At 35.8% G+C, this 137,535-nt stretch overlaps 21 protein-coding genes and 1 non-coding gene across 24 annotated transcripts; 5 read left to right on the forward strand and 17 right to left on the reverse strand.

Annotated features, from left to right (window-relative positions):
• Positions 1-1,314: 1,314 nt before the first annotated feature.
• LOC132188553 (protein TRANSPARENT TESTA GLABRA 1) lies at positions 1,315-4,743 on the reverse strand. The gene is made up of 3 exons (XM_059603048.1): positions 3,985-4,743; positions 3,431-3,759; positions 1,315-1,692 (listed from the first exon to the last, which is right to left on the reverse strand). The coding sequence occupies exons 1-2, from the start codon at positions 4,653-4,655 to the stop codon at positions 3,432-3,434; spliced, it is 999 nt and encodes a 332-aa protein (XP_059459031.1). The 5' UTR covers positions 4,656-4,743; the 3' UTR covers positions 1,315-1,692; position 3,431.
• Positions 4,744-18,628: 13,885 nt separating this feature from the next.
• On the forward strand, positions 18,629-25,821 carry LOC132168115 (protein DOWNY MILDEW RESISTANCE 6). The gene is made up of 4 exons (XM_059579200.1): positions 18,629-18,924; positions 19,032-19,279; positions 24,554-24,878; positions 25,015-25,821. The coding sequence occupies exons 1-4, from the start codon at positions 18,727-18,729 to the stop codon at positions 25,270-25,272; spliced, it is 1,029 nt and encodes a 342-aa protein (XP_059435183.1). The 5' UTR covers positions 18,629-18,726; the 3' UTR covers positions 25,273-25,821.
• Positions 25,822-26,290: 469 nt separating this feature from the next.
• LOC132190131 (caffeic acid 3-O-methyltransferase 1-like) lies at positions 26,291-34,312 on the reverse strand. Its single transcript, XM_059605028.1, has 4 exons — positions 33,805-34,312; positions 32,949-33,259; positions 27,324-27,388; positions 26,291-26,692 (listed from the first exon to the last, which is right to left on the reverse strand). Exons 1-4 carry the CDS (start codon positions 34,224-34,226, stop codon positions 26,390-26,392), a joined length of 1,101 nt encoding a protein of 366 aa, XP_059461011.1. The 5' UTR covers positions 34,227-34,312; the 3' UTR covers positions 26,291-26,389.
• A 4,485-nt stretch (positions 34,313-38,797) lies between these two features.
• LOC132190319 (caffeic acid 3-O-methyltransferase) lies at positions 38,798-42,546 on the reverse strand. The gene is given in 5 exon segments (XM_059605275.1): positions 38,798-39,091; positions 39,094-39,328; positions 39,510-39,574; positions 39,773-40,083; positions 42,048-42,546. Coding segments are annotated over 5 exon segments (1,137 nt in total). The 5' UTR covers positions 42,467-42,546; the 3' UTR covers positions 38,798-38,984.
• A 4,774-nt stretch (positions 42,547-47,320) lies between these two features.
• LOC132167335 (RPM1 interacting protein 13-like) lies at positions 47,321-50,256 on the forward strand. 2 transcript variants are annotated; one of them, XM_059578279.1, is made up of 4 exons: positions 47,321-47,806; positions 49,204-49,290; positions 49,383-49,564; positions 50,164-50,256. In XM_059578279.1, exons 1-3 carry the CDS (start codon positions 47,480-47,482, stop codon positions 49,518-49,520), a joined length of 552 nt encoding a protein of 183 aa, XP_059434262.1. In that variant the 5' UTR covers positions 47,321-47,479; the 3' UTR covers positions 49,521-49,564; positions 50,164-50,256. The 2 variants fall into 2 exon arrangements, with proteins under 2 accessions (XP_059434262.1, XP_059434261.1); XM_059578278.1 differs by lacking the exon at positions 50,164-50,256 and having other exon boundaries at positions 49,383-49,903.
• Positions 50,257-50,684: 428 nt separating this feature from the next.
• On the forward strand, positions 50,685-51,882 carry LOC132167374 (RPM1 interacting protein 13-like). The gene is made up of 3 exons (XM_059578326.1): positions 50,685-50,951; positions 51,468-51,554; positions 51,662-51,882. Exons 1-3 carry the CDS (start codon positions 50,685-50,687, stop codon positions 51,830-51,832), a joined length of 525 nt encoding a protein of 174 aa, XP_059434309.1. The 3' UTR covers positions 51,833-51,882.
• Positions 51,883-53,731: 1,849 nt separating this feature from the next.
• On the forward strand, positions 53,732-55,848 carry LOC132183014 (nascent polypeptide-associated complex subunit alpha-like protein 2). The gene is made up of 4 exons (XM_059596403.1): positions 53,732-53,934; positions 54,046-54,142; positions 55,070-55,188; positions 55,272-55,848. The coding sequence occupies exons 1-4, from the start codon at positions 53,842-53,844 to the stop codon at positions 55,617-55,619; spliced, it is 657 nt and encodes a 218-aa protein (XP_059452386.1). The 5' UTR covers positions 53,732-53,841; the 3' UTR covers positions 55,620-55,848.
• A 487-nt stretch (positions 55,849-56,335) lies between these two features.
• Positions 56,336-57,154, reverse strand: LOC132167380 (uncharacterized). Its single transcript, XM_059578334.1, has one exon. The coding sequence runs from the start codon at positions 57,152-57,154 to the stop codon at positions 56,336-56,338; it is 819 nt and encodes a 272-aa protein (XP_059434317.1).
• An 836-nt stretch (positions 57,155-57,990) lies between these two features.
• Positions 57,991-59,813, reverse strand: LOC132178264 (peroxidase 5-like). Its single transcript, XM_059590713.1, has 4 exons — positions 59,601-59,813; positions 58,937-59,128; positions 58,661-58,826; positions 57,991-58,519 (listed from the first exon to the last, which is right to left on the reverse strand). Exons 1-4 carry the CDS (start codon positions 59,811-59,813, stop codon positions 58,155-58,157), a joined length of 936 nt encoding a protein of 311 aa, XP_059446696.1. The 3' UTR covers positions 57,991-58,154.
• Positions 59,814-60,705: 892 nt separating this feature from the next.
• LOC132178256 (uncharacterized) lies at positions 60,706-66,464 on the reverse strand. Its single transcript, XM_059590707.1, has 6 exons — positions 66,388-66,464; positions 65,443-66,148; positions 63,325-64,946; positions 62,330-62,512; positions 62,025-62,202; positions 60,706-61,951 (listed from the first exon to the last, which is right to left on the reverse strand). Exons 2-6 carry the CDS (start codon positions 66,098-66,100, stop codon positions 61,020-61,022), a joined length of 3,573 nt encoding a protein of 1,190 aa, XP_059446690.1. The 5' UTR covers positions 66,101-66,148; positions 66,388-66,464; the 3' UTR covers positions 60,706-61,019.
• A 7,994-nt stretch (positions 66,465-74,458) lies between these two features.
• Positions 74,459-76,678, reverse strand: LOC132167832 (copper transport protein ATX1). The gene is made up of 2 exons (XM_059578865.1): positions 76,473-76,678; positions 74,459-74,852 (listed from the first exon to the last, which is right to left on the reverse strand). The coding sequence occupies exons 1-2, from the start codon at positions 76,594-76,596 to the stop codon at positions 74,578-74,580; spliced, it is 399 nt and encodes a 132-aa protein (XP_059434848.1). The 5' UTR covers positions 76,597-76,678; the 3' UTR covers positions 74,459-74,577.
• Positions 76,679-80,441: 3,763 nt separating this feature from the next.
• LOC132163260 (heavy metal-associated isoprenylated plant protein 9) lies at positions 80,442-82,922 on the reverse strand. Its single transcript, XM_059573476.1, has 5 exons — positions 82,510-82,922; positions 82,215-82,407; positions 81,925-82,097; positions 81,704-81,794; positions 80,442-81,131 (listed from the first exon to the last, which is right to left on the reverse strand). Exons 1-5 carry the CDS (start codon positions 82,528-82,530, stop codon positions 80,665-80,667), a joined length of 945 nt encoding a protein of 314 aa, XP_059429459.1. The 5' UTR covers positions 82,531-82,922; the 3' UTR covers positions 80,442-80,664.
• Positions 82,923-86,467: 3,545 nt separating this feature from the next.
• LOC132188761 (IAA-amino acid hydrolase ILR1-like 3) lies at positions 86,468-90,239 on the reverse strand. Of its 2 annotated transcripts, XM_059603306.1 has the most exons (6): positions 89,824-90,239; positions 89,567-89,692; positions 88,354-88,423; positions 88,109-88,272; positions 87,567-87,695; positions 86,468-87,121 (listed from the first exon to the last, which is right to left on the reverse strand). In XM_059603306.1, exons 1-6 carry the CDS (start codon positions 90,166-90,168, stop codon positions 86,741-86,743), a joined length of 1,215 nt encoding a protein of 404 aa, XP_059459289.1. In that variant the 5' UTR covers positions 90,169-90,239; the 3' UTR covers positions 86,468-86,740. The 2 variants fall into 2 exon arrangements, with proteins under 2 accessions (XP_059459289.1, XP_059459283.1); XM_059603300.1 differs by having other exon boundaries at positions 88,109-88,423.
• Positions 90,240-90,330: 91 nt separating this feature from the next.
• Positions 90,331-90,416, forward strand: TRNAM-CAU (transfer RNA methionine (anticodon CAU)). The gene is given in 2 exon segments: positions 90,331-90,368; positions 90,381-90,416. It is a non-coding gene; the product is annotated as a tRNA-Met (tRNA).
• A 1,420-nt stretch (positions 90,417-91,836) lies between these two features.
• On the reverse strand, positions 91,837-93,682 carry LOC132166980 (uncharacterized). Its single transcript, XM_059577859.1, has 2 exons — positions 93,129-93,682; positions 91,837-92,941 (listed from the first exon to the last, which is right to left on the reverse strand). Exons 1-2 carry the CDS (start codon positions 93,597-93,599, stop codon positions 92,834-92,836), a joined length of 579 nt encoding a protein of 192 aa, XP_059433842.1. The 5' UTR covers positions 93,600-93,682; the 3' UTR covers positions 91,837-92,833.
• Positions 93,622-95,365, reverse strand: LOC132167400 (protein NTM1-like 9). Its single transcript, XM_059578363.1, has 6 exons — positions 95,053-95,365; positions 94,683-94,960; positions 94,173-94,553; positions 93,805-94,065; positions 93,663-93,709; positions 93,622-93,625 (listed from the first exon to the last, which is right to left on the reverse strand). Exons 1-6 carry the CDS (start codon positions 95,216-95,218, stop codon positions 93,622-93,624), a joined length of 1,137 nt encoding a protein of 378 aa, XP_059434346.1. The 5' UTR covers positions 95,219-95,365.
• Positions 95,366-97,847: 2,482 nt separating this feature from the next.
• Positions 97,848-98,843, reverse strand: LOC132168034 (protein NTM1-like 9). The gene is made up of 3 exons (XM_059579100.1): positions 98,650-98,843; positions 98,196-98,467; positions 97,848-98,107 (listed from the first exon to the last, which is right to left on the reverse strand). The coding sequence occupies exons 1-3, from the start codon at positions 98,828-98,830 to the stop codon at positions 97,937-97,939; spliced, it is 624 nt and encodes a 207-aa protein (XP_059435083.1). The 5' UTR covers positions 98,831-98,843; the 3' UTR covers positions 97,848-97,936.
• Positions 98,844-103,143: 4,300 nt separating this feature from the next.
• LOC132181034 (NAC domain-containing protein 14-like) lies at positions 103,144-106,724 on the reverse strand. Its single transcript, XM_059594082.1, has 7 exons — positions 106,549-106,724; positions 106,079-106,362; positions 105,648-105,935; positions 105,306-105,530; positions 104,957-105,223; positions 104,507-104,869; positions 103,144-104,368 (listed from the first exon to the last, which is right to left on the reverse strand). Exons 1-7 carry the CDS (start codon positions 106,706-106,708, stop codon positions 104,297-104,299), a joined length of 1,659 nt encoding a protein of 552 aa, XP_059450065.1. The 5' UTR covers positions 106,709-106,724; the 3' UTR covers positions 103,144-104,296.
• A 7,885-nt stretch (positions 106,725-114,609) lies between these two features.
• On the reverse strand, positions 114,610-115,593 carry LOC132167406 (protein NTM1-like 9). The gene is made up of 3 exons (XM_059578374.1): positions 115,405-115,593; positions 114,952-115,223; positions 114,610-114,864 (listed from the first exon to the last, which is right to left on the reverse strand). The coding sequence occupies exons 1-3, from the start codon at positions 115,583-115,585 to the stop codon at positions 114,610-114,612; spliced, it is 708 nt and encodes a 235-aa protein (XP_059434357.1). The 5' UTR covers positions 115,586-115,593.
• Positions 115,594-118,545: 2,952 nt separating this feature from the next.
• Positions 118,546-121,019, reverse strand: LOC132167411 (NAC domain-containing protein 82-like). Its single transcript, XM_059578379.1, has 8 exons — positions 120,845-121,019; positions 120,439-120,719; positions 120,045-120,317; positions 119,689-119,949; positions 119,288-119,593; positions 118,840-119,199; positions 118,740-118,745; positions 118,546-118,653 (listed from the first exon to the last, which is right to left on the reverse strand). The coding sequence occupies exons 1-8, from the start codon at positions 121,002-121,004 to the stop codon at positions 118,546-118,548; spliced, it is 1,755 nt and encodes a 584-aa protein (XP_059434362.1). The 5' UTR covers positions 121,005-121,019.
• Positions 121,020-127,348: 6,329 nt separating this feature from the next.
• Positions 127,349-130,363, reverse strand: LOC132181046 (NAC domain-containing protein 74-like). Its single transcript, XM_059594093.1, has 6 exons — positions 130,165-130,363; positions 129,784-130,064; positions 129,069-129,647; positions 128,684-128,983; positions 128,230-128,592; positions 127,349-128,046 (listed from the first exon to the last, which is right to left on the reverse strand). The coding sequence occupies exons 1-6, from the start codon at positions 130,304-130,306 to the stop codon at positions 127,924-127,926; spliced, it is 1,788 nt and encodes a 595-aa protein (XP_059450076.1). The 5' UTR covers positions 130,307-130,363; the 3' UTR covers positions 127,349-127,923.
• A 4,044-nt stretch (positions 130,364-134,407) lies between these two features.
• LOC132181056 (protein NTM1-like 9) lies at positions 134,408-135,576 on the reverse strand. Its single transcript, XM_059594104.1, has 3 exons — positions 135,240-135,576; positions 134,807-135,078; positions 134,408-134,718 (listed from the first exon to the last, which is right to left on the reverse strand). The coding sequence occupies exons 1-3, from the start codon at positions 135,424-135,426 to the stop codon at positions 134,464-134,466; spliced, it is 714 nt and encodes a 237-aa protein (XP_059450087.1). The 5' UTR covers positions 135,427-135,576; the 3' UTR covers positions 134,408-134,463.
• Between the last annotated feature and the right edge of the window lie 1,959 nt (positions 135,577-137,535).

Below are 137,535 nucleotides of genomic sequence, written 5' to 3' on the forward strand. Positions count from 1 at the left end.
TTTTAGACATTATTCGGGATGAGAGATCAAATTATAAGAAGTACAAAAGAAAAGTCATGGAAAGTACCATGAGGGATGAGTTAAACAATGACTGCGTCTAATGAGTGTAGAAATTACATGGCTTCCACATCTTCTATGAGGAGAGGTAGTGGGTCTAGTGATCATGACACACTTGTTGCGACTTGACCATGATGAATTATCCCAATATGATTTAGATGAGGAGAACGATTTGCAGGTTGCATACAATAAGCTTTTTCAAAGAGTGCACAATTTAAAAAAAAAAGAAAAAAATCTCTTCTAATGAGAAGCCTGATAAGATGTTGAATGTTCAAAAACGTTTATTGTGATAAATCTAATTTGGATTTTGTTGATACTTGCTTATCTTTGCTTTCTACTTCTCATGAAAATTTAGTTGCTGAAGGCAAAGTTAATTATGTTCCTACTGTTGCTGATAAAGGAAAAAAAGAAAGAAAAAAAAAATAGATTGTGATGGTGAGCAATAAGCAATGTAATTGCCACCAAGTTTTCAAGAACAAAACTAATGAGAAATGTACCATAGTGAGCAACAAGGCTAGATTGATAACCCAATTAGGGTATAATCAAGTTGAGGGTGTAAATTTTGATGAGACATTTGTTTCAATTGCTTGGCTTGAGCCTATCAGGATTTTGCTATCCATTACTTGTTACATGAAATTCAAACTCTACCAAATGGATGTCAAATATGCATTTGTTTCCAAAACATCATGCAAAGTGATGCCATCCGTTATTTTTTGCGGCGGGCAGCTCTCTAAGATTCATGGTGGTCAAAGCGAAGTGGAAAGTGACAGTTTGGGCAAGGTCGAAGGCAGAGCGAAACAAAGCGTGGCAAGGGAGGAGACGAGCAGGAAGATGATCGCAAATGCGAACTTGATCAAGCCGTCTGATGAAGAATCCAATAGCCCGAAGATGCTCCAGAGCTACTACTCCGCTTGTTCGCGTAGTTCTGCTGCCAAACCGAGAGCTTCATTTCCTCACGCCAAGCGCTTTAGTTGTTTGGGGCAAATACGACTTGATTCCACCTCCTATGAACTGATGGCTGGATAGTGAAAACCGTCTCTCGCTGGAGGCAAATACGGTGGTGGGATATGGCTATTCTCCACTCGTAGGGGGCAGGGCACAACCCTAGTCAAAACATTCTAGGCCTCATTCATTTCATCCTCCACGACTTTCAAAATAGAGTTGCCTTGCATTTTTCAATGGATTATATTTCAATTACAATGAAAGCCAATGTCATTTCATCAGTTCAGTCCAGCATCCCCCTGATTCCCGATAAACTAAGCACAATATTATAAGATTGCATTCTCCATAGTTAATAGTCCAAGAAACAACACTACCACATGAGAAGTGCCAAGGGCAATGAAATGAAAACTTCAATCAGAATAGACGAGGAGGATTTAGAGTAGAAACGGTCATACTCTAGTTAGCTTTCACAGGTCCAAAATATGTGCAAAAAAGTGCATCTACACCCTACTGATATCCAATAGACAAGGATCTAGAGTAGGGACTTGCATCTGTTCCTTGCATACTAGAACATCCCTCACCAGTAATACATGAGCTCTTTCCATTCACTAGTTGTAGCATTTGTCAAATACAATATCAATACAGGAGCAACACCATTGGGTTTATGAACCTTCCTTGCCACCATTAAGGAATCTGCATAAAGGAAGATGCCAAGATTTATCCAATTTAGCAAAGAAAGCATATAGGATAAGTCACTGCTAAAGTAAGAGTATATGTAAAATCATTCTCAGTAATGTCTATGAAGGGAAGCATGTTCAAAGTTACAGCTTCTGGGGGCTACTCATCCAATAGGCAAGCTAATCAGACAAATTTATTAGTAAACCAAAGCTGGACCTATGAAACCAGTCATATGAACATTAAGATGTTCAAAAAACTGAAAGTAGCTCATGTCATTATGGAAAATATAAAAAAAACATTCCACATTTGGCATTGCAAATCAAGCCACTGATTTAAGCTTTCTTTACAATATCAAAACTTATAAGTCCGATGTATTAGTTTGAAACTTATTATTCTTTACAATTACAGTCAGCTATAAGCTCCATAAAACCACAACCTCGTGCAAATAAGCTCCATAAAACCACAACATAGCACGCCTAAAATAATGGAGGACTATACCATGCATTTAACAAGAAAGGAAGTCTCAATGCAGAAAAATCATCTCCAACGTTATATCACATAAACAGTATGAACTTTTGAATGAATGTAAACATCTTTTTAAAGATAATTCACTCTTTTACACGAGTAATGGTTAACAGCATGCAAAGACACTTTTGGCATGACACATTAAGACCTAGAAATATTCGACTGGATGAGAGAGTAGAAGCACTTAAATAAAGAGAGGAAACCTTATCAGCCTTTACAACAGGATACAATGCAGATAGCATTACGAAGCTTTGATGTTGGCAGGTTGATGGTAATACACATCCATTTAGGCCGAACAGATTGCATGGGGAATATTCACTATTTACATAAAAGAAGTTAAGAGTCTGACTCCAACTCCAACAACACCTCTGGAAAAAAAAAAAAGAGAGAGAGAATAGAAGAGGTGTGTTTGTCATGCCAAATTAAAACATGAATGTATCAGCATCAATTTTGATGCAGATGGATCCCAAGACCATAAGGTATTAACTGAATTGCAGCAATATGCCCAAAAGTCCCCATGAATCCTGAAAAATCTAGAAAAATGTCAAGAACTCATCAAACCACTACATATATAGAGAGAAAATATGTTCTTACAAGATACAGAGTTAAAGAACTCTAACACGCCTAGCATGTTGACACATCGTAGCACCATAACAGCTCACTAGCCTTTTAGCATTGTGATAAATATCAGAAGATTTAAAAAGAAAAAGAAATGACACAGAAGTAAGCACAAATATAGTAACTTGATGGAAGTGAGCTCTGAAGGCTGAGTGATTCTCACAGATACATCATGAAAAAGTCACTTTGTAAACGTGAAAAAAAGGTTTAAGCACATGTTTGTCTTCCCAACTTTTTGACAGAAATTGAGGGGCCTCCAAAACGTAGTATTACAGTTACACCACAATATATCACATTTTATTCTTAAGTCTTCCAAACTACAATCACCTAGAAGTGTCATAAACCAACACACATTCAGGCCAAAATGCATCCTTCCAAGTTGTAAGGGACCGCATTCATTGTTTCCTATAAACCATTCCCAAACAGGTGTTTACTCTTTAGCATCACAAAATGGTTTCAACCCACGTGAGGTTGTGCAGGTACGCATTCAAACATACTAATTCAAGCATCTAAAACAAGCAACCCCTCAGCATACTAGCACCGAATTCTAAAACTCCAAGCACCACCAGTTCAATATCAACATCATAAATAACAAGAAATGTCACCGCACCTCAAACCTTCAAGAGTTGCATTTTGTTGGAAAATGCAACGGCAATCCAATCGGGTACTGCTGCCGACCACTGCAGCTGGTTAATCTCTGACCCCGCCGAGTACACCGACATCGGATCAATCCCGTTCGGCCCAGCCACCGTTGGCAACTCCCAAATCAACGCCTGGGTATCATCCCCAGCGGAGCAAATATGCCTGCTACTCTGGGGTGCCCAAGAAATTGCATTCACGCTCGCTGCATGCCTCTCCAGCTCCGCCACCGGCATCGTTGGTGCCCGGATATCCAAAATCACAACCTTGTTGCTATCCATCAAAATGGTCGCCATGTACCTGTCAGAATATCAATTAAATGATCAAATTCATCATTTCCCATAAAATAAAGTTTTTAAGACAAGCTTTGAATTACATGCTTCACTGTCAACTTCAACTTTTGGTTATAACTGGTGATTTACCAATATCTATGGTCGGTCCTGCTTGTTAATTTAACCTGACATTATAGCAGTAATCCTTATTATGATCTTTTGACTACATATTTCTACTATCAATTTAACTTACCTAAGGTCCTGCTTGTTCCAGGCCAGCCTAAGAAGAGGCGTATCTGGCTGGGGGCTCTCGTAGATGATCGTGGAGTGCTCCTTGTCCCGGAGATCGAAGATCCGGACGGACCCGTCGGCGGAGACGGAGGAGAAAACCCTAGCCTCCCCCCAGGCGATGTCGTACACCTCCTTGTCGTGGGCGATGAGCTGGGTCTCGACAACGCCCCGTTCAACATCCCAGATGGTGCAGGTGGTGTCGATGCTAGAGGTCCCCAGGCGCCTGGGCTCGACGTCGTTCCAATCGAAGGAGGTGAGCGGAGCGCAGAATTCTGAGGACTTGCTGTTGTTGAGGACGGAGAGGGGTTCGGCGGAGTGGTCGCGGAGATCCCAGAGGCGGAGGAAGTCGCCAGAGGAGGCGAGGAGGTTGGGGGAGGAGGTGGAGGGGTGGAACATGAGCTTGGTGGGAGGGTAGGGGTGGTCGAAGGAGAGCGCGGGGAGCTGGGGCTTGAGGGTCAGGGTTTCGGGGTCGAAGGAGAGCACGTCCACGCGGTTGTTGAAGGTCTCGAGGAAACTACCCACGGCGACACGGTGGGGGGAATGGGAGATTGCCAGGGCGTAGAGAGGGTAGGGGGACTCGTAGGTTATGGAGTTCGGGTGTTTGAGAAGGGAGTCCTGGCTCGGATGCTCCATTTTTTCTGTTACTATTCTGTTTTCTCGGGAAAGTGAGGGAAAACTCTGGCTATGGAGTTTTCTCTCGGAAAGTTCTTTTTTTTTTTTTTTTTTTACAGATAGTTAGTTGGGGAAGATGTTGCGGAAAAGGAGAAACGGGGTCGTTTTGCTGCCGACGACCGTGGACAGGACGAGACGCCTAATTTGACTTGGACTTTGACTGTGGGCGTGACCAGGCCCAGCTCAAATCGGTGGCTACGAAGTCAACATGGGCCATTTGAGACGCCTAATTTGACTTGGGACTTCAACTTTGGGCCGTGGGGGAGATGTTGAGGATAAGGAAAACGGGGTCGTTTTGCTGCGACAACTGTGGACGGGACGAGACGCCTAATTTCACTTGGACTTTGACTGTGGGCCGTGGCTAGGCCCAGCTCACATTGGTGGTGGCCTATTGTTTAGTTTGATTTTTTTAAGAGAGCAACTGTTGCTTCTCATCAGTGGCCTTTGCTTCTTTTTCTTCTTCTTCTCCCCCCCCTTTTGATTGAATATGATGGAAGAATATTTGGACAATTTTTTCCTGGGTAGCAAAAAAAATTTTCTATAAAGTGGAAGCACTATTCAATAATTAAAGATAATATGTCCTTTTTGTCAAACGATGAGAAAAGTATTTACTAGTAAAACAAAACAACGCAAATTCAACAACCAAAATGGAGAATCTTTCAACCAAACAGAAAAATGGTCGGAGGTCAAACTCTGTGCAACTAACTGGTGTGCTCTTAGGTTACACATCTTCAACATAAAATGATGATGGTAGTATGCCTTTAATATTCTCATGATAAACTTTCAATATCTGTCTTACGAATCTCATATAGATGCCCAAACATATAAAAGAAAACTGTGTTTTGTGTGTGTAGAGAGACTATTAATTTGAACCCTAATTTTCACATAATCACTTAATGAAGTCTAATGAGCCAATTTCACTTATACATAGGTTTTGTTTGGGATTGCGTTTGAGAGGCTTAAAAGTGCTTTTAACACTTAAAAAGTCCGTTTGAAGAAAAAAATACTCGTTTGATAAAAAAATTAAAAGCGTTTTTAATAGTCCAAAAAACCTTAAAATTATCAAAAAACACTTTTGAAAAAACCTTAAAAATGAAGCTTTTGTCCAAAAACTCTTTTTTACTTAAAATCTTAATTTCTCAAACGCAATCCCAAACAGACTAATAGAGTAAGAGTAAAGGGTTTTTTCGTATGTCCACAAAATTTAGCACATCTCATTATTGGCCTAAAACTAAACAAATGACTATACTAATAACACAATAGAAATAAATATAATAGCAACTAGCAAGTGGCATTCCCTTTCGACAGAACCTTGGTAGCTTTAGCATTTTACCATATTCTAAAAAGTTTGCCTTATAAAGTAAAGTCATTTCACAATTTAATTTCAAAACGACATCGTTTCATTTCCCCACTCTCTCTAGCCCCATCTTCCCAACTCTCATGTTCTTAGTCTCACCCTCTCTCTCTCTCTATAGAGTGCTCTCTCTCTCTCATTACAAAATATTCTAATTTCATCAAACGGGCATCCCTATGCCATTTTTGTTCTTTTTGCATGAAGTATTGCCTAATTTGGCTGGTAGTTTGAAATGTCATTAAAACATTAAATTTACATAATGTGTCCCACTTCCAACTATGGACATTATTTCAAGACAATTGAATCAATTCTTTTTTTTTTTTTTTTATAGATAATATAATTCAATTCAATTGTATTTTGTAGTTTTTTTTTTTTTTTCAATTTACTTATTATATTGCCCAAAGTTTATAAATAGATGTATGTTTTTTATTTTCAAATCAGAATTCAGTTTATAAATATTTCTACTGTCCAATGTTTACGGTTCAATTTGTATCTTCATAATACAATTTGCAAATATATTTAATTCAAAAACTGAATTAAGCTCATCTAATGCCCATTTAAATTAACTCCATAGTTTTTTTTTTTTTAAAAAAAAAAAAAAGAAAAAAAAAAAAAGAAAAAGGCCCAAAAAGAGCCCAAAATGCTAATCAAATAATAAAATCCCGCGGGCCAGTGTATGGAGTGGGCCTGGAATTGCTATTGAATCGGCCGATACTTTTTGGGCTCAAGCCTATGATCTCTCTGTTATGGACCGGGCTAAGATATGATTCTTATAAAATGAATTTATTTGATGTCGTATTCTCTGATATTTATCAACTTATATTACTTCATATAAAATATAGCCAGAGACGTGAACTTCATTCCAGAGCTTATGATGTGTGTTCTTATATTTGATTAAGTCAATATTTTTTTTAACAAAAAAAATTATAAAGTATTTGAATCATTCATTAGATGTCATATAAAACAACTAAAGTATATTAGAAGTTTATGATTTTTATATATCTATTAAATTAGTCCAAAAAATGAAAGCTCGACTCGATCCAAAGGCTTAGCTCAACAAATCTTAAAAGTCTTTCTTTAATTTGGGCACTATATTTTATTTTTATTTAACCTTGCATCTGTTAGACTATTTTTGTTTTTATTTTTTTATATAACAGACTTGACAGGTACTAATATATAGGATAATAAAATATATCTCTTTCTCTTTGAATGTTAAGTTTATATTGAATATAATTAGTGACAACTATTGTTAAAAAAGAAAAGAAAAAGAAAAAGAAAGAATTCTACGCAAGCAAGGAAATGTATATATACGTATACTTATAAAATTGTATTTTCTTTATAATATTTCTACTTAAGAATTAAGAATAATGTTATTTTACACACCCAATTATAAAAATTATTGGACAGAAATTTTCTTCAAACAGTCTGCAAAAAACATCCTCAAACCCATTTAAAATAGTGCTAAGTGTTTATAAACATTTAAAACGTACATTAAATTCTTAAGGTCATTAATGACAGTTTACTAACTTAGGCTAACGTTTTAAATGTTATACACACAATACAAGCTCAGCAGCTCCCTCCCCTCTCTGCTAGGGATTCATCTCTAGTAGCCGTCGGAGGGGGAGAACCTTTGTTCTCTCCCTCCGGCCCTCCTCCCCTCTCCCTCTTCTGCCTCCCCCCTCCCTTCCCATTGCCTTTTTTTGCTTAACGAGCTAGCCTATTTACCTCATGCCCCTAACTCTTTGTGCGATTTTTTTTCTTTCCCTTCCTCTTCGCCTCTTCCCCCTCCTTTGGTCCCTAGTTGTGTTTTATTTCTTTATGTATTTTCTTTTGTTGCTTTTTTAACTTGTTTAGGTACACTTTGTTGGTGATGCTCTTGGGGTTTCACTCAAACTTCTCCCTCTAGTTGAGTGCGCCGCCGATCTCCTCCGCGTGTTCCGCCGCCCACCGTCCTCTGCTGGGCCTTTTCTCGCGTTTTTAGTTTCCGGCGAGCACGCGATCGACTCTTCTTTTCGGCTGCTGTCATCATCTTGGTGTGTTTTTTATGTTGTTTATTTTCCTGTAATTTTGTTTGGCTTTCATTTTTTTTGTTCTTTCTGTCTTGTTTTGTTTCTCTATAATCGTTTTTGTTTTTGCTTGTAACAATGCTCGGTCCTCTTTCTCGATCTGCTCGCTTGATGCCCTTCGAGTTTGTTGCTTTGGTCCAGATCTTTCGGTTGTGGATGTGAACGATATTCTGGCTTTCGGGTTGAGGAGGATGAGCTTTGGCTTGGAGTTCTTTGCCTTCAGTGCCGATGAATAAAAGTTACCTATGCATTGGTTTGAGTCTGTCTAGTGCAGATTTGCTGTTTAATTTGAAAATATGTCATATGTTAGCGAATTTTGTTTGAGTATGGAATATAATACGTCATCTTTGACGCTTGTAACTTCGTAACTTCGACTATGGTTGCTTTAGAGCTTTTGCTCTATATTATTTGAGTTTTATGCTCGTTATCTTTTCAAAAAAAAAAAAAAAAAATGTTTATAGACACTTGATTAGGTTTACCAAAACGTTTTAAATGTTTATAAACATTTAAATGTTTTAAATAGTGAGTCGAGACAACTTGATTAGGTTTATCAAAACTCTAAACCCAACCTTCAACCTAACTATAACAAAATTTATATATTAAATTCCAATCGCTTAATAGGTGGGCAAGATAAATTGGGCGGTTTGGAATTCTCGAGTTGGCCAATTTGGACTGACCCGATTGAGAGATCAATCAAATTAAAATTAGTAAAATGGAGTTGGTTATATTAATTAGTTTACCTAGTGGAAATATAGTCACGATAATATATATATATATATATATATATATATATATATATATCGTAATATCCCAACACATCAACCATGGATATGTAGAGAAATATTTTATATAACAAAAAAAAAAAAAATGGAAGAAGAAATATACAATGATATAAAAAACAATAATTTCGAATCGGAAGTCATCAAGTCAAGCCATCTTGTACGTATCCTCTGTCTGTCAGTCTGTCTGTGTGTGCAGATTATGAATTATTGGTTGGGGGATAGAAAATTTGCAACATTCATACCGAGGAAGAAAAAGGACCATTCCAAACAAAACTGGCACATTATTCGTACAGCTCACCCAAATAAAGGTTGTGGACTTTTTGTTAGATATTTTTTTATGCAAGTGGGCATTTGGCTATATAGAAGGGCAAATATGACGTCATTGGGTGACGCACATAGTGATGGTGTCATAACCCTTAACTCATGCATTGAATTAATTGCAAGTAGATCAGTGGATGTAGATGATCCCCACGCTCCACAGCCACAGGGTTGGGGTTGGGTTGGTTCGGACGATGGAGGTCATAACCTTAAGCCTTGTAGGCCGGGGCTGAATTAAATGTTGTGGTCCTACACTTGTCCATATTTCAACACTTTTTCAAAAAGTTCATACTAGGGAGTGGGGACCCATAAACGTCTGGAGAGAGATGATAGGTACTCAACTTGAAGGCCTGACTTAAGTTTAATTATTGCTTTATTTTTTTATTTAAAAAAAAAAACTAAATATCAAATGAAAAAAATGTGTAAATGAATAATATTTATTTTTGGTCCTTCTTTTATTTAGTATTTTTTTTTAAAATACAAAATGATATTTTTGTTCATAAAAATATCTTCTTTTTTTTTGTAATAAAAATGACATTTTTATGAAGAAAAATATCATTTTGTATTTTTTAAAAAATACCAAATAAAATAAGGATAAAAAATAGATATTATTCATTCACACATTTTTTTCATTTGATATTTAGTTTTTTTTTTTAAATAAAAAAATAAGGCAAAAGTTAGACTTAAGTTGGGCCTCTACGTTGGGATTTCTCATATCCGGATCCGTGCTTTTCATAACACACCTTTTTCACTTTTTCGTTTTTACCAAAACAATAAAAATCTTAATAAACAATTTTTTTTTTTTTTAATAAATCTGTCATTGAATTTGTGAGACCTATATGTGCATATATGAATTTTCTCATTTCTTATATATAGATGGACCAAAAAGATGGGTAAAAGATTAAAAAAAAAAAAAAACATTTATCAAAGTTATAAATAATTTTGAGTGTTTTATATTTAAATTTATTTGTTAATATTAAAAAAAAAAAAATCTCTAACGAAACCATCATGTCTGAATTTACCTTTGATTTTTTTTTTTTTTTTTTGGATAATACCCTGAAATTTGAAATATAACATACACTTGTTAAGAAGATATAAAGGAGGAATAAATTGATTGATATGGTATAAAACAGAAATGCATTTTGAATTTTTTGTGAGTAAATGTGAAAAATATTGTTTGTTAATATGAAGAAATTATGTTAACCATTTTTTAAAAAAAAAAGAAAGAGAAAAAAGAAAAATAGTTACCAAACATAATATTGTGTTGCATATTGTTCGAGCACTATTTGCCGACCAAGTACACATACAAGAGAGAATAAAAAAGGTCCTATACCTTCCGAAAGTCGCGGAATGAGATATTTCTGATGTTTAAGTTAACGGTCGATGCATGTCGGCGAATTATAGTTTGTAATTTACATGATAAATAAAAATGCACAATGTTGGAGCCGCAATACCAGCAGCAAAAGTTTGAAAGTGGGCAATGTTTTGGAATTGAAGTGTGAACAAAATGTTCAATTGGTCCAAAACTTTGGCTATTGTCTTTCTACCAACCCTCACTAGAGGGATATAATAAATTGGTAAAATTAAATGAACGGCAAAAGGACAAGGAGAAAAGGATGAGATAGCCGGAATTGTGGATATGGGTAGGATTGCCAAGTCGGTAGTGGAAAAAGTGTTGAGTTTATCACCAATGCCACGCACATACCCTTACCATACTCGTTGATAAATAGCTTGAAATTGACATATTTTTGTAAATTAATATTTCGTGTTTATCCACCATTTAAATTTAATTTGTCGTGTAGTTTTTTCGAGTATTTATTTTCTTCATAATGAAGTAGGAAAAAAGGTGAGGCCCAACAATTAAAGAATTTATTTAAAAGAAAACGCCAGCGATAAAAACAAGGTTCAAATTAAGAATAGTTGTTTTAATATTATGTAAAATTATCACTTATTAAAAAAAAAAAAAAAATTGTTTAATTACTACTTTAACAATTGGTTTGGTTTACTTTTTAACATTTAGGCTCGGTTTGTTTTGATGTAAAATGTTTTCAACGAATTTATAAAATATTTTTCGGTATTTGACTTGTACCAAATTAATGAGTGATGATGAAAAACGGCCGACCACTTCCGGAAACCTCTGAGAGAGGTCCAGCAAACCTTATAGTAGTTTGATGGTGTGCTGGAGGTTTGAGAATGAGAAACTCAAATTCAAAAAATGGTTTACGAAAGTTAAAATATAAACCATTTTTCAAAATTAAAGAAGCTTTATATATATATATATATATATATATATAAACAAATAATATTTTCAGTTTGACTATTATTTTCGGTTGCACTAAATATCAGAAAATACATAAAACATTATCTTTAAAAAAAAAAAAAATTACCCAAAATAAACGGAGCCATAGACTTTCGTTATATTCATCCGTTTCCATTTTTATGCAGTTTGGTCTATTATAGATGAGAAATGTTGTCATCATGTTTTCCAAGTGATTTTAGGTAGATAGTATTTTCTAAAAATCAGGTGAAAGAAATAAGAGCTAAATTCTTTTTTTTTTTTAAAAAAAAAAAAAATCTACCTAAGATCTTGAGAACAATAAGAGAACGCCTAACATTCTCCATTATAAATTAGTGTTAAAAATAGTTTTTACCTTTTTAAGTCCATAGGATTGCATGGAAAATGGTTTTTTTATTTTTTTTTTTATTTTTTAAGATCAATAATAATTCAATTTTCATCAACGTAAGAATTGGTTTGTAAATGAAAAACGCAACTTTTCAATCATTGGTGTGGAAAACTTTGGAACAAAAAAATTGGATGAGGAGACATTAAGACGAGTGAGCTCCAATTGGAAAGGCTAATGATTGGAGTAGCCAGCGCCGAGGAGGACCCACACGAAGGGATTGGCACATGGATAATAAATACTAAATTGGTAACGCAAATATAATGCATTACCCTACTTGCCGTCTGCTCAATGAGAACCACCCATTGCAAGCCCACATGCCACCGCCCTGTTTATGTTTCTACATCCGAGTCCGACGAACACGTCTTGACTCAAAGTCTTGCCCCATACAACCCTTAAAAGACGCATCAACTCTGAAATTTGGAACACATAAGATAATGAGATATATAGATAAGATTTTTTTTTTTTTTTTTTAAATGAATGGTAAATAATTCAAGTAAGTTGAGCCCAATCTGAATCTCAAAGCTAACAATTTTTTTTTTTTTTTCTTAATGGTATTCAACTTTATTACATTTGAAATTATCCAAATAATTTGTAAGAGCATTCTACACAGTTAGATTAATTAATAAGAGCATAATATAACTTTGTCGAACTCTTCTATAGTGTTTGATATATGTGTCAGTGTCTAACATTAAACCACGCGTAAATTAGTAGCCCCATTTTTTATATTTCTTCTTTTTCCTCTTTCTTTTTCTTTTTAATTACAAACTACTTCATGATATCAAAGCGGTTGATTAACGCCAGCCTTTCATCTCAAATTGTCCTGTAAACTCCAGTTTTCTTATTCTTTATCGAGTCACCTTAAGATAAACAAATCCTTATCTATCAAAAAGGACTTTTAACCTTTTCATATAATTTAATAAGGTTATGGATCTTATGGTTGATTTACGTAGTCACATACTCATACCTCAAATCCCACATAGGACAGACAATTTATGACACGACATACAAACTCAATTCAAAATTAATGCGTTAGAGCTGAAATTTATAATCCGTTTAATTAAATATGTTGTCAAATCATTTAAATGACGTTGTACCATATAAATAGTTAAATATAAGAAAACCGTAAAATCGATTCGTTTCACAAAATGAATGACAAATAATTAAAACTTCTTCCTATCAATTTTCCCACCATAAATTTCAAGTAATCAATTGCTTTTGACACCAATAAAATCACGTTGTTTACTGTTTAGTGGTATTGCTTAAAAAACACGGTGCAAATGGTAAACGTCGCCTTTGCGTTGTGAAAGCAACGCGATCTCCGAATATTTAAACATTTTCTGCGTGTCGACCGGCTTCTAGAAATGCTACCTTCACTCACAAATAAAAAAGAAAATAAATAAATATAAATAAATAATAAAAAAAAAGGGCTGCGTTTTCTTCACGTTTGCTATGATATGGACAACGTTTTTCTTTAAATTGGGTTGAGGAAATTTTTTTCAACTTAGTTTATAAAAGTGACAAATGTATCTTGAACATGTGTGATGCATATATTTTTTTAATAGTAAGGACAAAGTTGGAATACATTTTATTAAAAACTCATGTGCATCTTATATGTTATTAAAAAAATTGACACATATCACTTTTATAAACTAGGTTCAAGGAAATTCCTTTAACCCAGTTTGAAGGAAAACTTTGTTACTATAATATTATGTAAAATAATTACGTTTAATTAAATTAACCATGCTCGGAATTCAGACATTGTTAACCTTTTTGGGATCATGATCTCCTATAAATTGTAAATTCTCAAATTGCAGAATTCAGACTATTTCTAAGTATCGAAATGCTTCGAAAATTCCACATATAAAAAAGGTGGCAAGTTTCCGAGGTAGCCAAAAAAAAAACAATAAAATTCCTTCCAATTTTTTTTTTTTCTTGAGACGCTTATTCTTTAGACTATTTTTAAGTGTTGAAATGCTTTGAAAATGCCACGTTACAAAAAAAAAAAAAAAAAAAAAAAAAAAAAAAAAGTGGCAAGTTACAGAGGTAACCAAATTTTTTTTTCCTCACAACTATTTTATTTTTTTCATTTTTGTTGAGACGCTTTTTCTTGAAAAAAAAAAAAAAAACTATTTTTGGTTTAAAGTTTTTTCGCAACATAAAGAACAAGAACCTCGTGAAAATATCTTTAGTTCCCAATTGTAACATATCACATTTTTAATATATGATATTTTGAAGGCGTATATACTTAAAAACGATTTAAATTCCATAATTTAAGAATCATCGATCAAATCTTCTTTTTGACCTTTTTCAAAGACAAGCTTGATCTTTAGTCACGGTTCATCTGTCACATTAAACAGAGACTTCCGCAAAAGCATCTACATTCCATGAATCCTACAAAAACGTCATTTCTAAGATGCCTAGATTTGGATGTGGAGCTGAATTTTTTATTTTTCTCGAATTCATGTGAGGTTGATTTAAGACGAGGTAAGATATATAGTTTGTGGACCGAATAAGAAGGCTTGGGCAAATACATGCCATAAAATTGAAGTGTCTTTTTTCCAACATTTGAATTTCTTTTATCACTTGTTTCTTTGCAAATTGCAATTCCTAATCAGCTGAAACTGACACCATTTGCATAAAGTATGCGAGGGGATGGAAGATGATTCAATTGATAGAACCTATCCTCCAGAGAAGACAAGGCTGGACAGTTGCAGGTAATAAAAGTTTTTCACATGCACACAACTTTCTCACACATGGAGATCATAACAATTCTGTGAGCCACATAATAGCAAAAGATTATTCTCAACGTTACCTTGTCCACAAAAGGTTTAGCCAGATTGGGAAGTGGGGATTGGCGATTGGCCATGCAATAACATGAGCTATTATGACACTTTTTCCATGGCATTATGGAAGGGGTTAGAAGCATGGACAAAACAAGTGATGGCCGCCTTGCCAATTAGGAATAGAGAGCTATGTTTGACCCCAGCCAGGGCCGGCACTGTTCCAGTTACAGTGCCATCTGACATGTACAGTGCCAAAAATTCACTTTGTAATTTTTTTTAAAGCAAAATATATATATATAAAAAAAAAAAAAAAAGAAAAAAAAGGAGGAGAACGCTGGGTGGTTCCAGCCCTGCCCATTTGGGTGGTCGAACCAACTTTGGCCAAAAAAAAAAAGAAAAAAGAGATCGAGGCATTTGGGGTGGTCAATCTAGTGGCTTCGCCACCTAATAATCGAATCGTATGGTGGTCGAACTACTCTGAATTTCGGTGGTCCGGGCACCTAAATGCACCGGGATCCTTTCGCCAAGCCGAAATGCAATGGTCAATCTATTTAATAAGGGGTAATGGAACCAATCTCCATCTTTCTCCTCCTGATGTTTTATTTATTTTTTTTTAATATTTTACTTAAAAAAAATAAAAATTTAATATTACAGTCAATTCTTGGCGATCAGACGTTGGGATGTAATCAGAATGGAACAGGCCGCTCAGCCATAACGCCGTACCGGGTCGGGGCAAACATAAATGGTGGCCTTCTGCAATTTCACTATTAAGTACCATCCACTGCTCATACCGTAAACTCTGTCCGTCCGTCAGCAAGAACTTTTTTTTATATTTCTGTACTCAGATAACAGGATTGCTAAAAGATCCAATTGAAAATGAATGTGCTCCTTTATGCTTTGGGAAGGGGCCAGCGTGGAGGCTCACATGCTCAATTCCTCATTGGGCCATACTACGCACTCAGCAACGGTAGACCCATCGTAATTTTACTAGTCTTCACATTATTCATTTCCATTAGTCATAACCATGACCTAAGAAAAATTGAACACTGGGACCTGCCAAGCAAGGTTCACACTGGCCCCATAGTGAAGCCTCCACCAAATCAACAACTCCACGCAGTGCAAACTTCCTCTTCGACAATTCCATGGAAAGAGCCTACTAAATAGTTAGCTTCCACCACTCCCACCGACCCCCCCCCCCCCCCCCCCCCCCCCCCCCCCCCCAAATCACACCGCTTCAAAACCAAAATCCATTCTTTCCAACCCACGGGCCAGGTATATAAAACCCGAGAGGGAATGGTTGTTTGGAGGCAGGTTCTATATATGTCACTCTCGCTACTCTTAATATTTTTTTTTGTCTATTCTTGCTCTAATATTGCCACTTGTTCTTATCTATCTGACTTGGGTATTGGAGGTGGTGTTGTCGCCTTCTCCCTTCTTGCACGGTGCCCACCATTAATACCCTTGTTTTTATCACAGGACTAAGGGTTGAGAGTTACTGGATGTGACAACTGCATCAACAATTTTCATTTATATATATATATATATATAATTACCAGGACGGAACCATAATTTGGTACGGGTAGAGGCCAATAGGCTACAAAAAAAAAAAAAAAAAAATTCCAAAACTTTTTTTTCCCCTTAAATTTTTTGTTTTCCCTTGTGTTAGGGGGGGGGCATGGCCTACTCCGGCCACCCCACATATCAAAATTAAATTTGACCATCTTTCATACTTTTAACTCTCCAATAATAAATTCTAGTTGGGTCCCCAAGGGGTAACTTAATCGTCTGAGAACCACTCTTTTCTGAAGCGGTGGTCACTAATTCGAATCTCCCTTCTCCCTCTTGTGTGGACATGTCAAAAAATAAAATAAAAAATAAATTCTGGTTGGATTAGCGTTAACAAGGTTCCATTTCATACTTTTAAAAAAAAAAAAAAAAAAAGGAAAAAAAAAAAAGAGGAGGTTGGCGTTTACTAATGAGATGGGTTCCTTCTTAAGAAAAAAATAAATAAAAAAAATAAAAATTAATGAGATGTATTCCATCATTTATTTTTTGAAATGGTAATCGGCACTCCATCATTTCAAATTAGTACGCGTTGGCATTCATTATTCACACATGCATCCCACATGCCTTATATGAACTATATAACCCGGACAATCCCACACAATTGTATAGCTCTGAATTAAAATAGTACAAAGGTACATCTTAAATCCAACAAAATTAATTCTTTGCTGTCCGAATCTGTCGGCTAGTCACACGGTGGTTGCCATCGGAGTCATCTCGCAGCTACTATGGCCAGAACTAAAATATTTAGTTTAGAAAGCAAAATTTGAAAAAAAAATTGGGGGACCTCCCCTTGGCTTGGGGTTCCCACCCTTGGCTCGGGGGCTGGGAACCCCAAGCCCAGGGAGTGTCTCAACCATATCACTTCTCCGCTTACCATGTGATTGGTCGGCAAAGGAGTGGGTTTAACGCCCTACAAGTACAAACAACATATTTATTTATTTATGTTCTCCTCCTTTCCTCTGATAATCATCTAGAGAATCTTGATTAAGACAAGAGTAGAGATGCTCTGTGCCTCTGTGGAGTCGTTTGCAAGAACTCAATTTCGACTTAAATTTAAATTTGAGCACCAAAACAAATAATTGATCTCCAACCTCCAATGATTTCGGAATATTTTAGATTTTAGTTCTTTTGGCAATCGGATGCTTATTGGGTGGGTCCCATTCATCCCTTGACTTGGTCATTTGGGGGATTGGGATCCGGGCAATACCCAATCAATTTTTTTTTTTTTTTAAATCTTGATTATCTATTTTTATTCAATAGTCACGGACTTGTCATGTATTTCACTCAATATAAAATAATAAAATATTATTTATATTTAAAAAATAATTAAAAGTAAAATAAAAATTATGAAGTGGTTCGGCTACTCATATTTGTTTTATTATTTTATTTTATATTTATTGTTTAAATGTAAATAATATTTTATTATTTTATATTAAGTTGAACACCTGACTGACGTGTTGATGGCTTTTAGATAAAAATGGATAATCAAGATTTCAAAAAAGATTGATTGGCAATTTTCACACTATTATCGAAAATCCCAATCCGTCATTTGGGTTCTTCCCATCTAGGCCACAGCCACAAAATCCCAGTTGCCATCGTGCCTCAAAGAAATTAAAGGTTGTGCCTCCAAGGAATTAAAGGTCACCTTTCAATTTCATTCTAACCGCATTTTCACCAACGTTCCATCCACTGCTTTCACTCCTTTTTATTTTATTTTATGTTTAGTTTTCAATTGCACCCAAACAAAATTACTGTCATATTACAAAAACAAGAAGAAAAATAAAAGGAGTTATGTTTGTTAACGCGTATTGATTCTTTTGATGGTGAAGACCCTATGGTCCTTTGTATCTGTGTGTCTAGTAGTCCATAACGGCCATGGGCCACGGCGGCGGCTATAAGTTATAAGAATTGAGCCAGTGTTGTCGGTCTGTTGAAGACCCTCGGCCGTTGTCGTAGGTTTGGTAACACATAGGCCCCAACATTTTTTTGTTTTTTTTTTTTTTTTAATTATTATTTTTTTTATTAAGGGTAATTTTATATTTTTAGAAGAAATTGGGTACATTATAATTTTTTTTTTTTTTTTTGGTTAGATTAGGAGAGGAGTAATGCTATATATATATATATATATATGAGTACTGTTATTCATCACTCTTTCAAAACTTATGTGGCATGATTTTTTAATTAAACAATTAATAATATTACATAAATATTAGAAATTGAGAAAGGTAATGCATAAAAATACTCCATTTATAAAATCGTGAATTTTTTAAACCACACGTTTTTGAATTAAACCGAACCAAAGCTTACGGCAAAACCAGAGTACGGAACAGGGATCTGCCCTTAGGCCTTAAGTGTGAAATATATATAAATAGGCATGTATGTAAGTGATTCTCATTTTACTGAGGTCCAACAAGAGTATAGTGGTGAGAGCATATTTGTGTGATCCTAATTTTTCTTTTGCTTTCGTGTATTTCTATACATGGACACAAAGGTGCTATCCACCGGAGTTCGCTACTCAAACCTGCCGGAAAGCTATGTCCGGCCAGAATCAGAGCGACCCCGGCTATCGGAAGTATCTAGCTGCGAGGATGTTCCAATCGTCGACTTGGGTTGTGAGGATAGAGCCCAAATTGTCAAACAAATTGGCGATGCCTGCAAGTCGTATGGATTTTTCCAGGTACAGAACCGTACAAATAGTTCATTACTCTGTTTATACAATTCGTTTTATAAATTTATGTACATGGTGTTATGTGTTTGTTTGTTTGATTGTGTGAATATATGTAGGTGATCAATCATGGCGTGTCTGCGGAGTTGGTGGAGAAAATGTTAGAGGTGGCAAATGACTTCTTTAGTCTGCCGGTGGAGGAGAAGCTCAAGTTGTACTCCGATGACCCCTCAAAGACAATCAGACTTTCCACCAGTTTTAATGTGAAGAAGGAGAAGGTTCACAATTGGAGAGACTACCTTCGACTCCATTGTCATCCTTTGGACAAGTATGTGCCTGAGTGGCCTACCACTCCTCCTTCCTTCAAGTAAGCTCTCTCTCTCTCTCTCTCTCTCTCTCTCTCTGAAAAAGTCTTTGGAGGCTGGTGATGACACATCTTCCACGTTTACTGCTATTTTTTTATTTTTTTTTAATTAAAAAAAAATGACAACATTATGCAACTAGCAGCACTAGCTCTTCAAACAAATTTTGAGATTTTTTTTTTTTTTTTTTTGCATGGTGGCCACAAATATACTTTGAATGGAATAATACTGACTAGGGAGTCAGCGACCGAAATCCTAGTAAATGACGGGTTTAAGGTAGCAATTTTTTGGTTCAATAAATTTAAACCTCATGCATGAAAAGCATAACGAATCTCGAAAAGAAGGCTCGATGAAATAGACATGTATGTAAAACTCTTGATCCAACCCTAACGATTAAATATATCATCTCAAGAGATCTATATGATATCTATTTAAAATGATTCATCGTACAAGAATCAATGTAATATAAAAACTGCATGTGCTTGACTAACCGTTACATATATTATATGACTTGTTAGAACATCAAGTAAGTTTTGATATATATACTCGTAGAATATAACATGCAAGTTTTAATTTTACTTAGATGGCTCTAAAAGGACATTGTCTATAGTAATATTACAAACATAGAGGGGGAACAAGTGTCATAGTTAAGGTTAATTGGGTGCATGCTTTAGTTACTGATGCATGATGCGTTCTCTCTTTTTTGTTTTTGTTTTTTTTCTTGTTCTTTTTAAATTTTAATGAATGAGGGACCCAATAAATTCCCAAGCGGATGAGACTCTTTCCTATTAATCTCAACCAACCGATTTTTAACTACTATATTTTTTGTAAGCTTGGAATTAGGTTATGACTCGACTGATCTTGCATTGCAAACCCATATAGTTTTTTTTTTTTTGGTTAACTGATATTTTTTAGCAAATAAGATGCTAGTATTACAAAATTTAGGTTCCATCTCAGGTTGTCCCCTTACCATATTTGCTTAAAAAAAGAAAAGAAAAAGGTATTGTTTCCTAATTTGATTGTTGATTGACAAAGTCTAGGGCACACTCTTTTGTCAGTTCCCCCCATGTGCCTGACTGCCTGTATGCGAGTCCCAAAATTCAGTTTCTGAAGGATCTGAGACATTTATTGGCATGGTTGGCATATAGCCCTGCAAGGTACACACATGCTCACATGTTCACATGCTCACATGCACATGAGGACATTAAAAACAAAAATAAAAAGTACTAAAATCCCTGCCTTTGTTTATCGTCATGTCCGGATTTTCGCCATTTACAAGACACACGCATATGCCTTAATATATAAAAGCAATTTTTTTTTTTTTTTTTTTTTTTTTTCGTTTTAGAAATGCATGGTTGTTTATTGAAGTGATCATACAACGATATAAAAGATAAATGCTTATAATTTAATTACATTAAAAAAAAAAAGAAAAAAAAGATTGTGGAGTGCTTTGCACAATAACCCATTTAAAATTATATTTGTTTTTGTAAAAGTCCAAGAAGCTTTCTTTTAAATACACTAAAATCAATCACGTATCATAGTCTTGTAATATTAAATGCATCGTCATAATTTATCGATTCTTAATTCAAAAGGCTGATCTAATTTGCTTAGCTCAGCGGCTGCCCTGTCAAACTAGTGGATTCCACATAATTAGACAAAAAGATTGCTCCCAAACTAATCAAATTCCTGTTCGATTAAGAGCATGATGTGAAGGATTCCATTTGTTTTGGGATTTCCAATGGAATTTCATGTGGATTCATAATCGTTGGACCAAATTTTAGATAGATGTCATCCTACTATCGATCTTGCATAACAAATATATTATCTAACATAGATTTAAATCCACTGAGGGAGTAAAAGCTCGGTGACAAAATGGAGCTTGAATAGACATTATGGATTAAGAGTTTAAATTTCCCACTTCAAACATAATTTCTTTGGATTGACTCTTAAGATTTGGACTCCACATGAACCAGTAGGTGGATTCAGATTGATTGTAATTATGAGAGACCTTCTATAGAATTCATCCATCTAAACCATATGTTTTAGTAATTTACAATTTGTTCCGATACACAAGCTATTTCGAATGAATTTTTTATTACTTTTGAGAAATGTATCACTAAGTTATCAATTCATGAAATTTTGATATATCATTTAGGAATATTTTTTTTTTTTTTTTTTTTTTAAAATTGAGAAGTGTAGTATTTCTCGTAACTATTTGCCTGATCGATCTTATAATTGTCTACCCCAATATAGTTAATTAGGATTAAGATTTCAATCCATCAATACCATTTTATGGGCACTCCCAAATTTCGACTAATTTTGGTCTTTGGTTTACTTTATCAATCAAGGCATAAACTGGGAAAAGTGGGAAACTGGTTCCTATTCAATTCAATGAATTGAAGAGTATCAAATTTCTTATATTTGAAGGACAGCTGAAAAGACAAAAACTAATAAACTTTCATTAATGATGGCATGAGACATGTGCAAGTTAATTAGGATTTGGATCCCTTGTAAACATCTTAGTTATTGCATAGATCTTCTTATTATTCAGTTAGTTATATTAAATTAATATTTTTATTTTTTGACCTTTTGAATAGATAAAAATACTTCTTTAATATTATCTAATTTAAATAAAATAGAGAAAATCTCAATTCCTTCTCTATCTATGGACCATCCATTTAAAATAAATGGTCCAGATCGTGAGAAAAAAGTCAAATGAAAAAAGTCGCTGAAATGATGGTCCACATATTATGTACACACCAGATCTCGGTCCAGGCAATTTAATATGCGCCGGAGACTTTGTCGACTGGTAGAACAGTTATGACGCCGACAAAAGCTGACATCATGACAACTTGAGAATCCGGTACAGGACTGAAATTTTTGGCTGTCATTGCTGACGTCATGGTAAGTAACCGCGTTGTTGTAAGCAAAATCGAGTCACGCGGTGCATGATTGATTTGTGAGGTGCACAAGAGCGATTGATTGAATATTATTGTTCTTACGTGGTGCTGATTCAGCATCTTCTTCCAGATGGGTCTTGTCTAGGGTAGTTTGTCTAGGGTTACAGGCTACAGCCTAGTATGGGTAGATTTGTCTCGTTCTAACTGTTTTTTTTTTTTTTTTTTTTAAATATTGTTTTGTTTCTTTAGTAGTACTCTTCTTCATTAAATAACGTAATTTAGGTAGCGTATTTCAACATATCAATCAATATAATAATTTGATGTGCTTTAATTTTTGTCACGTCTCCTAGAGTTACGGTCCATTTTGGTCCTCTTTGCTATTGGAAGCAAAAAGTTTTTATTTTTTCCTCTAAATGCATTTTTTAAAGGAAAATTGAGCATATTTGATAGTTTAAAAAGTAGTCGTTATAAAACACGTGTTTCCGCCGAAAACGCGAGAATTGAGCATTTTATAAGGCGTTTTTTGTGCGTCAAAAAAGCGTTTTGAAAAAGCAAGGGGGTTGCTTTTTTCTTTTTGTCCAAATTTTTTAATATGTTAAAATCGCTTTTTGACAAGGTTGTACCAAGAGGATCCTTTAAAAGTTGACAATATATAGTTTATTTTCTCATAATTTTTTTTTTTTACGAAGAATAATCAAGAAAAAAGACAAACATAAACTGGGATGACCCCTCTTTTGAAATCATCATCATTATTATTATTGTTGTTATTATTATTATTATTATTCGGATTACTCTTTCCCATCATAAGTGAGTTGAATAATATTTATATCTTTATTTTTTGAAAATTCATGTTGAAAAATATTAGTCTAACCGTCCATTCATATAATTCAATATTTTTATCCGTAGTGGCTGGCCGAGCTACATTGTAGCTTAGGCGGGCTGGGCCATAGCTATTAAAATCATTTAAATTAGCTTTATATCAAGGACAAATTTTATATATAAATATATATATAGGTGGACCCCTGAACATTTATCTATTGCTCAATGGTCCTATCATCTTAAATCTCACGCAAATCCCATCTTTTATTTGGGCTTCCCATATGTTTAATGTGTTTTGTGAGAAATTTTTGGTTTATGATTCTAGAAAGTCTTCTCATGTGATATACTTTATATTCTTTTTAGCTGGTTGGTAGGTTTATATCTTCTCAAGTTTTCTTGTAGTTTTGATATACTTGTAGCCTTTGAATTGCTCATTAATTAGTTATTATGTGCTTAGAGATTAGGATATAACTATGCAAAAAAACAAAAACAAAAAACAAACAAAATAGACAGTATAGAAGAAAAGCTAAAAGTTCATACAAAATGTATATAGATCTCCATCAATTTGTTTTCCATATAGTAATTGTGAGACAACTTATATGAAATTTTCCTGTCGAAATAAGTTTTGGACTGTGACACTTAATTAATCACCTATTCGAGTAAGTGGGTCTCATATAAAAAATAAATTGTTAAAAATCCCCATCCATTGTTTCAATTCATAGAAAACGATGTGGAACATATCTACCAAGGAAAAATTAATTTAAAAAGATAATTTAAAAAATGGTCTTTCTCAATCTCTCTCTTTATTTTTGTTTGACAGCAGCATAAAGTTGCGTGCCTTTCTCTATCTCTTGGATAGACAAATTGGTAAGGCATCATGTCTTACGAGTTATGAAAGATCACTCTTCGGAAATTTCTGAGAAATTTCCGAAATATGAGAATGTCATAAGTTTCACACTTTTGTCATTTATTGCTTCTTCTACTCCCCCAATCTCATATGTGTGGATCCCACACATGTCGGAGATGGTGAAATGACAATTATCTGTACGTGAATAATTCTATTTGTGATACTCATGAATGAGGTAGCTTTTAAAATCATTATTTGATCAAAATTTAATAATAATCAATTACAAGGTCAATAATAATTTTCGAAGCCACATAATTTTTTAAAGTGAGACAAGAATGATTTATAGCATTACTTGAAGTGTATATATTGACCCCGCTTTAAATTTGTGGGATTAAGATTATTTTCATCTCAAGTGAAATAAAGAGAATTTGTGGCCTGTTGAAACTTTGGGCTTAGTTAGTCCAGCTTGCAGGTCCAGTACTTATGATTAGAAGAACCCACAATGCTTATTCAATGATAACATACTTGATTCGATCAAAATCATTCTTGTTGTCCATCGGGTATTATAGCTTTTACAACAAATCTTTTACAAATTGGCGCGACAGTTTATGTGACACTTGCTATGTCAGTTATTAAACAATTAAATTTTTAGTACCGAAACATTTTCCTTTTGAAAATAAAAAAGCTAATGTGTGGTTCCCTTGTATTGACAGGGAAGTTGTGAGTAATTACTGCATGGAAGTTCGACAACTTGGGTTCACATTACTAGAGCTCATTGCAGAGAGCTTAGGGGTGGAAAGGGATTGCATAAAGAATATATTGGGAGACCAAGGACAGCATATGGCTGTGAACTATTACCCACCTTGTCCAGAACCAGAACTCACCTATGGATTGCCTGCACATACTGACCCAAATGCCCTCACAATTCTTCTTCAAGACCTTCAAGTTGCAGGCCTTCAGGTCCTCAAAGAGGGCAAGTGGCTTGCTGTTAATCCTCACCCAAATGCTTTTGTCATTAACCTGGGCGATCAGCTGCAGGTAAACTTAGTTTGATTGTACAAAATTTGGTTATCACAGTTTGTTTACATCTATAAACTGCTTATGTGACTTTACTTGAAACACGAGCTAATGAAAAATTTATGAGGGAATTTTACATGACAATGAGTGATTGCAGGCAGTGAGTAATGGGATGTATAAGAGTGTTTGGCACCGAGCTATAGTCAATTCTGACAAGCCAAGGATGTCAATAGCTTCATTCCTCTGCCCGTCCGATGACACATTAATCTGCGCCCCGAATTCACTGACAGATGATGGATCTGCAGCTGCATACAGGGGATTCACATATGCAGAGTATTACAAGAAGTTTTGGAGTAGGGACTTGGAAAAAGAACATTGTTTGGAACTTTTCAAGAAAAACTCCCTTAGTGCGTAGTTCTCAATCATTTTTTTTTTTTTTTTCCTATTATTATGGCATTGTTCTTGTCGCAAATGAAGTGCAAGCAGAGGGCCACTGCAATCTTTTCTTAAGAAAAGCTCAATGTTAGATGGCTGAAATGCTCCCACACTGCCATCAATTCATTTCTTAAATAAATTGATGGCAGTGTGGTGCATTTCAGTTTATTTAAGAAGTAAGTTGATGGCAGTGTTTGCGCATTTAAGCCATGCTGCCATTGAGCTTTTCTTAACAAAATGATGGCAGTGGCCCTCTGCAATTGATCATTTGCTACAAGAAAAGCTTTATAGTAGAATGGCTAAAATCCAGTTAAACAATGTCTGTTCTCCTTGATTTAGTAGGTAGAAGTTTCTAATTTGTTACCCATAAGTTGAACCTTTAATTATCTTTTGCTGGTTGTTTGATTCTCCCTTAGTCCATGCAGTAGAATGTGGTTGTACTATGTGAAGTTGGACTTTTCTTCGTTATTGTAATATATATGTCAGGTTCTTGGTGTATTTCAATATAAATAAACAATTACTTTCATAAGTTTATTTTTATGAAGTTGAATTGTTGTTACAAAATACTTGTATCCCACTAACTCCATTGTCTTGTGATTTATTTCTCCATTATTTTGAGAATTTTTTTTCCATTTTGTTGTGGTTTAATTCTTCATTTGAAACATCTAAAGATACGGCAATTGTAAGACAACTCTAATTCCAACCCAACTAATACCTCCATGCAATTGCTCAGACTCTTCTGCATGGATATAAATGCACACTAATCATCACTCTTTACCCTTTTCTCACCATCTATACTCGTGTTTCTGGGGGGAAATCCACCTTTCATGTTTTGAATCTAATATAAAACCATCTTCCATGTTTTGAATCTATATTTTCATTCTACCATGACTCTCTAGAGTTTCCGTACCCTTTTAAAGTTTTGACAAGTTCACTCTCCACTTGGCTGCATAATACTCGGTGAAAAAGGAAGAACATTTATTCTGTTTTCTCTCTACTTGAATCAATTATTCTGTTTTCTTTTTCTCTCTTTCCGTCTCTGAATAGAAACAGACACAGTCACAACCCCAATACCCAATTGCCAAGGACTCAATTACTCAAGGCTTTTTAATGAATTCCATGATGTAGGTATTGAAAGCACAACACATTACTTGGAACCCTTGAAATCCAGCCTCTTTAGCCAAGGCCTCAAACTCCTTCTGGGTCCTCTCTTTCCCACCAGGATTATGAGCCAACATGAGAATGTCAGCATGGATAACTATTTTAGAGGCGAGGCTAGTGTCTGGGGCTACAGGAAGAATGCATTCGGCAACAATCACCTTCCCATTTTCTGGAAGAGCATCGTAGCAGTTCTTCAACAATCTCAAGCAGTGCTCATCACTCCAATCATGACATATCCACTGTACATAGGAGCGCACACATGTCAAAAGCACAAATTAAGGTAAAATAGCTTTGACTAATATTTTCACTTAATGATTCATGTCCCATTTAAAGTGTTTTTCCACAATAAGATGTCTCCACTCACTCTAGGCAGAAGTTTACAGGGCTATCATCTAGCTTTGAAGAAGCATAATCTTGTAGTTACAAATTAAGCACAAACACTTGGGCTTGTTTGGTAATGTTTTTTAGGGATAACTTTTTAGCAAAATAGCAAAATTATTAATAAACAACTCAAAACACAAAACACTTGACAGTACCAAAAAAAGCAAAAATCACCCTTTAAAAAGTTTTTTCAAATGAACTCTCCCCTTAGCTTCCCTTTCTCTTCAAAGGGGAAATTTAACAATCCACCGAAATCATTCTACTGCTGCATTAAACCTAGTGTTCCTTGAAATCCTTATAAATAGAACACACCCTACAGTTAAAACAGAGGTGGTGTTGAGGGAAGATATTCTTGAATATTAGTGGTGCCTTCCATTTCACAACTACTCAACTATCAATAACATAATTGTAGTTTTATATAACTGGATCAACTAAAGAGCCAAGGGTTAGGTAAGAAAGTGAGAGGATTCAAGATAAGTTCGAACCCACCTTCATGAAAATGGCATCACCTTTTGGAACACAAACAAACATGTCTCCCCCAACATTGTCCACACCTGCAGCCAACAAACAGATGCATCCCATGAGATCACATTAACCCAAGAGAATAAGAAAGGACAACATTATTACATGGCCGACTGCGATATTATAAATTTATAATTGCTTTGTTTGTTAAAATTTCATTTTTCTGTCATTTGTTTTATGTTCTCAGAATAAAAGTATTAACAAACAACTCAAAACTATATAGCCAGTAAACTATAGATAATGGCATACCAGGATAAGATAGTGCATCCTCGATGACATGAGGCAAATCACATTAACCCAAGAGAATAAGAAAGGACAACAATATTACTGTTAGAGTATATTTGAATAAACCTAAAGTTAGAGATTTGATTATGATTGATGAAGATTAGATTAGCCTAATTTAGGGATTTGATTATGATTTGATCAAGATTGATTAAGATTATATTTATGTGTAAGCTCTATAAATAGAGCATTCTGTATTGTAAACAAATCATTCAATAAGAACCTAATATAGCTCTTAAAGCTTTATCTGTGGATGTATGTCATTGATCGAACCACGTTAAAATCTTTATCTCTATTTTATTTTCACAATTTATTTCTATTTCTATTTTATTATGAATTCTATCATGGTATCAGAGCGAATGGCTAACGCCAATATTTGATCTTGACATCTTATGATTCCATTCCTCACACACAAAAAAAAAAAAAAGAAAAGAAAAAATTGTTGTTGTTCCAATTCTTCTCAGAACAGATCTAGTTTTCCTTTTGTGTCTTTTCTTTGGTTTTCCAAACAACGGTGTGCGTGTTGGAGATCAAGTTTTCGTCCAACCCACACCACACGATTTTAGCCCACGTTGATAATCTGGGGAGAGCATGATGAGGATTCCCATTGCCATTGGAAGTCTTCAATGTCAAGACACCCGACGATTTCTACAAGCACTTGACATCCATTTTGGTAGATTTGATGGCTGCAGCAACCTCCATTGACCCCACATGTGGCCTATGCTCTATGATTTTTTTTGCTTTTTCGTTGATGTAAAAAAAAAAAAAAAAAAAAAATCAAAAGAGGCTTTGTTCTCTCAAAACGGCTCTCTCCGTGAGTGATCGTTGGTGGGCTCCACTATAGCACCTCCTCTCCTTTCATTCCGCAAGTTTCTTACTAGCCAGATCTCCACTGGCCCACTGCCAGCTAGCCTTGCACCGTGACGACCACGCTTCCACAACCTCCGCCAGCGCCAGCCCACCGTCGTGAACGCACCAACAGTCGTCGAACCACCCCATCTTGCTGGCGCTGCCACCGAAGTTGCCGGAGCCGCGATCTGTTTCATCTCACGCCAGATCGTGTTTCAAGAGGTTTGTTTTGTGAAGAAGAAGTGTGTTTGGTTACGAGTTTTGGTTTACCCTTATTTAAGTGTGCATATTTTCCTGTTCTAGGCTTAGGAATATGATATCCTGATTTAGTTGTTATACCTGGTTCTGCTTGGTTATGGGATTAAGTTTAATGTAATTTATAACAGGATTTTCATGAAAAAAAGGGTGAAACCGAGAAAAAAAAAATCGAAAGAGGCCTAGCTGCCCATCAAAAAAAAAAAAAAATTCAAAAGAGGCCGAATTGCCCATCCATTGGCCCATAGTTGGCCTATTTTTGCTCGGCTCTGTGGTGTTGTTTAAAACTCATGCCATTTCAGTCCATAGTTAGCTCTCACTTCAGCTTAAAATTGGTTTTCCTTTTATTTGGCTATGTGGTATTGTTTAAAACTCAAGCCCACTTTAGCCCACAGTTGGCTCTCATTTTAGCCCAAAGTTGGCTCTATTTTTTTTAGCCCATAAATGGCCCTCTTTTGTATTGTTTTGCTATCTCACAAAAAAAAAAAAAAAAAAAGAAGTCAAACTCAAGGTTTCAAGATTTTTCACTTTGAGTTTGAGGGAGAATGTTAGAGTATATTTGAATGACCCTAAAGTTAGGGATTTGATTATGATTGATGACGATTAGATTAACCTAATTTTGGGATTTGGTCAAGATTGATTAAGATTATATTTAGGTGTAAGCTCTATAAATAGAGCATTCTGTATTGTAAACAAATCATTCAATAAGAGCCTAATGTAGCCCATAGGGCTTTATCTGTGGATGTAGGTCGTTGACCTAACCACGTTAAAATCTTTATCTCTCATTTATTTTCTTTTCACAATTTATTTCAATTTCTATTTTATTATGAATTCTATTAAGGTATCAGAGCGAATGGCTAACGCCAATATTTGATCCTGACATCCTATGATTCCATTCCTCACACAAAAAAAGAAAAAAAGAAAAAATTGTTGTTGTTCCAATTCTTCTCAGAACAGATCTAGTTTTCCTTTTCTGTGTCTTTTCTTTGGTTTTCCAAACAATGGTATGCGTGTTGGAGATCAAGTTTTCATCCAACCCACACCACACGATTTTAGCCCACGTTGATAATCTGGGGAGAGCATGATGAGGATGCCCATTGCCATTGGAACTCTTCAATGTCAAGACACCCGACGATTTCTACAAGCACTTGACATCCATTTTGGTAGATTTGATGGCTGCAGCAACGTCCATTGACCCCACATGTGGCCTATGCTCTATGATTTTTTCTGCTTTTTGGCTGATGTAAAAAAAAAAAAAAAAAAATTGAAAAGAGGCTTTGTTCTCTCAGAACGGCTCTCTCCGCGCGTGATTGTTGGTGGGCTCCACTATAGCACCTCCTTTCCTTTCATTCTGCAAGTTTCTTACCAGCCAGATCTCCACCGGCCCACTGCCAGCTAGCCTTGCACCGTGACGACCACGCTTCCACAACCTTCGCCAGCGCTAGCCCACCGTCTTGAACGCACCAACAGTCGTCGAACCACCCCATCTTGTTGGCGCTGCCACCGAAGTTGCCGGAGCCTCGATCCGTTTCATCTCACGCCAGATCATGTTTTAGGAGGTTTGTTTTGTGAAGAAGAAGTGTGTTTGGTTACGAGTTTGGGTTTACCCTTATTTGAGTGTGCATATGAATTCCTGTTCTAGGCTTAGGAATATGATATCCTGGTTTAGTTGTTATACCTGGTTCTGCTTGGTTATGGGATTAAGTTTAATGTAATTTATAATAGGATTTTCATGAAAAAAAAGGGTGAAACCGAGAAAAAAAAAAAAATTGAAAGAGGCCAAGTTGCCCATCAAAATTCAAAAGAGGCCAAGCTGCCCATCCAAAAAAAAAAAAAAAAAAAAAATTCAAAAGAGGCCAAATTGCCCATCCATTGGCCTATAGTTGGCCTATTTTTGCTCGGCTCTGTGGTATTGTTTAAAACTCAGGCCATTTCAGTCCATACTTAGCTCTCACTTCAGCTCAAAGTTGGTTTTCCTTTTATTTGGCTATGTGGTATTGTTTAAAACCCAAGCCCACTTTAGCCCACAGTTGGCTCTCTCTTTTTTTGGCCCATAAATGGCCCTCTTTTGTATTGTTTTGCTATCTCAAAAAAAAAAAAAAAAATTGTCAAACTCAAGGTTTCAGGATTTTCCACCTTGAGTTTGAGGGAGGATGTTAGAGTATATTTGAATGACTCTAAAGTTAGGGATTTGATTATGATTGATGAAGATTAGATTAGCTTAATTTAGGGATTTGATCAAGATTGATTAAGATTATATTTATGTGTAAGCTCTATAAATAGAGCATTCTGTATTGTAAACAAATCATTCAATAAGAGCCTAATGTAGCCCTTAGGGCTTTGTCTGTGGATGTAGGTCGTTGACCGAACCACGTTAAATTTTTTATCTCTCATTTATTTTATTTTCACAATTTATTTCTATTTCTATTTTATTATGAATTCTATTATGGTATCAGAACGAATGGCTAACGCCAATATTTGATCCTAACATCCTATGATTCCATTCCTCACACAAAAAAAAAAAAAAAAAATTGTTGTTGTTCCAATTCTTCTCAGAACATATCTAGTTTTCCTTTTCTGTGTCTTTTCTTTGGTTTTCCAAACAATGGTGTGCGTGTTGGAGATCAAGTTTTCATCCAACCCACACCACACGATTTCAGCCCACATTGATAATCTGGGGAGAGCATGATGAGGATTCTCATTGCCATTGGAAGTCTTCAATGTCAAGACACCCGACGATTTCTACAAGCACTTGACATCCATTTTGGTAGATTTGATGGCTGCAGCAACCTCCATTGACCCCACATGTGGCCTACGCTCTACGATTTTTTCTATTTTTTGTTTGATGTAAAAAAAAATATATATATCAAAAGAGGCTTTGTTCTCTCAGAACGGCTCTCACCGTGCGTGATCGTTGGTGGGCTCCACTATAGCACCTCCTCTCCTTTCATTCCGCAAGTTTCTTAACAGCCAGATCTCCACCGGCCCACTGCCAGCTAGCCTTGCACCATGATGACCACGCTTCCACAACCTCTGCCAACGCCAGCCCACCGTCTTGAACGCACCAACAGTCGTCGAGCCACCCCATCTTGCTGGCGCTGCCACCGAAGTTGCCGGAGCCGCGATCCGTTTCATCTCACGCCAGATCGTGTTTTAGGAGGTTTGTTTTGTGAAGAAGAAGTGTGTTTGGTTACGGGTTTTGGTTTACCCTTATTTGAGTGTGCATATATTCCTGTTCTAGGCTTTGGAATATGATATCCTGGTTTAGTTGTTATACCTAGTTCTGCTTGGTTATGGGATTGAGTTTAATGTAATTTATAACAGGATTTTCATGAAAAAAAGGGTGAAACCGAGGAAAAAAAAAATCAAAAGAGGCCAAGTTGCCCATCAAAATTCAAAAGAGGCCAAGCTGCCCCAAAAAAAAAAAAAAAATTCAAAAGAGGCCAAATTACCCATCCATTGGCCCATAGTTGGCCTATTTTTGCTCGACTCTGTGATGTTGTTTAAAACCCAGGCCATTTCAGTCCATAGTTAGCTCTCACTTCAGCTCAAAGTTGGTTTTCCTTTTATTTGGTTACGTTGTATTGTTTAAAACCCAAGCCCACTTTAGACCAGAGTTGGCTCTCATTTTAGCCCAAAGTTGGCTCTTTCTTTTTTTGGCCCATAAATGGCCCTCTTTGTATTGTTTTGCTATCTCAAAAAAAAAGAAAAAAAAAAGTCAAACTCAAGGTTTTAGGATTTTTCACCTTGAGTTTGAGGGAGGATATTAGAGTATATTTGAATGACCCTAAAGTTAGGGATTTGATTATGATTGATGAAAATTAGATTAGCCTAATTTAGGGATTTAATCAAGATTGATTAAGATTATATTTATGTGTAAGCTCTATAAATAGAGCATTCTGTATTGTAAACAAATCATTCAATAAGAGCCTAATGTAGCCCTTAGGGCTTTACCTGTGGAGGTAGGTCGTTGACCGAGCCACGTTAAAATCTTTATCTCTCATTTATTTTATTTTCACAATTTATTTCTATTTCTATTTTATTATGAATTCTATCAATTACATGGCCGACTGCGATATTATAAATTTATAGTGGCTTTGTTTGTTAAAATTTCATTTTCCTGTCATTTGTTTTATATTCTCAAAACGAAAGTATTAACAAATAACTCAAAACTATATAGCCAATAAACTATAGATAATGGCATACCAGGAGAAGATAGTGCATCCTCGATGACATGAGGCAAATCAAAATTGATGCCCCTTAGAGAGGGGTATTTGGAGACAATCGTACTAAGAACAGCTCCAGTCCCACCACCAACATCGACCACGGATGTGAGGCCCTCGAAGCCTTTGTAGGTCTCTAGGATTTTCTTCATGGTAATGGTAGAGTGATCAGACATTCCCTTGTTGAAGACCTTGTTGAATCTAAGATCTTTCCCATGATATTCAAATGCGGCCATCCCATGTGCCTTGTTAAATGGAATGCCACCTTCTAGAACTGCATCTTTCAAGCAGTACCTACAGAAAACAAAGCTAGCGTGAAATTGTTGACTTTTTGCAAACCTTTTCATGAATTTTGATTAGTTCTTTTACCATGTATAAGTATAATGACTTGCCTCGATCGGGCACTGTAGACCAGGATCAACCAAGGCAATACAATACTGCTTGATCAATAATTATTTTTGCTTGCAAAATGTAAATATTAGCATTAAACCAAAAAAATGTCTCATCCATTCTTCATTTTTTCTACTTCCAACTGGATCATGCATATATGGCATGCCAAAGTGTTGGTCTATAATAATGAGAGGCATAAAGAAGGTCTTGATCTTTGTTGGATGCTCTTGCCCATATGACAAAAATCTATTGTTAATAATGGACTTAAGCCAAATTATGCTTTAAGAATTTAGTTAAATGATGATGATGATGATTATCCATTAGCAGAACTAATACCAACTACCTTTTTTTTTTCTTTTTTTTCTTTTTTTTCTTTTTTCTTTCGAAATTGAATTAAACCAAAAAGGAAAAAATGGAAAAGGAAAGAAGAAGAAGAAATGGTAAATTACCAGCACTCCATGAAGACCTTATCCTGATTCATGAGATTGAGAGCAGCAATAGACGCACCATCTTCATTCTTGGTCAAGAATTTACACACAGGGCCTAGACCATACAGCCTCTCAACCCTGCCATCAGGGAGTGTGCGCAGAGAAGAAGTGAGAACAGAGTAGCCGGCCAGGAGCCGCAATATACGGTCCAGCATTACTGGTGCATCTGGGTTCGTGGTTGGGAGCTGGGAAGCCACCTCTGACGGCGACAGATATGCGCCAGGTCCAGCCTTAGCTATGATTTCCAAGAGACCAAGCTCTATGGCCGACTTGAGGATCATGGGAAGGACTGAGGCGCTGGCCAGTTGCATGGCGAAGAGGTTTGCTTCTTCGTCCGAATCAACTTGTGTTGGAGTCATCCGGGTTTCACCAGATGAGCCCATTTTCTGGTTAATTTGCTTGTGTTGGTTTTGTGATTTTTGAGGTTTGAAAGGTTGAAGAAGGTAGTGCACTTGGACAGGGGCTGCAAAGTGGCAATATATATTTGGTTCAGCTCACCTACCAGGCCATGGCCAATGGCCACCACCTTGTATGACGACGGTACACAAGTGTCAACTACTCCTCTGTTTCTTTGTGGGTTGCTAGAAATTAAAAACTAGAAAAATTTGTGAAAATGCTACACAAATGGACCGTGGTAGCCTCCAGGGGGTCTCTATGCCTAATTCTACAACAACCTCCTCAATGATCTCCTCTATTAAGTATACCTATTGCACAGTTGGTAGTTCATGGGTAAAGTAAAAATGAGTTGTGGTTTAAGAAGGAGAAATGTAATTTCTCCTTATACTTACAAAACCTTTGCAATTGACATACCAATACTGCACCTCTCTCCCAATGTTGTTGTGTTTTGGATTTGTGTTTTTGTTGATTGTTGTTTGTTTTGCTTTTATGTTGTTGATGTGTTTTGTGGGTTATGGTCTCTCTATTTCTTTGTGGCTTTATCTTAATGTGAAGACTTTTGTAATTGGAGTTCATTTCTCCTCTTCCACTACTCTTCACCGGAAAACAATAGTTCCATGATTCTTATTAGTTGTTGTTGCAGTTTTCAAGTGGGCCAAATTTTTGGCTTGCTTCATTAATTGCATATTGATGATATTGTGCGATCCATTTACAAAAGTATTCACATTAAGATAAAGCCACAAAGAAATAGAGAGACCATAACCCACAAAACACATCAACAACATAAAAGCAAAACAAACAACAATCAACAAAAACACAAATCCAAAACACAACTACATTGGGAGAGAGGTGCAATGGTGGTGTGTCAATTGAAAATGTTTTATAAATATAAGGGGAAACTACCTTTTCCCCTCTTAAACTACAACACATTTTCACTTTATCCTCATGAACTACTAACTGTGTAATAAGTATGTTTGATAGAGGAGATCATTGAGGACGTTGTTGAAGAATCAAGCATAGAGGTCCCCCTGGAGGCATGCTTTGCTCAGTTCAGAGAGGATTTGGACTTGGACAAGTTGCTTGAGCAAGTAGATGCGATTTTAGGAGACTGCTCCTCTGGTGAGCAATGAGAAGGAGGAGACAACAGTACCTGATCCCCCCAAGAATGAACTTAAGCCTCTACCGGACACTTTCAAGTATAAGTTCCTAGGTCCAGCAGATTTTTTGCCTTTTGATTATAGCTTCGAATTTGGTTGATGCTCAAGAAGAGAAATTGTTAGAGGTTTTAAGAGAGCACAAGGAAGCTATAGGCTAGGCTATTGAGGATATCAAGGGGATTAGCCCCTCGGTGGTGATGCACAAGATATATTTGGAGGAGGATGCCAAGCCATCAAGGGAGCAACAGAGAAGGCTAAACTCAGCTATGCAAGAGGTTGTGAGGACTAAAGTGTTAAAGTTGTTGGATGCAGACTGTCTGAATTAACGCCTTTAACTGATGGAATTGGGGTTTTGGGCACAAAATGGTAGTTCATGGGGTCGAGTGTCATAGCTGGTAGTTTATGAGAGGAAAGTGCCAAGCCGTTGTAGTTCATAAGGGTAAAAAGTAATTTCTCCTAAGTCTAGTCATGGACCAAGGTGCGCTTTTCTTTTCCAACCCATAGCTGTCGCCACTGTCTCCATCTAGCTAGCTTAGGTGAGATGTTATTTCATTTGAAATTTCATTCACACTCGATCAAAAACCCCTTACCTGTCCACATATGTTTTTCATTTTAATGCTCAACTGTTCGTAGCCATAATTGCCCAATAAATTTGCATTCACAATGGCAACTAACTGTGCTAGACCCTAATTTTTTAAGACTCTGCCTTGCCTAACATGGCATCTTCTATTATTGAGTACATCTTCGAGCATTAAGTTGATTTGTACTGAAATAATGAGTTTTAATCTTAACTGTCAATATTCAATAACAAAAGATGTCTTGTTGTTACTACCAGTGGTGATAGTTCAGTGGTTTCAAGAAAATTTTCATGAGGTTAAGTACTTATTAGGACGTAAGTTTGATCTATTGGTTTTGAGGAAGCGTCTGTGGCTCCGTTGTCTAGGCTCCTCTTGAGTAGTTCCCAGCGGACAGGTGCTACACTGTTACCATGGTTACACCCAAGTAAAATAACTACAGTTAATCACCCCCTCCTACCCTTTCTGCTTAATATATATATATATATATATATAAGATAATATAAAAAAAAAATTATTATCGTAATTCTAAATTGAACATACACAAATACATACTGAAAAAAAAAAGATTTAGAAATTTATTTTAAAAATAAATCAATCGTTCAATTTTATTGTTTATTTAAAAAACATAAACAAACTAAATGTTTTGTCTTCCATTGATATATCTTAAGTTTTATTGTTAACATACAATATATCAACCTTTTTTAACAGCCAATAAACAGTTGTTGTTTTTAAAGACAACAATTAAAAAAATTAAAACTCTTAATTTTATTTATATAGTTTCTTTACTTTATTTTGTATTATTAATTTATTTACTTTATTTTGTATATTTTTCTTTTTCAGTATATATTTGTGTATGTTCAATTTTAGAATTACGATAATTAATTTTTTTATTTTATGATTCGGTATTAACACTATTTTGCTTTTGTTATGTTTTTTTTTTCTTCAATTAGTACTCTTTTTGTATGATTTAGATAAAAATTGCAACTTCATAAGTAATACTCTGTTTCTATTCATTATTCTTCTTACATTTTTTTTTTTAATACATCATCGCTGAACTTTATTGTTTTTTTTTTAAATAAAGAAATTATATGTTTTGTCTCGCATGGATATATCTTAAGCTTTATTTTAAAAAGACAATATATCAACCTTTTTTAACGGCTGATATACTGTTGTTGTTTTTATATACAACAATAAAAAAAAATTAAAAAAATGTTAAAATTCTAAAATTTTATTTATATAGTTTCTTTACTTTGTATTGTAAAGTTAATTTATTAAAGGAATTGCATGTTCAATTTCTTCTTTTTTCTTTTAGTCGGTATGTGCTTCCTTTTTTTTTTTTTTCAATTAGTATTCTGTTTGTATGTTTTTTCTTTGATAAAATTTGCAACTTCATAAATAATAATTTGTTTCTATATATTTTTCATTCTTCTTCTGAAATTTTTTATTCTTTGTTTTTGTAACATTAATTTCTTAATTTTCCTAATTTCGTTTTCCAGGTATCATTTATAAATTTTAAAACATAAGTTTGGTAGGAATTATATAACATTACTCAAAACATGAATATACACCAATGCACACGACTATCATTTATAACATAAATTACAATAACTATTTACAATATGCATTATAATATTATGTAAATTGTCTCTTGAATTAATGTCTGTAACTATTGAATACAGGTGATTGCTTTTGCGTTCTTTGGAAATAATTTGCAATAGGTGTTGAGGTATTTTCATTATTTTTCTTAATTTTTTCATTAGTTTGTTTACTTTGTTTTATAGCATTAATTTCTTTATGTTGTGAGTATACGATTTTCTCGATACATTTTGTATGCATTATATTGCATTATGTTGATTATACTCTTTAGTTAAAATAATATTATATATTTTAGTTAAATTTGATGTACTAAATGATAGGATTTATAGATTTGTCATTTTTTTTTTTTCTCGCAATTAAGCAATAGGAAAATAGAAACAAAATGTAAAATACTATACTTTCACGACATTGAAGGCGGATGATTATGAATGCAAAAAAAATCTAGGCAAGTTAGGGATTGCAACAACGTTCAACTAACGGATTCAATTGGTCAAAGTTAACATTATGAAATGAGCTTGAGTGAGTCACTTTTGTTTTAGTCCACCCTTTGTACTTAGTGGGCAAAAACTACAAAGACAAAGGGCTACCACATTCTAGAAGAAAGAAAAAAAAGAAGAAGGTACTTTTCCATCTGTATCATGTGTTTACCCACCACATTCAATCTAATGGCTTCGATTCTTTCTCTACCATGTGTTTAGCTACCAAATCCATGGTAATTTGGAGGGGATATTTGGGCTTTCCCAAAAAAGAAAAGAAAAAAGGGTACCACATCTCATGGACGTGCCTAATCAGCCTTGGGGTAGTTTGGCCGAAGGGTTTTTTTCAGTATTTACTCGTTTTGAAATATCCCATAAACTTCAAAATCTCTCAATTTAGTCCCCTGAACTTTCAATTACTCTCAATTTGGACCCATCCGTCAATTTTCGCCGTTAAAAATACAAAAAAGACAAAAATATCCATGATTTTTGTTTTTTTTTTTTTAAATAAAAAAGCATTTTGAAAGTTGAAATTTTATACAAAATTCAGGAGTATAAATGCCATGTAACATTTAAAATTTGACGGAAGGGTCCAAATTGAGAGCAATTGAAAGTTCAGGGAACTAAATTGAGAAATTTTGAAGTTTAGGGAGTATTTCAAAACGGGTGAAAGTTCGGAGGTCTTAAGTAAAGTTTCCCCAAAATTTAATCAATTATGGTCTGTTCATGTTTCAAGGACTCGAGATCCATCTACATGAATCTAAGTTGAAAATTTTTATTTCATACAAGAAGTATTCAATCATCTCATCTGCACATTATTCTGTTTTCTTCTTCCCTCTCTTGCTGTCTCAGAACAGAAACTACATATTTCAGAAAGCCACTAATTGTGAAACAGACAGACAGACAGACACAGTCACAACCTCAAAACCCAAATGCAATCAGTATATATTTGTACCCAACCCCACAAGGACTCGATTACTCAAAGCTTTTTGATGAATTCCATGATGTAGGTATTGAAAGCACAACACTGTACTTGGAACCCTTGAAATCCAGCCCCTTTAGCCAAGCCCTCAAACTCCTTCTCTGTCCTCTCTTTCCCACCAGGATTGTGAGCCAACATGATAACGTCAATATGGATAACTCCCTTGGTGGCCAGGCTAGTGTCTGGGGCTACAGGAAGAATGCATTCAGCAACAATCACCTTCCCATTGTTTGGAAGAGCATCATAGCAGTTCTTCAAGAATTTCAGGCAGTGCTCATCACTCCAATCATGACAGATCCACTGTGCAGAGCAGCACACACATGTCAGAGACCACAAATCAAGGTAGAATATATAGCTTTCACTAACATTTTTTAAGCACAAACACTATCTCTCCACTTAGTTTTATATAATTGGATCAACTAAAGAGCCAATTAAAGGGTAGGTAAGAAAGTGAAAGGATTTCAGATAAGTTCGAACCCACCTTCATGAAAATGGCATCTCCTTTTGGAACACTAACAAACATGTCTCCCCCAACATGGTCTACACCTGCAGCCAACAACCAGATGTATCCCATGAGATCACATTAACCCAAGAGAAATAAGAAAGGACAACAATATTACATGGCTAACTGCGATATTATAATCGCTTTGTTTGTTAAAATTTCATTTTTCTGTCATTTGTTTTATGTTTTCAAAACAAAAGTATTAACAAACAACTCAAAACTATATAGCGATAATGCCATACCAGGATAAGATGGTGCATCCTCGATGACATGAGGCAAATCAAAATTGATGCCCCTTATAGAGGGGTATTTGGAGACAATCATACTAAGAACAGCTCCAGTCCCACCACCAACATCAACGACTGATGTGAGGCCCTCGAAGCCTTTGTAGGTCTCTAGGATTTTCTTCATGGTAATGGTAGAGTGATCAGACATTCCCTTGTTGAAGACCTTGTTGAATCTGAGATCTTTCCCATGATATTCAAAAGAGGTCATCCCATGAGCCTTGTTAAATGGAATGCCACCTTCTAGAACTGCATCTTTCAAGTAATACCTACAGAAAACAAAATTAGGTGAACATATGTTCATGCACATCTATATCATGCACTTAGACAACGAAGTTCCCTCTCTCTCTTAAATGATTGAATCCAATCAAGTTTTTCAAACTTACACAGGGAATATTGAAGTCTTAGTTAGGCATTGTCGTTGAATTGTTCACTATAATGAACTAAAGTATAGCAATGTTCCAAAAGTATTAAGAAATATGGAAATGTCAGAAACATCAAATGATAAGTCAGTGTGAAGAACCGGGTTCAAATTCTATTCGGTGTGGAAAAAAAAAATAATAATAATAATTGTAGTGTGAAATTGTGGACTTTTGCGAACCTTTTATGAATTTTGATTAATATTTTAACTAACACTCTCTTCATGGGGTGTGGGTTCAAACTCCTTCCCTCAATAAATGAGACCATTCATATGGAATATTTAATTAAAGAGTAAAGCTATAGACCAGATTTTTTATTTCACAATACTAATTTGGTAGTCTCAACCAACCATTCGATTTTTGTTTTTTTTGTTAACAAGAACCGATCCAAGGGTTGGTTAGGATTATCGCGTTAGCATTGTGAGATAGTTGTTTGATAAAAAAAATAGTTTCTAGCATTACTCTTAATTAAAATACGAGGTGAATTACATTGACAATATTCGAACTTAAAACTTTTGCTCCAATACTATGTTAACTCGGTACTTATTACAAAAATTCAACTAAATTTAGCTATTTAAAGGGTAAACTTCACTTAATGTTTCAGCACTTCTGTAATTATACTCTTAAAGTTTAAAAAGTTGCAATGTCAAGTTCTCTTGTTTTAAAAGTTTGTAATGTAACCCCTACCTTTTGTATTTAGGATTAATTCAAATGATTAATAAGTGAAATGTCCCTTCTATTCTTATGAAACTTATAAAAATACAAAATTATCTTAATTAAAAAAAAGAACATCCTCAAATAAAGGTTTATTGTTGGTATAGACAGTACAATTAATAAGTTGAAAGGGACCTATACCTATAATATTGAAGGTCTTGATCATTGTTGGATGCTCTTGCTCTGTTGCTCATATGATGGAAAGCTATTGTTAATGGATCCTTGTTAATATATTTTAGGGATAACTTAACTTGTTTTCTTGATGTTTTATCACTTTTAGAATTACATCTCTAAATTTTAAAAATTCTCAATGTCAAGTATTCAAGTTTAAAACTTTACAATATCACCTTTATGGTTGGGGTTAGAGGTTAAATCATACGGTAAAAAGGTAATATGACCCTTATACTCCTGTAATTGTTTTAAAATTAAAAAATTATATATATATATAAATTATGTCGAATAATGCTATTTAGTACACTCTAATAGTACTGCAAATTAAAATCTATCTTTGAACTGAGAAAGACTTATAAAAATAAAATTAATAATTGACATTCATTAGCACATCATTATACTTGTATGGGATAAGTACTAGAGTCTACTAATTATAATTTCGCCATTTAGTACACTCTAGTAGTACTGCAAATTAAAATCTATCTTTGAACTAAGAAAGACTTATAAAAATAAAAATTAATAAATGATATTCATTACCACATCATTATAATTGTACCGGCATAAGTACTAGAGTCTACTAATTATAATTTCTCTATGTTTTCATGAGTTAAATTAATGTACTAGAGTCTACTAATTATAATTTCTCTATGTTTTTATGAGTTAAATTAATATCTATTAATCAGGAATTAGGATGATCTGAATAATATCTAGTTAGTTATACTGAGGCATTTTTGTCAACTCAAAAAATAAAAAGATAAAAATACTCTTTCAATATATAAATACCCTTCAATATATCTAACAGTATATTATCTCGTTCAAATGAGAGGATCTGATTAACCAATATTTACAATTTTTTTTATTTTTTTTCCGAAATTGAATTAAACCAAAAGGAAGAGATGGAAAAGGAAAAAGAAGAAATGGTAAATTACCAGCTCTCCATGAGGACCTTATCCTGATTCATGAGATTGAGAGCAGCAATAGACACACCATCCTCATTCTTGGTCAAGAACTTACACACAGGGCCTAGACCATACAGCCTCTCAACCCTGCCATCAGGGAGTGTGCGCAGAGAGTAAGTGAGAACAGAGTAGCTGGCCAGGAGCCGCAATATACGGTCCAGCATAACTGGTGCATCTGGGTTCGTGGTTGGGAGCTGGGAAGCCACCTCTGATGGCGACAGGTATGCGCCAGGTCCAGCCTTAGCCATGATTTCCAAGAGATCAAGCTCTATGGCCGATTTGAGGATCATGGGAAGGACTGAGGCGCTGGCCAGTTGCATCGCGAAGAGGTTTGCTTCTTCGTCCGAAACTTGAGTCGGAGTCATCTGGGTTTCACCGGCTGAGCCCATTTTCTGGTTAATTTGCTTGTGCTGATTTTTCTGATTTTTGAGGTGTGAAAAGGTTGAAGAAGGTAGTGCGCTGGGACAGGGGCAGCGAAGTGGAAATATATATTGTTTCAGCTCACCCACCTGGGCACCCACCTAGTATGATTATGGTGGACAAGTGTCAACCACTTTTTTGAGTGGTTAGATAATTAATTCAACATTTATTTATTTTTATTATAAATTTTAAAATGCAAAGTGAAATCTTTAGGAAAATTCATTATAGCTGAACTTGTGTTTGGTAGACAATCCTATTTTGTTACTTTGACAAAGTTTTGTTTAAATGGTGTTGAAGCAGCATCCTTAATTACCAAAAGAAGTTAAAAAAACAAAATTGGGTCTTTGGAAGTTAAGGTAGGAAATGGATCGTTTAATATTTTTCCTCACATATCCGCAAATACTCCCTTTTTGTAAGTGAGACTCAAGTTTCAACACGTAGGATATTTGGATAAAATTGAAGAATCTTCTAACAAAAATAGTGATAATTCTCGTTAGGGTGTTTATTACATGGAATATCGAATTCTATTGAGGGCTACAAAGTATGATGAAACTAAGGACCATTGGTGCCTTTTTATAAATGCAATAGTGTCCTTTTCTAATATATGCAACTCTCTCGAGAGTTATATCTTTTAAAAAGATGTGACTTTTAAAATGATTGTGCATATCTAATATGAACAAACACCCCCCATCGGAGATTATAGTATGTGTGAGGAGACACTATTATATGGAGCTTGTTCTCTAAATTGAATCAATCTATATGGAGTCAATTAGTGATCTATACTTAACATTTGCTTGGTAGTCGCTCAAGTGAGTAACAGACATAAACTTCAATCGAGTTTAACTTGATAGTTGCTTGACGAGCTTGTGGTAAAGCAGAATATAAAACTTTGCGTGACAATGATTTAAGACAAATTTAAAAGGGAAATGCTAGATATTTTTTTCTAGTGTTCTCTCAAATGTAATGTGACTTTTAAAATTACCGTTGAATCATTATTGACTTTTAATCTATTTGTGGTTTTAAAAGCTACATCACAGTTGAAAAAACACTAGAAGAACACTAAGCATTTCCCAATTTAAAAATATGACCTTCAGGTTTGTATTCTTATTATTATTTTTTCATTTTCTACCTCTCTCCTTCACCCCCCCTCCCCCCCCGGCGAAAAAAAGAAAAAGAGAGAAAAATAATTTCATGAGTAAACTAGCATGTCAATTTCACATTCCACCTTATGATGATCAGGAACCGAATAATTGGGGGCACGTGGACCGGACCTGTATAATGATGTCATTTTCATAATAATTGGCGTTACTTAAACCTTAAATAACAATTATGCCTGACTGCCTTCTTACATCATATATATCTACTTGTATATTGAATTCTTGTAATGCACTTAACCCACCTTCTGATGTAGAAATCAATAATTACATTAATGACTTGAGCACTATTGCCTGTTGCTTCCTAATTTATGTAAAGTTGGATTTGATCCATATACGGGATTACCTATATATATAGTTCAATCTAATCTCCATAAAAGGTAGATACCGAATAACATGACATCTTCCAATAGGTTGGCTTGTCTCATGTATTCAACAAGAAAACATCTTTTATTTTTATTTTTTTTAAGCAAAGAGGGTAGGAAGAGGTGATTAACTGTGGTTATTTTATCTGATTGCAACCATGGTAACAGTGTAGCACCTGTCCGCTGGAAACTATTCAAGAGGAGCCTAGACAGCGGAGTCGCAAATGCTTTCTCAAAATCAATAGATCAAACTTACGTCCTAGTAAGTACTTAACCACATGCAAATTTTCTTGAGACCACTAAACTACCACCGCTAGCAATAAGAAAAAAAAAAAAAAAAAAAGACATCTTTTGTTATTGAATATGGACAGTTAAGATTAGAACTCATTATTTCACTACAAATCAACTTAATGCTCGAAAATGTACTAAATAAGAAGATGTAATGTTGGACAAGGCAGAGTCTTAAAATGAATGCGAATTTATTGGGCAATTATAGCTACGAAAGCAACTTACACAGTTGAGCATTAAAATGAAAAACATGTGGACAGGTAAGGGGTTTTTGATCGAGTGTGACTGAAATTTCAAATGAAATAACATCTCACCTAAGCTAGATGGAGACAGTGGCGACAGCTATGGGTTGGAAAAGAAAAGCGCACCATGGTCCATGACTAGACTTAACCCTACCTTGTTCTGGAAGCAAGATATTCTCCAAAAACCCATCTAAACCCACGAAAATTCACACCCAAACGTTAACTTCTTCACCTACTTTCCCACCAACCCCCGATTCCTTCTCACAATTAGCGATTTATTAATCATCACACAAATAATTACCAAATATTATAAAAGCAATTAGTTAATTATCACATGTATTTGGTGAAAAAGTTGAAATCTTTTGAAAACTTTTCAAAAGTTAATCGGTTGCAGGTTAGTCGAATTCAGAAAATTAATCTACTATATATAGAAGAATGAGAAATGACAATATGTTTATACTTATAAAATCTTTGCAATTGACACACTAGTAATGCACCTCTCTACCAATGTTGTTGTGTTTTGGATTTGTGTTTTTGTTGTTTGTTGTTCGTTTTTCTTTTATGTTGTTGATGTGTTTTGTGGGTTATAGTTTCTCTATTTTTTTGTGGCTTTATCTTAATGTAAAGACTTCTGTAATCGGAATTCATTTCTCTTTTTCTGCCGCTCTTAATCGGAAAACAATAGTTCCATGATGCTTCAATGGCTTCTTCTTATTGGTTGTTGTTACAGTTTTCAAGTGGGCCAAATTTTTGGCTTGGTTCATTAATTACATATTGTGCAATTCATTTCTTGGCTTTTAGCTCGAGAGGGCAAGGCTTAGGTGCGGTAGTCTTGAACTACCGCACAGTGCGGTAGTTCAAGACTACCGCGTTTTGGTAAGTGAAAAACTAATTTTTTATATTAAATATTAAAATAATCAATAATTAAAAAATAAAAATATTAAAAAACTAAAACTATTAAAAAAAAATTAAAACAAAAAAAAAAAGAAAAATTAAAATCAAAATCAGTAGGTTTGGCTAAAATAGGTGGTCGGATCACCCTATATTTGGCCAAGGAGGTGACTTTATAAGCCGGCCTCGCAATACGGTCCAACACCCTTAAAGGCCAAAGAAAGAAAAGAATTAAAAAAAAAAAAAAAAAAAGTTTATGTTTTTGGGCTGTGACACTGAATCCAAATTCCCTACTTCAATCGCCTTTCCAATTTCTTTTCTCCTTTCTCCAATTTTCTCCATCTCTTCTGTTTCCTTTCTTGACTTTCTTTTCATTCTCTTTTCTTTATTTAATCCCTCTCTCCTTAACAAATTTCAGAAACACAGAGAGAGTAGAGGGAGAGGGTTGATCTGAGACAGAAATTGAGGGAGAGGGCGAGAAAGAGAGAGAGAGAGAGACAGAGATGGGAGAGTCAGAGTTGATTGAGACAGAAATTGAGGGAGGGCGAGAAAGAGAGAGAGAGATGGGGAGTCAGAGACAATACGTGAGTTTTAGTTTTTTAATATTTTTATTTTTTAATTATTAATTATTTTAATATTTAATGTAAAAAATAATTTTTTTACTGACCAAAACGCGGTCGTCTTGAACTACCGCACTGTGCGGTAGTTCAAGACTACCGCACCTAAGCCTTTCCCTAGCTCGAGATATAGAGTATCGGCCAATTTTTTATTTATTGTTTTTATTTTTTGCTCTGTCTTTTGATTTTGATTTGTTGTTGGGGAGTCCTCTCTCTTATTTTTTGTTTCCTTTCTAACCATTTCTTTATTTGCTTAAAAAAAAAAAAAAAAAAACTGCATTTAGGTTGATTTAGATTCTGAGTTGTGAGTTTGAATGGTTGCCCGATAGAGTTGTGAGCCATTATCCTATAAAAGATTTTATCATCACTAATTAGTGGGGGTGGTGTCCAGTTATTTGTCTATTTATTTTATTTTATTTTAATTTTGAGATTCTTTTTGAAGTTATGCAATTTCAAATTATTTACTGTAATAGAATACTGAAACAAGATATAAACTATGATGATTAATGTTACTTATTACCTTGGTTAACATGTTTACAAAATGCGAGAAAATAAGATAGGCTCTAATTTATTATTATTATTATTATTTTTCTGTAAAATTCTTGAGAAAAATGCAATTTCATTTAGTGGGATAATAATCATAATATAAAACCAATGGGTATGTTTGGTTGAATGAGTATAAGAGGAGTTTGAGACTATTTTAAACAATATTTGTTTGAAAATTTAGACACCACCCATTTCTCTTTTCATTATGAACTAAATAACAGAAAATGTTTTTAGGATGGAAGTTAAGCACTGAAAAATCACTCATCTTTTTAAGAATGTTTTTTGTCAAAACCTTAGGTTTATCTAAATCATTTAGGGAACAAATATGAAAAAAAAGGGATCCGACTTGTAAACTACAGTATATATGCTGTTAAAAAATTCAAAGGTAATAATTTAATTAAAGTAATTGAAGGATTCAGATCTATCATAATAAATACCAATAAATAGATGAAGTAATGGATGAAAGAGAAAATTAATATTTATTATGACAGAGACTTGTGCCTTTTAAATACTTTAATTAAATCCCCACCATTGAATTTTTTAACAGCATACAAGCTGGATCAAAAAAAAGAGATAATTTTATTTCCTCCCCAACTATTTACGGGGAGCAATCATGTCACCCAAAAAAAAAAAACTATTTTTACAGGGAGAATGGGAAGACGCTTGGTGAGAAGGTGATAAAACGGCGTCGTCTTGCTTCTTATTATGTTCTCCTTTTTTTGGGTTTTTGGGAACTCCAACGGTCGACTTCCAAATTCCAATGCCCAGATTCAAAAAATTTAAACTGCTCTGCTCATACAATGCCATCATCACTCTCTGGGCTTGAATCAGAACCTTCTTCTCGGCAACCAAACAGAAAGTCAGAAAGAAAGCGAGAAAATGGAGGAACATGACACCAAGGTGATAGAGATATCACCCGCCTCCTCTGAGAAAGAGCGAAAACCAACAACGGATATTCAGATAAAATCAAAATTTTGCTCTTCAGAAGAAGAAGATGGGAGTCCGCTGAGACCCATTTTTTGCCTCAACAGAAAGAACAACGCGGACATCAAACGCATCGAAGAAACCCAGGACTGCTTCATCTTGGATTTCGACCCTTTTGAGTCCATCGACCTCTCCAAGCTCTCTGTTTCCAACAATCCTTCGGAGGTTGATGCTGATCCTGACGGTGCTAGTGATCTCTCTGTGATTGCTGAAAAAGGCCAGGTTTGTGCATAAATATCTTTTTGTTACTAAGGAGATTCAAAACATGAAATATTTGCTTATTTGTTATGTATATATAAGAGGTTTTGGGCTTCATTTTGTTTAAGTCAGATGTGTGAGAAAAGCTGTGTTAGTATGGACGGTTAGGCTTGAGGTGTGAGATATGTGTGAGTAGTGAAGTGGGCGGAGCGATCTTGGGTGAGATTGTATTGATTCATGATATATTTTGATTAGAAAAAATCGAGTCTATTGTTTATGAGTCCAAATCTTGGTGCTTATATGTAACACGTCTATAGTTGTTGAGCTTCTCAGTCGTGCCAACCATGTGGAATTTCATTGGTTTGAAACTGAGTTTAGTTCGTGGGGCTGGAGTTAAATAAAGTTATAATGCTGGTGATAGGTTAAGAGGTTAGCAACCAACAAAAAAAACAAAGATAATTCCTTTCTGGGTACCTCAAACTGTTTGATGAAATTCCTCTATGAGGATTTCTTATTAATCATCTCTCTTAAATAGGCAAGGCACTACAATCCAATTCTAATACTACTATCCAACCAAATCTAAATCATAGTCCCAAGCCAATTATCTCGGAAATCTAAATGATAGTCTTCATCCTCATCTTGCTGTTGCACTCTCAGTGGACTCCTTTGGCATAACTTCTTCATCAGATAAGGCCTTGAGCTTAGGGGTGGGATTAGGATGGCCAGCTGCTTGACCTTCTAGAACCTGGTACTTTGGATTAGGTAGATTTGGTTGTCAACGGCTTCTAAAAAGTTGGTATTGTTAGCATGAGTAATGCTAAACGTAAGACCCATATTCCACTTGTGTTCTCCCAAAATTAATTTCGCTTTTAAAATCACCATTGAATTTGTAATAAATCACTAGTAGATATTGATTCAATAGTAATTTTAAAAGGCACATAGGTTTTGAGGGGACACAAGGGAGATATCGGTCTTACATTTAGCATTACTCTTGTTAGCATGACTGATGCAATGAAGAAGCTCAACAACTACCCGTTATAGAGATTGATCCATCCACATAAATTCCTAGTTGAAAAGGGCTGTGGGTGATTTTTCATGGCAGTCAGACTACAACACTCCAAAGATGTGTAATTGTGTGAAGAAGTAGCATCTGTGTGACACCCCAAGGGGATGACACCCTAAGGGGATGTATCTTTTGTGTGTGTCATGTGAATAAAAGTTGTGTGGAAATGAGTTCAACTTCATTTATGCAAGTGGGAAAGAGTTCCTGTGATTGGCATGCTTTTGTTTTGTACCTGTAAAATAATATTGCTTGAGTGAGGATGTTTGTTGTTTTCGGCCCTCCAGGTGGGTGTTTACTCAAAATATTTTGTATTTGTGTGTGTTTCTAAAAGGTTTTTATTTTGATTGATGATGAACAGGTGGCTTGTAGAGATTATCCGCATTCAAGGCATCTCTGTCTGAAATTTCCCTTTGAGACAACACCTCATGAGAACTACTGCAAGCTGGTAATGGGATTTAGGGTCTAATCAGTTTGATGTGTAAAGTTCATCTGTGTTCTACATGATGTAATGAGTTTTAGATTATGGATTGATTGCAGTGTTACTGTTATGTTTGCGATTCGGCTGCCCCATGCAAGTATTGGACAGAGTCTAAACCAGAACATTGCCATGCTTCGGAGCATGTTGGAGATTGGAAATACCAAAGGAGTTTGAGGAAGCAGCAGCCAGCAGTTTGAAAATGAAGAAGTTCTTGATTCTTCGTGCAGTGCTGCAGTAGATGGTATACGACAAAGAAAAATTAGATTATTAAAGCAATCAGGCTGTCAAATTCATGCTTAGAATTAATTTTTGGGTAGATAGGTTCTGTTTTATGCAGAAGTCCCGTCATTCGAAGCGGAATATGTACTATCTTTTCTTCATCTTTGGTTGTGCACATGACATATGTAGATATCCTAATATATGTAAAGGATGGAGAGAGTTAAGCTCAAATGAATGAAATCCAATTATTTTGTTTGAGTTATATGTTCTAAAAATCATGTCAATATGGTGACATTGCACTTTTTCATTAAAAGAGACATATTCAGAAGTTGTTTCCCTATCTTGTCTAGTATTAGTCCTGAATGAAACACCTGCATTGATGTAGTTTCTTTGTTTGAGGCCATTGATGCAGCAGCCATACATGGCTTGACGAAGCATGCCATGTTCAAGAGTACCCAGACATACAAGGAAAGAAAGAAACAACCCACAGCTAATTTAGATGTTTTCAGAACCTTACTTTGAACTTTTCGAAAAAAGTCGAACTTACAAAGAGGGTGCTTGAGGATTTTGTTAGTACTGCATAGTTATTTAGTCAAGTATTTGATTTTTTTTTTGTGACAGTTTCCTAGATGTACATTCAACAGAAGCTTCTCACAGATGCAAGTCACTTTGAAGAAAGTTAAAGGTGAGGAAAGCCAGTTCCCGCAGCAGCTATACTTTAAAGTGTCCTGGAGTTAGTGATTGTACTGGTTGCTTTTCACAGAACTGTGTGAATACTTCGCTGGGAAGGAAAAGGTGGCTGCATTTAATACTCTTCCTCTTGCTGAACTCTCCCAGCGTTCTCTTCTCATAGTTCTCTTCAGCATCCATTTATTACAAATTCAGAGAACTTTCCCTCTATACATATTCAACCTCAATTTCTACCTCAATTTCCATTCTTCTTTTGAGTCTCACTACCTTCCCAGCAAGTGTGCTTGGTTGGAGCGTTATGCTTTTGGCATTTGGGGAACCCCAGCGGTCTACTTGGAATCTCCAAAATGTGAAAATGTGAGTTGCTCCATCTTTCACTCTCTAGGATTTTAATCAGAGCCTTCTTCATAAGGATTCATTTTCACGATACCCAACAGAATTTCTGAAAGAAAATGTCGGAAAACGACACAGAGCTTGTGCAGATATTGCCCTTCTCGTCTGAGAAAAAAGAAGAGGGAGAGGAGGAAGATGGGAGTCCGATAAGATCCATATTTTGCCTCAAGAGCAAGAGCCCCGCAGACATCAAACGCATAGAAGAAATCGAGGACTGCTTCATTTTGGAGTTCGACCCCTACGAGTCCATTGACCTCTCCAAGTTCACAGTCCCTGCTGATGCTGATGGTGCTACTCATCTCTTTGTTATTGCTGAAAAAGGCCAGGTTTGTGCATTAAAATCTCTTGGCAAGGAAATTCAAAAATGAATATATTTTTGTTGTCTCGGACAAAAAACCTGATCTTCGTTAATTTTGTTAGTTTTTTTTTTTAAGGTATTCAGCATCTGTTGCCCTTGCGGGGCTTCTTTTTGGACCGACAACCCATTGAGTATTTATGTCTATCAAAAACATTTACATCGATAGAAAGTAATATAATTAAATATTAAATTGATATTCTCACTTACGCGCGGACTTAAAGTCATCTTTAACAAGTGAGGCTAGCACCCGTTGACTCAAAACCTCCGTTTTAATACCAATATTAAATCATCACTTAACTTAAAAATTTAAATTTATAAAAATTAATAAATTTAATTATTTAATTAATATTTTAACATTACAAATTAAAGATTGTATTGCTTCACGTTATTGTCTAGAGGGTAGAGTCTATTGTTTACGTGTCTAAATCTTGTGTGTGTTCGTATTTTCAAAAGGTTTTCATTTTGATTGATTGATGATGAACAGGTGGCTTGTAGAGATTATCCACATTCAAGACATCTGTGTCTGAATTTCCCTTTTGAGGCAACACCTCATGAGAACTACTGCAACCTGGTAATTAATGGGATTTTGTGTCTAATCAATACGTCGTGAATACTTTAATTATCTCTGTTCTACATTAATAATCAAATGATATGTTTTTTTTTAATGGATTGTTGCAGTGTTACTGTTACGTTTGCGATTCAGCGGCTCCATGCAAGTATTGGACGGAGCCGATACCACCACATTGTGATGCTTCGGAGAATGTTGAAGGTTGGATGATCCAAAGGAATTTGAGGAAACGCCAAGAGGGGTTTGCAAATGAATTAGTTAATTCTCAACATCTTTGTTGAGTATTACAATGTAAAAAAATTGTGTTATATGGTGAAAATATATTATAAGTGTAAGCGGTTAATATAACATAATCTATATATATTTGACATAATATCAAGATCTATTGATTAAAACTTTTGAGTTGGGTAGTTTGCAGATAATCTTTTACAGATGTTTTGGTTTTTTTTTTTTGTTTTGTTTTGTTTTTTTAATTTTTTTTGTAGGTTAATCTCTTAGAGATTAAAATGATTAAAATAGTACCCTTTATTTCGTACTTAAAGCTATAAAATAAAAGAATTGATAAGAAATCGTGATTACCTTAAATTAAAGCTCAATAGCAATACCTACAACAACAAAAAAAAAAAAAAAAAAAAAAAAGGGGAAAAAAAAAAAAGTGTGGGACCTATGATCTTCTAACTTCTCTCATCCTCACCAAGGAAAAAAAAAATCATACACAATTCTATCTCAAATTATTATGTTATTATTAATGTTTCTTTCAAACTACTACTTGTGTTATTGTTACTCTAAACTACCAACAAAATGTTAATGTCATCTCAACATTAGCAGAAAGATAAAAAATTTCAAATAAGACAAAAAAATCCTTATAAATAAAAAAATAAAAAAAGGAAAAAAATTAAAATATCCTTATAAATTTTATTTTATTTTTTCCCTTTTTTTTAATTAAAAAATTTCTTAAAAAAAAAAAAAAAACTAAAAGCTATTTTTTTTTTAATTATTATTATTTTTTAAAAAAAGGGTTAAATGCCCTTGGTACCTATGGTAAATCAATGAACTCACTTGGTACTTTCGTCATAATTTTGTTAATTTTTTTGACGGAGTGCCATGTACCCCTTACACATAGACTGATACATGTGGTTTCAAGACGACACGTGGCGTTGTACTTGTGTTTTTGGGTGCCATGTCACATTAAAAAATATTCAAAATAATATGTAACAATATATATACATAAGGAGTTGGGTTGGGGGTAGCTCAATGGGCAGCCAGGGGGTGCTCGAACCACCCCCGTGGCCCTTGGGGGGTGGCCGAGGGCCAAATAAAAAGAATAAAAATAAAATAAAATTTAAAGGTCCACCTTTGGCCACCCCCAAAGGCCATGGGGGTGGCCTCGTTTGGCCTAGGAGTGGCTTCGGTCACCTTAGACCGGCTGAAGCCACCCCAAGGCAAACCCTTAAATTTTTTTTATTTTTTATTTGGCCCTTGGGGGTGGCCGAACCTGGATACCCATTGAGCCACCCCTAGCTAAAATGCCTATGGCCAAAATGGGGTGGCCAGCTGCTTCTAACCCGATTCCCCAGTAGTTTTTTTTTTTTACATATTATTTTGAATCTTTTTTTTAATCGGCGTGGCATTAAGCAAAGTCTTCTGTGCGTGTTCTTGGCCAGCGTATGTCGATTCGCGTGAGGGTATGTAAGCCATTGATAAACCAAAGTGGGTTTATTGGCTTATCATAGGTAACATTTATGACATTTTTGAAAACTGAGGTGACTATTTGATTCTGGCTCAAAGTACAAGTATTGAAATCATTTAACCCTAAAAAAAAAAAAAAAAAAAAAAAAATCTTATGAATGATATTTTTTTCATAATATTTTTTGTTTTTGTTAAGTTAATTTTATAATTTTAAGGATTTTTTTTTTAAAAAAAAAAAAAAATCTTATGAATGATATTTTTTTCATTGGAGGTATACATTTTTTATATTTTTTTCATTGGGGGTATACATTTTTTAGTAGTTTGAGAGAGAGAGAGAGAGAGACAGTGAATGGAAGTGTGAGAGTCTGAGAGATAAATGTACTTCTCAAGAAAAAAAAAAAAATTGTTTTTGGGTGTTTTATCCCCAAGAACTAGACATGGGCTCGTGAGTCAAAGTTGGCCCAGTTTATGAGAAAACCCTTATCTTATACCCATAGTCCCCAACTAAAAGGAGCCTGATCGGAAAGTTTATCCCCACCCCTGTTGAGTCCCCAATTCTCACTGCCTCACAAACAAAACCCCAGAAGAAGCAGCAAAAGCTATGTCACCCGGACCCGTTGTTGAGGCTGCCGAACCCGAGACCGAGCTCCAGGTCCCCATCGTCGACGAGCCCCTGAAGAACGCCCAACCTCTGGTCCCCCATTCAACTCTTCTACGTGTATATAAATTTATTTCATTTTCTGTCTCTCTTTTTTTTTTTTTTTTAATTGTTCTCTGTTTTGTGTGTGTGTGTGTGTTTTGGCAGAACGATGAGGTTGTCGTCGAGGATGTGAAGGAGGATGACGATGACGATGACGACGACGACGATGACGACGACGATGAGAAGGAGGATGAGGCTCAAGGTATTTTTTTTTTCTTCTTCTGTTTGCGTTTTTACCACTCTGTTCTTTGATGGGGTTTTGTTTGTTTGGTTCGAGGGGTTTATTTGTGTGTCCTTGTCATTTTTTTATTGGATTTGATTGATTTGTGGGGTTCGCTTTGTTGGGTGTGGTTCGAATTTTGGTTTGAAGTGGCGTTCGAGCATTGTTTAAGACTCTTATTGAAGATTTTGTGATATATTTTTGCCTATTTAGGTGTACATGTATAGTTTGCTTGGTTGCCTGAGAAAATGTAGATAGAAAGGGAGGATTTTGATTGGCGTATAATGAATGTAGGAGGACCCAACAATGTATAAATAAATAAATAAATAAAGGTTTGGTTGAGATTGTTACAGCTTTCTCAAAAAGTAAAAGAAGATTTTTTTTTGCGTGAGATAATAGCATTCATTCGCTAGGGATTATATAAGAACGGTTTGCATGGAAGTTGATTGCCTTGAAGATCAAATATATTGCATTTCTTTATTAGTTGTCAAAAACATATTGTAGAAAACTTAGGAGAGACTTAATCGTTTGAAAGTTTTAGTTGTTTTATTGGTTTTCTGATATGTGCAACACCGTGGGCCATTCTAGAACTTTCATCTTCTCACCAATGTTTGTTATATGCTATGCTTTAGTCTTGTCTTAGTGCGTCTTCTGTCATTTCCTTGTTTTTTAGTTTACATTTTCTTTGTTGGAGACATTTTTTTAGCTACTGTAAGTAACACAAACAGCAGAGATGTAGCCACTTCCTAAATGTCTTAGTACCCTTGTTGTTTGAGTTTGCTTTCTTTATTCAATATTTATGATTTTTATCTATGTTGCTTGCAAGTCAGGGTTTCTTTTGGCAGTTTAATTACATGAATATTCTCTATATTGTCCTTTCAAACTTTTTGACTGGAGAATGAGATGCAGGTGCAAATGAGAGTTCTAAGCAGAGCAGAAGTGAGAAGAAGAGTCGCAAGGCAATGTTGAAGCTGGGAATGAAACCTGTTACTGGTGTTAGTAGGGTCACCATCAAGAGAACAAAAAATGTATGCTTTTATCTGGTTGTCCTTTTATCTAATCAGTTTCCATGTGATGGATCGCGATTAACCAGTGTTTTCTTGTTCTTCAGATACTGTTTTTCATTTCAAAACCTGATGTCTTTAAAAGCCCACATTCTGAGACCTATGTCATATTTGGCGAGGCAAAGATAGAGGATTTGAGCTCACAATTGCAGACACAGGCTGCCCAGCAGTTCATGATGCCAGACATGGGATCCGTTATGGCAAAACCAGACACTTCTGCTTCTGCTGGAGTGCAGGCAGATGAGGAAGAGGAGGAGGTTGATGAAACTGGGGTGGAGCCTCGGGACATTGAATTGGTCATGACACAGGCAAGTGTGTCAAAGAGCAAGGCTGTCAAGGCTCTCAAGGCTCACGAGGGGGACATTGTCAGTGCTATCATGGAGCTCACCAATTAAATAAATAAAAAAAGGCTCCATACTCTATCATGCGGTGTTGCTTTTTCTGATGATGAGTTTTTGAAATTTATGTTACCATTTAGTTATTTCAGTCGATTTGGCTAGCATCAATCTTGTGGGTTAAATTACCTTTTTGTTTTTGTTGGACTTGGACAGTTTTCAGTCACAGTGAGGTTGTGTAGCCTGCTGAATTACACTCTTGAGTAATTAAGGTTTTTGTTACTGGTTTTCTGTTGCTTACAACCCAATTAAGCCTTGATGCCAAATAGACGGGGGTTGAGATTCATTCCTTTACAAAGATATTTTAGCTGGCAAAGCAATTCTTTCTCCCAGAGTTCCATGTAATAATTGTTTACTAGGAACTTCCTAGAATGTCTGACAAGACCTGTTTGGAAACAATGACTTCAAAACATAAAACTCATGATGATTGGCTTCAAAGATCATCTAATGTTGTGTGTTGAGTTGATTTTGAAGTGGCATAGACTGGAAAGATTTTGGGTCGATTGTATTATTTTATAGGGAACTGGCCTGATGCTGTTCTATTGGGCAACTTGTTGCTGCCCTTCGGGTTTGGCATGCACTCTGAATCATGTTATGGTGAAATTCTTTAGCGGTTTGTTGGCCTTAATCTTTTATTATTATTACTAGGAAAAAGAAAATATAAAATCTGCATAGTTTTTTTTTTTTTTTTTTGAAAAGTAGGAAAATTCCATTACTTAAGAGTATCCTTGCTCAGTGATTACAAGCTCCCTGATGCATAAAGGGAAATTATCAGTCCATAAAATCTCTTGTTGGATAGTCAGGGCCAATTTGGCTAGGCTATGTGCTACATTATTCCCCTGACGGTGTACGTGAGACACTTTCCACTCCATGCATTGACATAGCTTCTGTTTTGCCTCCTGCAGTACATGCCCATAACTCCCCAACCAAACCTCTTCATTCCTTAGGACTTTGACAACCTCCATGGCATCCCCTTCAAGCACCACCTTCTCCAGACCCAAGCTTTGGCTAATTTCCACCGCTTGCCAAGCTGTTAAGGCCTCAGCAGTAGCAGCGTCGGTAATATAGTCCCTGGTTGCACAGTAAGCAGCTAGCAGCTCTCCACCATGGTCTCGTATTGCTATCCCCATACCCATCCTTTTCTGTGAGACATCCACAGAGGCATCCCAATTGATTTTCAGAAAGCCTACCGGTGGTTTGGTCCACTTGACCGAGATGGGTGTTTGTTGTGCAAGAGCTCTTCCCAAGCTGCGACTGACTTCCGCTTTATCAAAAGCTTCCAGTTGATCCTTGGCCTGGCGTAGTATCACTGCTGGGGCTGTCAGCTGGCCTCCAAAAACGAAGAGATTCCGCCTAAGCCACAATTGACGTACAATGGCTGCAAACAACTTGATCTCGTCTGGAGCCAACTTGCTTGATAATTCTCGAAATATTGCCATGAAATCTGTTGCAGCACTCCTACATTTTTGCAGCTTCTTTGGACACTCCAACCAAACGTCCTGCGCCGAACCACAACTCCATAGTATATGACCCATAGTAAAATCTGCATAGTTTTACTGATTGCGAATGGTTCATTGGGATTTAAAAAGTGACTAAAATATGCAAAGAATATAAAAATAAAAATAAAAATAAAATAAGGGTTAGTTCCACTAACCCTATGAACAAACATTTTACTTGGCGTGATAAAATTTCTGTAGCTGATAATAATTGAGGTTGTTCTTATCACCAATAGACATATAAATTGATTTTTCAACTTATATAAACTTTTTTTTTTTTTAAAACATATTATACTCATTCATTGGTAAAAGTTGTGAGCCTAAAGCTCTTACAAACAGAGCAAAAAGCTCTGAAGTAAATCATAGCCGAAGCTAAAGATACAGTCATCAACAACAGATCAAATCAACCAAAACACAGCCCCCGCTAACTTATGACTAAATATCAGGTTGAAAATTCAGATCTGCATCAAACAGACACCATTTAATGCATAGGTAGCGCTTCTTCCTCGGCCTTGAGAGCAAAACCCTCAAACCGATACTTATTCCTCAGCCTTGAGAGCAAAACCCACAAGCCGATACTCATCCTCCTCGACTCGAAAGCCAGGATAAATTTCACATCCACAGCCCAAAGGTTTGGACCAGTATTATCGAACAGCAACCGGGCGCAGCAAAGCAGGAGGAGAAAGCCTTATTACAAACATAAATAAAACCATACAGGGAACAATAAAACTAATGCAAGAAAAGAAATTACAGCAAATAAAACCAAATATAAGGGAACTCAAAGGAAATACAAAATAGAAAAATAACAAAACAGGACAGGACAGGAAAACAGGAACAAAAGTTACAAAACAGGGCCATGAGCCATTATTGCAAGGTCTGTAATTACTTGAAGAAATAAAAGCACAATATTAATAAGCGCATATATAGCTTTTAGCATGAAGTTGTTATTAATCCATGAGGATGAAGCTTCCCTTTAATAGAATTCTAGCTGTTAATTAATCACCCTGCAATTCGTTCGTATCTCACCAGCATTACCTTTTTAGACCCCAATCTGACCCATCTTCACCATTGCTGCAGCAAATTTCCTCTTCCAAACATAGGGATTGTTCTTTGCATTTTGATTCACTTGGTTTGCTGTTGCTGAGTTCGTCAGGAGTGTTTGGTCTGATGTGAACAGCCCCCGGTTAGCTAAGACGTCATCATAGTAGCTTATATCGGTGACGCCGGGGCTTTCGGGGTTCATCGGAACCACCGTGTTAGGATCTGTGCTGCCTTGTGGACACTGCTGCTTCAACCGAGCCGCATACACGGGATCTAAGCTTGGGTCCTGACTTGTCATTCCATTGAAATTATACAATCTGTTGCTGAACGAATTGCAATGAGCGTTGCCAATGGTGTGCGCTCCTGCAATTTTCACATATTTTTGTTAAATCACTCTTATCCCAAAAGCTTATACTGATAGAAACATCATGTTACTTATTCAGTATAGTTTCTTCCCATATTTCTGTTTCTCAATTTTATCTCAGACAATCAAAGGGTTCTTACCGGAAAGTGTAACCATTTCTTCCTGTGTGAGACCCTTTTCTGCAAAGCGTCGAGTGAGTTGGTCGACATTGAATGTGGGGGGAGGCAAATTTGTCAATGCCTCTGAAGCTAGAGAAACTCTGCCATCTCTTCTTCCAGCAGGAACATCATAGCCGAGGCCTCCTGTCTGCATGAAGAACATTAATAAGGGCTCAAATATATATATATATACATACATGTTTTTACTAGCAAAACTGTCTCTTAAGAGCTGAAGCAAAGTAGCTAGGTAACTCTTACCATCTCTATGCTATCCCTTGCTGCAAATGCGACTATGTCAGCACAAGAAACGACACCCTTACAAACGGCTTCAAGTTTAGCCTTGGCATTATCAATGACATCAAACCCCTGTAGACTGGGGTTATTTGGAGGAGAATCCTTCTCTGCTGTGTTTGATGGAATGGAATCAATGAGCACAGATCCATCACATCCCTGAAATCAGCAACGCATATTACTTACTCTTATCAAATAGCTGACACCTTATATATATCGGGTGGTACTTAGTTTCTATTACGTTATCCATATAAGAATCCGCAGCAAAATAATGGATTTTCTGTTCAAATAAATTTTGGATTATTCAGTGACCTATTTGCGCAAGTAAATTATATATGGACTCTCTCACATGCATTAACTGTTACCAGTTGATGATTATTGTGCTGATAGTCATTTATTGAAAATGAACATACATTCAATACTAATAATGCATTATGCAGTGGTTGGTCAATGGTCATGAACATTTTGTTGCGTTATGCACAATACACTATTAGATGCAATAAAACAAAATTTTGACTATAAAATGAATATCTCCGTTTCACTTGGAATGAAGAGGAGAGGGAAAGAAAGTGAAACCACTAAATCTTTGGAAGAAAAAACAAGTGATGAATGGCTGGACAATGTTACTTACTCTAACAAAGCAGTCATGAAAATGCATTCTCACTAGATCAGCAACCACTCCGTTATCCTTAATGAAGGCTTCCTTGACTACATCTTTGACAATGAATTCAGCCAAACTACATGAACTTGTATAAAACCCAAATTGAAGATTAGAATGCACATTTCGACCTAAGAAAATCACAACCAAAATTACAGGCAAACAACTCAGCTTCCATGCACCCATTTTCTTTAGAAACTAATAAAAGAACTTGAAGGCAGGCATGCACAATGGTATATATGGCGATCCATCTATGGCATTATATAGTTGGAAAAAGTAATATATGCATCATCTAGTGCCATGCATGTGAGAAGGCAAAATGCTGGAAGCCATTAATTGCTGCTTGATCAGCGACAAGTGGAGTCGGTTTTTTATGACAATTGCATTACTTTAGGGATGGCCAGTGATTTGCATAGGTTTGCGCAGCACTGGATATTTAAAGTACGTGAATCAATCAACTCGTTTGACTTGAGAGCAAGAAAATTCAAAGTAGTTGTAAAAACTGAATTTATTATACTTTAAGAGAGAGATCGAGGACTCCTGAAAAAACGTAACTTAACACTTCATTCACTTAATATAAATAATTCATCTTATCTCTCAATCCTTGGCAATTTGTCCCTTCTTTTAGGGTTTTTTACGATTATATTATATGTTTGGTAAACCTGATACATGAGAATGTTAACATAAAAAATAAAAGAAAGAAAAAACCAACTAAGTTTGAATAATATTTTGTGCATCATTTAATGTTTTGATAACCAACGGCAGCTAGGGCTCAGAGGGTTCCACCTTTTGTTGAATAACATAATGCATGGGAGACTTTTGCAACGATTTGAGATAAACACAATCACGTCAGATTTTCTTTTTGTATGTATGTGTGTAAAGTAGACGCTCCCATTGAGAATGGCCGAGAGTCCGTTATGGGTCTTCGGATAATGAGCATAACTTTATCAAACAATAATGTCTCTTGGGCCAGAGAAACTCTTCAACTGCTGTAGTTTAGATGTCATGTATTTTTTCCTCTATTATCCAATTTATTATCATTTGAAAGAAAGGGGGAGAAAAGCAAAAAAAAAACATGTAACATGGAAATCAGGATTCAATCTTAATCTCATATGGCACTAAGAGACTTTTTACTAATAGAACCAAATTAGCACCTTCTTGAATATGTTTCTCCATACCAATCTAAAGGTGTTATCCAGCAATTTGTACGGCTTTTGCATGTTTTTCTTATACAAACCATAGGTTCTGAGAATCCAGATTCAAAACTTTTTACAAGTTCAAAGCACACTCAAATACGATTTTTGAAGTATTTGCGACGTTTTATACAGAAACTGCATGCATATCCCTTTCAGAAGATAAGGGACATTCGGGTCCAACTTGAGGTGAACAGTTCTACCCCACAAGCTCCTCCTTCATTATATGTTCCCAATCTGATGAAGTACTATCATACGAACTAGCAGGAAGCGGGTCCCCAAGGCCGTTGGATGGGCAAGATTGGATAACTGGATCATCCCCACATCGATGGAACTCCTTCACAGTTAACTCATCTTCAGTACTGCTGGGAGTGTGATGCTGCAAGACAGGTCCCAATTTTACATCCATGCTTCCATCCTCTGATCTGTCTCTAATAATTGGCCTATGGATTCTCTCACCTGCAAATCCAAGATGATCAAACTCTGACAGTTCTTGCCTTTTAAAATCCGTGGAACTCAAGTTGTCATCCCGGTGTTTAAGGATATTGAACCGGGCCATGACAGAAGCCTCAACATCATCTGTGTGGCAGCTTGTGGTTGAAATGGGAGAATTCTGGACGAAAATATCAGGGATCAGGGTGCCCATCGCTTCAGTTGCTTCAGGTGCCAACTTGTCAACCTTGTTCAGATCAGGAGAGACGCTTGAGCTTGATGGTTCCTCTATATCTGTAGCTTTTACAGAATTTGAGTTGTCAACCAGGCGTTTTAGAATATGAAATCTGGCCAAAACATCATCTGCATAGCAGGTTGAGCTAACGACAGGAGAATTCTTAATGGAAGAATCTTGGGTCAGACTCTTCGCTTCAGTTGCTTCAGATGCCAACTTGTCAACCTTGTCTGTATCACGATACACCCTTGAGCTTGATAGCTCCTCTACATCTACAGCAGGATTGGAGTAGTCGATCCGGCGTTTTAGAATTCCATATCTGGCAATAACATTTTGGATGGGAGGGGTATTCTGGATGGAAAAATCAGGGAAAGGGGCCTTGGTCTCAGGTGCCAATTTGTCGACCGTGTCTATATCATGAGAGGCCATGGGTTCTAGTTTTTCTTCCACATCTATAGTATTTTCTGACACATTTGAAGCAGAACATTAGGCTAAGCAATAAAGATGTATTTGCTGGTGTTAGATAAAAATTCTAACCTTTTGCCTTGTGTGACTCAGATTTCTCCATCTCAATCTTCATGCGATTATAGCGAGCTTTATAGTTGATGGAACATAATTCAGCTTCTGCCTCAAGCCATAAATTCTTATACAAGAGGCTCTGTGACTCTGTTTCTTCTTCATAATCAAAATTTTCACTGAGAACCTTCATAATAGCCTGTAAATCATGATCACCGCAAAGGAACTAAGTTTCATTCTCTCTGTTACCCCTTCCTTTTGCAATCTTCAAGGAGAGGATAATGGTTATTTATTATCCTCGTATATAAAACAAATAGAAAAAGTACCTGGGTCATGTTATCTTCTTTAGCCATATCACCCTTCAGAGAAACAGAATCTGATGCCATCTCCATTTTATTACCAGGCCCAGTATCATTGCGCTTTTCTTCATTTAGACACTGATGGTCAAGCTGATCCTGAGCAATAACAGCTGCTTCCTTTCTCAACCTATGCCTGTCCACAAACACTTCCTGAAGAAGACATTATCCAGCCAGCTTAATGAAAAAATGATTATTCTAGTGCAGAATTACTTCATTTAACAACAGAGAAACCAACATTAAAAGCAAGAAAGCAAACAACAAAAACAAAAATTGAAAAATTCTATCTAGAATGGAAGGTTGTAGATGATTCATAAATCCCTAAATATAAGATGCATTGTTACAAAGGAAACAGTGATTTACCGCCATAATCTTTTTATTTTATTTTTTATAAGTATTTACTGCCATAATCTAAACAAAAATAATAAAGCTTAAATTGCTGAAATAAAAATCATCATGAGCAGTTGGGTTTGTTGCCTTTCAGTCAACTGGAATATACAGGGAGCTGCATCTTACACACCTGTATACCTCTCGTTTCAAGAAATTATCATTATGCAGCTCTTTGGAAAGTCAAAATTTTTTCAAGAGGACCTCTTGAGAAAGATGCAGGTGTCGACTTTTATATATGGGGTCTAAGAGAATCTTAAGAGGCCTGTATAAAACCTTTTCGTACTATAAATAGTACCCCCATATGAAAAAATGTAAATTTATTTTTTTATTTTTTTATTTTTTATTTATATATATATATATATATATGCCATGTACAAAAGCTTGCCATTCTCTACATGATTGTGTCATTTATGTGCTTAACTTTTATCAGTGAAAACACAAATAAGGGGTTAAAAAATAAAAAGGAAGAACAATCCTATAAATTTGCAATCTATACCATTCATCAGGAAAGTAAGTTCTTCCTTTCCTAGTAGAGAACAAAGTCTAAACTGAGTTAACAGAAGAATACAAGATACCTTTGACAGCTTAGGCAACTCTTCAAGATCTTGAGATGTGCCTTGCTGGGGAAACAGTGATTCTTGTGTTGGAATAATTTGTTCATTGTCCTTTAATATACATTGATGAAGATTAAAGATGACGTCTTTAAGGGCCTCAAGATCTCCTTCCTTCAGTACAAGTGAATCATTTGAAGAGTGAAATAGAAGCACATCAGACAGGCTACGCATTGTATTAACCAGCATCTGGACATCTATTTTTGGGGTTGAATCTGCCTCATGCAGTTTGGTAAGCTTAGAAGAAGCATCTTCCATCGACGACGCTGAAGATAGGCCCTTCACAGTGGCGTGGCATGACTCATCAGACGAACCATATCTTGCAAAATCAACGATATTTGATACCAGATCTGCTACACAAGTCTCTGATGAGTGCTTATTTTCAGAAATCATTCCACTTGCTTCAAATTTTTGTTGCATCGTGAGGGAAGGTTTTAAGTCTGAATCACCTGTGGGCTTGCTGGGTAAGGCATGGTCTTTCTCTGGTTCACAAATGTTATCAGAATGCTGAACCTCATAGCCACAGCTTGATTTTGAATGAAAGGATCCAGCTTTTGCAGAATCATCCAATCTGGGTTCGTGAAATAATGAATTAGCATCCAAAGGCCTCTTCAGATTAGGTCTTAAACCTCTTTCCACATGAGCTGTCTTCTCATTTGGATTTTGAGAGGAGAGATTTACAGCATCATCAACATTGAGATGGAAAAACTGAGGCACTTGAAAATCTGAACTATTAAATGATTCTAGTTTCTTCATATATTGAGAATTAACAGCTTTAGAAGCTTCAAATGGAGAAAAACAAGTAACTGGAGCTCCTTTCCAGCATGGTGAGTCCACAGCAGGGTTATAATGATCTAAGCTCTCAGAAGAATTCTCAACAGGATTGATGGCTTCAATAAAATCAAGTGCTAAATTGAAGCCATCTGAACTTGTATGAGAAATTTGAAGTTCATATTTTGCTTTAAAAACTTGATCCAAGACATCCTCAGAAATGATTTTGTCCTTCGGCATCTTTTCATTTTCTGCTGACAATGAGTCCCCACTAATAGGATCATTTCTGTCTAGGTGAATGCTGACTTGGCTTGTATCAAACCGAGCTCTGCTATTGGAACTTAACAATGGAAAAAATTCATTTGCATTGGAGGGATTATTACCATAAGGATCTGGATCAGCAGCATCAGTCCCAAAATTCACATCCTTTAGTGGACCATTATTAGGTGCAGAGAAGCTGGTGTCAATATCTGGTGGTCTAATGACAAGCGAAGGTGAAGATGTCATAAATGATGCACCATCCCTCGGACTAGCATCATGCTGCCTCATGTGCTTCTCAAATGAAGCACTGTATGGCACTTGACAGCTACTGGAGCTTGCCGGTGCTTTAGGGTGGTTTTCTGGAAGTAGTGAAGAGGAACCCAAGAATGATGTTTTTGAATAATCAACAGGCATGATTCTGGGATTTTTCCCGGAAAAGGATTTATCGTTAGACCGTTCCATACTTACAGACCCACCATGTTTTTCCCAACCAAGCATATCAATGATATGGGAAGCTTCTTCATATGCACTCAAACCCTTGGATGCGTGAGCTCCTATGAATAATAAACAAACATAACAAGTAAGAAGAAAAACCATATGCCTTTCTACCACAAGTGCTCTTTATATTATCTTTTTGTTTTCCGCTTCTTCTTTTCTCACAATCCCAAAGTTAAGGTTCCTTTAAAATAAAGAACACATATGAAATAGTAATGATACATCTACACACAGGAGATTAAGAGTGAGGATAGTACAGGTTGGGCAAAAGGATGAGCATCCAAATAAAAGTTCTAATCCAAGACAAGTCCAAGACATTAGCCACAGCCCACATAGAACAAGAAAAAGTAATTGAGTAAAATTATGGAAACTGTGAAAACTATGAAATTTACATGGATAACAAAAATTTAGACGCAGAACAATTTGACCAATGACATTAAACCATAATAAGACTGAGAGTGGTAGTATGTAGCATCCACAAGCATGATAACTAACACTCATTCTAACAAAAGATAACAAGACAAGGATCTATATTATAAGGTAAGGTAGAGATACCTTGGTTCATATAATTCTTGTAAATGCCCTTTGGGCAGATCCCTTCATGTTCCACCTGCTTACCATGCTCCCAGTCTCCTAATCTATTCCACGACTCACCCCAGTCAGCTGTATAACCCAAGCCGGGGATGTAATCATTGTTGGAGGACCCATCAAAGGTGGCAGCACGGGAACTTGAAAAAGAGTCATAACTAGTTTCATCAGGAGCCACCAAAGGACCATGATCTTGAATTGCAGGAGGGGCATATGTTGGATAATATCGCTTGTCTTCCACAAGACTAGTTGCCACGCCATCCGAGCATTGACCACCCAAGAATGCATCAGCCGAAGCCGAGGCAATAGGGTTCGCTGGAGGCAAATGGGTATTGGGTGGCTCAATAGCCTGCAAGCCCGGGTAGCTAAAAGCATTGGATGAAGGCATCGGATTGAATTCTGAATTGTGGTTCGAAAAGAAACCGGGCCCAGAATTAGGATAGTGGGAAGGAAGCCAATTGTGCAGAGAAGAATTCAAGGGAACACCATAAGAGGGTTCAGTCAAATCCACAAGTGGGCTTGAATTGGGTTTTGGAGAAACGGTAAAAGGCGGGGCTAAAGCTGACAAATTTGAAGAAGATGATGATGAAAACCCCCCATGACCATAAGACCCATAACCCATCATCTTTTTTAACCTTTTTCTTTTTTGGTTGTGAGAGATAATTGAGCCAAACTGATCAAAACCCAGAGAATTTTATATCAAACCAAGGGCTATTAAAGTAGCAATCAAAGCTATTATTGAAAAAAAAAAAAAAAAAAAAAGGTCATGGATATAAATGATCAAGAACAATATTAATCAAAGAGCATAAACATGACATATTGTTCAGATATATAACACGAAATCTATATCAGAATAACGATATTATGTTGCGAATTGCACATAAAAATTGAAAGTATTGCAGCGATCCTCACCAGATGACCGGCGAGAGCGAGCGAGCGAGCGAAAGAGAGAGAGAGATAGAGAGTAGTAGACCGAGTGTGGTCTTTGTTTCCACGTCTCAGTTTCGAAAAAAAAAAGGCAGTTAGTCACCCAGTTTTGGACCTTTTGGTCATTTCAATTGCAAAGAAGCCCCTGAATTTCTTTTTCTTTATATTGTTTATTATTTTTATATCTTTTGGGGTCATTTTGTTTTGATTTATTTATGTTATCAAATTGCCCCATGAATTGATAAGCCTAGACCAAGAAATACGGTAGAAAGTTACCAGCACTTGACTTAAAAATCAAGCAACTAAACAATCTTCTTCTTCTTCTCCTTCTTTTTCTTTTATCTCAAAGAAAAGCCAATTTTATAGAATTTGGAGGACATAGTTGATAGACCATGATTTCAATGTACTATTCTAGCCTTTTACCTTTTCTATTGATTCAATTTCGTGCTTGGTAGTTGGTATTATCTTTCAACTTCAAGAATGAAAGATAAAAAATTATACAAAAAAATATTTTCTGTGCATTTTCCTTGATGTCATAAATGCAGGAGTGTTTAAATTTGAAGGAACTTCAAACTGACTTTTTGAAACTCTTGAAGCAATCTAAGCAAATAATAAAGGGGTCACTTGGGGTCTATGATCAGCTGTTGTTACACAATAGATTTAATTTCGGGCTTATAATTTTTTATATTGCCTGCAAAGTACATATAAACATAATATAAGATTAACGGATTACGGTTGAAGCGTTTGACCCGTTTAATTAAATGAGTTAAGTTATGATTGATTTATAATATCAATGACTTAACTTGATCCGAGCCCGACACTTAAGATTGGTAATTTTTAACATTACCGTAAACCCGATACAAAATTAGTGGGTTAGATTTGAGAAGCCAGCTTGTTTACTTAAATGAGTTGAGTTATGATTGAACCATATAGTCTACATGCTTTAACACGATCCCAATCGAACATAAATTACCACCCATCAATTTAAATGACAAGAGATAAAGATATGTTTTGGCATCAAGGTTTTGATTCTTAAGGTATTTTACCCAATCATCAGCAATGATCAAACTTTAGTTTTTACCGCAGTTAGTTACCATATTTTGGAAGTGATAATTGCTGATATAACAAAATCATAATCATTGAATTCTAAACCAATGATTAAAATTTGAAGAAATCTACTTGATAGAAAACCCTTAAAACGATAAAGAATTCCACTTCATCTTTATGGCATGTGAATATTCATTTCTTTTTAAAATAATGTTTGTTCCACTCGAAAGAGTTTGCTAAAAATAATATTATTCCAATTTTTTTTGCGCTTATCATTGATCAATTGATATAATTTATTATATTTTCTTTTTCACATTTATTTTTCCAATATCATTTTTTATTACATAACTATAGAAGAATCTTCTTTGAACTTGCAAATTAATTAAGGTTTATCCACCGGTGAAATCCAAGATTCGTCCGTAAAAGATAATTAAAGAGATTAAATATGAGTAAAGCACCGGTAAAATACTGATGTAATCAATCTAAGAAAAAAATTAGAAAAAGAAAATCATTCTAAGAAAAGAAAAAAAAAAAAAAAAAAAACAATTTTCTGAGGTAGGACAGGACAATCGAAGAGGCTGGAGATTAAATTTGACTAAGAACACACCGGTTATAATGCTGTAATAATTCCACCGAACAAATAATTATTTAATTAGGTAGGACAATATATAAAAAAGGATATATAGGTCCCCCAATATATTTGTCATGTTGCTAATAATGACTTTTTTTTTTTTTTTGATTAAGTTGCCAATTATGACATTAATTTACAGAGATCCCACACAACTTCTCCATATCATTACCTCATTTACCATTCTTTTTCTTGGTAGGAGCTCATTTACAAGCTCAAAATTCAGCTGAAAAATGCAACCTTCAGCTTGAATCTCTTTCCATATATATATGGGTATTTTTATTAATTAAAACATTTTTTTAAAACGCATTTTTGGGGACAAAAATGCTTTGAATTTGAAGTGGTGAAAGCGATTTTTAATTAGGCTCCAAAAGCACAACAACCAAATAGGCCGAATTAAGTTAAATATATGTTGTGCACCATAAACAGATCTTCCATCTTCTTCCAGAATTTGTACCAATAAATTGCTTTGCCTCTTCATCTACCATGTGAGCTAGGCCAACCAATATTCAACTCTATGAATTTTATACGAAAATCTCCATTCTTTTGGGAGAAAGAAAACAAAATTCAAAGACCAAGAAAGGGTTGTATTATTACCTTCTTCTGAGACAAAGAATGATTCTTACATATATAACAAGCTATGAAGCTGATGAACTCATCAAATCTATCCTAAATCATAGATTTAATCTAAAAAAAAAACACCATTCCAAAACTGCAAACAAATATATGAAGATTAACTAGTACTGATCGATGATCGAACAACAAAACTAAAAATAAACAAGGAATGAGCTGGAGGACTCCTGCGTGGAAGCTATAGAATTCAGACGAAGACTCCTCCTGGGAGCATGAAAATGTAGGCTACGCCTTGGCGGAAGAAGCCAGGTCTCCGTCAACCTTGTAAGCACCGCCGTGTACTCCCCCAAGAGCTCCGCCACAATCACCGCCATCATCATCTTCTTACTAAAAATCACTTCTTAATTTCTTTTGTTGATGATCAAGAGAGAATATTGCCGACACGCGAAGGCTTTTGATTTTTGTGGTGGTTTTCAAAAATGAAGCCAAATTTATAAGCCAACTTTTTTGGTTTTTTTTTTCTCTTCTGGTACGACTTCCTGGAGGATTAGGCACGTCATATGGAGAGAAATGAGAATGGTCCCGAATTGACGTTTTTCGTCAGCTTACCCGCAAGTTGTAATCATTAACGTTATAATTAACCACGTTCTGTCAAGAGCCGGCCCTATGTTTTCTCTCTAGACTTAGAGAGAAAAAACCATGGGGCCTTTTCCCTTCCTCCTACTCCCCTCTTCTTTCCTCCCCCTCCCCTTCTTATTTTTTCAGTTTATTTTTCTGGTTTTTCCTTTCTTTTAATTATTTGTTTTCAATAGTGGTGTTAAGAATATTATGTTAGGGTTATTTATTTCCTTATATATTATAAGTCTACTAAGTTTACATTTCCTTAATCTATTAGGTTACTTGCCTATCACTCATAACATCTCTATAAATAGAGGTCTTTGTAGTCCTTCATATAATCAATTCATATCAATACAATGTAGTCAATTGTGTGTTTTCACTCTCCCTATTATTCTTTCCCTATTTTATATCTCTTCATTATTCTAACATGGTATCAGAGCCACTTTTCTGTTGCCTTCAATAAAGGTCTTTCCTGGCGTTTTCCTTTTGACGAATTTTAGTGTCGTAGCCCTACGTTAAGGGCTGTCAAATTTTCTGCTGCCCAAAGCCTCAAAAGTCGTTCCAAGATTATAGACCAAGAGCCGATCAATCCATTCACCGCCAACGTTGTCCAAATGAGCTGCCACACAACGACGATCGCCTCGGTAATAGCATCAATCGACAGATCAGGCCAAAAGAGTCTAGAGCCGTCGAGTACAGCCTCAGATATTGGAACTGTCACGCACTCCCATGTGCCGCTAGAAGCTTCTGACTTTCTTCTACGCGCCGCCACGTCGGCTGGATCAGGAAGGTTGTCGGTCCGCCTTACAGATCCTACGTAGCCGGTCAGATCTCCGCCAAGTATATCACCAACGGAGGTTTGACATGCCGCCACACGCCAGTCAAAGTGACTGTGCGTGGCCTTCATGCGCCCATGCGCCGCTGGCCTCTACCACATGTGCACCACAAGCGCTAGAGATTTCCCCTATTGCTACCAGCTACGTGTCAACCTCTTAGTGCGCCACGTCAGCCCAAGGCCACATCATCCCTAGCACCACGTTGTCGCAGTGCCACATTATCACATCTGCCACATTAGTCCATCTACCACGTCAGTACCTCTTCCACATCATCTCACTGTGACACGTCAACCCTAGTCACACATCAGGTTGTCTGCCACGTCATCTCCTTGTCTAGTTGACTTTTAACTTTGACTTCTTTAGAGTTGACCATTGACTTTGACCACTCTCAAAGTTGACTAGGTGTTTCCCACTCAAATTTTCGTCCTGATTTTTAAATTTGTGGTTAATTTTTGCTTTTGGCATCTCTATATGGCAGAAAACAAGATTATTCACCAAATTTAGGCGTTTGTTTTATGTGGTTTAAGTTGGTTCATGCATTGTTCAATTCGGTTCTACAGCCTTTTCTTCGACGCAGTTCAACCTGGTTCAATCTTCTTGTAGTTGGCACTCTTAGGTCAAACCAATCTTTCCTCTGGTCCATGGGTTTTCAGGCCAAAGAAGCCCATTTCAACCAACTCACTTATGCCTTCTCAACCATAGCCATCACCGGCCAATGCAGCCTCTCATCGGCCATTGATCCATTACTAGTTAGAATTTTTTGAGTCAGACCTTTCAACAGTCCAAGGGTTTCAGACATGATTAGCCCCTTCAACCGGCCATTTTCTCTCAACTTAGCTCAACCGACCAGGCGAGACAGTTTTCTCTCTGCTCAGTTGACGAGGCCAGCTATTTCATTACTAGTATATGGTTTTCAAGTCAAATTATCACCAAGTGAACCAAGCTCCAGCTTAAATGCATAGCTAAATTTAGGCAGAATCGACCGGTCTCTAGCAACTTTTATGGCGTTACTTCGGCAACTCTTTCAGCACAAGCAGCTTTTTCAGCGAATTCAACTCTTTATTTCCTTTTCTTTTACCCAAACTTAAGCTTACACCTTGACATTTTCTTAATCTATTAGGTTACTTACCTGTCACTCATAGCCTCTCTATAAATAGAGGTCCCTGTAGTCCTTTATATAATCAATTCATATCAATACAATGTAGTTCACTGTGTGCTTCCGCTCTCCCTATTATTCTTCCTTTCTTCTATATCTCTCCATTATTCTAACAAGTGGGATGCTTTGGCATTAGCAGACTGTGTAAGCTAATTCTGTAGGGACATAGGAGAACGACATGTGATCTGCGTTGTGATGTTTTCCAAAGTATATACCAACTTCAAGCATGCACTTTTACATTCTCAACACTCTACTTTCCACCATTGGGTAGAAGAAAGACTGTTTGAAAACGTGAAAAAGAAAAATGTGTTTCATTAAAATTGATATATTTTTTTTAAAATTGATGATAGTTAAATATTAAGGCTATTTCACAAGCTTGAACAGAGCAATTTAACTTGCCTTACGCGTCTTGTTAACGTACTTTTGTCAAAGTTTACTTACAGTGTTATACTTATCCTCATGGAATAAAAGTCAAAAAGAAGATGAATATGTCCTCCCATATTGTTGAATTTTTAGACGGCATTTTGAATTTTTGATGATGAAAGTTTCTTACATAATTTTCAGCTTTATTAATTATTAATTGATGATCTAAATTAATTAATTTCTTCAAACAATAGAGTTATTAAAATCATTACCACTTTAAAACTGGATATTCATTGTGCATTTTGGGACGAAAATAATTTCATTTTGATTAAAGTTTCCTCCTTTTTACAGAGATCCCACACAACTTCTCCATCATTAATTAGATGATTTACCATTCTTTTTCTTGGTAAGAGCTCATTCACAAGCTCAAACTTCAGCTGAAAAATGCAACCTTCAGCTTGAATCTCTTTCCATGGCAGCTTTCAACTATGATTACAATTACGTGGAATATATATATATATATATATATATATATGGGTATTTTTATTAATCAGTAAATTTCTATTAAAATAAGGAAAAGCATTTTTTTTAAAACGCATTTTTAGGCTTTTCGGGGACAAAAATGCTTTGAATTTGAAGTGCTGAAAGCGATTTTTAATTAGGCTTCAAAAGCACGACAACCAAAGAGGCCTAATTAAGTTAGATATGTTCTGCACCATAAACAGATCTTCCATCTTCTCCCAGAATTTGTACCAATAAATTGCTCTGCCTCTTCATCTACCATGTGAGCTAGGCCAACCAATATTCAACTCTATGAATTTTATACGAAAATCTCCATTCTTTTGGGAGTAAGAAAACAAAATTCAAAGACCAAGAAAGGGTTGTATTATTACCTTCTTCTGAGACAAAGAATGATTCTTACATATATAACAAGCTATGAAGCTGATGAACTCATCAAATCTATCCTAAATCACAGATTTAATCTAAAAAAAAACACCATTCCAAAACTGCAAACAAATATATGAAGATTAACTACTGATGATCGAACAACAAAACTAAAAATAAAGAAGGAATGAGCTGGAGGACTCCTGCGTGGCAGCTATAGAATTCAGACGAAGACTCCTCCTGGGAGCATGAAAATGTAGGCTACGCCTTGGCGGAAGAAGCCAGGTCTCCGTCAACCTTGTAAGCACCGCCGTGTACTCCCCCAAGAGCTCCGCCACAATCACCGCCATCATCATCTTCTTACTAAAAATCACTTGTTTGTTTTGTTGATGATCAAGAGAATATTGCCGACACGCGAAGGCTTTGGATTTTTGTGGTGGGTTTCAAAAATGAAGCCAAATTTATAAGCCAACTTTCTTTCTTTTTTTTTTTCTTTCTGGTATGACTTCCTGGAGGATTAGGCACATCATATATATGGAGAGAATGGTCCCGATCGAATTGGCGTTTTTGGTCAGCTTACGCGCAAGTTGTAATCATTAACGTTAAAATTAACCACGTTCTAGTTCGCTAAGATGTGTCTTGTCTTCTATGACTTTGTGTAATCACGTACGTTTTAACCTTTTTTTTTATTATTTTTATAATTATTTGTCTTCAATAATGGGATGCTTTGGCATTATCAGACCGTGTAAGCTAACTCTGTAGGGACATGCCTTGTGATGTTTTTCAAAGTATATACTAACTTCAAGCATGCACGTTTACATTCTCAATACTCTGCCCACCTTCCTCTCTTTCGACTGACTTTCACCCATTGGGTAGATCGAAGAAAGACGGTTTGAAAACGTGAAAAAGAAAAAGAAAATAATCATGTTTTTGTTGTTTAAAATATACTTTTTTCACAAGCTTGAACAGAGCAAGTTAACTTGCCGTTACGCGTCTTGTTAACGTACTTCTTGTCAAAGTTTACTTACAGTGTTATACTTATCCTCATGGAATTAAAGTCAAAAAGAAGATGGATGAATATGTCCTCCCACATTGTTGAATTTTTAGACCACATTTTGAAGATGAAAGTCTGTTTCTTACATAATTTTCAGCTTTATTAATTATTGATGATCTAAATTAATTAATTTCTTCAAACAATAGAGCTATTAAAATCATAATTACCACTTAAAAACTGGATATTCATTGTGCATTTTGGGAAGAAAATAATTTCATTTTGATTGAAGTTTCCTCCTTTTTGCAGATTGTAAGGCATGGCTCTAGCCTCCAGTTGCAGCAAGTTTGATAATAAGATGGAGAACCGGCCAATTTGAGCCTGTTTGGAATTGCGTTTGAAAAATAAGCTTTTAAGTCAAAAAGAGCTTTTGGGTAAAAGTTTCATTTTTAAGTTTTTGCCAAAAGTGCGTTTTGGCCATTTTTAGGCTTTTAGACTCTTAAAAACGCTTTTAATTTTTTTACCAAACGAGTGTTTTTTCTTCAAATAGACTTTTTGCGTGTTAAAAGCACTTTTAGGCTCCTCAAATACAATCTCAAACAAGCCCATAATGATAAAAGTCACAAATCAGGATTATTTGCTGTCCACATAGCTATTCAGGCAACAAATTAATATGAGATAATTCTTATGGAACATGCTTCTCCAAACAAGGAAACACGTTGCCTGAGATCTGCTGAAGCGGGTGAATTTTATAAAAAATTTTAGCAATCCCAACAATAAAATTGCCAACGATGTCTATCCCACAAGTCATTTGATTTTGTATCAACCTAACATGCGTGACAAATGAGTCTACCATGTGTTGCGTGCTCCATTAATTTGTTTGGGAGCATGCGTCGCATGCCTATGCTGACTTCCCCTTTCTGGTAAAAGTTCAAATGTGATAAGGATGAAAGGAGGCATCACCAAATTCTGTTTATAAAGAGAGTCAAAATGCTTGAAAAAGAGATTATTTACATACGAGATAAGCAATGTATTCTGCCAAATTTACACTCATTCTCCATCTACATTGAGTTTTCCTTCAGAAGGAATAGGATCTAGTAAATACCTTCTTCCACGCTTTCAAGGTTAGAGACCGAACCCTAGTCAAAGCCAAAGAAGGCTTCGAGTCTCTCGAACGATCCGAAGGCAACGGTGATTGCGGTGACGATTCTTCTAATGCAATATTGTCGTCTGAATTCCAAAACCGTGCTTCTTTTCTCTTGCTCCTTATGGTTGCTAGCACATTGTACTTGTTACAAATTCCCCATACAGTCACCTTTTGTTGATTATAATCCACTTGTACAGAATATATCCCTGCACCCATAAACACAAGGATAAAAATTAAGATAAAAACATTAATAAATAACTCAAAACACAAAACCCTAATCAAATTTAAAAAAAAAAAAAAAAAAAAAGTTGACTTTTCTTTTTGAAAACATATCCTTAGGACTATTTTCTTATTTTCATTCTCCTCAATACCCTTTTCCTTTGATTAGTAGATGAGAAAAATAATTGGTGGTTGGGGGTTCTTTTAGGCACATTTTTTTCACTACTTTAATGTGTAATGATAGTGTCAGTAAAAGTGAAGGCCCAAATTCGCGTAAGTCAGAGGCCTTATGATTGAGGCCTAATTTCTGGGCAACGTGTGGGCTAATGCATTCATGGACCGACCTGATCAGATACATGCATGAATTGGCCATACCATACCATTCCAAATTACCAATGACATAAACATGTACAAAATGGATATCACATCTGGGCATCATTGACTTTGCATCAATCGAGCATATGTTACCTACCCATGCCATGATGCTAATGCTATGATCACCCTTCTTCATGGCACATTTCCTTTGTGTCAGTGTTCATTTATATGCGTGTTTGTAGATGTATTCATTAACTTTAATTTAGAAGGTGGTCCAATGCCACCATATATATATATATTCATGTAATTCATGGAACAGCTGGAGATATGATAACATAACACATGGAGATGTTGCATGCGTATAGTCCAGCCAAATTAAAGAAATCAGAGAAGGGATAAGGCTAAAATTAAACCTATATATGACTTGGTATCTTTTTAGGCCTTGGGCTTCAGCGTATTCAAATATCATGCCCAAAACTAGGCATATGTGGCCCATGTGGGTGGACCGGCCACTTAATGACAAGAACGTATTTTACTTACCTAAATTAGAGAAGACAAGAAAATACATAGACTAGCTCTTAAAATACAATTTTTTAAAATTACAAATAAGTGTAAAATAAAATTATAATTCGGCCTTTAAAATAATATATTTATTAAAATGCACCTCCTTACCTAGGATGGACCTAGGCAATTGGGTATCATATATATATATATATATATATATATATAAGGTAAATCTTCAAAATATATTATTTCTCTTCCCAACTCTTCCGGACTCTTCCCGATTCCTTTTATTTATTTAATTTTAGTTTTGCCCCCTCACATTAGATTTCTGGTTGCCCTTACCTACCGTGTGAAAATTTTACGTTTTTAAACCCCATTTTTTAAGGCAAATTTGTTTTAAAACACGTGTTTAACCTACAAAATTGTTGAGCCAAACAAATTCTTAGGGTCTGTTTGAATTTGTAATTTCAAAACATACGATTCAAAATAATAATTTGAAAATGCAGTTAATTTTTTTTTTTCTTTTATATTTTCAAATCACAATTTTTAAAAAACATGTTTGGTCCAAAATCGCATCGAGTTAGTGCCAAACGCACTCATAGTAGTACAACTCATGCATATCTCCGGTTTGTATTTGTCTTAGCTAGGTATAGGAATGTGCAAGATGTTCAAAGAAATTAACAAAACAGTAAAATGATTAAAAAAAAAAATTGTTTAAAGAAACGTTTGCATTATTCAAACAGGATAAAAAAAAAAAAAGGAAAGGGAAATCCTCAAATTAATATTACCTTTGAGATGGGATAAGGTCTTTTTTATTTTCTTTTCACACCCATAAGAGTAGAGAGGCACCATCATCTCCACGTACTGTGCTTCCACATTCTTGCAAGCCACAACAATTTGCATGTCCGCCATTGATCTTCAAAGCACCAGTTACCATCAATGTACGTAACTGCTTTGTTCTTGATATTGATAGCGGTTTGGATTCTTGCTGGTTCAGTTAGAAGGCCTTATATATATAGGATATATAGCACGAAGATGAAGGTCTAAAATAACCCTAGATTCCATATAGCTAGAAACTTTCATTTTTCTTTTCCTTCCTTCCCTTTACAGTTTTTTTTTTTTTTTTTTTCTTGGTGATGTTGTTTATGCTTTAAGTTACTGTTCATGGCGGCTTGAGGTGGTTGAAGAGGATTATGTCCCAAAAAGACACTTTGGTACGTAGGGAAATTCTGGTTTTGAATGGATATATATGGGACGGTGAGTCGGATGAGTGCAAAGCTGTGTCAGCATCTCTGTATGCTGTCTAATCAAAAGTGCAGTGAATTCTCCTTTACATGGGACTTGGATCGCCATGGATGTTGGCTCCCATGTGCGTTGTTTTCCTTATCAAAGAAGTTGGCTTCGTGATTGGAACTAGCTAGGTAAACTTTAAGATCAATTTATTATACTCATATTAAATGAATTTTTTTTTCTCTTTAATTGCCGCAAGAAAACAAAAGAAAAAAAAGAGAAGTTAGAGCTTAGTCAGAGTACTTTGATTGTGTTCCCTTCAATTTTATGTATCCGAGGTTGTTAATTGTTATTGTGCTGAAGTGCTCGAGGCATCATCATCATTGTTATGCACTCATTGAATATAACACCATGCACATGCATGCATTCTTCGCTTAGATTTGCAAGGAGACCAATGCAGTACCCCCGATATCTTTCAATTTTATATTCTTGCTAAGATCGTGCTCGACATGTCACATCTCACAGCAGGGAATGTATCCATGAATCAGGACGATGCATTTCATGGATCAAATTAGGGTCGTATTTGAATAGCGTATATATATATATATTGTCTCACGATGACTATGTTGTTATGTTTAAATACAACCTAACAAAATCTATGATCGATCCGCGCTCAATTTCAGATGAATAAAAAAAAGAAATTCATAGATGGGAAGATTTTATCCGGTTTGTGTAGGTCCAATATCCAAATCTTTAATTTGTAGAAAAACTTTAGAAGATAAAGATAAAAAAGGATAAAAATGAGATATAAAGAGAAAAATACTAAGACAATATCATGAGAATACCTAATATTTCCCTGATCTAGAATATCAGTTACATTGAAAATTATGCTAATATATCCAAGATTTCACGGATTAATAGGATCCTCTCCAGTTCAAGTTAATGGCCAAGATCTCTCTAGAGAGATCCTACGGCCATAAATGGGACATATGTTATATTAATATAAATAATGATAAAATATTATTTATACTTTAAAAATAATTAAAAATTTAAAAATATTTTAAAAAAACTAAGGGGTGGCTGGCCATCTCATAGGGGGTGGCCGGACCACCCCCATTGACCTGGGGTGACTGCCCCAATGGCCAAACTATAAAAAAAAATTATAAAAAAAATAATAAAAAAGAAAATTGTTTGGCCCTTGGGGGTGCCCAAACCACCCCGTTGGGCCATGAGGTGGCTTCGGCCACCCACAAAAAAAAAAAAAAAAAAAAAAATCGTTTGGCCGTTGGGGGGGTGGTTAGACCACCCCTAAGGGCCATAGAGTGGTCCGGTCACCCCCTATATATGGCCAAGATGGGTGGCCAACCACCCCTTATTTTTTTGTTATTTGATTTATTATTATTTTTTAATCTTAAATAATATATTATTATTATTTTTTGTTAATGGGACAAGTGTCCCACTTGTGGCTCTAAAATTTCTGAAAAGAAATTCCAGAACTGGATACCCTCGGTCCATTATGGACCGAAGATGATAGTATTCCAGATTTCACAAGTCTAGAATTTATGTAAGCAAATTAAAACTCTCTTCAAGTGCTAGGATTAACCACTAAATTAAGTGGTAGTCAATAAAAGTAGTTTGATAGTACTTTAATTGCTTTAATATTAGTCAAACAAAGCTTTATCTTTTTTTTTTTTGAAAAAGTTGGTTCATTCATCTTGCAGGTAGCCTCTAATCAGCTGTCTTAATCCCAATTCTAGTCACAGTTTTTCTCTTTATGTGATAACTGCATCGATCCTTTTCCTTCCCGCAACTTCATTTTTCAAAAAATGATAAAATTTCATTTCCTTTTCTTACCATACATTGTCTTCAACTTTTGAGGGTGTGACTGTTTTGTGTATGAAACTAAAGGACAAGTGGGCGCATGTGCGATGGCAATGGCATCATCATCGTCATCATCACCATCATCACCGCCGCAGTGACTTCAATTGAACTGTTAAGAAGATGACTCAGATCTCAAGCACAGCAGGCCCCCACCAACATGTGAATCCCACGCCTCTGATTTGTCTGACGGAATCTCAAACCCCCACACCATCAGTTTTATCCTGTCCTTTTAGGTTCATGTGACATCCACAAAGATTTAGCAAAAGCTTTGCCACATCTTGGAATTGGATCGAAAGACTTTTTTACCCACTTCAAATCCTTGTAAAGATGGATATTCGGATGGCAGGAGTACAATGATTGCAAGGGTATACATGTCATGGTTTCTGCAACATATCAGGGCTCCTCAGAGGAGGCTGCCATGGTGCCTTTGCTTTGCTGCTTTAATCTGCTATCCTTTTCTAAATCAATCTCCTGCTGAAGTCTGCCATGTACTAAAAGAACGAGAGCCAGAAAAAGACGACATATTTCAGCAGAAAGATATTGCAAATTAAAAGAAGCTTTCGGGGAATTTATGGATAAGTGTTTGGAAAGAAAGATCAATATTAGAGGCATGATCAAGATTATTTGGCTTTGCAAGGGGATAAAAAGCAGTTCGAGGGGATGATTCTTGTCCACATATATAACTCTTCCCCGTTTTTATGTATCTTTCAATGTATTTGATTGCTGGCAGGTTAAAGGAAAAATACCAAAAAAAAGAAGAAGATAAGATTTAATCAAACATCTTAAATAATATATATTGGATTCCTTAGTAAACATGAATCCAATTAGGTAGATTAACTCATTTAACTGATTTGATGAGCAAACACTTAATCTATCTCTAGTCAGATATGTTGCATGGCACAGCTCATTAATTAATTAGATGGTGTTCATATTTGTGGAATTCATTTCCATTGTTCTCTTCCATCCCCACTTACCTTAAACTATTCAAGGTAGGTTTGGACCGTTATTGTAAGAGAGCTCACATGGAATCCAGCTGTTTGATCGAATAGATAGTCAAACAATCCAAAATATATTTGAGCAACGGGATCTCACATGAGCTCTCTTACAATAGCTGTCCAAATTACTAGTAATTTAGACAGTTAATTGTTGTGAATTCCTAACTGTTAAAATCTAATCACGGATGTATCATGTGAGGTGAACTTGGCATTGTCATGTGAGGTGAACATAATGACCTTATCTTGTATATTTTGTCCGTTAAATGTTAATCATGTGGCGTGTGATTGATCAATATTGTCTTGGAGGTGGACATGATGACCCTATCTTGCATATGTTTCCCAATTAGAGGGTACAGCAAGATTCTTCATAAGATATGGAAGCTACCCTTCCTTCAAATTGATTACATCAATATTTGCTTGACAGGCTTCACAAACATCATGTGATCGAATTAGGGCTTGATAATATGGTATTAGGCGTGCTTACAAATAAAAACAAAACTGAATAGGTTACCACATGGGAATTTTGTGATTGATTTGTTGTCTGTCACATGTGGTGCCACATTCATTCACAACATACATATGCTTTGCATCAAACATTAGTTAATGATATCAAAGTCCCCAATATATAACACACAAAAGAAGCATGCAAAGGACCCAAATTTGGACTGAGAATATTCTTATTACATGGTTGAATGTGGATCATATATATAATATGCATATATTTGAACTATAGTACAATGATCGATACAGAATGATTTATATTATTAATCAATTTGCATCTAATTCCATTTGACACGTACCTCCCACCAAACTTTCTGAAAATTTTACATTGTAATAACATTTTTTGATATTATGATAATTTTCGATCATAATATTATGAAATGCAGCATGCATTGGGGTTCTCATCACTGAAGAGCTGAGGAGGTGGGATTCGTTCAATGACATAGAGTGGCTGGTAGTAGTACATCATCCTCTTCATGCCTTCCTCATCAATATTGTTGCCATTTTCTCCACCCTCCTTCTTGCCCTCTTCTTTGCTTTCCTCACCGCCACCCTTTTCTTCTTTATTCTCAGTGCTTTCACCATTGTTATTACCTTCTTCTTTTTTAGCTTCTTCTGCTGGTTTTTCTTCTTCTTTCTTTTCTTCTGGTTTTGCTTCTTCTGCTGGCTTCTCAGCTTCCTTATTCTCTTCTTTCTTCTCCGGTTCAGGCTCTGGCTGAGGTACAATTCGAGCTTGCTTTTTGGTCCGTCTATAAACATAATCGACAAGCTTGTCTCCGTCCATGGTCCCAGTGACCATGACCTTCCCAGTACTCAGCTCTGTCACGGCTGTTTGAACTCCTATAACACAATCATGAATATAATTGTTACTAATTATAAAAATAAAAAATAAAAAAAAATAAAAAAATTAATTAATTAATATTGTAATTGTGAAGACTATATATACAACGTCATGGCATGATGACCAGTTTCATCCATTAGTTTAAAAAATAGCAAAAGTTAGGCCCAGATATATCATTATAATGGTAGGTGCATGCACAAGCATATGGTATGGTGGAAAAATATGGGAATCTGCTAAGACTTTTGGGAACCAAATTCCTTTCATTTGTTTTTTTTTTCCCGTTGGATTAATTCAGGGGCAACCTTTTAGTTACAAGTTACATCCAGATGACTGCATGCCACATCAGACAGGGCCAAGGCCAACCATGTATTTCCTAGGTAAATTTCGACAAATTTGCTCTTCAAACAAGTTTTTAGCTGTCTGCCCATAAAATTGAAGATCTAGATCCTTACAAAGGACCCAGCATGGGATTCCTTTGTCAGCTTTTCTTCAGTTGGGCAGTCACACTCAAATTATTAACTTAGCAATATACAGAATGGGAAAATGCAACAAATTAAGTTGTTCCTTATACCTCTCATTTGGAGGATCTTCCTCTTAAGTTGCTCAGCACAGGCCTCACAGTGCATGTTTACATTGAGTTCCACTGCTATTAATCCACTAACCTGGAGCACAGCAGAGTACCACATGTGGGTTCATGTTTGTTTGTAAAAAATTGAAGTAAATTAATTTATCAAGCACTTCATATTTTTGATCTTTTTTTTCAGTTTCTAAGTAAAGGGTACTGCATGAGACCTGTGAAGCCACAACTTCTGGTAAGGGTTCACCCTCAGATGCTGGTAATGGGGATAGGACTTTTGCACTTCTTTTTGTCCTCTTCATTATTTTTGTGCACACTGCTTGAGGCTCCACTATTCCCTTTATTGTCACTTCGTTTTTATCCATGTCTATCACAACCCCCTCCACTCCTGATCACAGCAATAAACAGAGTTATATCACTAACTATCAAGTGATCATTCTAATTGTACAACAGTAGTATAGATTATTAAATAATAATTAAGAAAGAAAAAGGGAAAGTGGGGAACCTCTAATTTTCATTATGGATTTCTCGATCTTCTTGGCACATCCAACACAATGCAAGTCCACGTACAAGACAAATGGAGAAGGTGGCTTTGGCTCTTCCTTCTTCTCCTCCTCCTCTGCCTTTTTCTCCTCTGCTTTCTCTTCTTTCTTCCCCTCTGCTGTCTCCTGCTGCTTCTCCTCTGCCTTAGCTTGTTCCTATATATACCAATTAAGCGCAAATGCAGAGCAATCAATAAGAATCAAAAGAAATGCAGCCCCAAAATGAACAAAACTGATTGAAATGCAAAAACACCCCACCTGTTTAGCCTCTTCACCCATGTCTATCAATGGAGAATGAGATATCAAAATAAGGAAGAGGATAGAAAAAGGAGAAGGAATGGGGAGAGATAAACAGACACTGAGAAGAGAGGTGATTTATATTTAGAGAGTGCAAGTATAATGGATGGACGGTGGGGCTATTAGCATTGTAAAGCAAAAACTGTTTGTGATTCCTGAGCACATGCAGTGCCACTAACTGTTCACATAGCCTGTTTGTTTATTATTTCTTTTTTGCGGTTTTTCTCAAACCCCAATGCCGAAGAGGTAGAACCTTTGGAAGAGGGAGAAACTCGAGTAGAGCAGGGTGGCAGATTTATAGAGACAAGGAAGGTGAATCCCCCGGGGGTAAGGGTAAGGCCAAGAGAAAGGAGAGAAAAAATGAAAAGGATGGCAGTACTACCGACCGGTGGATTTTACACAACCAAGTGACGTGTTAGACATGTGTAGCCATCTTATGCTGACAACCTGGATTGATGCCTAGGTTAATTCCCAAGGATGGTCTGGATCTGGTGTGGGACAGACCACGGATTTTCATCTTCTCCGTCGTTTAATCAACGGTCAATACCTAACCTAAGATGATCGATCTAGTTATGTTGTGGAGTGGGTGCACATGCATTGGTGTCTTGCCTTCTGCACTGGAGTTGCACCCATCATGATTAATACTTTATATATGATCCTAAATTTGATATTGTTTAGCAGGAGTCTTAGAATCTAATAAAAGTTCAGAGAAAGATTAACTTTAGTTTAATTATGATGTAAGCAAGGGAGGGTGGGTACAAAATTATTCTTAATAAGTGAGATTTAACATATATATAATCTTTAGTTAATATTCTAACAATTTTCAGGATTAATTAGTGCATATATACATACACTACATGAATTGAATCTCATACACCTATATTTAAAAAGAAAAAAAAAATATAATTTTTTTTAAAAAAAAAAGAAACATCGCTAGGCTGCAAAACAATTGTTGAATTATTAAAGTGTGTTTTGGAATTGAAAGAGCTGTATCAAATTATATGATATACTATTTTGCTTGTAATTTTTAGTTTTAATTCTCCCTTATTATGATATTACTCCCTCAGTCCTTAAACAACAGTCTAGATCTTTTTTTTTCTTTTTTTTTTTTTTGGGATTTCTCAAAAATGTTTGCCCATCAACAAAAAAAAAAAAAAAAGATAACTATTTACCATGATTAGGGGCTTAATTAAAGAAAATGGAAGGTAATAAGAGCTTTAATTTTTTTTTTTTTTAATGATTTTTTTGTTAATATTTATTAATTGGGAGCCTTATTAAATTGAGGGCCTTAGGGCAGCGGAACAAGATCCTAATTTATAGGCAGACGGCTGCTTAATTGGCCTAGAGGTTGAGCCGACCCTGTACTTAGGGCCAATATGGTTTTAGAAATCTCATAAAAATAAATTGGTTTTAGAAAAAGTATAAAGAATTGAATGATGAGAATTATATGGCGGTTCTCAAAAATGTACTTAATCATACAATAAACAATTAGCATAAACATTGCCACAAATTAGTGGTTAAGCAAAGAACTTAACATTTTCCATGAGTTATGAATTGGGATGGATGAAACGTGGGGATTGCAGAAATGTGTTAGATTTTGCGTGTAAAGTTGTGCATACTAGGAACTCCATCTCACGTGGGCTGCTTCCACCTCCCTTTTGTTTACTCTTTTTCTTTCCCCTTTCAATTTCTTTCTCTTGCTCTTCTTTTGGGTCATCTTAAAGCTTCCTATTGGGTTTACCATTTCTCTCTTTCTAGAGTGATGGGCAGGTTTTCCTTGAACATGATATCTCACCACTTTACCCAACTTCACCAAATCAGTATTGAAAATTGCTTTCAGTGAAAAAACAACTGCAACTCTCCTCCAATCTTGTAATTTTTACCATTAATTTTTGCATAGAAGATCTCAAGTCCTTTTTAATGCACAAATTGATGGAATAACAGCAAATAGCATACTCATAGACCATAGTTGGTAGTATGGTTTGTTCTTGAAAGTTTGATAGGGAAACTTTGGATCAAAATGAAGAACTTTTTGTGCAAAAACAGAAAAGAAGAGCCCCAACTTTCAAAGGTGGTAACACGTGGAAATGACAAGGCATATGACAGACAGAGCTCTCAACCTGAAAGGTTTGGTCTAAGATCTCAACCACTAAAAAATTTTCAAGGAAAATAAAATTTCACCAACCAACAACATAATCTTCTTTCTGATGCGAAGTTGCACAAAGTCCAGCCAAAAAGAAGGCAAACAGTAGGGAATTTCGGTTGACCTCCTTTTGATTATGTTTCTCCTTTTTCATTAATAAAGATTGGAGCTCAGAATATGTGGGTTAGAATCATTCAACTTTGATGGATAGGCTGATTAGGAGATTCTAATCAAGGCAGGTGCTTGCAATTCTATTGCTGGGACGGTCGGCAGCTAATAAAGCAATCATACTCAACCACCCATTAATTCATCTTCTATATTTCTAAAACCAAATATGATTGCATAACCAAATATTATTCTCTTAAACAAAATTTATTTAAAGGGCACATGGCTTGCTGTCATTGGCTATAGACGATTGTTTTAAGTGCCTTATATCCCAGCATATTGCATCTAACAGCGTGCATTGTGTGACATGACAACATATACACCGTTAGATCGCATTAAATTGTACCCAATTATTATACCACAAAGTTTCTTAGTTGCAGTCAAACGTGCTTGAAAAAAAGGTTAAGTATATTAGAGTATGGATTCAGCTTGAGTATAGTTTTAGTTGGAACTGGACCCATTGGAATTGAAACACGTCCGATCCCAACTGTCCTGAACCCAATGTGATTGGTTATAACTTTCAGTTGTAATCAACCATAAACTTCTAAAGATTATTAACAACAATTAAACAATGTAGTGAGCATTACAATGGCCAAGATCCTCCAATTAGATTTGCCATGTGTCTTGGTTCTCTGTTTATGATCGAATTCCTTCACTTTTATATAGCTCCAAATCTCTGGAGTGCTCTTTAGATTGGAGTGGACCAATAATTTCTGTATAATTGGGAACTAGAAATCTTCTCACACCACTTTTAGTGGAAAAGAGGCTAATTATGAGAGATATTATGGTTAGTATTGTGAAGGGGTCCATGATTTATACAAATACAGAAGAAGAAAGAGAAACAATGTGCCCTGTTTCGTGTAAAGGGGTCCTTTTTTATATTAATTGCTATTGTTCTCTGCTCAAAGTGTGAGTCGTTTGTGGTCTTAACATGCCTTGTTTTTTGATACAGTCCCCCTCTCCCTGTTCCCACAGTATTCTTGATATAATGGACAGTATGACGAGGCTTGAGAAGTAAGAATATGAAGGGCTAAAAGAAATGTTTGATTAATTTGAAGGAACATGATCAATGATGAGGCTTGGCGTTTTAAAGAATTATTCTAAAAGCAATTAGTCCCATTGTGGGCCTTTATACACCATGGTCCACTGTGTTAGTGGGAGTAGTAGTCAAATTTATGAAGGATCATCTCTTTCGTGATAAAATGATAAAAATTATATTTTTATTTCACTTTATAACGGTATCAATAAATTATTAATAATTGATTTTTTTTTTTTTTTTACGAGCTAATCCAAATGTTAATTACATGTCACATGTAGTTTCCAACATTATTCTCTCCTGGATCATAAGGCCCCCCCACTAAAGATGGAAATCCTTATCTTATCCATTGACTATAGTGTTCTTTTATGAAACATGTCTTGTAATGAATGGGAGGCCTATAGTTCTAGAGTAGACCCGGAAGTTCTCTGAATCTCTAGGGTATAGTTTTCATTTTCCCTGTCCCAAAAAGAAAAAGTTTTCATTTTGCAAATCAATCATCTCTCTTTAGGCCTGGGGCAAAAAATAATATATTGAAAAGTAAGAGTTTGGTTGGTTAAATGGAATGTGGGGTGGATTTGTAGGTGAAATTTTATTTCTGAATCACTTTGCTGCACTCATACAAAGTTGCCAAGGAATACCCATAACCTGCTAGGGCAAGGCTGGATATCTCATACAAGAAAATTTACAAAGTATTAATCTGTTGTGTATGTAGAAGAATATTGTTTATTTCTGTTCACAAACACATTTCCCTTTTCCTTGAATATCCAGAAAATTTCAAAGCATGCATGCAGGCTGCAGCATTATGGAATTAGAATTCAATGTTATCCACGCCATATTCTGAAATTTTATTGCACGACTGAGGTTTGGTGCTCACTCAAATATATCTCGGCAAGAGCAGTGAGTAATGCTGCACCAACTGGAAGGACATCCTCATCAAGAAAGAAGTAAGGGGAGTGCGGAGAGTGAATTGAACCCAACTTCTCGTTTCTAATTCCAATACTAAGCATAACTCCTGGAATGAGTTCTTGATAGAAGGCAAAGTCTTCACCTGCCATCACCTTTGAGCCAACCTTGACATTCTCAGGACCAAACAAAAGTTTGCCAACCCTCCCCACGTGAAGATGCAATCTCTCATCATTTACAACAGCAGGGTATGCTGGAAAATCTTCTTCCTTCATATCGATATATGCATTACATCTGTGTACAGCTGCTTGTCCCTCAATAACCTACAACCAGCCCCAATTATATAGGCATCACCAACTCTGAAACCAGTGACTTCACTTAGTTGAATATTTGTACTTTTGAAAGGAAAAAAAATAAAAATAAACATTTGCCATGGACTTGATGCCCAGCACAATAAACTTATAAAACAAACAGAAGAGAAGTTATGGGGCGACAATGTGGTAGGAAGCTTAGAACAACTCCATAAAGCTGACAAACAAATGACATCTATCTAGAGGTGTAGTATGAAACACTATCTATAAGAAATAATGGAGTTAAGGTGGATTGAACAATGGAAATATAAAATATTAATGCCAGTTTAACATGAATAAAAGTTTTCTTCTTTATGTTCTAAAGAGGTTAACTTCTTACCTTGCATTGCAGAACGATGAAAAGCAAAATTACTATTTCATAAAGCCAAAAGTGAGAAGGTTAAGGGATAGTATATGCCTCTTTCAACCGTTGCCTTAGGTGGTGCAAGCCTTCAGTTGTGAGACTCCTCAAAGTGCCCCCAAATTCAACATATGGTGGAATTGTATCCAAAGCAGTGCCACCTCTGACATAAGTAACAGATAGCACCTTCAGGAAAAAAGTAACCATTAGCACTGTCACAGTGGATGTTGTCACACTGGATGTTTTATATGCTTCAAGTCTCCCGTAAACTCCATTCTTGCATGGCCAAGCAGCTGAATGGTTTTGAAAATGACAAATGGCGAGCATGAAGACTTCCTTTAACAATAAAGTAATAGTGACAAATGAAATCTGCCATAATGCCAGCAACTACACCAAACAATTTGGAGCTGGAAGTGATTTAGGCTTCAAAACTTGAAGTTATAAAGATAGTACAATGGATCACTATGGAAGCTACAGCATTTGTTAAAGCATCCAATCCAAAAGATTAAATTAACCATGACCAAGCACATAGCCAAAGCCTTCAATGTGGGACTTCCTTTCAGAAAGATTACATGAAAAGATTCAGGATAGGGACACACCTGACTATCAAGGGGATTAGTTTCTTTTGAGATGAGCAGTTGCAATGCCAAAATTGAAAATGATGCAGCAAGAATTGGATCCAAACTAGTGTGGGGATTTCCAGCATTCCCATCTTTTCCGACTATTTTTGCTTCAAAGATGCATGTAGCAGCTAAGACAGGCCCTGCAATGGATGATATACTTCCAGTGGGTATATTGCAATCGATGTGCATTGCAAATATTGCTTCAGAATCACGAAGAGAACCTTCTTTTATCATGTGAGATGCACCAGCACCTCCCTCCTCAGCAGGTTGGAAAAGAAGTCTCACAGTTCCCTTCAGTATCAGATAAAAAGGGGTTTTAGAACAACATATTTTGAAGCTTATATAGGCAAGTTTGAGTACCCCACAGACTATAACCAATACGAACACCTAATTAGATTCAACTGCCAACTTGCCAAAAGGTGTCAGGACACAACATGAAAAAAAGTAAATTCTAAATCTGTTACCTAAATAAGTATTGCTCAATGGAGATAAAAAAATTATCATAGTTTTGAGGATTTCAAGAGATTGATAGTGGAACTAAAGGCCTTCTTCTTCAAAACCCTATACCACTGGACGGTCACCTATAACTGTCTTCATATTACTAGTTTTCATGATTTTCTTGATCTTTGATCTTTTTCTGATTAGATGTCTCTTTTGTATACTTCGTGTACCTAGGACACAAAGTTACTCAGCCAATTAACCTATTTATGTGGTCCATACAAAAGGATTTTGGACAGATTTACCTAGATTGTTGGCACTCTAAAATTTATGTGGAAGTACTAATTTGAGGAGCTATTAGAGCACCACTGCAAGGGAATCTGGTCATGGATAGAATTGAAAGAGATCAATCATCTGAGCTTGGATTAAAGAAGTTAGGTTGTAAGGAGATACTAAGGAGCTGCTTTTTGTAACCCAATCAAGTCGATTCTTAGCTTGAAATACGCATTTGTTCACTGTGATACACATTGACTATGGCACAGGCCCAAGCCTTGTAAAAGGTCACATTTGTATTTGCACAATTTCTCTTGTTGAATCTAATGCTAATCCAAGAAGGCTTTGCTATTATTCTTTCTGTTTTGGGTACTCACAGAACAACAATACCATCACAAGTTCACTAGATAATGCCCCTCCCCGTGGCCTTGGACATTTTGCCACTTAACAAAGTTCAGTTGGTAAGCCCTCCTCAATGTGCCATTGAAGATGCAGATAATTGACAAGAAAAAATATAATACTCCACTTAAGTTTATTGGCAAGTGAGTTTTTCGGTTTCGCCTAATGGCTGCAGTTTTCACACAAATGTCTATCACTATTCTAGAAATTCATCGCCTTTGAACAAGAACATGAAAAGATGCATAGGTGGTCAATGTAGGAAAGCAAAATTTTCTGCTATTGCAATACCCAAAAAAAAAAAAAACACAAACACAAACACACAACCTTGAGTTTATCTTTCCGCTGGCTAAGCAATTTGGAAGCACCAAGGAGCATTGTCGTGTGGGCATCGTGTCCGCACCCGTGCATTTTACCATCAATCTTGCTCTTATGCTCCCAGCCAACAAGCTCCTGTATATACACGCACCACTCCACAAATTATCAACTACCATTCTCTATACTCTATCCTCCAAAAAAAAAAAAAAAAAAAACGCACTTAAAAACAAAAGTAATAAAAATGGGTTTCTGGATTACTCATTTACTTGCAAAGGCAGAGCGTCCATGTCTGCTCGAAGAGCGACAATTGGAGGAGAACCCGAGCCGATTTGGGCAACAATGCCGGTTTTGGCAACTGGGTATCTATAAGGGATGCCAAGCTTGTCGAGTTCTCTGCGGATGAGAGCGCTGGTATTATGTTCTTCGAATTTGAGCTCTGGGTACTCATGAATTTTCCTTCGTATTGAGACCAACCAGTCTTTGTCTTGCTGGGCAGAGCTTTGGAGCTGCGTTGCGTAAGTTGGGTCCTGAAAGCTCTGGATTGGAGAAAGGGTGGTGAGTGAAAGAAGCAAGATGAGTAGAAGCATGTGGACGATCATGGAAGTTTCCATCCTTGCTTGGAATTTGTGGACGACTATGGCTTCGCTGACCAGCAACAGAATCGGACGAGTAGACGACTATTGGTTCGTTGACAGGACATGCAACAGAGAGTAGGTGGATATGGGTATTCATTTTTACAAATATGTTGAAACGCTGAGCAAATTAAACATGACGGGGTGGTGGCGCAGTTGGCTAGCGCGTAGGTCTCATAGCGTAGAGAGTGATCCTGAGGTCGAGAGTTCGAGCCTCTCTCACCCCAAAACATTTTCTTTTATTGCAGCAAGAAAATTTCGATTTTTTTTTTTTTTTTTCAACCTGTCATCAATTATTAGTAATTCATAATTTGTTCTCGAGAGGTAGCTCAATCGACTGTTAATTACACTTTATGAAACGGAATTTATTAATTCAAATCCATATTTCTTTATGTGAACATTTTAAAAATAAAAAATAAAAAATTCATGATTTGGCATAATTTATTAATGGTATTTTTATCATTAGAGTGACATTGACACCTTTTTGTGATGCGACGATAAATAGGCTATGAGTTTACTTATACGTTTTCAATGATGGTCATTGGTCAAACAAATAAAGAGATCAAAATTAGTTTACCATTTCTTATGATTAATGCTAATGAATTGTGTTGGGAAACGGACGAGCAGGCCCAAGTGGCATGCACTATAAGGCCCAAAATTAGCCCATTAACCCAGGTTCTTCTTTTCTAAGTAGTAGGAAATCAGCTCCCATATCATTATTGCGATACACGGATAATATTTATCATTCTAACCATGATGTAAGATACGCTCAAATTATGATTATTTTTAGTTCATTTAAACTGAAAAATATTCAATTAACAATATTGGAGGGATATTTTTATCCCATCAAAAAAATAAAAATACAAAATACTCTTCAAATATAACTAACTGAATATTCTCCTGTTCAAATTCATGTTTCTTAATTTAGAGAGTAAATGATGCTTAAATCAAGGGCTAACGTGGGATTAACTATAGGTGGAAAAAGGATCATGGCATAGAGACGGTAGGACTACTATAAAAGATAATTCACGATTATGTAAAAAGGGATTTTGGGCCTTTGACCCCCGCTCAAAATTTTGATTTTGAATAAAAATATTTTTTGACTTAACCGTCAGAGTTATCCCTCGCTCGCTAACACTCCTGACAACCTTCATTGATTATATTTTCTTGTTTTTTACAAGCACAAATTGGTTGGTGTTCGACGGAAGGAAACTGAACCAACAAATTGATTTGTTAATATTTTAAAAATGTAGTCTTTCTTTGTATGCATTTGTCAGTAAGTCATTTCAATAAGGTGTTTTCAATGTAATAGAAAGCACCTTAATGGCACCACTACAGATCTGTAAATAGACAATCAGTTTAGTATTGCTATGGTCTTAATTAATTAAATCACTTTATCAATACTTCTGAATATTATCTTGCTCAAAAGAATAGCCTAGATACCATAAATTCTCCAAGATAATCCTGATACATAACATAAAATGGCATACATCAAAGTGAACTTGAAAATGGAAACAAGCTTTATACACCGGGTAGTCGTCAGTAGAAGATGCCGATAAACTGACCAATCACATTTGACTACAAATCTTGACTTGATAACATAGGGTTGACTAAATTGACCAATCACATTTGACTTCAAAATCTTGATAACTTGATAACATAGGGTTGACTAAATTTACCAATAACATTTGAGTTCAAATTCTTGATACTTAGGTTTGAGTACTGACCCTCTAGGGTTCAGCCCTCATTGGGCAGTCGTCGGTAGAATATGCCGGTAAACTGACTAAGCACATTTGACTTCAAATTCTTGGTAACTTGATAACTTAGAGTTGAGTACTTACCCTCTAGGGTTAGCATTCAACCCTCACAAGGCAGTCGTCGGTAGAAGATGCCGATAAACTGACCAATCACATTTGGATAAAAGTAACATGGCCATAGGCCAAGGATCCAGGTTAAGTACCAACGTGAGATGTCGGTATTCAACCACCCATCGGCAGAAGAAACCAATTAATTGACTAATCATATTCGGAAAAATGTAAGGCGGCCATAGGTTAAACATAGGCCAGAGATTGAAAGGGTGGCCATAGGCCGAAGATCGAAAAGTAACGTGGCCATAGGCCATAAGATTGTAAGGTGCCCATAGGCCAAAGATCGAAAGGGTGGCCATAGGCCGAAGATCGAAAAGTAAGGTGGCCATTGGCCGAAGATCAACTTCAGTTGGCATCACTTGGCATACTTTGGAGGGAGAGTTTGTGTAGAAATGGAAAGTGGGATAATTTCTTGGGAGAGTTCTGGTTCAGTAGTAAAAACAATCGACACAAAGGGTTTTTTCCAAGAAAATTGTTTTCTTGGGTTTCTAAACACTCGAGAAGATTGTAATTCACTTGCTGGGATTGAGACAATTGAGAGGAACATTTGGGATTCTTAGGCTGAAAAGGAATAACTAATTGGAATCAATGAATAGGATTGATTTCAAATAGGTTTACACCTTGGGGGTTTTTTTACTTGTTGGGATTGTTTTTAAATCGGAACTGGAATTGGAATTGGCTTTGACAATTGAGATAACTGGATTTGAAATTGGAATTGGTTTACTAGTTGAGAGAAATAATTGAGTTTTCAAACTGTTGAGATTTTCAATCAGAGTCTAGCTAGATCTGATTGAAGAAGTACCTCCATCAATATAGGACCCTGATGAAACAGCTTCTGTATTGATCTCTACAGACCTCATAGAATCTTGAACCGTTGAATCAAACTGTTGTACACAAGAACAAGAACAAGAACAATGCAAGGTTAGTTTTTGAGAGACCAGTTTATTTGAAAATAAAAGACATAACCAAACCTGGAGCTGCAGAGTGGCACAACAGAACATGACATGATTTGTAGGCAAAACTTGCAACCAATTTATAATACGATATTGAGAGCATCCAGTACGTACTTACCAGTGCATTGAGCTTTTTTGCATTTGTTGCACTGTGTGATCCGTCGTCCTTATCAGATTCCATGAACCATGGTCTTGGGTCAAAAGCGAGAGTCTTTTGACTGCTAGGATCATTACGCAGGGATTCATCAGGCATTAGATCCCATAACTCAGAACAATAGGCGTCTGAATCAATTGTGCCATTTTGCCAAGCCACCCCGTCATAAAGGTAGTTTGGTTCATAGGCGTCTGAATCAATTGTGCCATTTTGCCAAGCCACCCCGTCATAAAGGTAGTTTGGTTCATAGGCGTCTGAATCAATTGTGCCATTTTGCCAAGCCACCCCGTCATAAAGGTAGTTTGGTTCATTGGCGTCAAAAGAAGACATGCAGAAAGGATCCAACACTTTTTGCATCTGCGAGTGTACTGGCCTGAGCAAGAGCGAGTTCCAATCTATATCCGGGACTGGTTGCTCTGGTGGGGCACAGGACATATTTGAGTCTCCCACCTGCAAATCAACTTTGATTTTAGAATCATAAATGAAGGAGATACTTGCAAATAACTGCAATTGGAATATAGTCCTTCCTGCAGTTGCTGATCAAACTGATAAAAGAAACATGAATGAACAAGATTAGTAATTATTTAATTAATTTAACAACTGTTTTAAGCATTAAGCTAAAACTCAATTCCTTTCTCACCTCCGTATCTGTCACTTGTGCCTTTTCTGCATTATCACTAATGTGGTTACGCTCAGTGAATGCTATAGTATTTGCTGTAGTTTCATGTAAATTTTTTGCAGGACAGTATCCTGTGACTTGATTGTCACCTTCCTCTCCTGATGCTGAAGCCTGTCGTGGGTCAGACTCTGCTTCTTCAGGAGAAGATTTGGCTGTAGTAGGAAATGAAACAGCAGCTGCATCGGAGAGTGAAGTTAAGGGGATCTCCGGTTGCAGATCAACCTGATGGAAGAAACATGAATGAACAAGATTAGTACCAAATTTAATTTACTGCAGCACTTCTAATTTCAACACAAAAAAAGTAACCTGAAACCCAATTCCTTGCTCACCTCATCAGCTATCACATGTTTCATTGATTCTGCCACTTGATTCTCTGCACTTGGTATAGTGTCAGAAATTTTAGAAAGAAGAAATTTTTCAGTTGGTGTATGATCAATAGGTAGCAGTTCCAGTGATGGAGAAGCTGCAGCCGCACTTCGTTTAGACTTGGCCGGTTCAGCTTTGCTAGTGTACTGCCGCTTTCGACCTTTGCAACCCTTGTCTGGAGATTCTGAAGCCGACTTGGCAGTTCCAGTTGCTATAGTAGTGTCGCATTCCATTCCATCAGAATTTTCAGGATGAAGACATTCATTACTTGTAATTGGATGATCTTCAGCTTTGCCAGAGTTTTGCTTTGGTTTATAGAATAAACGACAGAAGACATAAGGTTTCTGCAGAAAGTAACGTACATGACCAAGTGAGTTATAAGATGATTTAGGCAGGCAGGCAGCAGCAAAAACATGTTAAACCCACCTATCAAACAAATTACTAATTAGCGAAAGACGAGATAGAAAGCCAACCTGACCGGGTTTCGTGCCATCAAGCTCCTTCAGTGTTGTGCGGTGCTCATGCATTACCCAATCAGTTCTCTTGCCGTTTGCAGCACTCCCCTGGTGGAATACCAGTATCTTTTTCTTTCCAATAGATCTTCCTCCGGAGAAGATTTCTTTATCGTGACCACTCACTTTCCAGAACCCAGAATTGGTCGTCCTGTTAAACTGTTTCCCATTCGGCTGCTTCTTCTCCGGCTGCGAGAAGTAGAACCACTCTTGATCCTTTGCCTCTATGCCGGATAAACCTACACTTGAAAGAAAATTGAGAAATCACATGATCGAGTACATTACATATTTGGAAAATCAATTGAAGCCCATGCAGAAAAATTCAAGGTACCTGGCAACTGCCAGGGCTCCCATTTTAAGAAATCAACTTCGCGAATGAAGGCAATTGCTTTTTCATCATTCCCAGTAATCTTTAACCTCAAGTAGTACTCGATGATTTCCAGTTCCGTCGGACGGAACCTGAACCCCGGTGGCAGATCGAAAGACATCGCAGCCATCACACACGAACGCACATCTTACAAACGAAGAGAATCGGCTTCATAAGGAAAAGAGCAGTGAGAGAGTGTTACACACGAAGAGAATAGGTTCCACAAGGAAAAGAGCATGCGCAGAGGGTGATCAGAGTGAGACGTGGAAAAGAGCTGTGAAAGTGTGATGAGAGTGAGAGTGAGAGTGAGAGTGAGCAAGCTGATATATATCCATATAGAAGAGAAAAAGGTCGTCCTACCAACTACTTCTTGGAGAAGTTTGCATGTGAAGGTCCTCTAGCTATTTTATATTTATTACCAACTTGGTTCTTGAATTCTTAATTTCATGAATTGAACCTTCAAAGTTTCGATTTACTCTCTCAATAATCAATATCATCCTTATTTGTCGAATACCCACAAATATTATATTGACTAAACTCATATCCAATTTTAAGATTAAGAAACAAAGAAATTAATATCCAACTGAAATTTTGAACTCTTAATCTAAATTATCGTGTCCTCGTTAATTATTTTTTATTCTTTTTCTTCTCTTCTTTTTTGTTGGCATTTTTCTTGTGCATGTATTACGAATTCTAACACTGATATCAGGGTTGATGATATGGTAAGGTAGATGTTAAAGACAACGTTTATATGATAGATTCTTATGAGGTTCATGATATATTTTGCATGTATAATTGCGAACGTTAGGCTTTTGGAGATAATGCACTAATAATACCACATAAATATTCTATAAAGTTGACGTGGTAATGTCTAGTAACTGACCGGAAAGTTAATGTAACATGTTGAAAGATTAGTGGAATCTAAAACTAAAATTTAAGTCTAACTAATTATCTCCTCGTGCCAATGTGTCATCCATCCTTGTAATTATGTGGGAGAAGGATCCTATTCTTGTAAATATGGACTGCTATTTTGATGTCCTTGCGAAAACGCGTGGAATTTTTTGCAAGAATCTTTTACTAATGAGAAAAATAATGAAAGAGGAGAATCTTTTTGTCTTTAGACAGAATCTGGGACCCTTGCTTGCCTCAACTTTTCACTACTGTACATCAAGAACTTGACCTCCAAGGCTCCAAGTAGAGGTAATTATTAATATTTCTATAGTTATAATTAATATAGGCTTATAGAGTTCTTGAAAATTTATACATTAATTATTGACGAAATCATTCATGGATGCAGTGACAAATATCACAAATCTATAAGCTTTAATACATTAATCATCTTTGTACTATAAATATCTTTGCACCAATATATAAATATTACATGACTTTAATTTTACTAAATAAACTGTTAAAGGTATTATTCATGGGTTCTAATTAATTAAATTGGAACACTCACTTAATATATAACATAGCATGATTTGTGCTAACCAAACACAATATTCAAAGTTATATAGGGAAAAAAAAAGTCATATAGAAAATGTTTATTTATTTACATATGGGATTTTAATGTGATTAATGTTTTGAATTTCTTGAAATTTATTAAAATTCAAAAAGGCTGTGGACTTGACTTGATGGTCGTCGCCAAGTCCACGGACAGCATAATCAATGGTGGAAACTGTGGGGCCAATTGTCATAAAACTTTGGGGGGAAGCATTGGCCAAGGACCAGTGCTGGCTACAGTGATTCTAGAATCCTCCATTATCTAACTTGGATTGGTTAATACTTTGACACTTAAGAGAAAGAAAAGGTAAAAGAGGTCTCTATCCTATCCTCTTTGCTAATAGGTTTCGTGGAAAACCCTAACAAATATTTTATGGAAAAATAAAACAAAGTAATTAATTAGGTTATATTTGTCAACATGATTTGGACAGGCGTTTTTTTGTGTTTCATTCCCAAAAAAAAAAAAAAAAAAAAAAAAGGGTTAAAAAATGAAAACAGATTTAAGTGTTTTGTGATTTAGAGGTTTTTATTATTATTATTATTATTCAAAAAGGCAGGTAAATGAGACTAATTCTAGTCATTTTACCTTAGCGTCATCAAAGTAACACTTGGTCGCTGGAAGTCGCACATGAGGGGTTTAGGCGTTGGGAACCGAATGTGTTCCCTCAAGTCTTACTAAGTTATAACCTGATTCAATCCCATCATAATATTAATGTGACTAAGGCGGCAAATGTTAAAATATCAATTGTTCCAAAAGCTTAAGCTGATAGGAAGAAGTAAATTTAATCACTTAAATTTATGAAATGAGTTAGGCTCACGAATTTTTTCATAGTATTAGAGCCTACCACAGGACAAATGGAGCCCACATTATTTATCCCGTGACAAGGACCAGGAAAAATATCGGCTTGCACGTGAGGGAAGGTGTTGAAAAATAATCTCACATTGCCTGTGAACAAGACCTTGGGCAGGTTTATAAGGAATTGATAATTCTATCTTATTGAACCGGTTTTATGAGATAAGTTAAGCTCACAAATTTCTTCAACTAATACTAATAAGATTGAAGATTTCCATTTTAGAAGTCGAACCCTCACCCAAAGTACTTTAAAAATTTTCTTAAAACCTCTTAATCACCATTACTGATAATTTGTTTTTTAAGTTGTTTGTTAACGTTTGTGTGTGAGAGTGGCAGAATTAACTCAGATGTAACTAATTAATGCTATATATATATATATTAAATAGAAATCGACTGTTTTGGGTTATCAATCAAAACAGATTCTCTCAAAATTACATGCTAATAGTGTCAACATATGTCATTCCATGTGAATCCAGATCAGAATGAAGACATTCCTTAATTAGTTGTTGGATGATGATCTTCGGCTTGCACTTCCGGTGCCGGAGATTCAGAAGCCAGTGCTAGCTTACACTTGGCAGGTCCAGATTTGGTAGAGTAGTACTTTCGCTTTGGAGCTTTGCTACCATTGTTAGGCCTCTTGAATAAATGACAGAGGACAAATGTTTTCTGCATAAATAAATTAAGTAATTAATCAACAAATTAAGGTGATCAGAAAAAATGGAGACCTAGGAGATCGATGAGATAGAAAACCAACCTGAGCTGGGTTGGTGGTGCCATCGAGCTCCTTGAGAGTTGCGTGGTACTCGTGCATGACCCAATCGGTAATTTTGGCGTTGGAAGTAGAGCCCAGATAGAAAAGTAGTATCTTTTTCATTCCAATCAAACTCCCTCCGGACCAGATTTTTTGATCCTTGCCAACCACTTTCCAGTACCCTGCATTCGTCGCCCTGTTCATCCGATTCCCATTCCGGTGCCGTGGCGAGAAGAAGAACCATTCTTCATCCTTTGTCGGTAAGCCGGAGGAGTCTATATATAAAAATTAAAAATAATAAAATTTAAATATTTGTTGAGCTCCCTAGCTAGCACTTCTCTTTCTTGTTGAGACTGATGCTACTACTACAGCATTTTAAAACCATTTTATATATTTGTTAAGCAATAAACAATAAAAATAAATAAATAAATAAATAAAATATATTTGGTCATATAACCTGGCAAATCCCAAGGCTCCCATTTGAAGAAATCATGATCAAGTTGGGGAATGAAGTGAAGTGCTTGGTGATTAATCCCAGTGATCTTTGACCTCAAGAAGTAGTTGACCAGTTCCTGGTCCGTCGGACAGAACCTGAACCCCCGTGGCAGCTCAAGATTCAAACACAACGCAGCCATCATGGAAGAGATCGAATGAGTTTCATAAGAAAGGAGTGATAGTGAGCAAAGCTGATACATATATATATATATAAAAGAGAAAAAGCTGCATGGCCCGTCCTACTAATTAACTTCTTCCATAAGTTTGCATGAGATGGGAGGCTCAAGTTTCTTCAATTCTCTACTCTTCTAATTTATATTTATATTCAATAAATATCAAAAACTCTTTAAATATTTTTGTACTTTAACTAAACATTCTCTTTAGTTAAGAAGAATAAGTACGAAAGAGAAAAAAAATTAAAAAAATAAATAAATAATTTTCGCTTTTAAGCTATTTAAATTTAGAGAACGTTATTAACCAGAGTTAAATTTAATATTGAATAGAAAGTTTGTTAAATGGCATTTAAGTCATAGATTTATGACAATAATGTAATATTCCAAAACTAAAATTTAAGTCCAATGTCTCATCCTTTGTAATATGAGACTACAATTGTGATGAATCTTTGTACTAATTAAAAGATAATGCAAAAGGAGATTCTATAAACTTTTTACTTTATACTAGCACTAAGGAAAGTAAGTGGGATCCTTGCTGGCTATATGTATATCTAAAACTTGACGTCCTAGTAGAAGAATTGTTGATTTGATTTTATAGACAATAATTTTTTTAAGGTCTTGACATAACTTAAAATTTTTATAAGGTCTTGGCGTTTGGCAAAGGGATTGAAGAGGTGAAATCTGGTGTTTTGGTAACATTTGCTTAAGTTGTTTCACATTGACTAGTCAATCTCTAATTAGAGGGGACAAAAGCCTTGATTTGTGCTAAGACTTTACAAATGTTGTTCTCCTCGTTAATTTTTTTTTAGTTGTAATGTGATATAAATATAAAGATAATTTGCGTCATAAAGATAATATAATTTAGGTCACATCATACACTTGAAAAAAAAAAACACACACACATTATAAACTAACATATGTAAAGATGATGTTGGGTGAATGAACAATTATGGTATTTCTTGTTCCACTTCTCCTTAGTTGCCTAATAGTATTGCAATGAAGGGTCAACAATCAAAGATTTAATTTATTGGGCCAAGAATCATGAACATACAAGCATGGATCCGAAGAGCTTCCTATTAATGTCTAATATTGCCGTGTCAAGACTCACATATATGTACATCTGCTTACATTTCAGAAGACACTTCAAATTATGCATGCATCAAGTTTGAAACCTTGGAGATAGATGCGACAATGGAGTCTTCGAGTCGGTTGGCGCAGGGCTCTTCGATTCGTCTTGCTTATTTTTGGAGAGAGATGAAAAATGGAGCCCAAATCTTCTCTTCTCATTGCTGATTTTTTTTTATTTTAAAAACCGTTCTTCTCGCAATTAATTGATTTTACACCACTTGTTCAATTAATTTCAGAGTCAATTTATACACGGTGTGGTTGTGCTCAACAAGGGAAAAATAAATTACATAAACTTTATTTGTGGTGATTTTCTTGTTGGATCAATTGTAGATTTTTTTTTTTCTTTTCTTTTTTAATGTCCGCACAAAGGAAAGGAAATGAAAAGAAAGAGAAATATTCAAACTAGTGACTTTCAGTACTTCATGAGACAGTCTCTGACCCATATAACTACCTCTTGAAAACGACCACCACATATATTTACATACAATTGTCAGTTTAATTAATATTGCTATAGTCAAATTAATTAAATTACTTTATCAATGCTTCCTAATATAATCTTTTTCTAAGCTATATATATATATATATCCCAGATACGACAAATTCTCCAATATAATATGATATATAATAGCATACATGAAGGCCAATTTGGAAACTTGAGTTCTTCATTACATATTTACATACTGGAAAATTGAAATACAAATTAACATACACGCTTCAAATTCTTGATACATGTTTTAAGTAGGGGATTTGGGAAGATAACTTAGGGTTGAGTATTGAACCCTTACGGTTAGCATTCAGCTCTCACCAGACAATCGTCGATAGAAGATACCGATAACATAGTCTTCAAATTTGAAAATCTAAGAAGCTCGATAATCTTCAAGTCACGGCTAAGTACCAACTTGCGAGATCAGTATTCAACCACCGTCGCATGGCGGTTAGGGTAGAAGATACCAATAAACTAACTAATTGGAAAAAAGTAGAGTGGCCATAGGCCAGAGATTGAAAATAAGGGTGGCCATAGGCCGAAGATTGAAAAGTAAGGGTGGGCATAGGCCAAACATCAACTTTTGTTTGCATCACTTGGCATACTTTGGACTTTGGAGGGAGAGTTTTTGTAGAAATGACAAGTGGGATAATGGATCGATTTCCATGTAAATGGGTTTCTTGGTTTTCTAAAGGTACACTTGGGAAGATTGTAATTCACTTGCTGGGATTGAGTCGATTGCGAGAAAGGTTTGGGTTCCTAGAAGATTGCCCCCCTTGAGGCCTTGAACTCGACACAGGAGTTCACAACTCTAGAATGCGGTTTGAAGAAGATGGTAATTGAGTTAATTGAAAAGGATTGGGAGAAACGTTTGGGGTTCTTAGGCTGAAAAGGAATAACTAATTGGAATCAATGAATATGATTAATTGATTTCAAATAGGTTTATACCCTTGGAGTTTTTTACCTGCTGGGATTAATGTTTGGGTGTTTGTTGAGTCGCGTAGACTTTTAACGCTTGAGAAAAAGTTTGGGCTCTAGAGGTTTAGTCTTGAGAATTGGAATTGGTTTAGATAATTGAGATAATTGGAATTGGAAATGGTTGAGATAATTGGTTTAGATGGATAAGCTGTTGAGAGAAATAATTGTTGTTTCAAACTGTTGAGATTTTCAATCAGAGTCTAGCTAGTTCTGATTGAAAGAAGTACCTCCATCATTATAGGACCAGGATGAAAAATCTCCTCTATAGATCTCTACAGACCTCATAGAATCTTGAACGGTTGGATCAAACTGTTGTACACAAGAACAAGAACAAGAACAAGAGCAATGCAAGGTTGGTTGCAAGTTTTGCCTACAAATTATGTCAAGTCTTCCACAGGGCCTGTTCCACGTCATCATTCGGAAAACTGCTCAAACAAAATTGTGTACCCTTCAATAAGAATTTGACAAGGGAACATGAAATATCTTAAGAAAAAAAAAAAAAACTAAAACATCCTATCATACTGAATCTACAAGACTACAACTTTAAAAAACTCGTCATTTACCTTTTAGATTTATGATACTCTCTTTCTCTTCATACGATAGAAAAATCATCCACTACTCTGCTACCCAAGTTGAGATATCTAAGAATTACAGCTAGTTTTAAGCTAGATATCCAATGGGGGTAGTAATGATCAAAATCAAAACTCTAGCAATGTTGGACTTGCCAATTCTAGGCCATCACTGACTTCCGTGTGGCGTTCCACATCGTTTGGGATGGAGATATGCTTATATATATAATCATATCCTTTTGGACAACAATAACAACGCATTTTAAAGCCGTAATGGTCATAATCATATCAGATACTCTGCAGTTAAGCGCTACAAAATTATGTGAGAGTAGTATCAGAATGGGTGACCTCCTAGAGAAGTCTAGTTTAGAATAGTTAAAAGCAGACAATATTGTGTACCATTGGAGTGAGGCGTTATAAATAGTATGAAAGCCATTGCCCAGCCTAAAATGGGAGAGCGTGCACTAGCCCTTGATGGTCGCCAGCTAGGCACTCGTTGAGACGCCAAAAATTATAATGTTTCATACGCTGGTGTAAAATGTTTTGTAGGAAATCATTTTCAAAAAAATATTTTCTGCTGAAAACATTTTTCGACGGAAAACATTTTATGTCCAAACAAACGGAACCTTAATTTAAAAACCGCTCTTCCCGCAATGAATTGGTTTTACACCACTTGTTCAATTAATTTCACAGTGAATTTACACACGATGTGGTTGTGCTTAACAAGGGAAAAATAAATTGCATAAACTTTATTTGTGCTGATTTTCTTGTTGGATCAATTGTACCTTTCTTTTTTTTTCTTTTTTTTTTTTTGTGTCTCCAAGAGGTAGTTTAATCGATTGGGACCACGTCTAATGAAGTGGAGGTCACTAGTTCGAATCTCCCTCCCCCTCTTGTGTGGACATGTCAAAAAAAAAAAATTGTAGCTTTTTAATTTTTTTTTTCAACAGATATAACAGCCTCTTGAAATCGACCACCACATATCTGTACATGCAATCAGTTTAATTAATATTGCTATAGTCTTAATTAATTAAATTACTTTATCAATGCTTCCTAATATTATCTTTCTCTAAGCTATACTCCTGATACGACAAATTCTCCAATATAATAACATGTATGAAGGCTGATTTGGAAACTTGAGTTCTTCATTACATATTTACACACTGGAAAATTGAAACAAACTTGAAATACAAACTTGAGTTCTTCATTACATATTTCCATACTGGAAAATTGAAACAAACTTGAAATACAAACTTGAGTTCTTCATTACATATTTACATAGTTGACAATTGAAACAAACTTGAAATACAAATTAACATACACACTTCAAATTCGTGATACATGTTTTAAGTAGGGGATTTGGGAAGCTAACTTAGGGTTACGTATTGAACCCTTAGGGTTAGCATTCAGCCCTCACCATACAATCGTCAATAGAAGATGCCGATAAATTGACCCATCACATTTGGATAAAATGTAAGGTGATCATACGCCAAAGATCCATCAACTTAACATAATCTTCAAATTTGGAAGTCTAAAAAGCTTGATAATCTTCAAGTAACAGCTAAGTACCAACTTGCGAGGTTAATATTCAACCACCGTCGCACGGCGGTCCGCATAAGATACTAATAAACTAACTAATCATACTTGGAAAGAAGTAAGGTGGGCATAGGCCAAACATCAACTTTTGTTGGCTTCACTTGGCATACTTCGGACTTTGGAGGGAGAGTTTTTGTAGAAATGACAAGTGGGATAATGGATCGATTTCCATGAAAATGGGTTTCTTGGTTTTCTAAACGTACACTTGGGAAGATTGTAATTCACTTGCTAGGATTGAGTCGATTGCGAGAAAGGTTTGGGGTTCTAGAAGATTGGTACTCTACTTGAGACCTTGAACTCGATGGAGGAGTTCATAACTCTAGAATGCGGTTTGAAGAAGATGGTAATTGAAAAGGATTGGGAGGAACGTTTGGGGTTCTTAGGCTGAAAAGGAATAACTAATTGGAATCAATGAGTATGATTGATTTCAAATAGGTTTATACCCTTGGGGTTTTTTTCCCTGCTGGGATTGTTTGGGTGTTTGCTGAGAAAAAGTTTGGGCTCTTGAGGTTTAGTCGTGACTCGTGAGAATTGGAATTGGAAATGGTTTAGAGAATTGAGATAATTGCTTTAGATCGATAAGCTGTTGAGAGAAATAATTTTTGTTTCGGATGAGATTTTCAATCAGAGCCTAGCTAGATCTGATTGAAGAAGTACCTCCATCGTCATAGGATCCGGGATTTAACAACCCAGATGAGCCTTTATATTGATCTCGTCAGACCACATAGAATGCTGAACCGGTGGATCAAACTTCTGCACACAAGAACAATGCAAGGTTAGTTTTTGAAACACCAGTTTATTTGTAAATAAAAGACACAAGCTGTAAACCTGAAGCTGCAGATTGACACAACAGAACGTACATGACATTGAGAGCATCCGGCCAGTACTTACCAGTGCATTGAGCATTTTTGCATTCACTGCACTGCGTGATACGTCGTCCATTACAGATTCCATGTTTTTCATGGTCTCACAGCCAAAAGCGAGTTTCTTTTGACTGCTAGGATCGTTACCAAGGGACTCATCTGGATTATTGGGCATCGGACCCCATAACTCAGACTTATAGGTGGCTGGATCATTTGTGCCATATTGCGAAGGCACCGCATAGTTTGGTTCATCAGCGACAAGGTCAGACATGCAAATAGCATCCAACACTATTTGCATCGGCGAGTGTGATGGGGAGAAGAAGGGCGAGTCCCAATCTATATCTGCTACTGGTTGCTCTGGTGGGGCACAGCACATATTTGAGTCTCCCATCTGCAAATCAACTTTGATTTTAGAAACATAAATGAAGGAGATACTTGCAAATCAACTGCACTTGGAATATAGTTCAGTCTTTCTCACCTGATTACCAGCTGTTGCTTCGGCCCCTTGAGAATTGTTTGTGGGTGCTACAGTGTTAGATGTCATTCCATCAGAGTAACATCCTGTGAGATGATTACCAACTTCCTCTCCTAATGCTGGATATACTGAAGCCAGCGCTGGCTCAGACTCTGCTTTTTCAAAAGAAGATTTAGCTGTGGGAGGAGATGAAAAAGTAGGTGTATTGGGGAGTGAAAGGGTGCAATCTGGTGGATCTTGCAGCATGTCTAAGAGCATATTTAGTTCTTCCTGAGAAGAAACATGAATGAACAAGATTAGTATTTAATTTAATTAACAACAGATTTAAGCTGAAACTCAATTCCTTTCTCACCTCATCTGTCATATGATTCTCTTCAGGTGCTCTAATGTAAGATGTGGTTCCAAAAATTGCTGGATACTCTTCAGCTTGCACTGATGCTGGAGATACTAAAGCTTGGGTTAGGTCAGACTCTGCTTCATCAGCAGAATATTTGGCCGTGTTTGGAGATGAAACAGCAGCTGTATCGGAGAGTGAAGTTAAGAGGGTCGAAAGGTTGCTCTCCGGTTGTAGATCAACCTGATGGAAGAAACATGAATGAATAAGATTAGTACTAAAATTAATTTACTGCAGCACTTCTAATTTCTACAACAAAAAAAAAAATAACTAGTGTTTTAAGACCCATTCCTTTCTCACCTCATCAGCTATCACTTGTGCCATTTCTACCACTGGATTCTCTGCAGAAAAATTGGTGTCACCACACTCAACACTTGCTATAGTGTCATATGTCATTACATCAGAATTTTCAGAATGAGGAGATTCGTTAGTTGTTGGATGATCTTCAGCTTGCACTTCCAGTGCTGAAGATTCTGAAGCCGCCCTTCGTTTAGACTTGGCAGGTCCAGCTTCGGTAGAGTGCTTTCGCTTTCGACCATTGCCACCATTGTTAGTTCTCTTGAATAAACGACACAGAACAAAGATTTTCTGCATAAATTAAGTTAATCAACAAGGTGAGAACTTAGAATCACCAACAGAGTAAATCCTCTTCAAAGATGACCCTTTACATGATCAAGAGGAAATGTGAAGCCAATAATAAAAAAAAAAAAAAGACGAAATTGTAATCCCACCTGATCGCCATCGGGATCGGTGCCATCAAGCCCCTTCAGGATTGCGTGGTACTCATGCATTACCCACTCAGTTTTTTTCCCATGTGGAGTGCGCCCCTCATAGAAAACCAGTATCTTTTTTATTCCAATCAACCTCTCTCCAGACCAGATTTCTTGATCCTTACCAGTCACTTTCCAGTACCCAGCTCTGGTTGCCCTGTTCAATCGATTCCCATTCGAGTGCTTACGGTCCTGTGGCGAGAAGAAGCACCACTCTAGATCTTTTGTCCGTATGCCGGATAAATCTACACTTAAACAAGCAAGACTGAGCACAACAAAAATTTGACAGCCCAAGTGAGAAATTACATCATGAGTACATTACATAATTTACATAATAATGAGGACATCAATTAAAGCCCAAAAAAATTCACGGTCTGAAATAAGAAAATCAAATCGTCATAGACTCATATTAAGTAGAAGGGGGTGATCACCTGGCAAATCCCAGGGCTCCCATTTGAAGAAATGAAGTTCGGTAATAAAGTCAAAGTTCTCATCATTCCCAGTGATCTTTGACCTCAAGTAGTCGATGAGTTCGTCGTCCGTCGGACTGAACCGGATCCCCCGTGGCAGATTCGAATACCAATTGGCCATCAAACTCAGAGAATGAATTTCGTCAGAAAGAGAGGTCAGAGGAGTGGAAGACTAAGTGTGAACAGACCTGATATCTATATAGAAGATAAAAGGTGGGCCCTACTAACTTCCCCGAGAAGTTTGCACGTGAGGCTCACGATTCTTTTTTCTTTTTTTCTTTTTTTCCTTTTTTTATTCCTTATAATTTAGAGGGAATAAGCTAGGAAAGATTTCACCAATCAATAAATAAATAAAGGGGACTTAGGGGAGGGCAAACCAATAAAAGCCCTAACACAACCAAAAAAAAAAAAAAAATTATTATTATTATTATTATTTTTTGTAACAATGACTTCATATACACTATTAAATATGAGTAATGTATTTTTTTTTTTAAAAAAAAAAAAAATCATGAGTAACAGTAGAGACAATCTTTTTATCCTCTTAAAGTTGATGTGACTTTCAAAATTATTATTGAATCAAAATTCAAGTATGATTCATCTAAAATTTAATTGTGATTTTAAAAGTCACATCAGCTTTAAGACGAAAAAAAGATAGTTTCTAACATTACTCATTAAATATACCAAATTTAATTTAAAATTTTGACATGATATGTCCACACAAGAGGGAGGGAAAAAATTCGAACTAGTGACCTCTACTTCATTAAGCGTGGTTTCAGCTGATTGAGTTACCTCTTGGGAACAATTTAATTTGAAATTGAACATCAACTTTAGGAGGATAAAAAGAAAAGATAAAAAGATGATTTCTAACATTACTCATTAAATATACCAAATTTAAATACTAATTATAAATTTAATTTGAAATTGAGAGATGAGTGCAATCCAAAACAAAAATGGAAGTCTAATTAATTATCTCATGCCAATGCGGCAAGTATTGTGATGTCATTTGCCAAAACGCGTGGAGTTAGGAAGAATCTTGGTAAAGAGGAGAATTTTTTATTTTATTTTATTTTTTTTGTGAAGAGGAGAATCTTTTTCACTATGCAATGGCAAAGGAGTGAAGGACAGCAAACCACATCCAATAAATCTTCATATAAAACTACTCACAAAAAAAAAAAAAAAAACTTGATCTCCAAGTCCAAGTTTTGGACAGAGTAAAGTTACACCACGATCGATTACTTTCAAAGCTAAAAATAAATATTCCTTTTTACACTACTTTAGGTAGAATGCAATGAAAAAGAGACACCTCTGCTAAGAATATTAGGTTAAGAGTTATTTATTTTCTTAGATATTTTTGGTCTATTGAGTTTACTTTTTTTTAAGTCGACGAAGTTACTATTATTTGCCTATATATATAGGTCACTTCTGTACATTATTCTATATGATTCAATATACAATCTTATTCTCAACATGGTACTAGAGCACATATTCTGAATCACCTTTAATTTTTTTTTTTTTTTCACGGTGCCGCTAGTGTTTTCTAGCGAATCTCTTGCTTTGTCATTTTCAACAAAAATTCACCTATTCTACAACTTAAACAAAAAGAAAAAACTTGACTAATAATAATAAGGGTTAAATACTTAATACTCCCTGGGATTTAGAAACTTTATTTTTACCCATGTGGCTTTATTTTTATCACAGGACCCCCTGGAGTTTTGATAAAGTTTCAAGTTAGTTTATCCGTTAGTTGACCGTTAGGAGTGACACGTGAACCAATAAGATGTTGACATGTGGTACCCATTTAATTTTTTTTTTTTTAATTAAAAAAAATGTAACCCCCAAATGGCCAAGCCACCCTCAATTTTTTTCCTTTTTTTTAAAAAAAAAATACATTTTTTTAATTAAAATAAAATAAAATAGGTGCAACATGTCAACATCTGATTGGTCCACGTGTCACTCCTAACGGTCAACTAACGGATTGACTAACTTGGTCCTTTATCAAAACCTCAGGGGGTCCTATAATAAAAATGAAACCCCAGAGGGGTAAAAATAAAGTTTTCAAACCCCATGAGATATTAAGTATTTAACCCTAATAATAATAATAATAATACTCTAAAACTCATTTTATAGTGATTGAAATGTCGTGTTTTAAGTAACCTTTTATGTTAAATACTTAAAAAAGTAAAAATGTTAATCATTTAAAACATGTAACATCAACTGCTATAAAATAACTGTAACAAATGGCTTTAAATAATTCATTACTCAATCCAAAAAAATAAAAAGTCCGTTTACAAATAAATCATTCTAACGAAATATATATATTCATTCTTGTTAATTCAAATATTAATACGTCATTTGAATTCAGTAGTATAATAATCTACTAAATAATATTATTTATATATTTATACATAATTGCATAACTTGAATTTTATTGAATGAACTACAAAAATATTGTTTAAAGTTAACAATGATATTATTCGTGGGTCCTAAATTGAAACATTTGCTTAATATATAAGACTATAAGAGAGTGTGATTTTGGCTAACTAAACACAATATTCAAAGTTATATAGAAAAGGTTCCGTTTGTTTCGCAATAAAATTATTTACGAAAAATGTTTTTTGTATTTTCGGGTGTTTGGTGCGACGTAAAATAATAGTTAACGGAAACTATTTTCCCTTTGACCAAAAATTCTTATTTAATTTTCAGGCATCTCATTATCAAATCGACGGATCCTACCAAGACTCGCCCAAGACCCCGTTGGGACCCACCCAGGACTTGACCGAGACTCGCCTAAGACCTGATCGGACCCACCCAGGACCCCGCTGGAACTTGCCCAGGACTTGATCGAAACCTACCTGGGACTCGACTAGACCCATCTTGGACCCATCAGGACCTGACTAGACCTGCCCGGGACTTGACCAGGACCTGCCCAAGACCCTGCCTGGGACCTGCCAAGGACCCGCTTGGGACTTGACTAAGACCCGACCGGACCCACCCAAGACCCCGTAGGGACTCATTGGAAAATATTCTTGGCGAAAAATATTTTCCTTGAAAATGATTTTTTAGAAAATATTTTCCGATATTTGGCATGTAAGGAAAATCAAGCAGGTCCCGATCGGGTCCCCGACATTGGAAAATATTTTTCGATATTTGGTGTGTACGCAAAATCATATTAAACACTAAATTACAAAAATGTCCCTGTCGGGTCTTGGGCGGGTCCTGCCAAGGTCTCAAGTTGATCCCGACAAGTCCTGATAGGGTTTAGGCGGTGTCCAAGCAAATCTCGGGTGAGTCGCAGTGGGTAATTTTCAGTTGTGAATAAAAATTACATTTTATAGTTTAATCTGATTAAATGAAAATATAAAAAAATATTTGTAATTTTTAATGCGTACCACCAAAAAATGTTTTTATCATAAAATATTTTCCTATAAAATAATTTTCTTAAAAATATTTTAGGTTGAAACAAACAAAGCCAAAATGTTACTTTATTTACATAACTGGTTTAATGTGATTATAATATTTTGAATTTCTTGAAATTTATTGAACTTAAAAAATATTGTGGACCGGTTGTCGCAAGTCAACGGACAACATAATAGTACTCAACCATGGAAACTGTGGGGCCACCACTGTCATAAAACTTAGGAAGGAAGGAAGCCACTTTAGCTATGTTTGCCCGAGGAAAGCCCCGCACTGTTCCAGCTATAGTGCGGACTGACACGTGGTTGACTTTTTCATCTTAATTTTTTTTTTTTTCACCAAAATATTAAAAAAAAAAAAAAAAAGCAGAAAATTGAGTACACCCCTCTTTTTTGGTTAAAAATGGGGTGGTCCCCACCCCACATTTGGCTGCGGGTGGCCGGAACCACCCCCAAAGATTTCCTCGGCCAGACGCAGTCAAACCACCTCACTGGGGTGGCTGTCCCACACCCCCAAATGCACCCATTCTTAGCCAGGTGGCTCTGACCACCTCTACACGGGTGGTCTGACCACCTCAGAGGCCGGGCCAGGAGGCCTGTACCACTTCTTGTTAAAATGGTGATTCCAATTCCCCATTTTGTCATATAAGTATCGAACCAATCCTTATCTTTCCCCTCTGTTTTCTTTTCTTTTTTTTTAATATTTTGCTTTTTTAAAAAAAAAAAAAAAAACTTAAGATGAAAAAGTCAGCCACATGTCAGTCCGCACTGTAGTTGAAACAGTGCCGTTCCAACTACAGTGCGGGGCTCTTCCTTTGGCAAACATAGCTTTTGAGTCTTTGACCATTACTAGCTACAGTGTCAAGCTGGAAAGACACAGAGGATTCTAGAATTCTCCATTATCTAACTTGGATTCATGATCTACTTATAAAAATAAAAAATAAAAAACTTGGATTCTAGAATTTTCCATTATCTAACTTGGATTCATGATGTACTTACTACTTATAAAAAAAAATATAAAAAAATAAAAAGAAAAAAACTTGGGTTCTAGAATCCTCCATCCTACCCACTTCATTAAGTTTTGATGGAAATATAAAATCCAACTACTTTTTCTAGTTTTTTTGTAATAATAGAGCATTTTAAGCAATATATATTCTTAAAAGTGACAAGATGGGGAAAAAAAAAAAAAGTGTTCACTTTTTTTTTTTAAAAAAAAGGGAAAATCAATCTAATTTCATTAATAGTAGTCCAGAGCATAAAAGCTCTTACAATCATAGAACATACAATTCTGTAAGATTATAGACGTCAAATATCCGCTATCTCAGCCCGATCTTTAGATTATAGAACAAATTTGCTAACTCAAACTCCTTCCGAGAGCACAGGAAGCCATTTCCCAGGTATGAGCCAAAAACTCACACCCAAACCATTTCCCTCTTGACCCGAAAGTTAGAAACATTATTCACATGGCTAGGACCATAAAATAAAACCAACAACAACAAAAACCCCTCACAAGCAATAGTGGAGAAGCACGGCATCGTAGATATCTTTTTGGAAAACACGTTTTGACTGAAAAAAAAAAAAAAAAAAAAAAAAAAAAAAAAACGATTAGATTTAAGGTTAAAGGGACGAGATCTAGATCTAAATTTAGATCTACAAACTAGATTTAAAGCAACCCGCAAAAAACAGAGACCGATGAAGCCTACAGAAAAGACGCCGAGCACCGGTAAGTGTTCACTTTTAATAATGAAACATCTTTAAAAAAAAGATAAAAATATATAATTAAAACGAATGAAATATTATTATGGAATAAAGTACTAAGGGCCTGTTTGGGATTGCGATTTCAATAAGTGCGATTTTAAAAATTGCGTTTTTAAAATCGCTACTTTTTAAAATCGCACAGACATTTGGTAAAACATGCTAAAAAGTACTTTTTTTATCAATTGAATATTTGGATAAAATTAACATATAATTGCGGTTTCATAACCAAATTACCAATAAGGACATTTCTTTATAACAGTAAAATAACTAACATTATCTATAAGCCTCCATTTTTAACACCTATGCAAACAAAAGTTTGACTTATAATTTTACATTAACTTTGAGTTTTCTACTTAGGCAATTATATATTGCTATACTACTTGTTTCTATATGCTTTTTTGTTTTTGCATTTTTTTTCTTGAAACATATTCCTAACAGACATATAATAAAAAATACAAGAACAATCCATCAAATTAAACTAATAATGTTTATCAAATTTAACTATTACATAATTCACCAATAATTTAAATTAGTACTTGATATCTGTTTATTACCCATTATATATATATATATATATATATATATAAAATATCACCAACTGTTACAATGCAATACCCATTAAAAAATAAAAATAAAAATTCATCACAAATTGTTACTGTACAGTACATTTTTTTTTTTTTAAAAAAAAAGCCATAAAAATTTGTCACTGTGCACATCACTATGTAGTGCACAGTGACTTGAGAAAAATCATCATCTTGGCCACTGTACAATTTTTTTTTTTTTTTTCTAAAGAAAAAGCATCACACGGTTACTGTACATGCACTATCACATTACTGTGCCTGTACAGTGATCTATCACTGCATACTATGATGGATTGCAGATCATTATGCATGCACGGTAATCTAAATGAAATTTTGAAAAAAAAAAAAAAATAATCACAACTTTACTATGTAAAAATGGTCGAAGAACATAAACACATATATAAAAAGACACAATAATCATACAAACCACATAAAATAACACCGAACACCAAACAGTGGAAAGTTTTACAAAAGCAAATGAGTTATATGGAGAGAAAGAAAATATTAAAGTGAGATTATTACCTGGTAGAGGGGTAGAGAGATGAACAACAGAGACGCACACTGCTACAAGGCGGAGAAAGGATGAACGAGACAAAGAAGATGAAGAAAAAAAAACAGAAAAAGAAGGGTTTTAATATATTTTATGTGGGTATTCTTGGTATTTTTTTCAATCTCATTAAAAAAAAGGTAACTATTGCGCCAAATATCTTTTTAATAGAAATCGTGATTTTGTTTTAAATTCGCACTTTTTCAAATAAGCACCCTCTAATCAGCTTATAAAAATCGTAGATTTTTTTGCGATTTTAAAATTTGTGTTTTTAAAATCGCAATCTCAAACACCATAAAATTGTGATTTGGTTTAAAATCGCAGATTATTTTTTTAAAAATGCACTCCCAACCGCACCCTAAGTTTATTTTTGATTTTCTTGGGTTCTTTGTGAAATTTTTTATCTATTAAAAAAAAAAAAAAAAAAAAAAAGAACCCGCTCCTAAATCAAAACTATGAAGATTAATTTGACAATAACCTGAACTATCATGACTAATTTAATAATTTCCATATTATGAAAATAAAAGGGCGAAAACACTAGGAACTCGAGCGTCACTCGTCGCCAAGTCAATGGGCAGCATAATAAACCTTGGGAAGGGTGGGGGCCAGTGTGATGAAACATTGGTCAAAAGCAAGTAAACCTTGACCATTTGCCCAAGGACCACTACTGGCGCGTGAAGCTCAAAACATAAAACGAGGGGAGTTCTCTAAATTGGATTGGTGAATGCTCTGAGTCTCTGACGTTCAAAAGGAACGTGGGTAGATCCCCACCCTTCATATCATGGGTCCATCCTATCCACTTCACAGTGCTGAAGCCTGAAGCTTATATACCACGTAGTTAACTGTTTAAGTGGGGCCCTTGAATATAGTTAGGTTGTGGGAAAAAGCCCAAACAAAATTTTGATGGAAGAATATACCTAAGTTTTAGTAATTTCTTTAGTAATTCATTCATTATTTTTTGGTAAGTAAATCTATTAACATTCTAATGATAAAAGCTAATCAAACAATTATTTTGTTTGACATAAAAAATAACTATAGTTTGAAATTAATAAACTAAACATCATATCATATATTATGGTATGTTATTTTTATATCGTACTTATTATCAAAAGTTGTAACAAGTGTTTTTTTTTTTTTTATTGAAATTCTATTGCCCTTTTTTTTAAGACATTTGATATTAATATTTTATTTTCACGACAATTATCAATTAACCCACGTAATGCATGAGAAGAATGCTATTTTTTTTTTTTTTTTGATATAGAATCATATCTAAGTGAATATCATGATTGCATAGTCCAAGTTAAAAACTAATACGTGTTTTAATGATAACAAATAACAATGAACCTTATTACAAATATAACAACGAACACCAGATGAAAACAATTCATGTAGTTATTCATCAAGAATTTTATCATAAAATTTTCTAACACCACATTCTTAACTTCCTATGTTAAAAAAGCATTAACCATTAAGACTATATATATTTGCAAGTTCTTGTTGCCTAATTAGGGGTGTACATGCAGATATAATTATTTCCATTTTAGAAGTCGAACCCTCACCCAAACTACTTTAAAATTTTTCTTAAAACCTCTGAATCACCACTACTGATGATTTGTATTTTAAGTTGTTTGTTAACGTTTGTGTGTCAGAGTGGCAGGAATAACTCGATCAGATGTAACTAATGCTATATATATATTAAATAGAAATCGACTGTTTTGGGTTATCAATCAAAACAGATTCTCTCAAAATTACATGCTATAGTGTCAACATATGTCATTCCATGTGAATCCTGATCAGAATGAAGACATTCCTTAGTTGTTGGATGATGATCTTCGGCTGGCACTTCCGGTGCCGGAGATTCAGAAGCTAGTGCTAGCTTACACTTGGCAGGTCCAGATTTGGTAGAGTGGTACTTTCGCTTTGGAGCTTTGCTACCATTGTTAGGCCTCTTGAATAAATGACACAGGACAAATGTTTTCTGCATAAATAAATTAAGTAATTAATCAACAAATTAAGGTGATAAGAAAAAATGGAGACCTAGGAGATCGATGAGATAGAAACCAACCTGAGCTGGGTTGGTGGTGCCATCGAGCTCCTTGAGAGTTGCGTGGTACTCGTGCATGACCCAATCGGTAATTTTGGCGTTGGAAGTAGAGCCCAGATAGAAAAGTAGTATCTTTTTCCTTCCAATCAAACTCCCTCCGGACCAGATTTTTTGATCCTTGCCAACCACTTTCCAGTACCCTGCATTCGTCGCCCTGTTCATCCGATTCCCATTCCGGTGCCGTGGCGAGAAGAAGAACCATTCTTCATCCTTTGTCGGTAAGCCGGAGGACTCTATATATAAAAATTAAAAATAATAAAATTTAAATATTTGTTGAGCTCCCTAGCTAGCACTTCTCTTTCTTGTTGAGACTGATGCTACTACTAAAGCATTTTAAAACCATTTTATATATTTGTTAAGCAATAAACAATAAAAATAAAAAATAAAAAAAAAGAAAATATTTGGTCATATAACCTGGCAAATCCCAAGGCTCCCATTTGAAGAAATCATGATCAAGTTGGGGAATGAAGTGAAGTGCTTGGTGATTAATCCCAGTGATCTTTGACCTCAAGAAGTAGTTGACCAGTTCCTGGTCCGTCGGACAGAACCTGAACCCCCGTGGCAGCTCAAGATTCAAACACAACGCAGCCATCATGGAAGAGATCGAATGAGTTTCATAAGAAAGGAGTGATAGTGAGCAAAGCTGATACATATATATATATATAAAAGAGAAAAAGCTGCATGGCCCGTCCTACTAATTAACTTCTTCCATAAGTTTGCATGAGATGGGAGGCTCAAGTTTCTTCAATTCTCTACTCTTCTAATTTATATTTATATTCAATAAATATAAAAAACTCTTTAAATATTTTTGTACTTTAACTAAACATTCTCTTTAGTTAAGAAGAATAAGTACGAAAGAGAAAAAAAAAATTAAAAAAAAAATAAATAATTTTTACTTTTAAGATATTTAAATTTAGAGAACGTTATTAACCAGAGTTAAATTTAATATTGAATAGAAAGTTTATTAAATGGCATTTAAGTCATAGATTTATGGCAATAATGTAATATTCCAAAACTAAAATTTAAGTCCAATGTCTCATCCTTTGTAATGTGAGACTACTATTGTGATGAATCTTTGTACTAATTAAAAGATAATGCAAAAGGAGATTCTATAAACTTTTTACTTTATACTAGCACTAAGGAAAGTAAGTGGGATCCTTGCTGGCTATATGTATATCTAAATTAAACTTGACGTCCAAGTAGAAGAATTGTTGATTTGATTTTAAAGACAATAATTTTTATAAGGTTTTGGCTTAACTTGAAATTTTTATAAGGTTTTGGCGTTTGGCAAAGGGATTGAAGAGGTGAAATCTGGTGTTTTGGTAACATTTGCTTAAGTTGTTTCACATTGACTAGTCAATCTCTAATTAGAGGGGACAAAAGCCTTGATTTGTGCTAAAATTTTACAGATGTTATTCTCCTTGTTAATTTTTTTTTTAGTTGTAATGTGATATAAAGATAAAGATAATTTGCGTCATAAAAATAATGTAATTTACATCACATCAAACACTTAAAAAAAAAAAAAAAACCACACACACATTATAAACTAACATATGTAAAGATGATGTTGGGTGAATTGAATGAACAATTATGGTATTTCTTGTTCCACTTCTCCTTAGTTGCCTACTAGTATTGCAATGAAGGGTCAACAATCAAAGATTTAATTTATTGGACCAAGAATCATGAACATACAAGCATGGATCCGAAGAGCTTCCTATTAATGTCTAATATTGCCTTGTCAAGACTCACGTATATGTACATCTGCTTACATTTCACAAGACACTTCAAATTATGCATGCATCAAGTTTGAAACCTTGGAGATATATAGATGCGACAATGGAGTCTTCGAGTCGGTTGGCGCAGGGCTCTTCGATTCGTCATGCTTATTTTTGGAGAGAGATGAAAAATGGAGCCCAAATCTTCTCTTCTCATTGCTGATTCTTTTTTATTTTAAAAACCGTTCTTCACGCAATTAATTGATTTTACACCACTTGTTCAATTAATTTCAGAGTCCATTTATACAAGGTGTGGTTGTGCTCAACAAGGGAAAAATAAATTATATAAACTTTATTTGTGGTGATTTTCTTATTGGATCAATTGTAGATCTTTTGTTTTTTATTATTTTTTTTTAATGTCCGCACAAAGGAAATGAAAGGAAAGAGAAATATTTAAACTAGTGACTTTTAGTACTTCATGAGACAGTGTCTGACCCATATAACTACCTCTTGAAAACGACCACCACATATATTTACATACAATTGTCAGTTTAATTAATATTGCTATAGTCAAATTAATTAAATTACTTTATCAATGCTTCCTAATATAATCTTTCTCTAAACTATATATATATATCCCAGATACGACAAATTCTCCAATATAATATGATATATAATAACATACATGAAGGCCAATTTGGAAACTTGAGTTCTTCATTACATATTTACATACGGGAAAATTGAAACAAACTTGAAATACAAATTAACATACACGCTTCAAATTCTTGATACATGTTTTAAGTAGGGGATTTGGGAAGCTAACTTAGGGTTGAGTATTGAACCCTTACGGTTAGCATTCAGCTCTCACCAGACAATCGTCGATAGAAGATACCGATAAATTGATCCATCACATTTGGATAAAATGTAAGGTGGCCATACGCCAAAGATCCATCAACTTAACATAGTCTTCAAATTTGAAAATCGAAGAAGCTCGATAATGATCTTCAAGTCACGGCTAAGTACCAACTTGCGAGATCAGTAATCAACCACCGTTGCAAGGCGTTTAGGGTAGAAGATACCAATAAACTAACTGATCATACTTGGAAAAAAGTAGAGTGGCCATAAGCCAAAGATTGAAAAGTAATTAAGGTGGCCATAGGCCAGAGATTGAAAATAAGGGTGGCCATAGGCCAAAGATTGGAAAGTAAGGGTGGGCATAGGGCAAACATCAACTTTTGTTGGCATCACTTGGCATACTTTGGGCTTTGGAGGGAGAGTTTTTGTAGAAATGACAAGTGGGATAATGGATCGATTTCCATGTAAATGGGTTTCTTGGTTTTCTAAAGGTACACTTGGGAAGATTGTAATTCACTTGCTGGGATTGAGTCGATTGCGAGAAAGGTTTGGGTTCCTAGAAGATTGCCCCCCTTGAGGCCTTGAACTCGACACAGAAGTTCATAACTCTAGAATGCGGTTTGAAGAAGATGGTAATTGAGTTAATTGAAAAAGGATTGGGAGAAACGTTTGGGGTTCTTAGGCTGAAAAGGAATAACTAATTGGAATCAATGAATATGATTAATTGATTTCAAATAGGTTTATACCCTTGGGGTTTTTTACCTGCTGGGATTAATGTTTGGGTGTTTGTTGAGTCACGTAGACTTTTAACGCTTGAGAAAAAGTTTGGGCTCTAGAGGTTTAGTCTTGAGAATTGGAATTGGTTTAGATAATTGAGATAATTGGGATTGGAAATGGTTGAGATAATTGAGATAATTGGTTTAGATGGATAAGCTGTTGAGAGAAATAATTGTTGTTTCAAACTGTTGAGATTTTCAATCAGAGTCTAGCTAGATCTGATTGAAGAAGTACCTCCATCAATATAGGACCCTGATGAAACAGCTTCTGTATTGATCTCTATAGACCTCACAGAATCTTGAACCGTTGGATCAAACTGTTGTACACAAGACAAGAACAAGAGCAATGCAAGGTTAGTTTTTCAGAGACCAGTTTATATGAAAATAAAAGACATAACTAAACCTGGAGCTGCAGATTGGCACAACAGAACATGACATAATTTGTAGGCAAAACTTGCAACCAATTTATAATACGATATTGAGAGCATCCAGTACGTACATACCAGTGCATTGAGCTTTTTTGCATTCGGTGCACTGTGTGATCCGTCGTCCTTATCAGATTCCATGAACCATGGTCTTGGGTCAAAAGCAAGAGTCTTTTGACTGCTAGGATCATTACGAAGGGATTCATCAGGCATTAGATCCCAGAACTCAGAACAATAGGCGGCTGAATCAATTGTGCCATTTTGCCAAGCCACCCCGTCATAAAGGTAGTTTGTTTCATTGGCGTCAAAAGAAGACATGCTGAAAGGATCCAACACTTTTTGCATCTGCGAGTGTACTGGGCTGAGCAAGAGCGAGCTCCAATCTATATCAGGTACTGGTAGCTCTGGTGGGGCACAGGACATATTTGAGTCTCCCACCTGCAAATCAACTTTGATTTTAGAATCATAAATGAAGGAGATACTTGCACATAACTGCACTTGGAGTATAGTCCCCTGTGTTTCTCACCTGATCACCAGCTGTTGATTTTGTAGTCTGGGTATTATCACTAATGCGGTTACACCCAGTGAATGCTTTAGTGTTAGATGTCGATTCATCTAAATTTTTTGTAGGTGAAAAACTTGTGACATGATTGTCAGCTTCTTCTCCTGATGCTGGAGATGCTGGCGCTTGTCTTGGGTCAGACTCTGCTTCTTCAGGAGAAGATTTAGCTGTGTTAGGAGATGGAACGGCAGGTGAATTGACGTTCCAATCTATTTGATTTTGCAGCAGGAAAGGGAGCAATTTCAGTTCTTCCTGCAGTAGCTGATCAAACTGATAAAAGAAACATGAATGAACAAGATTAGTAATTATTTAATTAATTTAACAACTGTTTGAAGCATTAAGCTAAAACTCAATTCCTTTCTCACCTCCGTATCTGTCACTTGTGCCTTTTCTGTATTATCATTAATGTGTTTAAGCTCAGTGAATGCTATAGTATTTGCGGTAGTTTCATGTAAATTTTTTGCAGGACAGTATCCTGTGACTTGTTTGTCACCTTCCTCTCCTGATGCTGAAGCCTGTCGTGGGTCAGACTCTGCTTCTTCAGGAGAAGATTTGGCTGTATTAGGAAATGAAACAGCGGCTGCATCGGAGAGTGAAGTTAAGGGGGTCTCCGGTTGCAGATCAACCTGATGGAAGAAACATGATTAGTACTAAAATTAATCTACTGCAGCACTTCTAATTTACACACAAAAAAGTAACTCGATTCCTTCCTCATCCTCACCCTTCGTTTAGACTTGGAAGGTCCTGCCTTGGTAATGGCAGGGTACTTTCGCTTTCGACCTTTGCTACCCTTGTCGGGAGATTCTGAAGCCGACTTGGCAGGTCGAGTAGTTGCTATAGTGTCACATGCCATTCCATCAGAATTTTCAGAATGACGAGATTCATTAGTTGTTGGATGACGATCTTCAGCTTGCACATCCAATGCTGGAGATTCTGGAGCTTTGCCAGAGTTTTGCTTAGGTTTATAGAATAAACGACAGAAGACATAAGGTTTCTGCAGAAAGTAAGGTACATGACCAAGTGAGTTATAAGATGATTTAGGCAGGCAGCAGCAAAAACATGTTAACCCACCTATCAAACAAACAAATTATCGAAAGACGAGATAGAAAGCCAACCTGGCCGGGTAATTTTGTGCCATCAAGCTCCTCCAGGGTTGTGTGGTGCTCATGCATTACCCAGTCAGTTTTCTTGCTGTTTTTAGTACTCCCCAAATGGAATACCAGTATCTTTTTCTTTCCAATCAATCTCCCTCCGGACCAGATTTCTTTATCCTTACCGGTCACTTTCCAGAACCCAGAATTGGTCGTCCTGTTAAACAGTTTCCCATTCGGCTGCTTCATGTCCGGCGGCGAGAAGCAGAACCGCTGTTGATCCTTTGTCGCTATGCCGGATAAACCTACACTTAAAAGAAACCAGACGACTGAGACCAAAAAAAATTGAGAAATCACATGAGTACATTACATATTTGGAAATCAATTGAAGCCCAGAAAAATCCAAAATAAGAAAATAAAAATGGATCACCTGGCAACTCCCAGGGCTCCTGTTTGAAGAAATCAACTACGGGAATAAAGTCAACTTCTCCGTCATTCCCAGTGATCTTTAACCACAAGTAGTCGATGATTTCCACTTCCGTCGGACGGAACCTAAACCCCAGTGGCAGATTCCTAGACATCGCAGCCATCACAAACGCACGCACGCACACACACACACACACTCACACACACGCACAGCTTACAAACGAAGAGAATCGGTTTCATAAGAAAAATAGCAGTTACAGAGTGAGAGTGAGCAAGCTGATACATACATACAAGAGAAAAAGGTGGTCCTACCAACTACTTCTTGGAGAAGTTTTCATGTGACGGTCCGCTAGCTATTTTATATTTATTACCAACTTGGTTCTTGAATTCTTAATTTCATGAATTGAACCTTAAAAGTTTGGATTTACTGTCAATATCATCCTTATTTGTCGAATACCCACAAATATAATGACTAATTAGTACTACTAAAGTCATATCAAATTTTAAGATTAAGAAACAAAAAAATTAATATGCAAGTGAAATTATTGTGCATGTCTTGATTCTTTCTAATTTTTTTTTCTTTCTCTTGTTATTTTTTAGTATTTTTCTTGTGCGTGTACTACTAATTCTAACAGTGATATTAAAGCCGATGATTTGGTAAGGCAGGTATTTTTTGTTGGAGGTTATATAGGCAGGTGTTAAACACAGCGTCCAATTAATTAATTATATCTCAACATACCAATCCAATGTGTCATTCTTTGTAAATATGTAAATATGCGACTGCTTATTTTGATGTCCTTGCGAAAAACGCGTGGAATTTTTGTGGAAGAATCTTTGTACGTACTAATTAATGAAAAAAGAAATAATGCATGGGGAGAATCTTTTTTTGGCTTTAGACAGGCACTGAGGACAGCATCTGGGACTGGGACCCTTGCTTGCTTTAATATTAACTTCCAACTTTTCACTTCTGTACATCAAGAACTTGACCTCCAAGTCGAGGTACGTAATTAATATTTCTATAGTTATATATCAATCAAAACGGATTCTCTCAAATTTACATGCTACATATAGTGTCGACACATATATATGTCGTTCCATCATAATCCTGATCAGAATGAAAGACATTCATTAGTTGTTGGATGATGATCTTTAGCTTGCACTTCCGGTGCTGGAGATTCTGAAGCCAATGCAGTATTTCCGCTTTGGAGATTTGCTTCCATTGTTAGGCCTCCTGAATTAACGACAGAGAACAAATGTTTTCTGCATAAATAAATTAAGTAATTAATCAACAAATTAAGGTGATCAGAAAAGATGGAGGAGATCGATGAGTTAGATCGAAAGCCAACCTGAGTGGGGTTGGTGCTTGCTTGCCAACCACTTTCCAGTACCCGGCATTTGTCACTATGTTCATCCGATTCCCATTCCGGTGGTGCGGCTAGAAGAAAAACCATTCTTCATCCTTTGTCGGTAATAAGCTGGAGACGTCTACATGCACTTACAACAAAAAAAAAAAAAAAAAAAAGCCAGACTGGGCGCAATATAAAAGTTAAAAATAAGAAAAAGATTTGTTGAGACTCATGTCAGTACTTCTTCATCATTTTAAAATAATTATAAAATATATATATCTTTTAGCATTACTCTTATATATTTGGTAAGCAATAAAGAAATCAGTTTTTTTTTTTTTTTTTTGGTTAAATATAAAGAAATCAGTTACGTCATTGCTTATTTCAAAGACTTAGAGCATTCCCAGCAGACTCCCTATAAGGGGGTCTGTTCCCTATATTTAGGGAATATGTCTAAAAAATCGTAAAAAACGTCCCACAACAGATTCCCTATATGGTTCCTTAAACCATCAGATGCTACAGTAGAACCCAATGTATTGGGTTCCACTGTAGCGTTCCTTTGCCTTATTATAATCATAAAAAAAAAAACTCTCTCTCCTCTCACATCTTTTCACGCCCACTATTTTTCTCCATTCTTCTTCTCCGCCCTCTTCTGCATTTCATCTCGACACAAAGCAAATCTCCATCTTCAATACTCCATCTTCACTCTCACAGCCACTCAAAAGATTTACACCCAAAATTAAACAACAAATAAACGAACCAACCCTCTTCCGGCGAGATGAAAAAACGAAAAAAGGTGCAGAGAGGGAAATAGATGCAGCAAAAACCCAGACCGATCAAGACCCAACAGAAACCCAAAAACCCAGACCGATCAAACCAAACTTCAAGGCTCTCATATATGCTGGCAGAGAGGGAAATAGGTGCTGCGGCTGGAAGGGAAAGAAAGGAAAGAAGAAGATGGAGATGAGATGAGATGAGATGAGAGGAGAGAGAGAAATCATATATGCTCACCAGACTTCACCATTCAAGGAGATCAAGAGAGTGAGGCAGAGAGTGAGATGGAGATGAGTGAGGCAGAGAGGGAAGTTGGTGCTGCGGCTGGAAGGGAAAGAAAGGAAAGAAGAAGACGGAGATGAGATGAGATGAGAGAGAGAAAGAAAGGTTAAATTAAATGAATAAAATATAAAAAAGGTAAAATAAAAATAATAATATTTTAATGGTATAAGGAAGCATTAAGGGAAGCTATTGGGGTGCAAATTGATATAGGGAAACAAAAAGTAGTTTGGATCCTTAAACTTAGGGAATATGACCGGGTAGCTGCTGGGAATGCTCTTAAGTGAGATGGAAAGGTGAGAACTTAGTAATGTTAATTAAATATTATATTTTTATTACGTAACTAAAGTTTAATTAATTAAGAGTAAAGCTAAAAATTTATATTTTTATCTCATAAATATTATACAATATTGTTGTTATAACAGTAACAACTAACCTTAGCTAATCCGAATAATAATTGAAACTGCCATGTTATTTGTGAAATAAAAATGTAATTTATAAAATTATTCAATAATTAATATCATAACGCTAATCATTATTTATTCAAAATGTTAAGCTAAATAAACAGTTAAAAAAAAAGGTAAAGTAAAAAATAAGAAAATATTAATTCGTCATATATTAGAGAGTGATAAAGTGATAACCTGGCAAATCCCAAGGCTCCCATATGAAGAAATCATGAATTGTTGGGGAATAAAGTGAAGTGCTTGGTGATTAATCTCAGTGATCTTTGACCTCAAGAAGTAATCGACCAGTTCCCGGTCCGTCGGACAGAACCTGGACTTTCTTGTGATAACATGAGCAAAGCTTAACTTTATCTATATATATATAAGCGAAAAGGTTCCTGGCCTCCGATCCTACTAATTAACTTGTTCGATATGTTTGCGTGGGATGGGTGGCTCAAGTTTCTTCTCTAGTCTTTGATAAAAGATAAAAGAAAATGCAAAAGACGAGATTCTAACAACTTTTTACTTTACACTAGCACTAGGAGTAAGTGGGATCCTTGTTGGCTATATATATATATATATATATATATATATATATATATATGTATAACTTCAACTTTTCACTGTGTATCTAAAACTTGACGTCCAAGTAGAAGAATTGTTGGTTTGATAAAACTTTTAAAGAGAATAATTATTTTCACAAATTAAAATTTTTGTGCTCTCCAATAAGAATTTGACAAGTCAGCATAAAACATCATGAGAAAAATAAACTAAAACATCATATCATACTAAATTTACAACTTAAAAAAAAATTGGCGTCTACTTTTTAGATTTTCGCATCTTTCTTCCTCTTCATACTTTAGAAAAATCATCTGGCCACTACTCCGCCGCCCAAGATGGGATATCTAAGAATCATCGCCAGTTTTTCGCCGGATATAATTACTGCCCACACAAAAATCTTTGAGAATCACGACCAATTTCGTCGCTTTTCCTCAACGCTGTTAAGTTCCCCCTCTCTATCTCTCATGCCTGGTTCGAAAACGTTGAGGGAACTAATGTGGGAGACACATTCGGCGAAGGGCGGTATTTGGCAAAGGGTGCCTATGTGATTTTCCTAGCTCACAGGAGAGTTGAGAGAGATGAGTGATATATATATATACACACACACACACAAATGAGGGATTGAAGAAGTGAAATCTAGTGTATTTGCTTAAGTTGTTTCACATTGACTAGTTAATTTTTTATTGGGGGGCACAAAAGCCTTGGTTTGTGTCACAACCTTATATATGTTATTCTTCTAGTTAAATAATTTTTTTTTTTTTTTTTTAGTGTTTAGGTTACATCAAAACACTTTAAAAAAACACATCAACATAAAGATGATGTTCGGTGAATGAACAATTGTGGTATTTCTTGTTCCACTTCCCCTTCGTTGCCTATTAGTATTGCAATGAAGGGTCAGCAATCAAAGATTCATTGGGCCAAGATTCATAGCCAAGAATCATGAACATACAAGCATGGAAGGGCTTCCTAGTAATGTCTAATATTACCTAGTCAAGACTTAGATAAATCTGTTGGTTGGGCACATCTGCTTATAACATTTTACAATTTAAAATTTGGAGAATGTTTGTAAAAGGCGAGGCATTTCAATAAAGTAAATGAAGTTACTCCTAACTAAAATAGAAAATATATTTTTTAATTAAATTTTAGCTAAATATTTATTGAGCTGATGGAGCATTCACATCTGGCTCAACAAAGTACCATTTTGGTTGTTTTGTTGAGTCATAGTGTTAAAATCACTCCACATCAGACTCAACAAACTAGCCAAAATCAAGTTTGCTAAGGAGCTGCAGCGCTCAACAACTTTGTTAAGCACTACAGCTCAACAATCTATAATTTTATTAATAAAAAATATTTGATGGAAAAGTAAAACCTAGTTGTTCGGTTATATTTGTTATTCTGTTTTGGTCGGATCTTTTTATTTTTATTTAAAAAAGCTTGCCTTCCCCCCATATCGGAAAGGACCCATAAGGTTAGTATTCAGCCTTTGCTGGGCAGCCGTCGGTAGAAGATGCCGATAAACTAACCAATGACATCCGAAAAAAGGTAAAGTAGCCATAGGCCAAAGATCCATCACTTTTCATGGGTCACTAAATGCAAAGTTTTTTTGTAGTGTAAAAAAAAAAAAAAAAAGCTGATGTGGCAATGACATTCTTGCCAACTGTATTGTTCTAAATTAATTTATTTCTTTGACGCAACTAGATTGGGTGCTCAACTTAATTTGAGCCGGAGCTCGTCTCGTACATAAAAAATGCAACAATCAGGAGTACTTTTTTTTTTTTTTTTTGACATGTCCACACAAGAGGGGGATAAAATATTCGAATTAGTAACTCCCGCTTCATAAGGCGTGGTCTCCAGCTGATTGAGCTATCTCTTGGAGACTTCTTTCTCAAGCCTAGTTCTCTCTCAATCATGAGCACTTTTCTCTCAAGCCTAGTTCAAACACGCTAAGGGAACCAATGTATTATTTTTTAAATGTTTAAAATTATGAATTTTATTTGTATTGAAATATAATGTATCACAAAAATATCATTACAAATTTCCTCTAATTTTCTATTAATATTTTAATAATTAGAATTCAAACTTTCTTCTTGCTATTTTTTTCCTTTATACTTCTTTTCATTGTAAATTACACCTATGGAAACAAATATTTTAACATTTTTTAAATTTTATGGATTAAAATAAAATTCAATGTCTTATGATAGTTTTTTTTTTTTTTTTTTTTTCTGATTTATACATTCATGTAATGCTTTGTGTAACTTTGTATCACTGACTCACTATGTTTTGTAATATATATACTGGTGTATAAGTATAACTTTAATTTTATTTTATTTTATTTTTTATTTAAAGATGTGTGATATATTTTTATACGTCTTTTTTAATACATAATGAAAGTAAGATAAATATATGTTTAAATTTTAAAATTAAATTATAATAAAGAATACGCACGTAACGCGGATTATGAGCTAGTTATAAATAGTATTAGAGTCATTGTCCAGCATGAGATGGGGGAGCGTGCACAAGCGGACAAGCCCATGAGGGTTGCTAGCGGACACTTGTTGAGACACCAAAAATTGTGATTTTCCATATGCCTCAAACACTATAAAATATTTTTCAAAAAAATGTTTTCTGCTGAAAACACTTTTTTGACGGAAAATATTTTACGTCGAAACAAACAAAGCCAAAATTTAAAAACTATTCTTCTCCCAATGAATTGGTTTCACACCACTTGTTCAATTAATTTCAGAGTGAATTTATACACAATGTGGTTGTGCTTAACAAGGGAAAAATAAATGACAAACTTTATTTGTGGTGATTTTTTTGTTGGATCAATTGTAACTGTTTGTATGTACAAAGGAAAAGAAAGAGAAATATTCAAACTAATAACTTTCGCTTCATAAGACAGTCTGTAACCGATATAACTACCTTTTCAAAATGAACACCACATATATTTACATACAATCAGTTTAATTAATATTGGTAGAGTCTTAATTAATTAAATTACGTTATCAATGGTTCCTAATATTATCTTTCTCAAAACTATATATATACCTGATACTACAAATTCTCTAATATAATATGATATATGCTAACATATATGAAGGTCAATTTGGAAACTTGAGTTCTTCATTAATTACATACTGGAAAATTGAAACAAACTTGAAATACAAATTAACATACACACTTCAAATTCTACGAAGCGTGATAATCTCCAAGTCACGGCTATTCAAACACTACCGCACTGCCGTAGGTAGAAGATACCAATAAACTAACTAATCATACTTGAGAAAAAGTAAAGTGGCCATAGGCCAAACATCAACTTCTGTTGGCATCACTTGGCATACATGTGGTCATCAACTACTGTTGGCATCACTTGGCATACAAGTGGGATCATCAACTACTGTTGGCATCACTTGGCATCAATTGGCATACAAGTGGGATAATGTATCGATTTCCACGTAAATGGATTTCTTGGTTTTCTTAACACTTCCGCGACTCATCGACAGTATAGTTGTCGGTATTGATGTGAGTTTTAATTTTTTTTTTTTCGACGACAAATAGTAGTTGTCACTGACTGTTTGTAGTCGCAGGTACGTATATATATATATATATAACATCAGCAACGACATTAATGCCGTAGCTGGCATTAACGACAACTATCAGCGACGTCGCTGATAGTTTGGTCGCTAGTAACCAAATTCGTAGCTAGATCTGATTGAAGAAGTACCTCCATCAATATAGGACCCTGATGAAACAGCTTCTGTATTGATCTCTACAGACCTCATAGAATCTTGAACCGTTGAATCAAACTGTTGTACACAAGAACAAGAACAAGAACAATGCAAGGTTAGTTTTTGAGAGACCAGTTTATTTGAAAATAAAAGACATAACTAAACCTGGAGCTGCAGAGTGGCACAACAGAACATGACATAATTTGTAGGCAAAACTTGAAACCAATTTCTAATACGATATTGAGAGCATCCAGTACTTACCAGTGCATTGAGCTTTTTTGCATTTGGTGCACTGTGTGATCCGTCGTCCATATCAGATTCCATGAACCGTGGTCTTGGGTCAAAAGTGATAGCCTTTTGACTGCTAGGATCATTAGGAAGGGATTCATCAGGATCACTAGGCGTTAGATCCAATAACTTAGAAATATAGGCGATTGGATCATTTGTGCCATTTTGCAAAGGCACCCCATCATGATGGTAGTTTGGTACATCGTCGACAAGGTCGCCAGACACTTTTTGCTTCTGCGAGTGTATTGGGTAAAGCGAGCGCAAGAGCGAGCCCCAATCTAGCCCCATTGCATCTGTGAATGTAATGGGGAGAGCAACACTTTTTGAGTCTCCTACCTGCAAATCAACTTGAGGTTAGAAACATAAATGAAGGAGATATGTACTTACACCTAACTGCACTTGGAATATAGTTAACTGTCTCTCTCACCTGATCACCGGCAGTTGCTTCGGCCCCTTGATTTATTGCAGTGTACGCACTACAAGTATTGTGGTTACACTTTGTGGGTGTTGCAGTGTTTGATGTCATTCCATCAAAACAACATCCTGTGAGATGATTATCAGCTTCCTCTTCTAATGCTGGAGATACTGAAGCCAGTGCTAGCTCAGACTCTGCTTTTTCAAGAGAAGATTTAGCTGTGGGAGGAGATGAAAAGGTAGGTGTATTGGGGAGTGAAGGGTTCCAATCTGGTGGATCTTGCAGCATGTCTAAGAGCATCTTTAGTTCTTCCTGATAAAAGAAACATGAATGCGCATTAGTATATAATTAAGTTAACAACTGATTTAACCTGAAACTCAATTCCTTAATTTCTCACCTCATCTGTCACTTGATTCTCCGCAGAGGAAGCATTAAAATTGTAGCCACCACACTCAACAGGTGTTCTAGTGTCAGATGTGGTTCCATCAATTAATGTTGGATAATCTCCAGCTCGCACTGATGCTGGAGATACTGAAGCCTGGGTTAGATCAGACCCTGCTTCTTCAGGGGAACATTTGGCTGTGTTAGGAAATGAATTGGGTTGATTTTCTGCAGAAGAATTGCTGTCTGCACTGTACTCAACACTTGGTATAGTGTCAGAAATTTCAGAAAGAGGAAATTCTTCAGTTGGTGTATGATCAATAGGTTGCAGTTCCAGTGCTGGAGAAGCTGAAGCCGCACTTCGTTTAGACTTGGCCGGTCCAGCTTTGCTAGTGTACTTTCGCTTTCGACCTTTGCAACCCTTGTCTGGAGATTCTAAAGCCGACTTGGCAGTTCCAGTTGCTATAGTAGTGTCACATGCCATTCCATCAGAATTTTCAGGATGAAGACATTCATTACTTGAAATCGGATGATCTTCAGCTTTGCCAGAGTTTTCCTTTGGTTTATAGAATAAACGACAGAAGACATAAGGTTTCTGCAGAAAGTAACATCACCAAGTGAGTAAGATAACCCTTTTTACATGATTTAGGCAGGCAGCAGCAAAAAGTAAAAACATGTTAAACCCACCTATAAAACCCACAAATTAGTGAAATTCGAGATAGAAAGCCAACCTGACCGGGTGATTTTGTGCCATCAAGCTCCTCCAGGGTTGTGTGGTGCTCATGCATTACCCAGTCAGTTTTCTTGCTGTTTGCACTACTCCCCAAATGGAATACCAGTATCTTTTTCTTTCCGATCAATCTGCCTCTGGACCAGATTTCTTTATCCTTTCCGGTCACTTTCCAGAACCCAGATTTGGTCGTCCTGTTAAACTGTTTCCCATTCGGCTGCTTCATGTCCGGCGGCGAGAAGCAGAACCGCTCTTGATCCGTTGTCTCTATGCCGGATAAACCTACAATTGAAAGAAAATTGAGAAATCACATGAGTACATTACATATTTGGAAAATCAATTGAAGCCCAGAAAAAATAAGAAAATAAAAATGGATAATCACCTGGCAATTCCCATGGCTCCTGTTTGAAGAAATCAACTACGGGAATAAAGCGAAGTTCTCTATCATTCCCAGTGATCTTTAACCTCAAGCAGATGTCGATGATTTCCACTTCCGTCGGACGGAACCTGAACATCGCAGCCATCACACACGCGCACACACACACACTCACACACACACTCGCACAGCTTACAAACGAAGAGAATCGGTTTCATAAGAAAAGGAGCAGTGACAGGGTGAGAGTGAGCAAGCTGATATATATATATATATACATAGACAAGACAAAAGGTGGTCCTACCAACTTCTCGGAGAAGTTTACATGTGAGGGTCCTCTATTTTATATTTATTACCAACCTGGTTCTTGAAATCCGAATTTGATGAATTGAACCTTAAAAGTTTCGATTTACGTACTCTCATTAGTCAATATCATCCTTATTTGTCGAATACCCACAAACATATATAATGACTAATTAGTACTACTAACTAACTAAAGTCATATCAAATTTTAAGATTAAGAAAAAAAGAAATTAATATGAAAGTGAAATTTTGAACTCTTAATCTAAATTATTGTCTTGATTCTTTCTTATCTTCTTCTTTCAAAGCTGATGATTTAATAGGTAAACTCTTATGAGATTCATGATATGTCTTGCATGTATATATAGTTGTGAGCGTTGGCCTTTTGGAGACGATGCACTAATTAATACTAGATGAGTAATTTACAAAGCTAATTGTCATTTTATTTTATTTTTTAATAATTAACTGACGTGAAAGTTAATGTAATATGTTGAAAGATTAGTGCAATCTAAAACTAAAATTTAAGTCTAATTAATCATCTCCTCATACCGATGTGTCATTCTTTGTAAATATGCGACCGCTATTTTGATGTCATTGCGAAAACGCGTGGAATTTTTGTGGGAGAATAATCTTTGTACTAATAAAAAAATAACGCAAGAGGAGAATTTTTTTTTTTTTTTTTTGGCTTTAGACAAGCACTGAGGACAGCATCTCTGGGACCCTTGATTGCTTTATATTTAACTTCTACATCAAGAACTTGACCTCCAAGTCTATAGTTATAATGAATATAGCCTTGTAGAATTCTTGAAAATATATACATTAATGGTTGCAATGACAAATTAATGTCACGAATCTAGAAGGTTTAATAAATTAATAATCTTTGTAGCATAATTATTTTTGCACCTATATATAAATAATCTAAAGTATAATTATATTAATAAATTAATAATCTTTGTAGTATAATTATATTAATAATCTAAAGTATCAATATAAATGTTACTGATTTTAATTTATTATTAAAATTCAGAAAGATTGTGAACTTGACTTGATGGTTGTCGCCAAGTCCGCGGACAGAATAATCAACGGTGAATAGTGTGGGGCCAACTGTCATAAAACTTAGGCGGGAAGCATTGGCCAAGGACCAGAGCTGGCTACAGTGATTCTAGAATCCTCCATCTAGGGGTGAGCATATTCACCGAGTGCCGAGTTTCGACCGAGTGCCGACCGAGTTCCGACCGAGACCGACCGAGACCGACCATGACTGACAAGAAGACGGACGGTAGGCGGCTGGAATTTTTTTGTTTCGACAATTTTCGGTCGGCAGGCGGTATGCCTTTTTTGGAAGTCGGTTTCCGACATTACCGACCCGACTTTTACCGACTTGTAAAACGACGTCGTTTTGATATTTATTTTTCATATTAGTAAATATTCGTTATATTTTTCTAACGAAACTCGTCTAGCTCAGTTGGTTGAGCGCATGCCGGACGCCTGCTGGTCGTGGGTTTGAGTCCCATGCTGGTCGCCTTTTACTTACATTTTTACTTATCAAAATAAAATATTTTCCTAGTCAAAACGGCGTCGTTTTGTCTTGAATTTGTGCCCTATATAATCTCATTTAGAACCTCTCTTCCGTTTCCCCTAACCCTCGCCGCGGCCGTCACTCTCATCTTCCTCTCTTTGTCACTCTCCTCTCATCTCTTCCTCTCTCTCACTCTCATCTAATCTATGCCTCTCTCTCACTCTCCTCTCATCTTTGCCTCTCTCTATCACTCTCACTCATGACTCCACCTCTATGTTTATTTTTATATGATTTTTATTTTATTTTTTTGCTGTTTGGTTGCCAAGAAAGTGGAGGAAAAGAGGTATTTTCTTGCTAAGCATGTTTTAGAATTTAGACTCGAGTTTCTGTGCCTTTTTTGGTTCAAGTTGTGTTCCCTGATTTAGTATTTTTAATCTAATTAAGAATTCTTTTTCTTTCTGATGTTTGGTTGCCGAGAAAGTGAAGGAAAATTTCTTTTTCTTACCGTTTGGGCTTGATTTTTCAATCTATTTTCTTGCTGATTGTGACCCAGCCCAAACCGACATTACCGACCGTCACCGTAACCGACTCGGCGGTGACGGTCGGTGGCGGTACAAATCATTGTCGGAAAAAGTCGGTGAATTTACCGACTTTACCGACTTTGGAGCGGAAGCAAAAATTTCCTACCGTAACCGACCGTAACCGACCGACGCTCACCCCTACGGCTCCATCATCTAACTTGGAATATTGGTTAATACTTTGGCACTCAAAGGAAAGAAAAGGTAAACGTATAGCTCTCGATCATTGGCTCCATTCTTTCCACTTTGCTATGTTTCGTGGAAAATCCTAACAAATATTTTATGAAAAAATAAAACCTAAAAGCAATTAATTAGGTTATATTTGTCGACATGATTTGGACAGGAATTTTTTTTGTGTTTCATTCCAACAAAAAAAAAAAAAAAAAAAAAAGCAGGCAAGGGAGACTAACTCTAATTAACACGAAAAGAAAACGCCCTGTGTTGAGGGTGATCTCCCTCCAATGCTCAAGTAAAGTTTATGAGAAAGTGTATATATGCAATTGCTATAATAATTCAATGTGTGTTGATACCTGGAGTGTGGCCTATAAATAGGCTGGCAGGTTTTACCAGATTAGAACTCCTCCTTTGATATTATCTCTGCTTCGCGATGATCCTATCCAGGTCTTGTAGTTTGATCATCTCGCTCTTTGGTACTATCCGTGTAGTTTGATTTGAATTGAGAATAGCAGTTGTATGGGAGCTCTAACATTATCCTTATGATATTGGATAATTGTGGCAAAAGTCTCTAACCCAGTGAAAGTCATCTGCTGAATGCTGAAAGTTTGGATAACCGACCATGTCTGTTTGTAAAAATAAATGATTGTCGGAAAGTGAAGGGTTTGATACTCGGAAGTCTATTCCCGGGGGTTAGTCCTTAGTCAACCAAGCTTATATAGTGTTTATTGTTGATTCTTTTGGGTTGGATTAACGAAGAAGCTTGCTAATTGGGACTTGGATCATGACCTTATTGATGGGCTATAAGCCTTCAGGTTATAAGGCCCAAAAGAGATACATTTATTTCTAACATTTGTTAATGTTTATGCATCAAGGATCCGGCTTGCGTCCCTAAGAGGTAGCTCAATCGACTAGGACCACACTTAATGAAGTGGAAGTCACTAGTTCGAATTTCCCTTCCCCCTCTTGTGCGGACATGTCAAAAAAAAAAAAAAGGATCCAACTTGCATGCGGTACCATTTTCCACTAAACGGTACCGTTTCCCATAGTTAAAAAGTTAATAATAAAAAAATATTAAAACTTAAAAATTATAAAACAAATAATAATTAAAAAGATAAAAATATTCAAAAACATCAAACCCCAATCATCTTCCACTTTGGCCATGCCTCCTACGCAGCTGCGCTTCTTGCAACCCATCCATAGCAGGAGCACGCAGAGCAGCAGTGCCACAAAGGAGGGATGGTGCCTCTCAGCCTGTTGTCCTGCAAATGGAGCACGTACAGTGGCCTAAGCCAGACAAGAGAGACCGGAATCTAGCCGAAGATTTGGTTCCCGGAGAGGTCGACGACTTTGAGGCGGTGGAGGCGGGAAAGTCGTCGGGATTTGAGATTGAGAAGGCCGGAGAGGTCGGGATGGCCGGCCACCCCCTTATCCTTTTTAATGGTTTTTGTTTTTTAATACTTTTATTTTTTTAATTATTAATTATTTAATATTTAATAAATTTTATATTAATTCCTAAAAAAAATTTTTTTTTTTTAATTATCCAAAACGACCCAAAACAGGGTCGTCGTTTTGGACTACCGCACCATGCAGTAGTTTTTCACTACCGCATGGAAGCCAAATCCATGCATCAAAGTAGAATCTCCCTTCCCCTTCTTGTGCGAACATGTAAAAAAAAAACTCAGAGGTAATTAATTCTCTTTATATATATTAAATAGAATTGACTATTTTGGGATATCAATCAAAACAGATTCTCTCAAAGTTACATGCTATAGTGTCGACATATGTCGTTCCATGAGAATCCTGATCAGAATGAAGACATTCCCTAGTTGTTGGATGATAATCTTCGGCTTGCACTTCCATTGCCGGAGATTCAGAAGCCAGTGCTAGCTTACACTTGGCAGGTCCAGATTTGGTAGAGTAGTACTTTCGCTTTGGAGCTTTGCTACCATTGTTAGGCCTCTTGAATAAACGACAGAGGACAAAGGTTTTCTGCATAAATAAATAAATTAAGTAATTAATCAACAAATGAAGGTGATCAGAAAAGATGGAGGCCGAGGAGATGAGATAGAAAGCCAACCTGAGCGGGGTTGGTGGTGCCATCGAGCTCCTTGAGAGTTGCGTGGTACTCGTGCATGACCCAATCGGTTATTTTGGCGTTGCGAGTAGAGCCCAGATAGAAAACCAATATCTTTTTCATTCCAATCAACCTTCCCCCGGAGCAGATTTTGAGATCCTTGCCAACCACTTTCCAGTACCCAGCATTCGTCGCCCTGTTCATCTGATTCCCATTCCGGTGCTGTGGCGAGAAGAAGAACCATTCTTCATCCTTTGTCGGTAACCCGGAGAAGTCTATATATATATAAAAATTAAAAATAATAAAATTCATATATTTTTTGTTGAGACTCATGCTACTTCTTCAATATTTTAAAACCATTTTGTATATATATTTGGTAAGCAATTAAACAATAAAAATAAATAAAAGAAAAAAAGAAAATATTTGGTCATATAACCTGGCAAATCCCAAGGCTCCCATTTGAAGAAATCATGATCAAGCTGGGGAATAAAGTGAAGTGCTTGGTGATTAATCCCAGTGATCTTTGACCTCAAGAAGTAGCTGACCAGTTCCTGGTCCGTCGGACAGAACCTGAACCCCCGTGGCAGCTCATGATTCAAACACAATGACAACGCAGCCATCATCGAAGAGATCGAATGAGTTTCATAAGAAAATTAAGAGTGATAGTGAGCGAAGCTGATCAATATATAAAAGAGAAAAGCTAATTAACTTGTTCGATAAGTTTGCATGAGATGGGAGGCTCAAGTTTCTTCTCTACTTTTCGATAAAAGATAAAAGAAAATGCAAGAGGAGATTCTAACAACTTTTTACTTTACACTAGCACTAAGGAAAGTAAGTGGGATACTTGCTGACTATATATATATAAAGTAAATAGTTGAAATTTAATATATATATTAAATTTCAACTATTTACTTTATATCTAAAACTTGACGTCCAAGTAGAAAAATTGTTGGTTTGATAAAACTTTTCGTAAAGATAATCTTGCTATTGATTAAAATTTGTTGGGTCATGGATCAGCTGAGTTGAGCCCAATAAAACAATTTCTCGGCCCATTTTTAAAGCTCGGTCATTTTTACTATTCACCATGTTTACACCCGATTATTCTAGGCCTACTTAATCCCAGTATATAACACTCGGTTAGAAGGCTCGATAAGCCGAGCCTTCCATGAATATGGAATCTCGGGAAGCACTCTCGGAATATTATATATATTCGTGTAAATGTCTTATTTACTGTTCCCCATTATATTGTTGACACGTGGACCCTCGGTAAAGTCTACAGTGTTAGATGAACAGGTGCAATCCGATGTCTATAAAAGGGAGTCCCCTCTTACTATTTTGGTAACTTATTTTTACCCTAAAAAACTGAATATATTGCATATCCTTTATCTCACCCATAATCTTCAAGATTATTTTCTTCTTAAACACTATGACTAACTTAGGCATTGGAGCTTTCCCCGGCCGGACAACGCCGGCAGCTTTGATCCCTTTTCTTTGTTTTTCATACCCAGTTAAATCCTCGGTTATCAAGTCTTTCACAGGGCCTGTTCCACGTCATCATTCGGAAAACTGCTCAAACAAAATTGTGTACCCTTCAATAAGAATTTGACAAGGGAACATGAAATATCTTAAGAAAAAAAAAAAAAACTAAAACATCCTATCATACTGAATCTACAAGACTACAACTTTAAAAAACTCGTCATTTACCTTTTAGATTTATGATACTCTCTTTTTCTCTTCATACGATAGAAAAATCATCTACTACTCTGCTACCCAAGTTGAGATATCTAAGAATTACAGCTAGTTTTAAGCTAGATATCCAATGGGGGTAGTAATGATCAAAATCAAAACTCTAGCAATGTTGGACTTGCCAATTCTAGGCCATCACCGACTTCCGTGTGGCGTTCCACATCGTTTGGGATGGAGATATGCTTATATATATAATCATATCCTTTTGGACAACAATAACAACGCATTTTAAAGCCGTAATGGTCATAATCATATCAGATACTTTGTAGTTAAGCGCTACAAAATTATGTGAGAGTAGTATCAGAATGGGTGACCTCCTAGAAAGTCTAGTTTAGAATAGTTAAAAGCAGACAATATTGTGTACCATTGGAGTGAGGCGTTATAAATAGTATGAAAGCCATTGCCCAGCCTAAAATGGGAGAGCGTGCACTAGCCCTTGATGGTCGCCAGCTAGCACTCGTTGAGACGCCAAAAATTATAATGTTTCAAGCAGACAATATTGTGTACCATTGGAGTGAGGCGTTATAAATAGTATGAAAGCCATTGCCCAGCCTAAAATGGGAGAGCGTGCACTAGCCCTTGATGGTCGCCAGCTAGCACTCGTTGAGACGCCAAAAATTATAATGTTTCATACGCTGGTGTAAAATGTTTTGTAGGAAATCATTTTCAAAAAAATATTTTCTGCTGAAAACATTTTTCGACGGAAAACATTTTATGTCCAAACAAACGGAACCTTAATTTAAAAACTGCTCTTCCCGCAATGAATTGGTTTTACACCACTTGTTCAATTAATTTCACAGTGAATTTACACACGATGTGGTTGTCCTTAACAAGGGAAAAATAAATTGCATAAACTTTATTTGTGCTGATTTTCTTGTTGGATCAATTGTATCTTTCTTTTTTCTTTTTTCTTTTTTTTTTTTTTTTTTTTGTGTCTCCAAGAGGTAGTTTAATCGATTGGGACCACGTCTAATGAAGTGGAGGTC

Source organism: Corylus avellana, chromosome ca1 (assembly GCF_901000735.1).
Source record: "Corylus avellana chromosome ca1, CavTom2PMs-1.0".
In the NCBI taxonomy this organism is placed as follows: domain Eukaryota; kingdom Viridiplantae; phylum Streptophyta; class Magnoliopsida; order Fagales; family Betulaceae; genus Corylus; species Corylus avellana.

Coding starts and splice junctions, on each gene's coding strand:
- LOC132188553 (XM_059603048.1), bottom strand. CDS start 4,655: ATGGAGCATCCGAGCCAGGACTCCCTTCTCAAACACCCGAACTCCATA. Junction 3,760..3,984: donor TGGAACAAGCAGGACCTTAG/GTAAGTTAAATT, acceptor ATATTCTGACAG/GTACATGGCGACCATTTTGA.
- LOC132168115 (XM_059579200.1), top strand. CDS start 18,727: ATGGACACAAAGGTGCTATCCACCGGAGTTCGCTACTCAAACCTGCCG. Junction 19,280..24,553: donor ACCACTCCTCCTTCCTTCAA/GTAAGCTCTCTC, acceptor TTGTATTGACAG/GGAAGTTGTGAGTAATTACT. Junction 24,879..25,014: donor ACCTGGGCGATCAGCTGCAG/GTAAACTTAGTT, acceptor GAGTGATTGCAG/GCAGTGAGTAATGGGATGTA.
- LOC132190131 (XM_059605028.1), bottom strand. CDS start 34,226: ATGGGCTCATCTGGTGAAACCCGGATGACTCCAACACAAGTTGATTCG. Junction 27,389..32,948: donor GGATGCACTATCTTCTCCTG/GTATGCCATTAT, acceptor TGTTGGCTGCAG/GTGTGGACAATGTTGGGGGA. Junction 26,693..27,323: donor GTGATGCCATTTTCATGAAG/GTGGGTTCGAAC, acceptor TCCTATGTACAG/TGGATATGTCATGATTGGAG.
- LOC132167335 (XM_059578279.1), top strand. CDS start 47,480: ATGGAGGAACATGACACCAAGGTGATAGAGATATCACCCGCCTCCTCT. Junction 47,807..49,203: donor TGATTGCTGAAAAAGGCCAG/GTTTGTGCATAA, acceptor GATGATGAACAG/GTGGCTTGTAGAGATTATCC. Junction 49,291..49,382: donor ATGAGAACTACTGCAAGCTG/GTAATGGGATTT, acceptor GATTGATTGCAG/TGTTACTGTTATGTTTGCGA.
- LOC132167374 (XM_059578326.1), top strand. CDS start 50,685: ATGTCGGAAAACGACACAGAGCTTGTGCAGATATTGCCCTTCTCGTCT. Junction 50,952..51,467: donor TTATTGCTGAAAAAGGCCAG/GTTTGTGCATTA, acceptor GATGATGAACAG/GTGGCTTGTAGAGATTATCC. Junction 51,555..51,661: donor ATGAGAACTACTGCAACCTG/GTAATTAATGGG, acceptor GGATTGTTGCAG/TGTTACTGTTACGTTTGCGA.
- LOC132183014 (XM_059596403.1), top strand. CDS start 53,842: ATGTCACCCGGACCCGTTGTTGAGGCTGCCGAACCCGAGACCGAGCTC. Junction 54,143..55,069: donor GAAGGAGGATGAGGCTCAAG/GTATTTTTTTTT, acceptor AATGAGATGCAG/GTGCAAATGAGAGTTCTAAG. Junction 55,189..55,271: donor CCATCAAGAGAACAAAAAAT/GTATGCTTTTAT, acceptor CTTGTTCTTCAG/ATACTGTTTTTCATTTCAAA.
- LOC132167380 (XM_059578334.1), bottom strand. CDS start 57,154: ATGGGTCATATACTATGGAGTTGTGGTTCGGCGCAGGACGTTTGGTTG.
- LOC132178264 (XM_059590713.1), bottom strand. CDS start 59,813: ATGGGTGCATGGAAGCTGAGTTGTTTGCCTGTAATTTTGGTTGTGATT. Junction 59,129..59,600: donor TTCATGACTGCTTTGTTAGA/GTAAGTAACATT, acceptor TGCTGATTTCAG/GGATGTGATGGATCTGTGCT. Junction 58,827..58,936: donor CAAGGGATAGCATAGAGATG/GTAAGAGTTACC, acceptor TTCTTCATGCAG/ACAGGAGGCCTCGGCTATGA.
- LOC132178256 (XM_059590707.1), bottom strand. CDS start 66,100: ATGATGGGTTATGGGTCTTATGGTCATGGGGGGTTTTCATCATCATCT. Junction 62,203..62,329: donor AAGAAGATAACATGACCCAG/GTACTTTTTCTA, acceptor CATGATTTACAG/GCTATTATGAAGGTTCTCAG. Junction 61,952..62,024: donor TGAGTCACACAAGGCAAAAG/GTTAGAATTTTT, acceptor CAAATGTGTCAG/AAAATACTATAGATGTGGAA.
- LOC132167832 (XM_059578865.1), bottom strand. CDS start 76,596: ATGGCGGACATGCAAATTGTTGTGGCTTGCAAGAATGTGGAAGCACAG. Junction 74,853..76,472: donor GACCTTATCCCATCTCAAAG/GTAATATTAATT, acceptor TTATGGGTGCAG/GGATATATTCTGTACAAGTG.
- LOC132163260 (XM_059573476.1), bottom strand. CDS start 82,530: ATGGGTGAAGAGGCTAAACAG. Junction 82,098..82,214: donor ATCCATAATGAAAATTAGAG/GTTCCCCACTTT, acceptor TGCTGTGATCAG/GAGTGGAGGGGGTTGTGATA. Junction 81,795..81,924: donor CAGAAGTTGTGGCTTCACAG/GTCTCATGCAGT, acceptor GCTGTGCTCCAG/GTTAGTGGATTAATAGCAGT.
- LOC132188761 (XM_059603300.1), bottom strand. CDS start 90,168: ATGGAAACTTCCATGATCGTCCACATGCTTCTACTCATCTTGCTTCTT. Junction 89,693..89,823: donor TGGACGCTCTGCCTTTGCAA/GTAAATGAGTAA, acceptor GTGTATATACAG/GAGCTTGTTGGCTGGGAGCA. Junction 88,424..89,566: donor AGCGGAAAGATAAACTCAAG/GTTGTGTGTTTG, acceptor CTGATACTGAAG/GGAACTGTGAGACTTCTTTT.
- LOC132166980 (XM_059577859.1), bottom strand. CDS start 93,599: ATGTCCTGTGCCCCACCAGAGCAACCAGTCCCGGATATAGATTGGAAC. Junction 92,942..93,128: donor CAAAAAAGCTCAATGCACTG/GTAAGTACGTAC, acceptor TGTGTACAACAG/TTTGATTCAACGGTTCAAGA.
- LOC132167400 (XM_059578363.1), bottom strand. CDS start 95,218: ATGGCTGCGATGTCTTTCGATCTGCCACCGGGGTTCAGGTTCCGTCCG. Junction 94,961..95,052: donor GGAGCCCTGGCAGTTGCCAG/GTACCTTGAATT, acceptor TTTCAAGTGTAG/GTTTATCCGGCATAGAGGCA. Junction 93,710..93,804: donor CACAAGTGACAGATACGGAG/GTGAGAAAGGAA, acceptor TTCTTTTATCAG/TTTGATCAGCAACTGCAGGA.
- LOC132168034 (XM_059579100.1), bottom strand. CDS start 98,830: ATGATGGCTGCGTTGTGTTTGAATCTTGAGCTGCCACGGGGGTTCAGG. Junction 98,468..98,649: donor GGAGCCTTGGGATTTGCCAG/GTTATATGACCA, acceptor TTTTATATATAG/ACTCCTCCGGCTTACCGACA. Junction 98,108..98,195: donor GCACCACCAACCCAGCTCAG/GTTGGTTTTCTA, acceptor TTATTTATGCAG/AAAACATTTGTCCTCTGTCA.
- LOC132181034 (XM_059594082.1), bottom strand. CDS start 106,708: ATGGCCAATTGGTATTCGAATCTGCCACGGGGGATCCGGTTCAGTCCG. Junction 104,870..104,956: donor AAGCAACAGCTGGTAATCAG/GTGAGAAAGACT, acceptor GTTGATTTGCAG/ATGGGAGACTCAAATATGTG. Junction 104,369..104,506: donor CAAAAATGCTCAATGCACTG/GTAAGTACTGGC, acceptor TCTTGTGTGCAG/AAGTTTGATCCACCGGTTCA.
- LOC132167406 (XM_059578374.1), bottom strand. CDS start 115,585: ATGATGGCTGCGTTGTGTTTGAATCTTGAGCTGCCACGGGGGTTCAGG. Junction 115,224..115,404: donor GGAGCCTTGGGATTTGCCAG/GTTATATGACCA, acceptor TTTTATATATAG/AGTCCTCCGGCTTACCGACA. Junction 114,865..114,951: donor GCACCACCAACCCAGCTCAG/GTTGGTTTCTAT, acceptor TTATTTATGCAG/AAAACATTTGTCCTGTGTCA.
- LOC132167411 (XM_059578379.1), bottom strand. CDS start 121,004: ATGGCTGCGATGTCTAGGAATCTGCCACTGGGGTTTAGGTTCCGTCCG. Junction 120,720..120,844: donor GGAGCCCTGGGAGTTGCCAG/GTGATCCATTTT, acceptor TTTTAAGTGTAG/GTTTATCCGGCATAGCGACA. Junction 119,950..120,044: donor CTTCCAAGTCTAAACGAAGG/GTGAGGATGAGG, acceptor TTCTTCCATCAG/GTTGATCTGCAACCGGAGAC.
- LOC132181046 (XM_059594093.1), bottom strand. CDS start 130,306: ATGGCTGCGATGTTCAGGTTCCGTCCGACGGAAGTGGAAATCATCGAC. Junction 130,065..130,164: donor GGAGCCATGGGAATTGCCAG/GTGATTATCCAT, acceptor TTTCAATTGTAG/GTTTATCCGGCATAGAGACA. Junction 129,648..129,783: donor GCACAAAATCACCCGGTCAG/GTTGGCTTTCTA, acceptor TACTTTCTGCAG/AAACCTTATGTCTTCTGTCG.
- LOC132181056 (XM_059594104.1), bottom strand. CDS start 135,426: ATGATGGCTGCGTTGTCATTGTGTTTGAATCATGAGCTGCCACGGGGG. Junction 135,079..135,239: donor GGAGCCTTGGGATTTGCCAG/GTTATATGACCA, acceptor ATATATATATAG/ACTTCTCCGGGTTACCGACA. Junction 134,719..134,806: donor GCACCACCAACCCCGCTCAG/GTTGGCTTTCTA, acceptor TTATTTATGCAG/AAAACCTTTGTCCTCTGTCG.